This window comes from Hippoglossus hippoglossus, chromosome 3 (assembly GCF_009819705.1).
Source record: "Hippoglossus hippoglossus isolate fHipHip1 chromosome 3, fHipHip1.pri, whole genome shotgun sequence".
NCBI classification, from domain to species: Eukaryota; Metazoa; Chordata; class Actinopteri; order Pleuronectiformes; family Pleuronectidae; genus Hippoglossus; species Hippoglossus hippoglossus.
The window spans coordinates 14,951,341-15,063,371 of NC_047153.1; the positions used below are offsets into that span (position 1 = coordinate 14,951,341).

A 112,031-nucleotide genomic window follows, 5' to 3' on the forward strand; every position below is an offset into this window, starting at 1 on the left:
ACAACAACAGCATTTTTCTGCTCCGTGTCCCTGCAGCTGTGGAATTTAGGTTGGCCAGTGTTGTAGTGATTGCTTGACAGAGAAGAGCCATCACAACTGTTGACAGATACATGTGCTGCTGTAGTACAATGACACAACCTCACAAAGCTGCACTGTTTTCAGAAACATGTGACAAACTTAAAATACACCTCGTAGATGGGATTTGTCAACATTGTTTGTGAAACCTCGGACTTTAAGTTGATGGACAACTTTCTTAAGTCTTAAGCTGCACCAGTGAAAAACCTCCTGCTGTTTCTGTGTAAAATGTAGCTGGAGTGGATTTGGCTGAATTTATTTGAGGGAACATGTCCGCTGTGCGAGGGATCAATGATCTTTTTCTCCCTGTGTCTCTTTTATGATTCAGTTCTATGATAGAGGTTATGATTATGGTCTGATTGTTATAATGCATTCAAAATAAAAATTATTATGAAAACATATCGCTAACTGATGCGACACAAATCTGATGATCTTCTATTTCATCTGAATCTGAGGATTGTTTTACTTTGGTGGAAGAATTTACTGTCATTTCTGAATGCTGTTCTGAAAACACATATGTTATAAAATATCAATTTCATTTGATACTTTACATCAAATGACTCAGCTGTGATAAAACACATAGTTCAAATCCAAGTGTAAAGAGTTACACCAGGACAGTGACCAGTACGTTCATTTACTCAATTACTGTACATTTGAAAGACACTTTAGGCAGAAGTGAACATGCAGCCTATGGAGGACTGAAGCCTCAGTACATGGGTTCTGCCAGGTAAGCTATACAGCGTCCTCAGGTGCTGTGCATTTTGATGTATTTCCATTTTATGCCACTGCATTTCAGATCAGACTATTTTGTTTTTTACTACACTACATAACTATGCATTACACAAATACTCACTCAACAGTTACATTTTATCGTTAGATTTACAAAGAAAACATATGAAAAGCTGATGAATTACAACATTTGTTTTTACTATTTTACTACTACTCAGTAGGTGATAAAATACCTAGAATTATAAAATAAAATAATAAAAAAATGGTAACATCAAGTAACATTATCTAATAATTACTTATATAACATGCAGGTATATACTTCCACTTCCTAATACTCTCAGTACTTTTTGCTAATTAAACATCATTAAGTTTACTTGACAGCAGGAATTAAACTTGGAGTGGACTTCTTTCTACATTTACTCAAGTGAAATATGTAGGAACTTCCTCTGTCACTGACTCCAGTGACACAGCAGCTGAAAGCAGGTTCATCCTGCTGCTCCGACACATTCACTGCCTCGGGCGTCCACTGGCTGTTTAGTTTGTGTTTGGGTTTCTGAGCCTGATTCATGTTGTTAGTGTCACTGAAAACAAAAACACAGTCAAACGTTGTGGGTGTTGATCTAAAAACAAGCATACGAATATGACTGTTAAATTCAGACAATAGAGCCCACAGGATGTGAAGGCGTCTGAATGTACAAACAGGTCTTCTACCACAGGTCTTCTACCATAATCTCCCCATCGTCACAATGAAAGCGTTTCAGAGGTAAACAGGTATATAGACTTTGACCCCCCCCCCCCCCCCCTCATGTCGCTGTAGGTCTGCAGAGCACTGACTGGTGATAGAAACCAGTCTCCACTCCCACATACAAACCATGACATGATCACTTCTTCATTAGAAATCCTCGGATTTCTAATCAATCCTCAAATCAATCAAATCCTCGTACCAGGACAAAACTAATGAAACACAGACGTGCCTCTAAGAATTCAGTCAAACACCACAGATTCTCTTTTTACTCCACTCAGTCTACTTGTCAAACAACAGTGACATTTTAAATGTATCTATCTATCTATCTATCTATCTATCTATCTATCTATAGCATCTGTCTAGCTATAGCATGAACAATGACCATTGCTGCAGCTAGGGGGCAGCACAGTACTGCGACACACACGCACATAATCAGCAGCAGTTAATACTTTTCATGTCTGAGTTGTTTCTGGATCCTTGTAAGACTCGTAGAACTTGTTTTATCTGTGAATCAGTGAAACAGAGAGATCCGTGTGAAACAGAGAAGCTCCTCACAGGAGAAACCCCTGCACAGCTCTATCCATCTGTCTGTCCTCAGCTGTTGGGCCTTTCATTTCCCAGCAGTCTCTCTGGCTGGACTCACTCAAGCACACGAAGGAATCCCAGGAATGATCACCTTGTTAAGCACACACAACCTTTCCCTCTTAAGCCCTGCAGCCTGCGGCCTGTGTTACTGCCTGGCCCGACACACAGGCAGATCATGCTGCAGCAGTTAAGAGGTCGATTTGTCCGTTCCACACAGAACAGCAACAAATCAAGGTCACACCCCGACAGCATCCAATCACACTGCAGCAACAGAGCTTCATCTGTGCACCTCTGACCGCTGCATGTGATCAGCTGAGGATCTGAGTCTGGAAAAAACGTTTTTACATGCAGGTGAACACTGATCACAGAAAGATTTTATTCAAACAAACGCATTTTAACTGTGTGCACTGGACCCAGTGTCTCTTCTCCTTCTGAGCACATTACTGCTGTAACTGTCCTGACGTTCTGTGCAAGGAAGAACATTTGACTTCAGGGGATTTCCTGTAGAATAATAATGGAGCCCGTCCCGAGTCTGCATACGTCGTCAGAACGTGGAAACCATCCCTTTAATGTGTGAATGTGAACACATCTGCCATTCCATCGAGAGCTTCTAGATGAAGATTAGATTAGACAGCTTTATAAATCCCTAGTGAGGAAACTCATTTGCCAACAGATACAGACAAAACACAATAAACATTGCATTCACAGTGCACATTAAAATAATAAAAACACCATAAAAAGCCATAAAATGGGCTCAAAGTGAAGATAGCTGACTTGAATTGCTTTGCTGTGAAAGATGTGCCTTTTTGTTTGTTTTTTTCTATTTTCTTTCTCCCCACTTCATTTTAGCTGTTCTAAGTTTTAAATATGAATATTTTTAGTTTTTGTATTGTGGAAAAAGTCAATAAAACATATATTTTTTTAAACTGTGTGCCCCTACTCTTCAGCAGTTTTATTTTTCTGCCCCAGAGACTGAGGGACTCTGTGTTGAGAGGTGATCCGGCCCCATCACAGGATGCACATGCTTCATATGTTCCAGCAGGAAAAACACTGACCTGCTGAGCATGAGAGTGAAGATAAAGAGCTGCTATTGACACAGCTGCTTTGACCCTGCAGAGATGTGAAGTGACGATAAGTGAAGTCACTGATCAAATACTTTGTTCTTATAAGTTAGAGAAATTTTATACTTTACATTCCACATTTATGTGATTGTTTGAGTTACTTTGTAGATTAACCTTTGGCACGGGGCAAACAATACAATATATTGATCTTATCAAGTAAAAAACTTGATATTCTATTCCTTTAGAATATGAAAAAATCAGACATTGGAGTGAGATAACATCAACCTGTAAATCATCCTTTTTCGTATGAGGTGACATGTGTTGAAGGCTGAGTTTTATTTAAAGGAGGAAGAAAAAGTTCCCCCATTAAAGAAAAACTATTTATTTAAGTAAATTTCTGTAAAATTCACATTATCAGTATTTTCAAACTGAGACTGGAAGTTTTACTGGTAAAGTGCGAGAGTACATATTTCAACACTGGTTAAAACTAACTATATCTAAATGTCTTAGTTTTTAAGTCAAAAGTTAGTTACTTCACTGTGCACACATGTACATGCTCCTTCATAGGCTGTTTCAACATTCATCTGCTACAGGAAAGTTTCTCTTTATGTTTATTAGCATATTTATGTCTGGAGGGGATTTATGAGTGTTGAATATCAGGAGCAGTCAGTCAGGAATGTTTCACCAAGGAAAAAGAGCACATGAGAGTAAATGAAAGTAACTTTATTTTAGTCTCAGCAGGATTTAGGAACATTTATGAACAAATGTGTACAGAGAGGTAGCGGCAGGAATTCGTTTCAATCCTCTCTCTCCCCCCCCCCTCCGCAGGCGTCAGAATCGAGAACAGAGAGTGCAAATCATCACATCGGAGCAAAAACATCGATTGTCAGTTTATCTCATCTGAAGAAAGAAATTCCCTCAGTCTGTTAAAAAGAATAAATGTGAGGAGGTCCACATTGTGTATGGTCTTGGGATATGTACAGAGTGGCACAGCTCAAACGCACACCAGAGGTTAAAGACTTACATCATGTTGAGTATTAAAACTTCATCCATTCGAGACAGAAATCACCAGAGATACAAGTTACATTAAAAAGTGTGTCCAGTATAAAAAAGGTCTTCAGAGATGAAATGGTTTTGATGTTTGCAGCTTCGTTCAGTGTTGTAACTGTTAATTCCATCATAAAAAATAAAGTGAAGTCAGCCACATGAAGCAGCCTTTTCCAGTAGATGTATAAACAATCCTGTGATGTCACTGATATCAGTAGTAACCTGTGTGGTAGATTACAAATCATTTCTGTTGATAACAACTGAATGGAGCTCCAGTATTACATCAATCATATTCACTGTATAAAAATGCATGTGTACAAAGTCCCTCAATTATCTCTCCCTATAAACCTCACTGAGCGGTTTTCAACCATGAATAAATAAAAACAAACATCCTGGTCCTCACTTCATATTTTTGGATTTGCTCTTCATTCATTAAAAAAGCTAAATATATTTTATCTAAACAAATGATACAAAAATGTATATTCAGATACTGTATGTAAATTTAACATAGTTGATAGGCATAAAAAAGTAAGTGTTAATATCTTCATATTGTTCACAAAGGCAGAACTGATTTTGTTGTATTACAGTGCATTTTAAAGGGAGCGCGTTCAAGTCTACTAAGGCGAAAATCATTATAGACAAGCGTGTGTCCTTCCACTTAATTAACAAAAGGGAAATCCACTGACTGAATGTAAAATTATCAAATTAATCAGTATGTACATTTCATTTCTACTGGACAGAATAACACACCGAGACTCAGAGCTGCTCAAATAATACTGAGTAAATGTATGGACGTGGAGACTGTACGCAGATCTAATACCAGGACAATTTTGCAAACAATGTTTCAAATCATCTCACTTAGCTGGAAAGTCTCGGAATATTTAGGCAGATTTTGTAGTGTGAGCTACAGTTCCAGCTGTTCTCCAGCTGTTTGGTCCAACAGCGATGCATATAAAGCAGCTTCGTTCTCCCCCTCAGAGCTCGTTTACAAAGCGAAGGTGGACAGGATGTTGTCCTGACTGGAGGAACGTTTGTACCCGGACGACGAGCTGAAGTAGGTCTCCCCGTCAGTGCTGATGTCGTCGTCGTCGTCATCGTCGTCCAGAGTGTTGAGCAGCGGAGCGGAGCTGCTCTTACGCCTGCATGATACGGAACAATATTACAACTATGAAACTGAAAAGGTCTGTGAGAAAATCCTAAGACTGTATTTTGGGCGTGTTTTACCTGATCTCGCTCCTCAGAGCTTTGAGCTGACTCTGGAGCTGCTCGTTGGACTCCTGCTGCTCGTCCAGGTCTCTCTGCAGCTTCTTCTTGCCGTGCTCCAGTCGGTCGATCTCCTCCTCAGCCTCGTCCATCTGCCTCTTCAGGGCCTTTAGACGTAGATTCAGCTTCGAGAAGCAAACATGGAGCACACGTTAAAAAATGGTTAAAGATCGCCAAACAAATATTGGACCTATTATTTAATTCAAGGTGTTTGAGTGTGAATTCCATACCTGGTCCTTCTGATCTTGCATCGAGTTATGCTCTTCTTCAACACTCATCATCGTCTCTTTAACCTTCCTTTCTAGTCGTCGGTTGACCAGCTGCAGGTTGGCACGCTCCCTGTAACACACGCAGAGCGACATGTTACCGCACTGACTGACACAAATTTTAAAAACACAAATGAGTAAGAGCTTAAAAAAAGATCCTGAATTGCTCCATTACCAACAGATCTGAACTTCAATAAATCATCTAGTTGTGATCTTTTTAAAACCCACACGTCTAGAAGTCATCTCCAAACTAATGAACCGCTCTACTTTTCAATCACCCTCTCTCTCTCTCTCTTCTCCACCACCTCATCTTTATTCCCAGTTGTAGTCTCCCTCTCACCTTTCCTCTCCCTCCAGCCTCTCCTCCAGCTCCTGTACGCGATCCTCCAGCTGTGCTACCAGGCCCTCTTTGTTGGACTTCTGGGAGCCCTCCATATGAGACACTCGACTCTTCAGGTCTTTATTCTGGAGAGGTCAGAGAGACACAGGTTGTGAAGTGTTTGACCAAGTGTTTGAAGTGTTTTTAAACCACAATTATATCTGTGTGTAAAAAAAATAAGAAAATAAGATGTGAGGATGGATACAATTAAAATGAAAATGGTGAAATGCATGAATGAATTGAATGAGTGTGTGCTTTGAACTGAGTTTGTAGAGAAACACTGTGTGTAGTTGTTTTCCTCAAGACAGGAGAGTGTGTACCTGTCTCTCCAGAGCCATCTTGTCACACTCCAGGTCCTGTCTGCTAGCTCTCTCCTGCAGGAGTTCATTCCTCATCTGCTCCACCTGTCAAGCCGAGTCCAGACACTGTCATTGCTACGCCCCCACACACCCACACACCCTCGGATGACAATTATTATCAGACACTGTCTGAGTCTCACTCGCAACAGGAACCACTGTAGCTCGCAGTGAGTCAAAACGCTAAACAATACGAAACTTAATGCGGAAAGACCTGCAGTTAATTGGTGATCTGGATTTTCTTGTTTGGCTGCATTCCACCTTTAGTTGACATCCTCAACTGTCTGTGGAAACTGGTTGTAGTAGAAAGAATCACCAAAGACTGTAGTAAAATAAATGTCTGTTGGCTTTCAAATTGTGAAGAAATGTTCATTTTTAATTCAAGTTCACTTTCTTACCAAGAGATAACATCAAAATCCCTGGTGTCTGTATGGAAAAGTGGTGAGATGTACTTAAGTAAATTTTTGTATGTATTTGTACTTTGTTTAAGTAGATTTATTTCCTGGTATACTTTTCACTTTTACTCCACTACATATGACAGCAAATATTTGTACTTTCTACTCCACTACGTTACAATGCATTGCGTTACATGTTCACATAGCTTTTTATATTTCTAAGAGTAATCAATAACGAAAGGTTAACTGGTTCACTGATCCAATGTGGACAGGAAGCATTAGACCTTGCCTCCTGCAGCAACAGCAAGTACTTTTACTGTTAATACTTTTAAGTTAAGTTTCTTTAAAGCAAGTACCTACTTACTTTCACTCAAGTACTTTTAGGTTCACATGAGTACTTTTTGGTCTATTTGTTTGTACTTTTACTTCAGTAAAATGTTTGAGTACCTTCTTCACCACTGGTGTGCAGAGAGTGAATAAGTAACTACCAGCAGCCGGGCTCTGTCCCATGCTGATGAAATCCACCTACCAGTATTTCTAAAACTCACAGATTAACACATCATAACTTGTTTGTGTAAAAACTTAAGCTTAATGACACGTTGTGCTTATGTGTGTATTGTAAGCTTTAGAGGTGCTGATAGGCAGAGTTTGTTACCAGGCTACCTTCTTACCCCTGAATCCTGTCTTAAGTTAACCCTTATGTGATATGAGACATTAGATCTCATATCATTTTCAGTAAGAATGCTAATAAGTGTATTTTCTAAAACCTCAAATTATTTCTTTAATGCTGGTGTCGTCACCGCACATTAAATCAGCTCAGAGAGGCCTGACTGCTCAGTGACATCCCAGCTCAAAAGGAGGATGAGAACTAATCGATACAGTGGTGATGCTTCTTTCTTTGTGAGAGGAGCTTTGGAATTGGTGATATTTTATGCCAATTAGTGGGTGACAGTGGGCTGCTCTGATGAACGATGGCCCCTATAACTGGTGCACCCAGCACAGTGCTTGAGGGAGCTGAATCAGCAGACTGGAACATAGAGCGAAACTAATCTGCTTTGTGAGAGACGGCAGGAGAGGAGAGGGGAGATTACTCTCATTTAGACAGGAGAGGAGCACCTGGTGCCAGGAGAGACGCAGGTGTTCTTCCTGCTGCCTCCGCCGCAACCCCACCACCCCGTCGCCATTCACCACCCCCACCTCGCCTCCCCACAGACATGAGAGCGCACACACCGGCACATACCCACGTGTATGCCTGTGTGTCTGTGTTGGTGTGTGTGTGTGTGTGTGTGCACCACTCAACCTACTCCATCCTGACTGCACAAAGCTCCAGCGTTGCCTTGACAACCGACCCCAGCCTCATGCTGAACCAATGCCACTTTGTCACAAAGCCACTCTTCTTCTCTGGGCCAAACATTTTTTAAGAAGGAAACCATTTAAGGAGATTTAAAAAAAGAAAAAGTCCACTCATCCAAACTAAGCTTCTGTAGCCGTCACTAAATTTTGGTCAGAACCTTTGAATCTGTGTCAGTTCCAGACCGAGAGGAACCTGTATCCAAAACGAATCACACCATGGTTTCACATGTGATGGAGCTTTAAAAGGTGCCATGACACTAACAACTGGATAAATGTGCTCCACAAGACAAATGCATTAGCATAAAATTAGCGAGGTTGCAATAAAATAGTGTCATTTCAAAAACTACAGGATCAACATCCTCCCGCTGATTAGTAAGCACTCTCCCACGAACAAACAACAGTCCTACAAGTCAATGTACTTTATCAAAATCTTACTTCACAGTGCCTCCGTCAGCAGCTTTATCACACAGGAAGGGAAAGTGGAGCAAGGATAAAAAAAACAAAAAAACAAATTCAAGCCCAAGAAGTGGATTTGCTTTCGAGATGAAGTTACTGAGCCTAATTTCCAAGTGAACCCCCCCCAACCTGAAAACTTGAGACATTTGGCAGCTCACGTATTTTGGCTCGGGCGGTGCATTAAGAAGAGTCTTTTGTGACTGATGCACGAAAAATTGGATAGACGGCGCTGAGACCACGCTGGCAGGCCACCAACCTGACCGATTATGCAAGATCATCTTACAAAGCAATAACCCGTTCACTTCATCCAGACAAGAAGTAAACTGGGAGTGTGGATTTTATGTGTAAAAAGAACATAAACTCCAGAGTGTTCTCATGCACCAAAGCACAGATGCAACACACCAACCTGCATATGAATAATGTGAACTGGCTCTTGCACGACTGTATTTGAGACCTGAATTTGTTCGGCAGAGGTCACTTGCTCTTCGTATGTAGAGAGTAGCAGGTGCAGTTATGATGTTAGAGATGGAAGACGAAGTAACAGGAGGTCTGGATATAATTTACAGATTGAGATGGAACAGAGACACTTCTATGAGAGGATATGAACAGCAGGTCGTGACACAGGTGAACACTGATTATGAGAATGTGTGTGTGTGTGTGTGTGTGTGTGTGTGTGTGTGTGTGTGTGTGTGTGTGTGTGTGTGTGTGTGTGTTACCTGCTCTCTTCCTCGGTCGATCCTGTTCATCAGCTGGTCTCCACTTTGATGCTCTTCAGCCAGGTCCAACTCCAGTTGAGAAACCCTTTCCTGCAAAATGAATGAGGTAAGTGTTGCCATCTAAATACTTTTTCAAAAAATGTAGCTTCTGGTGTGTTCATATATCCTAAGTGATTATCAGAGGCTTATTTTTTCACAATTTGACATTAGTTACGATATCTGCTAAGGACAAACCCTGTATCAGTGGCTTTACTTGGCATCATGAACGTACCTCCAAGATTTTGACGTGTCGCGTCTTGTCGTCTTTAGCGTGAGCGTTGGTCTCAGTCTCCGCCTCCAGATCGTGAACCTGGTTCTCCAGCGTCTTCGCCCGGAGCTCAGCCTCATCTCGCTCCCTCTGACACTGCCGGATGTCCTCCTCACGGCGCGACACCTAAAACAAAAGAAATCCACATAATTCAAAACATTAAAAATAACTTTGCTTACATCATTTCTTGATGATAATAATAATAATAATAATAATAATAATAATAACTGCTCCTAATCGTGACACATTTGATCCCTGAAGATCAGTAAAACTCGTTGGGGCTCAGTGTCTCATTAAAGGACCCGCAGCATGTTTTAAGTACCACTGCAGTTATGATGTATTAAACTGGCACTCATGTTGAACATCCATGTCACTGTTATACATGACACCCACTTCATATCAAGTCTTATTATTATGTAGTGATGATTGACAATTTAGCTGCTGCTTAGCTAAATGATTACATGGTTCTCCTGAGTGACTAATGAATCCAACATAGCTACTGTAGTGTTTACCTCAGCAGCAGAGCCCCCAGAGCTACAAACCTGCCCCCACTCCATCATGCTTATACAATGAAAATTAATCATCTGGCCTAATTTCTCGCCGAAACAAATATCTGGCCATTAGCTCAGAATTATTACATATTTCATCTTGTAAATACTTGGGTTAAAGCTAATTTAAGCAATGGAGCTGAAGCAGAGCATGCAAAGACTTATTAATAAGTGTAATGGGATAATGGCACAGTCTCCCTCAGGCCCTGGATATCCATGTTTGTAAGAGTTTAAGTGAATTAATGTGATGATCATTCAATGAAATAGATTTAGGGAATGAAAATGATTTATCGCTGTTTTTATGCGGCCTTCTTGTCCTGATCTCTACATCTACTTGGTTTAATAAAGTAAAAAAGAAGAAGAATGTGTTCAGCCTACACTTATTATTTTTACTGAAGGAATGCCAAGTTCACATGGGTGGAGATCCACTGGGCATTTCAGAGAAACTGGAAAAGTGGACTCACTAGGCCAAATCCAGAGCAATCAGTTTCTCGGGAGAGGCGGTGGAGGAGGATGTGAATGGAGCCAGCACAGCTTTCACAACAATGATATCACAACAATGACATCCTCCTCTTCCTGAGCAGCAGCTGCACCGAGATACATTAGCTTGGACATAGAGAAGAAAAAAGGAAGGACCTAGAGGATACTGACCTCATCCTGACATATATACTTTACTTACTACCACATGACATGTCCAGCTGTAATAACTGTGAAATAGAGTGGCAGCTCATTATGCGTAATGAGTTTAGCAGCTTATGACAACAGGTTCCAGAAGTTAGTTCCTCCCAGAGAAGGAAATGTGAGGAAAAGCGTAAAAATCAAGACAGAATCTATAAAAAACATTATTAAAAATGTGCCCAGTGAAGCTCTCATTATAAACGGACCTTTGTGTTTTCAAGTGTAGAGGGCAGGGACATTGTGTGTATCCTTAAAGGCCTGATTGATGCTTTTTTAAAATCTCACAAAAGACTTTTTAAATGTTTAAAAATCTTCATTGTTAACATCGACCTACATTACATTTACAGTCAATTCTCTTCATTTAATGGCACATTGCTGCCTTGTCAACAGGCGACTAGAAGACAAGACAGGAACAACTATCTGTTTTATTTTCTCTTCCTGTCTAAAACCGGACACTTAAATTCATTTTTTTAAGAGAAATGTTTTGGCAGCCTGCATAGATTGTAATGTCTCCATGTGTTGTAGTTCTTTTTCAACGATATTAGACATTAGCACTTTGTAATGAAATTTAATACAAAACTGTGTGGTCATTCTAAATAAAGTCTCAAATACCAGAGTATTTATTTTACTGCCTTAAATAAATTCTGATAAATGAATAAGAGTAATCTGAGCCACTCCCTTTCTGACCTATATTATCAACATTCATCAAGTCCCCTTTTCAACCAAAACATTCCTCACATTCCAAAGTGCTGACAAGAATAAATTGACTCAGGCAGAGTGGTTTCACAATTATGATGTGACGTCCTCACAAAGGGATTTGGCACATTTCCATTTGAATTCTACCACAAAACATAAACATTCATTTAAATAAAGACCAGAGATTTTTCTGAGACTTGACTCGGCTCACAGACTTCATTTTAAATACCATGTTTTGGGTTTGAGAGGACGGCGGGGAGCAGAAAATACCAAAGTGATGACATCGCTCTCTGAAAGCAGAGGATGATGTGCGTGGGAGGAGATAAACTGGTTGAGTAGGAACAATGGCTCGTCATCTGCTGTTCTGCATGGGAGGGCTCAGTTGGCCTGACTAATGATGGCCTTGATTTGACCACTCACACCAAGAAAGCAGTGTCAGCATTCAAATGTGTGTTTCTGCTGTGAGTGGCCACTAAGTTAGAGGAGGCTGATGCAAACCCACTGTTACCTCTTCCTGCAGGGTTTTGGTCACCAACAGGTACTTGTCCAGCTCCTGCCCTCGCTCCTTCAGCAGCCTCTGCAGCTCTGTCAGCTCCCGACGGTTCTTCTCTTTATAAATATCAATCTGCTCCTGCAGCTCCCGAGTGGACGACTGGGACGCATCCACAATATCATTCATCTACAGGCAGAGAGAGAGAGAGAGAGAGAAATAAAGAGATAATTGTGAGAGAGGATGAGAGCTGTAATGACACTGAAGTGGCTCAAGAGTATGTTTAGGATTTTCATAGCAAAACTCAATACCACATTGAATTGATTTCAATTTAGAGTCTCCAATCAATCTAACCCCAGTCTGCATGTCATGACTGTGGGAGGAAGCCGGAGTACCTGGAGGAAACCCATGCAGACACAGGGAGAACAGGCCAACTCCACACAGAGAGACCCCAGCCAAACCGGGATTCAAACCTTGCTGTGGTGCAACAGTGCTCATCACTGCACCAACGTGCTGCCACCTTTAGCACACCCTGGTCTTAATGACAAAAGTTAAATAATTGAATGGTTATAGACGAAAAACTGTCTATTTCCACCCCAATGCAGACCCTATGAGGTCAAACAGTATCATTGGTTTGTCGTTGGTCTTCCTGAGTGAAACCATGTCCTCCGTCGGGTTAAAAGTATTTGTAATACAACTGACCAAGTCAAGACGCCCACTTATGAGGTGACAGGTGGTTACATGTTGAAGAGCACTCACCTCCTTCTGAAGTTTGTCCACTGTTCGGTCCAGCAGCCTCCTCTCATCCTCGATGTTGTTCTTCATGTTCTTGAACTGCTCCTTCTGAGTCTTCTCCTCTTGTAACCGCTCCTCCAAATCCTTGTGTTCACCGCTCATTTTTGTCAGGTTCCTCTGTAGCACAACACAGTATTGAAGGTGTGAAACCTTGCTCATGATATAAACCCACATTCCTCTATATGCAGTGTAGTTTCGTGCTGCTCATCTCACCTGCACATCCTCCAGCCGCAGGGTCAGTGCTCTGTTGGCGCGCGACATCTCCTCTTCCTGCTCCTTAATTTCTGCCAGTGACTCTTCAAATTGCTTTTTCTCTCTCTGTTAAGTGGACAAGGTTAGATATAATTGAAACTTTCATTCAAAATAACATGCGACAGTGTACAACTAAACCAGCCGTCCTGAGTTACTGACTCCCTCGCCATTCATCTTGACCCCTCACCTCCAGCCTGCTGGCTCTGTCTCCCAGCCTGCTCTCATGTAGCTTGGATTCATCGATGATGCGGTTGAGTTTGGCCACCTCGTTTTCCAGCTCCTGTGCTCGCCTGCGCAGCCGCTCGAACTCCTGGGTCAGCCGTCCTGCCTGGCCCTCCACTGCACCCTTGGCTGCCTCCACTTCAGCCTTCTCACGGACCACTGCTGCGCTGCTCTGCAGATCAGAGCGGGGCACAAGGCTTCAGTACAAAGGAAGCAGGAGTCTGTGACACTAAACATAAAGTGGAACGATGCATGATGGAACATTTGAGACTCCCTCAAATGTCTCAGGCAACAAAAAGCTGTTTGTAGTTTTCTCACTGAGCTTTTCATTTTGTGGAGACACAGAATAACAATCTCCCTCTGTAATTCTCCAACACTTCATAATTGACCAAGTGATGGCTGAACTGAACTAAATCGGAGCTTGTTGAGGCTAAGTCAGCAGACAAGCAAGGCAGACCTGCTCATCTCCTGTGTCACTATTGTGATATTCTGCTGGGAAGATCATTTTTCTAGACATATTTTGTGACCAATTCCAAAGGTTTTACAGTGTTAGTCTGCATGTTTGGCAGTGACAGAGTTAATGGAGAGGGCTCTGAGATCTCCCTGTGCCCAAATTTATGAATGAAGTGTCGGCTTTGTCTGAAATTGAGGTTGGAGAGACTGAAGCACAAGTCTGCGAGGGAAGGCGACAGAGAAAAAGAAACCTGACAACAACCAGGTGACTCAGTCTTCACGACAGATAACAGGTTTCGGCGGCAGTTACATCCGTCCCGTGAACGGCGACATTGGTTGACAACCATCTTGCATGGAGGTGGAATGTTAGGAAACTGGTTTGGCAATTTCATGTTTTGGACAGGGGAGAGAAAACTGCTGGCAAGCACAGGGGCAGAGAAGACACAGAAGACATCTTTGTCATCGTAAGTCCCTGTTGGAGTCATCAGTCACAGGTTTACAATGTAACACAACTGAAAAAGATGAAAAACTTAAACGCTCAATGTTTATTTGAAATAAAGTGCAATGCTGTCCTACTGTGCATTCAAACAAGACATAATGACTCGTTTGTGTTCCAATCAGTCAAACCACATCCGACGTGCAACGCATTGATTCGCCCACCCACACACACACAGATTGACAGTGAACCTGTCTTTCATAGTCAGATTGGCTAGAAACAACACTGCATCGCTACACCTCCTGTGCAGAAGGGTAACCGGTGCCTCCCTGTTTCAGTGCTGGCAGGCCAGTCAGACCTGTTTTCCCTGTCACCACAGAGCTGCCTCATCTCTGTCTCTCTGGGTGATTTACACTTGTTCACACTAGCAGCTCAAAACCAGGTTTTGGCATATCCAGATTATCTCTAGATTGATTTTACAAAGTCTAGAAAGTAAAAAAAAACAACAACACATGAAACATATTTTTTGCAAGTCAGATCCAAACCACATTTGGAGATAATTTGACATTTCATTTGGACCGGTGTGGGTGTGGGTGTCTAAAAAGGCTCAAATCTAAATTCAACACACCACACAACAACATTGTCAAATGCAAAGTGATGGTAGTTACGTAGACATGACGTCTATGTTGTTACCAAAATAACTAAAGTTGATGACGTCTGGACTAGAGTGTCGGTGCAGAGTCTGATGTACTTGTTCTTCTACAATAATCTGCCATTGGCACAGAGGAAAGATACCACAGACGTCATAGGTACTGGGGATGTCATTAACAAGGGCAGCATTTGACTAACCAAAAGGCAAAATGCAAACAGTGTTAACAGTTTGCAAATGAAACCCACATTTGCAGTTTTCCGAATTGAGGCACATCTAGTTTGGACACAGAACGCCGTGTGTCTTGAGTTAGTTTGTGTTACAGCAGATTCCTCATGCTGTTTTGAAATTCTGTTGACTGCAAAATCTGTTTACGATACTGCACCAAATTTTGATGCAAATTGCTTCAGTACTCTTGTGAAAATTTGCTGACAAATAAACAAACAGACAAAAGTGTAAGAAGATGTCATTGTATGGTTTGATTATACGTGGTTGGATTGGAAAAGGGGGTTGGGTGGGATGTGGGACTAAAAACAGCTTTCACTACAATAATAAAGCTTTGATAGTGTGTGTCAGCATTGTGCCAGTGCTCCATTTTAACAGCATACACAGATAGTTCAGCCTTCACACTTCTCTGCCTGTCCCACTTCCCACACTCGGTCATACGAGTTAAAAACACCTCCGCCACAGAGAGGGAGACACTGCTGGGTTAAAAAAAAGGACGTGCGAAGAATCCAGTGACTTCAGCCTCTTTTACACGTGATTTACAATCCTGTACATGAAGACCATTAATAATACACATTAGCCAACTAAGTTTGTATACACTAGTTTTTCAGTTTCATGTAAATCTTCACGAATTGATTATTAACTACAAAAAAAGAGAAAATTCATTAGAAGAGTTAAGTCCTTGTTAAAGTTGACCAAACAATCACCTATGGATTAGCACTAACAAAACAAATCACTTCATCAGCTATTAGACAATAGTTTGTTCATTCGTCTATTTATTAGAATTCTTCATCAGTTATTTAAACACAGTGATTTAACAAAGAGACTGACAACACAAGCAGACGTCACTCTACAAGTACACCACCACTGAACAATATGTGGTAATATCACACCACTTGTATATTTCGGTTTCCTTTGCCTTAACTCAAAGTTTGACTTGGGTCTTTCTGTGTGTTCACACTGTTTGTCTAAAGTTGCACATTAACTAACTTTGGGCCGTCTTTGAAGTGAGACATGAAAGTGGAGCGTGTGTCCCGTGGTCGTGTGCTCTTGGCTCGCAGACATTCCCATCAAATCAGATTCAAGCAGAGCCGTTTGTCTAAAAATAAATTCAATGTATATATACGAATATAGGAATCCTCCCTATATCAGGTATACTGGATTCAAAATCATCAAGTTGAGAGTTGTAATTGTGTATTTTATGTTTATTAGACAGTCGGTTATTGACTACTAAGTAAAATATGCTTGAGGCTTTGGAAATGGTTCATCTATAACCAAACATTAGTTAGTGAAATAAAACTGACCATGGCTGTTCAAAGTACAGGTAACTTCCTGAACAGCATCAAATTATAGAAAAACCTGCGTTGGCAGTGTAGGTGCCTTGATTTTCGTTGCCAGCACAAAGTATGAGTTACACATACAACAGCTTCACTCATTAAAAACTGTGCCTGGACCTGAGGTTAACTGGAACAGAAGGCCTGTCATGGTCTGAAAGGAAAGACTGAAGTAGAAATGAAAAGGTGACGGCTGAGAAGCTTTGGCATTTCTTTGGTGGAAGGAATCAAATCTAGTCTTGTTCTCAGAAAAATGGAAACAAAAACCTGCTTTAAAAATCGAAGCTGCATGTTCTCCAGGGTGTATAACAGGAAATCACAAAGACAGATCTGTGATTATAAAACTGTACTCAGAGACTTTGAAGTTTATGATTAAAAAAATAATCATAAAAAGCACATTTAAGAACTTTTTTTGGTGAAAAATCCTAAATCCTTCACAAAGAACCAAATTTGACTCTTTGGAATTCAGCTGTTGACGCCACAAGCATCTCAACTATGGCTGCAATCATCATGATCAGTCACTGCCGACATCCGATATATATTAACTACTTTAGGGCTTTTAGATATTAAACATTTTACAATAATTGGCAAAATCCTTAATTGTTGCACCATGAAACTGAATCATGGAATGTGACGGCAGAAAAGTTGACTTGGCATACAAATAAAAAAAGAGTTATATTAAGTACACAGCATTCATCAAAATAAAGGATGTTAGTTGACTCAAGACTTTGACTTCGGGGCCTCACAGAACCAACTAAATCTAACTCAAGCAAAGTCTGAGCAGAAAAACAAAGAGGACAGAAAAACCCATGTTCAAGTTTTCCAGGCCAAAGGCCAAAGAAGACAAGGTTTGTATAAACCTGGGCGAGAAGGAACGCCCAAGATCCACATCCCACACAACAGCTTGAAGACTAACAGCACAAACAGAGATCTTATCCCACACTGTACACATTTACAATTAAGTAAGTAAATATTTTTAAATGTACAAAAAACATTCAGATTAATTTCATCTTGATGCGACAGAACATTGTAAAACAAAAAATCCGAAAAATGTGAACGATGTGAAAAAGGAACAACTACACCCTGACAACCTTTGAAAGCCTCAGATGTTTTTTTTCATCACAACAGGAGGCGCGTGTTCAACCTGACTCCTGAAAGTTATTTTGGCAGAGTAGGCTTCCACCACCTCAGCTCTCAGAGGCAGCGAAATAAAGGAGAAACAGAAAAATCTAGGCCGCTGCCTGTTTTCACACACACCTGACCCCGATCTGATGCAGCCACTTTCAGAACTGTAGCGTATTCACTTCATGTTTTTTTTGCGTGTTTGATGTCATCAGTCTATAAAGTTATCATTAAAGCCATTTGAAGAAGCAGTATTTCTGCAAGGATAAATAACTGTTTCCTCGCCGTCTCTGTCAAGATCCAGAAACGCTCTCCATCATTTCCTTCCACGCTCTCGGTGCCCTGCGTTTCCTTCCTCGCTTTTCCAGCCACCTGCTAAATCAGCTCCTAAAGCTACGCTGGGAAATACAGCGCTATCATCAAACACACAGACTCACGCAGGAGTCCTTACTTTCAAAACAAGCCCGAGGGGGAACTCTTCTCCGGCTACGTACTGTAAGTTTGATGATCAGACAGTGAGGCTTCAGTTCACACACCGGCAGAGATTAGTTGAGAGGCAGGCTGAGATATGGATGAAAACGGCACGGGCCAGAAAATGAACTGGCGAGTGGGAGATCACTGCAGAGTCTCTTGTGGATACTGTGGAGTTAGCTAATGAAAAAATACAGCGTTTGGGATTGAGGTTACAGATGAGAGTTTGATAACAATGTGGCCGTGTTGCACACTGAGGCTGTAGGTGAAACACAACCAGAGCTGGAAACAGGGAGATAAGCACAAAGCTCTGTCTTTACAGGTGGGTTAGGGAGCGCACGGCCGAGACCAATTAAAGCCTCAAACACTGAGAATCTGGAACGCTGCAGAGATGGAGATGCAACTGCATCACCATGAAGAGGCAAAAAAAACGAAAAAAGATTGGAGTCTCTCCCGCAGGTCAGAGCGGGTACAGTGTAACGGAGCTGGAGCGGAGGGGAGAAGGAGGTCTCCAGGGAGCACATTCTCCACTTTGACCCCGACATTCCTGAAACAAACCCCTCTCACGACTCACCACACCTCATCTTTCCACATTTTTTGCATAGTAGCACATGCTGACAGTGAACAAAAGATGAAATCTACTTCCAAAAGTGCTGAGGTCTCGGTTAGTAATAGTTGTTCAAATAAACAAAGTAATATCTTCGTCAGAAAGAATGACTAGAGATTTTTTTTATCTTAATACAATTCCACTTATTTCAGCTGAATGAAAAACACAATGCAGCTTTCAATTTAAGACACAAAACAGGCCCCCTATTCCTTTCAACTGGGTTGGCCACGCATCCCCTTTCCTACAACATACTGACCCACTTATTCAGCAACCCCCACTGCTATTATTGTGCGAAACAAACTCATCATTCATCGTCGACTGAGGTCCACAATTACCCCCGCTCTTTCAGGGCACAAAAAGAAGAGGGGACACGACGCAACTCAAAAATGGCAGCTCATTAGATTAGTGATGGCTTGCCACTGCAATTAACTAGTATACAGAGCAATTTAGTGCTCCAGTTTCCAGCATTCTTCTCCGCATGGGCTGCTCTGGTCAGCGCAAAATGTCAGGGCCACACAAAGACCAGAGGCAAAAAGAATGAAAAGATGTACAGTTCACTCTGGCTCTAATTTTTCACCCTTACGCAAAGTGGAAACGTACGTGAGACCTTCTCAGAACCTGTAGCTCAGACTGTCAAACGTTGGACTTCAAAAGAGATTTAAGTTTCATTATCTCATTACTCTGCATGATTTGTTTTGGCATTTGTGTCTATCACACAGTGTATTTTCATTACACAGAATGATAATGTATAATATCTTGAATAACATGGTGTTTGTTACTTACATGTTTTCAAAATCATGCTTATTTCCTTCAAAATTAGATAACCAGTGTGTCTTTTAAATGCAGATTTATAAGATCTTATCCTCAATTTGCACACTGTCCCAACACAAACAGCATGTATAAATACATAAAGCACAAACGGTGTCTGTAGAGATTACTTTGAGTTGATGTTTTTTTCATAATAACTGATATGCTCAGTCTTTTAATCTACAAAAGTCTTACAAAGTCTAACCCGAGGAGAGAACATCAACTCAAGGACATAGAAGAAAAGGCTCCAGTGCTTGAGAAGTCTTTTATATCTTAAAAGAGAAACAAACAATGACTTCATCTCACCAAGTGTTTACAAAGCACGCAGGGTAAAGCCCTGATGACATACTCCCTCGGGGGAGCAGTTCATCTGTTTAACAAAAGGAAATGTTCTAATAGACTCTTGCTGCAGAGACCTGCTGCATGTGGACCCCCAATGAGCCGACAGGAAGCCGAGAACAAGGACGACTTCCACTCTTTGGGACAAACAGGACACATGTGAGTCACAGACTGACCGACTGAAAACAATGTGTCCCCAGTCCTTTCAGTGTGCCGTGTCCTGCCATGCACCACTGCTTGACTTATCTTAACTAACCTCCCACAGTTTCCACAACATTAGCTCATAGAGCCTCACTGCTTTTTCTAAAACTAATATTTCTATTTATTTACTTTAAATCAATGGCTAGTTCATCACTGGTACTGTTCTCCTAATATCTCAATTTTCATGTGCAGCTTTTCAGGGATGTATTTTTTGCCGATGTGAAAACAGAACTGGGTGTTTCCAAGTCTGTCAGGGCCTTTCATTGAGCTACAACAGTGACCTTGTCAGGAAAGTACAGATAAATGTCTCTAAATGTTATCATCAAACTTCACGTACAATGTTCCCCCATAGAGCAACAAGCTGAGATAGGAGAACACGTCCACACTTGACCGGTTTGAAAGAAAAATGATGACAAGCTACATTTAACTGTTTGTTCTGTTTATGCAGCTTAAGTGTGTGAACTCGAGTAGAGTTTAATTTCCACTGTCATTTGAAAAAACATCTAACACTCTAAAGCAGTAGATTCTATCCAATCAGTGTTTAAAAAACTTTGTGTGCTATTTTATCATCGTTGTTATTTGTCATCAGAGTCTTTGAGCAAACCAGCTAAACCAAATCATGGACTCACTGATGATACGTACAACAAGTTAATTACCTAAATACAGGTCTGGGACATTATGTTGTTGAATGATAATATTATTAATTGCTTGGTTTATAATACTGGAAATTCTAGTAATACTTTGGACATTTTTCCCCCCCTGATCTTTGACCACAGAAGAACAGCGGTTCTGGTTTAAAGGGCCGAGCTTTTTCTGGACACATTGTATCTTGTCTGAATATTAAAACTCTGTGTCGCATCCGTGAAACTAATCAAAAGATGTAAATAATGTCACTTCAAAGCGACGCCCAACTCTCTGATGCACCTACAGCACAACGTGCATGACAGATATGCAAACACAAACACAAACAGTTATAGCTCCCCATGATGAGATGCTTATCTCAACACTCCTCTGTGACAGGGTGTGTTCCGGGAATGGGGGAGGGCTGGAGAGCGAAGGAAATGAGGAGGAGGGGAGGTAGAGAGACAAGGGGAGGGAGGGGAAACATACGGCAGGCTGATTACCTGCTTGGCCTCCTCCAAAGATGTCTGGAGCCTGCTCATTTCCTTCTCATACTGGTCCCTCATCTTGTCTACCTCCTGATCATGAGCAGCAACTTCCTCCTTCAGGGCTCCTTTCAGCGCTGTCAGCTCCCTCTCTCGCCTCCTCAGCACTTCCTCCTGCTCCTCTTTGGCCAGGAGAACTTCCTGTATGTCCACCTTCAGCTGCATCATGTCCTGTGGAAAACAAGGGCGGTTTGGTGACTTTTCATTACGGCTGAATCTGCAGAATCAAGACCAGAGTTGATCAGCCAAGTATGACTGTTATTACAGTATTTAAAGATAAAAAGATGCAGTGTTAACATTTAAGACGAGAGAATGTAAACATTTGGAAATAATCAATATCAGTTTAATCATTATTTAGATATGTTTCAATATTGTAATCCGGTTTATTCCGTAGTGTCTCCAGACCAAAATCCTTCAAAACAACCTTCACCATAGAGCACTAAACTGACATGCGAACATGATGCTTTGTGTTAGTTCATTGTGACAGAACAATGAACACTGAGCATTACCGCCATCATGATGTCTTTCTCTCCATCGTCTGCTGACTTCTTGGCCGAGTCGAGCTCGTCGTGCATCTCCGACAGCTGGTCCTGCAGGTCTCTGATCTCTGTCTGGTACTGCTCCCTCTCCATCTTCACCTGGAACAGTCTGGCCAACCACAGAACACGTCACATCACAGCGCAGGAACCCTACATACTTTACATCTGCACGTACACACCCACACACCTGCACCTTAATTCGCACATACAGATGGGAACACCTGCACTGGGTCTGAATGCGAGGCATACATACTGCAGAGGTTGACATGAACACCTGACCCAAGGCAAACCAATAATGTATAAAATGCCCCTGCACGACAACACCGAGGGGGAGGGTGCTAAGTGATGTGTAGCACCTCAAACAACTCACCACACGGTAATGTTGACTGAAGAGGAAGATCTATAGAGGGGAGCGACCAGCAGCTGAATGGCTACAGCTCATGCAATATAACTGTCCCTTGTTAAATATAAATCTGGTCATAGCCCTGTGTCCTCTTTCTGCCTTTTCAATATCTAGTGTCCAATAAAATACAAAAATGCTTTAAATAATAGTGAGAAAATTAGAGAATGTTTCCTCAAACCTTGGATCCTGGATTCAAGAGATCAACACTAACAGAACAACAGGTACATGATAAATAAACATAAAGGGGGTGGAAACTGAGCTGCGTGTTAGAGCGGACACTTTGAAAAGTAAATGAATCACCTAACTCATATTAATGAGAAGGGTAAAAGATAAACCTAACAAACCAGAGAAGACACAAAGGTCTGTATAAGGAAACGAAGGAGGAGACATGGTAACCACTTCATCAACAGACGTCCTACACTGATCAGTGAGATAGCACGTGGAAAATAAGGTCTAAATAAGCAGCTAATGAATAACACCCTAAGCTAATTATTATTATTATTTATTATTATATGACCTGGTGATGTTAACAGTAGTAGCATGGTTCTTCATTTCACCTCCAAACAAGGAGTTTCACCAGGAGAGTGTAAAGTACAAGAGATTCATGTTATTCCTCCCTGTTCCCAACTCCTTCTGTGCACGATCCTCAACAAATCAGTTGGAATCAATAGTAAAGCAACAAGAGAACGATCCCTCCCCAGTTTCCCAACACAAACATCACCAGATGTGTTCATCGAGGCTGCATAGAAACAAAACAACCAAGATAGAGATGCCACTAAAGGGAGCTGAACTTAGATGTTTTGCCTCCAATCCACCAACTTCTTCAAGCTAGATTTTAATATTTTATTATTTTACTGATAATTCAAAAAGTCAGCACAACATTCTGGAAATGCTAAATATAGCTAATCTAAGGATGCATCTATGCTGCTCATTACTGCCCGGCCACTCTCCAGTGTCGTTTTGCACTTACTCTTCGACTGTGTTCTGCAGCTCAGTCTCAGTTTTGGTCAGTTTTGCCTTCAGACGCTTGCACTCCTCTAAGCTCCACTCCAGTTCCTGTTGCAGATCCTTCAATCGTGCTGCTGTCCTCCTGTCCCCCTGACTCCTCTGATGGTGAAATATTAAATAAATTACTTTTTGGCATTTGGACTGAATTGATCAGACCACCTCAATGAAGATAAAATACATTTTACTTAGCAAAATCTGTTTTAAATATTGCAAATGACAGGACAGGATAAAATTAACTTTATTATTTCCCAAAAGGGAAACGGTTTGGGATATAGACTTAGACAAATATATAAAATCAATGACACCAGGTAGAGTGATTAAAAGGAAGTACATAGTTACAAAAGTAAGATGATCAGTGAAAGCCAAGTATATAGCCGATAGTTAAATAAAACTGAAAATCATAAAGACCAATAGAGTGATGAGCAAATGTAAATAGAATCCAGACAATATCAGCATAAGTAATTGCATCATAAAACGAAGCTTCCATCTCTATGAAAGTGCAGTTTATAAAATGTGCATGTGATAATAATTGACTGAAAATGGTTTCATCCCCAAGTAAAATGTATTCCAGACACTTAAACTTAACTTTTGATGCAGCACAAACAACAGGGTTTTAAATTTCTGTTTACTCTATTTGAAGTTGAGATGGAATTTCTTGCTTCATATAATCATTGCGACGTGAATGTTGATTGCACAATATCATTGTTATAGAAGAAAGACACCACTGGCATTTAGATTGGCCCACTGTAAGCCTAGCTTTGGTTTGGAAATCCGTCTGGCACTGGGTACAATATCTCTGGGGAAAATAAAGGTTTGATTTACAGCACAAAGAAAGTGCATCTGTCATGGCACAACCAAAACAGGAAGGGCAAATAAGGCAATGAAGAGGAAAAGTGAAAATAAGCAAAGCAAGAGTGAACAGGCATTCATTCAAGTAGATTCTAGATTCACTTCAGCTCCAGGGCTTGAGCGGGTTCAGCACTGGGTTGGCATCATTTCTTCTAGATCAATAAGTAACATAACCTGATGACTTATTAATACTACTGGATGTTTTACTCTGCCTTTATCCTAGCACTCAGTATGGAAATCGAAAACAAAATAAAACCATTGCCCATTCGCTTTATTTTTCAGTTGATGAAAATGTGCCTTGGTGCTCAGCTTAGCCAATCATAACTCCGACCAATAGTCCCAAAATGTCTCTCTAAATTCAACAAGTTGCACAGTAATCCCTTAAACCTCTTTTCCAACCGAGATTAGAGGATATGCTGCTCAAACAACAAGTTCAGTAATAAACTGACATGCCAACATAAACAAGCATGGTGTTAGGAGGCAGAGTCAGACGGCTGTTACCGTGGTTTGATCCTCAAGTTGTCTCTTGACTTGGACCATTTCTTTCTCCAGTTCGTCGTTTTGTTCCTGCAGAGCTTTGGTCTGTGCCGAGACGTCCAGCGACTGAGAGAAGATCACAGAGATTTAAGAACTGGTTATTTCTTCTTTGTTGATTAGGAATAAAAATACAGATTATTTCGACTCTAGCGCTCAGCGATTTAAGTAAAAGGTAAATATTTAATAGCTGAACAGTGATGTGATATAATGATATTCAAAGTAAACAGCCCCACTGCCAAAGCCTTGGAGGCTGAGATAATATGCACAGTTTTACAGGTTCTCATAAAATGGATCTGAAACAACAAATGTCTTCAGTGCTTTGAAGCAAACCCGGATGTTAGGATAGCATTTAATGTTTACTTTGAAATTTCAAATACATTTGTTGCATTTATCTTCCTGTTCAATATTCAAACATTTAACCAGCCAAAACATCTCACACCCAGTTACTGTAAAATCATGAAGGTGAAATTTAACAACCCCAAATCTATGATTTGAATATAAAAATATGGAAAGATCCCCTTTGATATGTAGTTGGCAATTTCTCACTTTGTTGTCGCCTTGTGCACTCGTAGTGGCCCGAGACTTCAACGTCTGTATCTTCTCAAAGACCAGGTTGACCTTTCTCTTTGTCGTTTCATCGTTATCGCTGCTTCTGCAGACACACACACACACACGCACACGCACACACATTTTAATGCACACTGTTTACTTTAGGTTGAAAGCAACCCTCTCTCAGTGTTTGGGGGTCAAGAATAAATCCCAGACTGTTGGGTCATGAAGGCTGGAGCTGCTTTGAAGTGTAACCTCACAGCACAAACAACCTCATGACACCCATCTAATGAAACAGGCGGCACGAGAGTGGAACAATCAAATGTACACGCTGATAATAATTGTTGAAGAGTCACATTCCCTCACCTGGTAAATTAGTCGGAACCAGATAAAAATGATGGAGCAACTGTCCTTAAGAAACATAACAATTTCAAGTGATTTCAAATGAGACATAATGTTATTGCTCGCTCCTGATGTTAAATAAACACTGACAGGCAAGAAGTAGTTTTGTTCATATTATCATTAAATCGCTAGAACAAACACTTTATTATTAACAAACTTTTTGGAGTTTTCTAAAGAAGCCTGGATTCACAGCACTTGGTCTCAAACTGGCCACACCCATACATTACTTCAGGCCTACTCTCTCAAATGGAAACATAGTTTTTCTTATTCTTAAAAAAATAACAAATAACAGTTGTTCGAGTCAGAAAAAACTTCCCTACATATCAATTTCTCTGAAAGTTGTTTTTTGCCTTTGCTGGTGAACAACAGTTTATCAACAGATGTTTGAAACAATAGATGCTGTTCTCAACCCACAGAGAAAGAAAAAAAAACATTTAATCCTTTACTTAAAGTGAAGAATCAGATTCAACACAACTGGAATTTCAGCCCTTTCACACGCCAGAAGTGACATATTATTTCAATAAATTACAAGGCTGACACAAAAAGCCAAACCAACCCCCCCAAAAACTCCCATCTCCTCATACAGATGATTTCCATTAAATCTTTATAACCCCTGGTGGCAAAATGTTTGTCTTCTGGGCCTTGGGAATGTAGGTCTGTTTCAGCCCCTGCACTTCCATCTGTGCTTCCTTTCCTTTGTCCTGTGACTCCTGACCTGTGGCCAGACACACCCAAGGAGTTTCCTGTTCTTTCTATACTTTACCCCAAGCCTGTAGCAAATGCAAAAACTGTGCAAACTGTCTCTCACTTTATAATCATGTGCAACTAATGCAGAATATGACTTAAATAGCATTCGAATTCAACCTACTTATTCAAAGAGAATTGTTGACTTGATAACTTAAATAAAAGCAGTGTACAGTAGGCACAGATCTTCTTATATGGCCTCTTCCTTAACCTTTTAACCCTTTTTAAATGCCTTACAGACAGTTAGCGTCTGATTACAGAAACAAAGAGAATGCTCACACTGCAGCTAAAGAGACAGCCGAGAGAGAAAGTGGGATTGGGTAAGAAAACATACTCCAGACAGCTGGATCCCTCACAGCCCTAGATGCGAGAGGGGGGGATTGAGAGGAGCACATTCCTTCACTTTTATCGCAAACAGTCGAGCTCTGATAAAAACCACATATATGTGCTCCCCCACACAACCAGCTCTACCTTCATGACGCATGGGCGTATGGTGCAACGTGATGATTAAATGCTTCAGTTGGAACAAAATGCTCAGTTCATGATTCAACTGGCATCCAAAACATTTTCAAAACACATTTTTTGAAGTATGAGTAAATTAAGAGCCTAAGAAGCACATTGATGGGATCAGAAAAGCTGAGAGAACTCACCCATCCTTAAGGTAACTGAACAGAATTTGTTTGGCCGTTTCTTCATGTGTTTGTTGTGACAGCTCTTGTTGACCTTTCAGAAGATCAGGTGTCGCCTGGATATGAGAGGAAATGAAAGAGATCTTAACAAAGCAAAAAGAGGGTTCGTCTCTCACACATCTTCATTCAAAAGAGTTAACATACAATGATGTGTTGGACTGAGGAGGGTTAGGGGACCTGAGGAGGTAAAATAAAGACAGCAATCAAAGGCCTCATACCTGAACATCTGCATCTGTACTGGGTTTCTTGGCTGCAGTGGTCGCAGAAGGTTTGGATAGCGACGTTGACACTGATGTCGTCAAAATCTTTCCAGCTGAAGAGGCACTGTCCTCACTCTCTTTACTATTGAATGGAAATGAGGAGCGAGTCTGTGGCTTTTTGTAGCCCTGGATGTAGCCAAGACCTTTAGAGATGGTGCTCTGTGGTGAGCCGGGCGCGCTGGTGACGCGAGATGAAGCCCTGGAGTCGACCTTACCATCTACAGACATGATCCCGGATTCCTGACTGCCCGTTGTTTTCTGCAGCCGGAGCTGTGAAGGCCTCAGGACATGCTCCACTGATGTGCCTGGACTGCGGCTAAACTCGTCCATGTAGCTGGAGCCAGCTCGCAGGCCAAGGGCACTATCAACACTGCGGGAGCGTTTGCGGTCCTCTGGATTGATCCTGTTCCGGCGGCCCGCCCTGCCCCTGTGGTGGTGGCTGCCGTCTTTGCCATCAAACTTCTCAATGAGTTCATCAACGGCAGGGATGGAGCCTGTGTCGATGTCTCTGCCTGATCCAGGGAGGAAGGGGATGTAGCGTCGGTTCTCATGGCGGTTGATGCTGTCTGCATACAGAGCCTCCATCTGTTCATCCACCAGAGCCTTAGAGCTGGAGGATGATGAGGAGTGACGGGAACGGGAAGAGGACTGGAGAACTGGGCCACTGGAGTCCGTCCTGCGTAGAGGAAGGACATCAGGCTCGCGGCGGGCCCGCTCAAGGCTGGAGTTGGTGCTGCTCATGGAACTGGGAGATCTGCATGAGGTCTTGCTCTGCCCACCATCACTCGTGGGACTTGACACAGCGGAGGGCTGAGGCTGGGCTGGAAGCACAGGCTGGTACTGAGTTTTGGAGGCCGGCTTGGACTGAGGTGGATTCACGTTGGGGACACGAGATCTGGACTGTGGCTGAGGTGTTTGTGATTGTGGCTTGGTCTGAGGCTGGGCCAGAGGCACAGACTGAGGCTGTGTTCTTGGCTTTGGAGGCGCTCTCTCACTCAGACTCTGGGATGGAAGTTGTCTTTTCTCTTGCGACGCAGGAGCTTTATTACGATCCATGCTCGATGACCTGGTGTTGGACGGAGCAGGTTCAATGGATTTAGATGAGAGACTGCGGTGTTCATTCCCAGTCTCAACCACAGGCCTTGAAGGCAGGCTGTGGAAACCTCCAATGTTGAGAGAGTTGCTATCTGGATCATAAGGCTGCAGGAGCTCAGGGTGCTTCTGAAAGTTCAGAAGGGCGGATGACTTCTTTCCTTGTGAATCTGAGTCACCATTTTGAGTACCAGCATTATGCGTCATCTTCTGAGACCTGTACTCCATGAAGGGGCTGTCGGATCCTGCCTCCTTGCCTCCTTTGAAATCATACTCCTGGTAGTTCTCAATAAAAGAGCCCTCTGCGTCAATGTACCCATTACTGTTCGGGTCGATATAGGGTTGAGGACCCTTTTCCTGGTTGTTGAGGACTACATAGGGGTGTCCATCTATACCCTGGACGCGGATGCTGAGACCGTATTTCCCAGCTCCATTACTTTGGGGCCTGGAGGAGCGGGACTGCTGAGTGTGGACCCGCTGCGTTCCATTGTCGGGAATGCCAGTCACTCTGTACGACTCCATCAGGAAGACAGGAGGAAAATAAATCCCTCTCCCTGGATCAGGTGGCCCACCTCTGGAAGCAAAGATTGACAGTCAGAAATGAGACACTGCATAATTAAGCAAAATCAACAATTGATTGACGGCTCCACAATCAGCCTATAATGAAACATTAAACCCTTGCTGCATTTAATTATGTCATCAAATTTCATTTTTTGTTTTGCATTCTTAATGCTCTGATTTGTCTCCGGGGAGATCTTGGTTGTCAAACCTCTCAATTAATCTGCTCTGGCCAAACGGGACAATAAGCTCCCTGTGTTGCCTGAAACAAATCAGAGCCCATAATATCGCAGACAAAAATATGACTCAGCATGAGCCACATTCGTTTTAATGACAAACACTGTTTAGAAAGGCCTCACAGGTGAGTGACTAACAGGTATGGTACAAGAAAATGACTGTTTACTGTGTGTGACAGAGAATGTGGCTTAAACAGGTTAAGACAAAGGTATCAACAGAAAGAAAACGCTCAGTCAGGCCTGAGAAAAATGCGAGAGGTCTGACAATTTTGGAGGGCATGAGGTTTAGAGTGGATGTGTATGTGTGAATACGCAGTGTAGCTGATCCTTGCACATGTAATTTGTAGTCTCCACACACATGGGAAAAAGATCAACAAAACCTAGTTGACTCAACTCTGTATCATAATAATTGATAGGGTAGACAGGGTTGTTGGAGTTGACAGATTTGCAGTCGCACTGTGAGAACCCACCTGGTAATAAATATAAAACTGTTAATATCAAATCGAGCTGTTAAATGTTCATGAGACAAATTTATATCTGGGAAGTTGTTGAAGACAAAGGCATCAGCAGCCAACATGTGTTTCACCGGACAATGGGCTTTTCACAGGTTCCTGTTTGCCTTACTGATAAAGTCCCATTCTACCTGGTGTTACAATACAAAGACAGACTGAGATGGGCCTGGAGGAAGGACACTGATAACACAGACAACAAAAGGTAAAAGCAGGATATAGGACATTAAGACGGAAAAAGGTAAAACCAGATCTATGGGCGGCTGTGGAGAAGATCTGTCAGCTGACACAGACCATGTCACACTCTTTGCCTCTGGTTGCATTGTGGGTAAAGATGCAAAGTGCAAATCAAGCAGAATAGCTTTGAAGTGTTACTGAATGTTTTGCGCCATTATTTGTTGACGTTTAGAAGTATAATGATTTATAAGCCATTCAACAGCCATCCCTCTTGTTATTGTATCGATATTTCATCAATGTGTGATCTGCTTGAACAGGAAAGCAACCTCAGACTTTTGAACCCTATTGTATCCACTTCGAAATCGACTTTCTGGAATTTATTAATAAGTTATGCTGTTTATCAATTCAGAACATTGCAGGATTTGCCACCAAGGTAGAAAGCCACTGAGATCCTCAGATCCTCAGATCCTGATCTCTGGATCATAATCGATTTAGTCTGTGCATGATGGCGGAAACAAAACAGACAGATTTGTTTTAACATCTGGAGTTTGCTGCATGAAATAGCACCTCTGTTGTTTCCCCACGGGGGGTGGACATGTTATTCCATTAAAGTGTATTATCTTTAGTGACAGACGCCATCTTTGTCTCAGGTCAGGTCGACTGCCCCTGCTTAAAAACACCATAAAGACTAAAACATATTATTGAATACATGCCAAGGACAAAATGATCCAACCCTGCTTGTGGTTGGTGCTGGTGCTTCAATTAAACGTAATCATTTGGCCGACACTTTTGTGCAAAGCGACTTCCTGCTGAGGGAAAAACACTGAGGTGCAAGAGCTTGAAGTATAAACTAAGACAAAGTGTAGAAGATCTTGCTATTTAGTCATCTTATTGTTCTCAAAACAAACAAGGGTGTACGGGTGTTGCCAGGGACCGGTTAAAGCTCAAGGTGGCACAGCAGACTCTTCCATCCTCATAGTTTCATGTGCATATGACTCACAGGGACTCCAGCAAAAGGTGCAACCATTTCCCTGCCATTGTTTTGGTTTGGTTTCTAACCGCAAATGGAGGAAACGCTCAGTGAGTTACCCCCCCCCCCCCCCCCCCCCCCCCCACTGTCTCCAGGGGCCGTGTTGCCTTCACTGCCTCCGGAAAGGTCAGGGCTGCAGCACAGGTTAAGGTGTCGAGGCAGATATTGAACAAAGCAGAGGTTGCATCCGCTCGTCGGCCCTGACAGTGAGTGTGGAGCTGCTCACATGACTCCAGGAGGAGGACAGATCAGCTGAGGACAGGGCGGGAGAAGGTGAGAGCTGACAGGAGGTCAGTCGCTCTGCAGGATTCACTCTGTGGGAAAATATTGTAAAGTTACGCAAGAGTTCCCTGATGTGGGGCCGACGTGAGCGCGCAGCAGCAGCAGCAACAAGTGTGCACGCGTTAAAAAAAATCACCACCGCTGATGTGTTGAATAAAAGAAAAACTACAAACATGGCACCGGAGGGAAAACTGCACTAAAACAGCAGCAGGTGAAGCAAAGTGGAGAATCGGCGCAGTTTGAGTTGACGCAGTTTGTGAGCAACAGGTGGACAGAAAACACGGAGTCAGTGTAAAAGTCAGTGCGCTCACTTCACCTCTTATCACGGCGCATGTGTCACAGTCACACGTTCAAAGTGGAGTTTCTGTGGAGTTACGCGACAGACGGAGCATCTACAATCAACAGTTTGCTAGTTTACTAGTTTACTCACCGGCGTCGTTTGTCCCTCTGCTTCTCTTCTCGTAAGATTTCACAGGTTTTGTTTGAAAGGGTTTTAGTCAAGAGGAGAACAGACGAACAGTTGTGCGCAGCGGCCTCAGCACAGTTGTCCAACTTATCCGCTGCTGTCTTGTTTTCTGGGACACTCTCAGAATGGCTGTTTCCGAAGGACGTCCGACCCTCCGGGCCGCTCCGCCTCCTGAATCAAGCGCACCAAACCCGCCCACCCAAACCCAGTCGGCTGGTCCTGGATCACAAACACTTCACACAATAAACATTACTTTTATATAGTTTAACTTATATAGATGTACTAACTCCTGTGTAGAGCATGTATGTGGATCTATTGAACTGTCATAAAGTGATGTTACATCAATACTTCACTTAAAAAGAGGAAACATGAGACAAAAGAAGTATTAAAAATAACAAATCAATAGATAAACCTTGGCACGGCTCGGTTCGGCCCAGCAGAGTCTGTACAGGCTGCAGGACACAGGCTGTATGTGGGATCTGATACTCACTATATGTTTATTACCTTTTTATGTTCTTTGAACTATATAAACTAAATATTAAACTACAGACAGACTGAGAAAGTAATGCCAGGTTTGCGTTAGGAAGACGCAGGCCCAACAGGTTATTTTTGCTATTTGGTTGTTAAAAAAAAAAAAGGAAAACAAGAATATTTTGAATTATTAAAACATTTGGGAGAATGAAATAATAAGTTACACACTTTAACCTCTTGAATTCATGTTAATTTCTTGTGCAGACTAATGTTTTTATGAATTATTTAATCCCCCAGGGGCTTTTATACATGAGTTTGCTCGCCTCATGCAGGATGAAGGATTAATTATTTGCACTCTGCATAAATGCATAAATGCAGCTGCATGTCTTTAAAAGCGAGAGCGTCATCTAGTGGTTAGTAGGTGACCTGAGTGAGGTCAGTTAATGAGAAGCTGTGCTGAGGGTGGGGCTGCTGCACACACACACACAACCGGACACACACTATAACAGTAAACCATCACAACAGATAGACCTGGGGTGCTCAGGTAAATGGTGAGAGTCCAGTACAGCAACAATAAAAAACAGGAGGAGTTTTTTGTTTGTTTTGTTGTTGATGTTGAAAAGCTGTTCTCAAGAGGTTTCTAATAATTCACTTCCATAAAAAGAGCTGAACGAAAAATCACACATACAATAAATACCACAGTAACACAAAGGCAGTTTTCCTTTACAAACATTTCAGGTACACAGCTTTAATATTTCCCAACCCTATCATACTTTACACTCAGTATAATTTCCCGCATAAGTACCTCCAACTTCACAACGAGTATTTTGAATAAAACAACTTCTCTAAAGATTTTGCAGTTCCTGAAAAGCAGCACTGTAACGCTCACCCTCTTACGCTGAGATCATGAAGAAATGATCATACCAATATTACTGTATTGAACTGCATTAAAATGAAGGCCCTGCTGACCACTAGCCTTTGTCGTGGCCCACTGTTTATATTTGTGTCCGCAGAGAGGCCGAGCAGCACCACAGCCTTTAATCTGAGCTCTGTGCCACTGTGTTGAGTTACAGCAGCACACAATGAGAGCTCTGTTCTCTGCAGACGTGCCACAGCTGGGACCTCTGGGCATGCCCAGTACGCTGCTCGCTCTTATTCTGGTCAAACAGTAAGGAAGGTCACAGGGAACCAAGCTGTAGTGTTCATATTGAGTTTGCTGCATTTATTATTGTTCCATTGTTGTGATTTTCTTAAAAACAACGTAATGGAAAAAATCTGTCACTGAACCTGAGTGGGAGGCAAAAGTCACCACTGAAAACAATGTGGTGAACACATGGCCCCTTCCCTCATGGTCTTCCATGTTGTTTCAATTAGTCAGTCAGTCAGTCAGTCAGTCAGTTAGTTAGTTAGTTAGTCATCTAGCTCTGGTCATACAGGACAAAAGTAATTCAATAGGTGGAGAATTACAAATTTGGTATGTAACATTTTCCTCTTCTTCCAAGGGAGGCTAACTCAGCAGAGAACTTTCTAGATAAAAGTAGTTCTCCATCATGCAGGGGCGGATCCAGGGGCAGGGCCAGGGGCCTCTGGCCCTATCTGAAATCGGATTGGCCCCTAAAGTGCCCCTGTCCTGTCGGTCTTTAAAAAATAGTAACTTGCAAACATGACTAACAATAAATATGAAAATTGGTTAAGAATTTTTATTTTCTAAGCTATTTTAAGAACCCACTGTGCTTGAGCAAGGAACACTTTTTTATATATATTCAATGATTTGTGGCTTCGCTCAAAGCTGTAGAGCAAACAGTGAACAAGGAGTGACTTAAATGTGCATCTTACTGAATCAGGACTCGTGCATGGACGTTGGTCATATCATCTGCCCCTCTGTGTAAATTAAAGGAGACAGATGAAGCCTCCTATTGGCTCTAGCAGAGCGCACATGTATGTTATACAGAATAGGGCCTGTGGAGTTTGTCCCCTATTACTTACAAGAGATCAATGATGACTTGAATGTACATTATGACTTGTGAGCTTTGTTTTAAAACCAACCTGAACAATGTGAACCTGTCCTTTAATTCCTTCAATGTGCTGTTATTGGTCTTGTAAATTTTAATAGTATGTCAACAATGTTTGTGGTCTGAGAGCATCCACCATGGGCGTAGGCCTATTGTAATGATTTATCACTTTATTACATATATGTTTTATGGTTGATTGTGATTTTATTGCTTTACTACACTATAGTTTCAGTGTTGAATCTTTAAGTTGTGATTAGAAACTGAAACAAAGAGAGAGAACAGAAAACATGAAGCATGTCTGGTGGCAGAGAAGTGGATGATCTAACTGTTCGGGGGAGCAGAAGGAGCAGGAAGCTTTTTTGGTCGCGCTTCAAGGACGCGAGCCAAAGACTTTCTGTCAGTTGGCCCAGCAGCCATGACAGGAAGTCAGCCTTCAGACTTGGTGGTCCCACTCCTACAGAACACATGCACACCCACCACCGTCACCATTGGCCCAACACACTCACATCTCCTCTGTTTCTTTCTCTGCAGGGAGTTTTGAGAGATGACAGTCATGATTTACGTTGCTTCACTGTGCTCACCACAGACAGAACAGCAGTCAGCAGTTTTCCTCCCGAGTGTCACCTCTGACAGAAAACTGAACTGGGATCAGACCCCTCAGGATGTGATGAGCTATCTCACGCTCGCATCTGCAGCAGCGTAATTCTGTGCAGATGTACATGAGGCTGAGATTTACAGCACCACAGTCCTGCAGGTTCAGAGCAGCATTCTCACAACACTGTTGGGATTGATTAGCAGATTCAGTGAGGCAGTTTACGGCTGCGAGTATAAAAATAATTTATTAGCAACTACAGTTTGTATATTTCATAATGGCTGCATTCAGTTCATTCCTGCTTTTCAGCTCATTTACTTGTGTTTTTTTGCTTTTGCATTAAGAGGATTCATGTCAAAATATTGTGAATGTGAATAAAGTCCCACTGAAACATAAAAAATCAACTGGTCCCTAAATATCAATTTTATTTCTATTGTAAATAAATATTCATATTTTTTGCCTTTTGCTGGAATGGCTTTCATACAGATATTTGTCTTCATCCTGCATGAATCTAAATATGAACAACAAAGGAGCATGGCAAATGTACAGTACACTGCTATCACACTTTATTAAAAATAGAAACATATATATTCATAGTACTTTTCATACAGACTACAATGGTCCACTGGCATTATTTAAAATAATGAGACACATACTATAAAACACTCGTTTGGCCTAAATTCACTGTAGAATTGTCTTTAAAAAATAAAACAAAAAGATAATAAGAAGGGCTAAATCCTCCCCCGTGTTTCTGAGCTCATCCTGCTTCATCCTTCATGTTTATTTCATAAAATAAAACTTTATGGAGAGGAGATCACTTACGCATGGAGAATAGATGACAGAAACAGAAACAAACATGTTCGCTCAGTGAGAGAAATAAATGCACATACAACTGAGTTTAAAAAAAGATGGCACATTTATTGCAACATAAATGTTATATACATTGTTTTTCTGTTGAAAAAGACAAATTTCCGTTGCCGCAGTTTTGTTTTGAATGTGCATCGACAATACCTTTTAATTTGACACAAGAACAATTCTTTTATCATTTAACGAATCTTTAATGAGACTGAAGAATTAGATGCAAGTCGCACTTTTAGGAATCTGGAGCTCGTACGACACCTTTTTAAGTTCAAGACTACGAGCAACAATTAATTTCATGCTCTTGAGATGCCATTTGTATTTTTCTCATAATAATGGACAGGTTATGGTAAATAACCGTACATTTTACTATCTAATATAGTAAAATAAAGTAAGAAACTTTTTACTCAAAACCTTTGCTTTCAAAAATCTAGAAAGAGTAATATTTAGAATTCAAGAAATATTCTTACAGTATTATTGTATAAAAGACTAACTACAGTGAAAAATAAGCCAAATGTTTTTTTTTTCCTTTTTTGATTTCCTTTTTTATATATTATACAAGGGAAAGCATCTGGGAATACAGCAAAGTCTAACTTGGCAGACAGAAGCAAAGAAATGAAGGACAGGAAATAAAAAAAAATGAAGGAAAGAGAGCAGGAAGTGACAAACATTATACCCTCAATCAAAGTCTGCCAACATGAATACAAGCTTTTGAATACTGAAATGAAGAACAAGGCCATATTCAGTCTGATGATATACAAAAAAAAACTGCTTAGGTTTGTTTTACAAAAACAAAACATTTGTTAAACGGTAAATATGTCATGTAAACTCTTGTTGTGGCATCTTTTGTAATTTAAGTCCCTTATTTGTGCAGAATACTTATTCTGAATGTGGCAGCCTTGTTTAAGGTGTAGATAATGATAATGATAGGAGACAATATACAAAGAAATAAATGGAATATAAAGCAAGTCTTAAGACCAAAGACTTAATAAAAGGAGAAACGTAAAGCATGCACACGCATAGGAAAAAACTAAAGAAAGCCATGAGCAATGTCTTGAAACATAAAAAAATCCTGATAACTGTTTTTGTTCAATATTATGTTACACTATGATATTTAACAAAAACAAATGATGTGTCGAGTCTGGTTTACTGTATCGAGTATATCACAGCTTGGATCAAAACACTGAAAAATAACTTAGATGTTCTCTGTGTATTATAAAGCTGGAAGCCTAAAGAAAGGACCGGTTAAAACACAAATAAGTATAACTAACTGTAACTGCTTTTAAAATTGTATGTCTTGCGATATTAACAGAAAAGAAAACAGAAAAAGTGGATCTATCTTCATCAGGCCAGGATAAAGTGTGGTCGTCGTTTTTTATTTGTTTGAATTCTTCTTCACTTCTTCATTAAGCAATCTTTCTATAGCTAGTGGCGGAAAAAAATGTAAAAAAAAGAAAGAAAGAAAAAAGCCTCTTGTGTGCTGACGTCAGGAGCGTGTAACTGTCAGGAGGCTGAACAAAGACGTGAATCAGAGGAAATGTGTCACCGCTTACATTTAACACTATATGGCGACGGAAGCCGAAGGGCGGTGAAGTCCACTTGTCCTTTAGTTAAGACACTAACAATATGCAGGGAATGCTAAGGTTCTGTATTTTCACTGCTCACTACCGAGGAAAAGAGACGGACTAAATCTGAGCTTTCAGTCAAACTAGAGTTTGCCACTTGTCTGTCACCTACAATATTGTTGATGCTAATGCAGTCGGGCCTATTGCTCCACTGGTCAGTAGCACGGAAACCCATCTAAACTATGCAGAAATAGTTTTGGTAACAGATGTGGCCGGTGGCAGAATGAATAAAATATAAATATAAATAATATAGTCTCTTTTTTTTTTGTTTTAATGGGGCGCTTTAGTCTTTCAGTTCTAAAAGCTAATGATAATTTTTAGTCATCACTCTAAACTGGCCAATAAATTAATCTCAATCTCGTAAGTGCTCAAATATTTCCCCCTCATTCAACCCGGACTCGCCGAAGATCTAGCAGGGTGGAGTGCTCCGTTTTAATGGTGACACTGGCAAACTATAGACTGAAAAGCTGCATACTTCTTAGATGTACTTAACTTTCCCTTTAGACATACACTTTATAGCTCAATAACATAATAAATAGAAAAAAAAGAAACAGACAAACAAAAAACAATTGCTGTTTTACAATGCATTCGTCAATTCAGTTTAGGCACGAGGCAATTTCCACACAGGGTTTGAGGAGATTGCGAGTCTCTGATTGTTCAGAAGCAACACACTTCTTGCAGACAGTGATATGTGCTGATGATTTTTCTTTGTGGGGAGAATTTTTGCGAATGGAAACTGGTCACAGGGAGCTGGATGCTTGGTTCTTTCTCTGTCTTATAGGACTGGATTCTGTTAAGTCTTGTGGTTTTGCTTCAAGTGGTGTGTCTCCTCCAATTGGTGTCACAAACTCTGTGAGTCCCGTCTGTCGCTGGGAAGCAAGGTCACCGACTCCAAACGGGACCGAAATGATGTGGATCACTTTGATCTGGAGAGAGGAGACGAGAAATACACTAATTAGAGGTGATCGTCAATAATCACACTACAACTACATTCATAAATATCATCAATATTTTATGTCAAAGTGCTACTGATACTGTCTGACATATATATATATATATATATATATATATATATATATATACAGTTTGTCAGCATAAAAATAATCAGCAACTAAATGGTGAGTTGATAAAATCATTCATCATTCAACAATCAGCCAAACACTGTTTAGCTACTGTAGGAAAAATAAACAAACAAACAAAACAAATCAATAAAATGACTTTACAGATCAATAAGGTCTACAAATGAATTTAAACCAACATTTAAAAAGATACAAATAATTCAAAAATAAAATGAGTTTTCGAGAAGACAAAAGAAGATAATAACTTTGCCTAAGATTCTCAGATTAAATTATTTAATTAATGAAGAGTCCCCAGGTGAATTAATACTGAAAGTAATGGCGAGTTGCAGGAAGTGAGAGTTACCTGTCTGCTACTCAGAGGTGGCCCATGGGGTTGGATGCGTCACTCAGGCCTGGATGACCTCCTGTGTGGCCGTGATGGGCGTCACCGGAGCCCCCAGCAACCTTCTCCTCCTCCCTTCTCTTAAGGCAGGCTGCTTTGGGGTTCAGATTCCGCTCTGTAAGTTCATGGGGACAGGAATCAAACTTTGAGGATGTGACACACAAATTACCACATGCAAGAACATTATGAGGAAACATTAAGCGTTGTTGAAGCATCAGCATTTGATGTTGTGACAAAGCGTGCGCTAGCTGGACACTGACCCCTGACTTGCTGCTCCAAGCTGAGTATGACAGCCACAGCCTGATGGAGGATGAGCAGTTTAGTTTGGGGCTTCTCGCTCTTCAGGTGCTGTTGGCACATGCGCCCCAGCTCCTTGAAGGCCCCGTTGATGTCTCGCACCCTCAGCCGTTCACGGGCGTTGTTAGCCATCCTTCTCTCACGCTCCCGTTCAGCCTTCTGCTCCGGATTCAGCCCCTCATCTTCATTGATACTGTGGGTGGAGGAGAAATCCAGCAGAATGTCACATCTGGTTTATAACTAAATGCTCCAAACAATACATATACTGTAAATTGAGACTAAGGAACAAAGAAGTATTCACCTCTCTCCCTCTGACTGAAAGTGGAATAATAGTGCTATCAGCAAAGATAAATGAATTTGACACTCTCCTGCCCAGGCTTTATCATCACTTTCTGCAGTGTTACTTTTTTTAGAAAACATCAGAGTGAATTGTGGATTGAAAATAAAACCGAGGATCAATCCTCAAGGTTTCAGTTCAAATAATAATTTTCTGACACCTAATCAAACATTAGATAATTTCTAATTGTTTGACTTTGGAAAATATTTTGTGTTTGCGTCTCGACGTGTTCGTACCTCGTGCGTGTGCCTGATCTGGGGGTATTCATATCTCTTCTATCGCTCTCGTCATCCGACTTGTCGTCTGCGGAGAAGCTGTCGTGCATGTCGTCCTTGTCATGTTTCTCCATCTTCAGCTCCAGGCCGGCGGGCAGCTGGCCAGCCAGGGCTGAAGCAAGACCTGCTGAAGACAATGTAAACATAGACATAAAGAAATAAACTCATCAATGTCTATATAATGTTATGTCTGAGACACAGTAAGTCTGCAGGGTTGCACCAGACCTCTGAATGTTTCCAATTGGTGGTTGAGTTCTGCGCTGGACGTGGAGCCGGCACTGGGCAGGCCTCCATGGCTGTTGTTCAGGCTGGCAGCATCGTCAGCGTGGGCACCACCCTGCTGCAACACAGACAGGAAGGACATGTGACAGGAAGCAGACACGCTCAGGAGAGGGGGCACAGAATAGTCAAGAGCGGAGAGAACAGCCAAATGTAAAAGATCCACTTGTTCTAAACAGAAAAAATAATCATGGCGATGCCATCGTCAGTGACATGGTCCATCCACACAGGTCAAGGATTTAACTTTTAATATTAAATAACAACTAATGGCTTTTGAAATGTTGATAAAATTCAGATTGGATGCTATTTGCAGTCTGTATCTATTCATATGAAAAGTTCATGGTCTACTGAGTCATACAAATCTATCCTTCTCAACACTTGGGGGTGCTTTGGTGATTTGTTTCAAAGTAGAATGCTGTCCCATGCATAACCATGAGTGGAAAACATAAAAATAAAAGCAAATAAAAGACCCATGTAACAATAGTTTCAAAGAAAATATACTTTATTACACATTATGGAAAATGTTCCCTTTTATGTTACATTATACTTCACTGCTGTGACGTTCTCCGTCTCTGGGACCACAACAGAGAACATGTCTGTTTCTCATGTCTCCAATGAGACAAATCCTCAAGCTCATCCCACTCAGTCCGACCATTTCCTTTTTTTATTTCATCTACAATCACAACATAAAACTGGTCAGCTCCCACCATGTTATACCCTCCTACTTCCTGAGGTTTACCACATGTTCTCCAGCTATTTGATTCCCTCTCTGGGAAACCAGGGAGAGGCGGGGAATCCTCACAGAGGGTGGAGGGAATCTTCCCTGTTTCTTGTGGAATGTGATCCCCAGTCACTGTTGGCCTCTGTTAACCCCACCAGCCCCCAGACCCTCCCCTTCCTCAGCGCTACGCTAATCTTTGCTGTGCTCTCAACAGGTGTCCAAACAACTCTTTGTCTGGTGAAGGAGGAGGGAAAACCGGGGCTCTGGCAAGAAAAGAACGCTGCCATTTTCATGGCTGGGCCTGATTAGCATACAGCTGAGGAGCTCTATTTGGGTGGAGGCCGCGGGTTCAGACACACGTTTCCAACGATTCAGATCTCCTCAGTTGTTAAAAAGAAGCAATGAGAAAGGGAGGAAGGGGTAGAGGGTGGAGTGTCAGTCGGAGTAAAAAGCCTTGGGCTGTGCTGGTCAGTCCCGTCTGACGGGACCTCTCTCCACACAGGAAGTACTGTTAGTGCAGACACAGTATGTTCTATCTCACAGTCGCAGTCGGTCAACATCACTGCCACAGCCCAGCTCTCTTTAACAAATACATCAAACTGAGCTCTTCTGACAACCACAGACAAATTCTTGTTCAGGGACAAACCAAGCTTCTCTGAAAGATCCAGCAGCTTCAGCATCAATGTCCAAACAAGCAGAGACCGAAAACACACTGAACTCCAACAAACCGAAACTTTAGAGGCTTTTCAAATACATTCATACTGGCAACACTGGACCAGAGACAGGAAGTGAAAATCCTGATAAGAAGAAGGAACAAAATACAGTTCACCTTTATTGATCATGAAAAGCCCAAATGACAGTTGAAATTAATTAAATATTTTTTTAATTTAAAAACATGTTTGTTGCACTAACTTACAGCTGAGCATCAGAAGGGAATATCTTATATCAACGTGTGTGTGTTGAGTGATTATTTAATTCTCCTTACAAGCAAAATACCAAACATTCTTTAGCTCCAGCTTCTTGATTGTGAAGATTTGCTGCTCTTCTTCCTCTAATCTGATAACGAACAAGCGACTTGACGATATAATCATCGAAAAAAAAATTGTAATGAGCATTTTAAATTTGGAAATTTTGCAAACTAAGCAATTAATTAATAATGACAATAATAGTATAGTTAGAGCTTTTAAAAGTAAAATAAAAAAAACTGATAATACTTGAATGGAATCATTTTAATAAAGAAATATTTAAAATGAATATGTCGGTGTTTTCATCTGATAAAAAGCATAAAACTGTGCAGCTTAACTTCTACAAAACCACATGTAAATTTGTTCTGTATCTGATGGTTATATCTAATTTAATGTTTATCATGGGAGAAATAAATACGACTTAAAATAACAAATTACTAAATCTGTTTATCTTTCCTTCTGTGACTTTTCCTTTCATCATTTGATACCAGTAACTTCCCAGTAAAAGTAGCCTGATCATCTACTTATTAAAAGTGAATCAGCATTGTTTCTTTTTGTATTATTGCATGTGACCCATATTATTTTCAAACACCTCCAGATTACAGTTGGACGAGCCGTAACGCTTTAATTTCCACTGCAGATGTCTTCAAATCTCTTGGCTTTTTAAAGTGAAATACCTCAGATGGAGGATGAGTGAACACATCATGATTTATACTGAGTCCTGCTCTCCCCTGAGTCTCCGAAAGGCTTTGACTTTGACTCTAAAAAGAGTGCAACACACAAACACTTCCTTCACCAAAGCTCAACTTCACTCCATTACGCCTGTTTTTCTCATTTCTCTTCCACCCTTGTGTAAACAGCCGCTCTCGAGAGGAGGTTGAGGCTTCGGCCAGCTATTACACTTATGGAAAATATGTCAGGATAAATTCGACTGTTCATGTGTGGGAAAATGTCTAGTTTTTACTCATGCTAGGAAATCTGTTTTTAACAGGTGGGTGGGGCTTCATTTGTTGATGAGTCAGAAAAATACCAATAAAAAAATGTGTTTTCTCTCTGGCCTCATGCAACACTCTAAACACACAGAAAACTTTCTCATACCATCGCTGCTGTCCGACTTGGAACCAATGCCGAGGCGGGGAAGTTAGCTCCAATGGCTGCCATTGGCCCATTTTGCGCCTGTCCCAGCAGACTGTGTATGTCGCTGGGCAGACTGGTAGTGGAGCCCACTGCATGGTTCCTCAGAACAAGGATTGCATCATCCAATCTGTCCAGACGGTCCTCCATTCGAGACTGGAGGGACCGGAGGGATTGAGGAGCGCAGGGTTAGGGAGAGGGAGAAGAGAGGAAAAGAAGGACAGAGCAGCTTAGTATAAGCACATAAGGACTAAAATTGAAAACACTGATTGTGTGGTGTGGACTTGGAAACAACAACAAAAAACTGAAACATAAGATAAAGAAGGCAATTCAAATGCAAGATCAACAGAGCCATTCCAGCTTGAGGTGTAGAAGTCGTCATGCATTTTAACTGAATAACAGACAGATGCGCTTGAGGTGCTTCAACAATTATTTAGAATTTAACTGCACCTAAGATGATTACTTCAAGCTGGAGAAGCTTAAAATACAACATAACATGACAATATGGCAACAAAAAAAAAAATGAAACTGCATTTCACTGTGAGGGTTATGGACTGCAGGTCGAGCAAAATGAGGAACGCAAAGATGTATGAAACATGTAGTGATTAAAGGCTCTATCTGAAGAGTACCTCGCAGACATCCTTTAAGAAAGACATGGCATCATGGAGATGCTCATGCAACTGCTGATGAACTCTGTTTTTCTGGCAAAGTCAAATAAGAATGAGAGAGGATTATGAGAAAAGATCAGTATCTATAAATCTACGAGAAACACACTGTGGAAAGATTGTTTCTGTAAAGACGCAGACAAGAAGCAAGCATGCAGCATCAGACCATTCACTCTATGGACATTTTAGTTGTTTACATTTAACAACCCTTAAACATTATAGGTCACATCTTCAACTTCACATTTACTATTGTGCACAAACGTTTATTTGCACAACTGGCTTCAAAGCGTTGTGTTTTGTTATTTCTCTTTTGGAATAAATGTAATTCCTGTGTTGTCCATTGTCCGAGTCACCTTACGCCATAAATATAATGCATTTCTCTTGGTTATATTTCTAAAATCAAGCCATGATTTCCAATAAATCGAATTAATATGAAGCAATTGACCACTTTACAAGAAAGATTTGTGGCTACTTTTCACAATACAGAAGTCTAATCTAATATAAAATAGTGTCAGTGGCCCAAAACCACTAACAAGATCAGTCATTATGTCTGTAATCAAATTGTTCACTGGCTTGATTAGACAGTTGTGCATCACTTTCATAGAACTACCAAGACTCTCTAATGTCCCAAATAGTTCTGACTCAACTACCTATGAACCATGATCCTTGCTTTTATTACAGTACACGCCCCCCCAAAAAAATCCTGACAACATTAAAACAGTAATATAAGTCATTTTAAACCACTAATGATAAATGACTCTGGAATATTTGAATACTATTTAATTCCATTAGTCATGCAGTTACGATTCAAATTAGGGGTTGCACATTTTTTCCATTATGGCCCACAGGTTGTCAACAGCCTGTGAGATGAGTTATCTAACACTATTCACTTTGATCGTGACCTTGACTTATCTACGGTGGCCACAAAACAAAGCTTGTGCCAGAGTGTGAGGAAACATCTACGTGGTTCGTGTTCTGTGTCCTCTTCACAAGCCGTTGGCTGAGTGAAGGGAACTATGTGATAAGGCTGCAGCTGGACTCTGGCCTTATAAAGTCATGTCCAATATTATTAACAGCTTTGGGATTTAACAATAAATGTGAGTAAAATGTGGATTTTGCAGCAGTATCTCTCTGCATCCTCCCTTTATTGATTTTCAGGAATCACCAAAGCTTACAGCTCCGAGGACGTGCAGCAGAGCAGCAGAGTAACTAACACCAGGCAGCTTTTGAAAATGGCAGACATATCTGTGGGTTCAAAACGAAAATGGACAATATGTAAACGATAAAAAACACCACAATTAACACTGGTTAAGACCATGGTCTGTCTTTTTTTTATAGTTTATTTATTACAAAATCTGTTTGTACTGCTGTTACGTGAGCCCCATAATTAAATATTCTTACATTAAAGAGCAGGGGATGTAAATACATGACATGCATCACGGAGCAGGTTACATGAAAGGTGATCTGTGGCTCTGGCCGCGTGGCAGCAGAGGAATCCTGAAGATGTGGTTCAGCAAACAGCTGTCACCCCGACACCAGCCCCCTCAACTAAACCCAACCCCCCAACTGTCATCCCCGCCCTGGCGCTCGGAGCAGAGGACAGATGGCAAGCCCCAAGAGACAGGTATTGTTCAGTTTGGTTATTCCTCTAACCCCCCCCACCCCTTCCCCCAGCAAAACATTTGTCGGACAGGAATCTCCCTGAAATGCTAGCTGGGTCCTTCATGAGTAACGGATCCAAAGTGAGCATCCATCATAACGTGGGCTCACTGATACAGAGGACAGCGATCTTACCAATGAGTGAAGGGAGTTCTCATAATTCGGAGAGGAGGGGGTCTGTCCGCTAGCACGGGGCCACTGGTGGTTACCTAGGGAGAAACAAAAGAGATTTAGCAGAGGTCAACTTTAGAAATCCCCTTATTCCGTTATACATCATCATGGCTGATTGCTGTATCCTTCCTCACTGGGTGCACCGATACACTGCTAACTGACACACACAATAACAGGCAGCCATCACACACTGACATCCTGATTTTCTGGTTTCTTGTTGTTCTACATGAGATATTTTTATCTTTCTGGACTCAACTGCATCACTTCCTGATGGCTGGACTGCATCCTGAAAACATGAGCCAGCGGAGAGTTTGTTCATTTCACGCCCACTTCCATACTGTGCAGATGTACGCTGCATCTGCACATTAATAAGCATTGCTATGAGAGCCTGGAGAACAATGTGACCACTGACTAATCTGACACTAGTTTTCCTTCACACTCCTTTGTGGAAACTTAAAGTCGATATAAACACAGTGTGACCAAAAATGCAGTGTTTGAACAGTGTTTCGACACATGGCCTTCATCAGGGGTTTTTTGATGAAGGAAATATGCAAAACATCTGGATTCAGTCAGCTGGTATTGTTGAGTTATGTTCCTCATTAGGTTTTCGTCAGACACTTATATGAATGGTGATATAGTCGCAACATACTCAGTGTGTCTCAGTGTGTATTTTTACAGGATTCTCATTGGGAGTATCACTGCTTCATTTGTACTAATTTGTCTCATGAAGCCAAATCTACTTTGGCACATTCCCTATTTTCATTCCACACGAAAAATCATGCAATTTAGTCACATAATCTAAATAGAGAAATTTAAGATCCGAGGGATTACAATTTACCTTTGGCTGGAAGAAGTTCACACTGGATATAATACATTTACGTGAGCCAGAAAAAGTTAATCTGCAGGCCAGTGCAGGGAAGCGAATCAAGCTAATTTGATCTGGTGTCAATTAGAGCAAAGGAAAAGGAATCCACATCTGCTGATCACATTTCCAGCTGCAGAATTTCTTTCTTTCCTCTTTCTGAAGCGCAATCTTCCAACTAACCTGCCTGCCACGTGCAAGAGGAGGCAAAGCATTACAAAATCAAATAACCTTAATGGAATTTGACAAAAATGAACCTTTCCAGGTTATTTACAGGATAGGATGTCCGTGGGCCTTTCCAGCTCGCAGCACTCAGAGCTCTTCTGGTGTCCATTATTGGTGAAAAGATGCCAAACCCAGCCTACATCCTGGTGAATGGAGTCCACTGTAGCACACACTACAGATGGAGACTTTGTTTTGGGTATCTATCATTTAGTGTAACTCTAAAATCCCACTCTGCACTGTTCTCAACTTCTTCTAAAAGCAAGCCAGTGAAAAATGCAGAACAGGCTGAGGGGAGTCATTTAGGAGAGGGCTGGGGAATGCTGAGTGGGATCAAATTTTATTCACTCTTAATTTAAAGTTATCTAAAAGCTAAAAAAAGTGCAGAGTGGCATTCTGAGTCTCTTCTGTGAGGAGAGTGATGCAATATTTTAACACTAATTGCTCAGCGTTTGTCAAAGTTTTATGTGTTTATATCAAACACACAAAACCATCGTGTGCAAAAACCAGACTACCACGATAGAGAAAAAGCAACCGAGTATAACACAACTAATTAACAAACGTAAAATCACACCTCCGCTGAGCTCAAACTGTAAAACAAGTATTTACATTTATTCATTCCAGTGAAATTTCTCACTAAACCTCTGTGGTCTTCCTTACTTGAGTGTTCATGTTTCCTCACACACTCAGCCTTGGAGAAAGAAGACTTTAATTAAAAGACTATTAAAAGTGACTTTGGGAGAGGAAATGAAAAAGTCTCCCTGCCTCAGCCTTCTCCCAGGTGAATGAGACAGATACTCCACATGAGTCTCTACTGGCTGGCGGCTATGAAAAATTAGCCTGGGGCTTCGGTCCCCACGTGCACCGGAGAGGGCTAATTGAACAAACCAGTCGTGAGTAATGTGCTGTACATTGGTGTAATCCTAATGATGAATGGATTTGGTGGCTCACGTCAACAGCGAGCCAAATTTTGTGCCAGTTTTAAAGTTGTAAACCCAGAAGCACAGCTAGTGACACAATATCCATTTCCCCCCCAATTCCACATGTATTTATTTTAGGGTGCTGCTGTTGATTTATTCTATATAACATGACGGCCATTAATAAAAACTGACAGTGCATTACACTTTCTTATCATAAAAACTTATAGTTATAGCATGTATTTCCAGGTATTTTAACATTACATTGTAAAAAGTCTATACGTGCCATTGTTATGCTGTGAGGTGTGGTGTGCTGTACTGTAAAGAGGTCAAGAGGGAGATCTCCCTGTGCGGGGCCCTCATAGACCTCCTCATCAGCTGAGTCACAGCCACCCTCCCTTACCCACTGGCACATAAACAAGGCCTTTTGCAGCCTGGTTCGTGTTTGCGTGTCTGTCTGTCTGTGTGTGTGTGTGTGGGTGTGTGTGTGTGTGTGTGTCTCAGTGTGTGTTGGAGGGAACAGCTGTCCATGGGGCAGGGCAACAGCTGAGGATGAAGGGGGCACACATAGAGACAGCTGCCGCCACTCCATTACCACACATGACACAACTGTCCACTAAAGCAACACACCGGGCTTTCCCTTACTGTCTCGACTCATTTACTTTCCATTACTCTCTCCACGTCTCTGTCACCACATCAGAAAATGCAAATTCCTCAAAGACACATGTCTCTTGTTTTTTTAATGAACTAAATAACACAGTATATTACAAACAGGAACCTCCTTTAGTTGTATAGCTGTATAGGTTAGAAGAGACAGGGGTTCAGAGAGGTTAGTCTGCCTGTCCTCAGAAATCAACCTGACATAAAAGCACAAACTGCCAAGCACATATGTGGAAATGTGTTTTTTAAATGTATATTATTCCAAAGTAGGATGAGTGCCATGAGCCACTGTTATAAATCATAAAAATATGGATGACAGTTTTGCTAAAGAGGAAAATATGAAAAACGTTTAAACGCTTTCATTACAAGATTTCCAAATCCCTGCGCAACCTCAAAACCACAGCCCCGGTCTTTTTTTAAATTTACACTGTCATTTCAGGGGATGGTATATTTCAAAGATTTTAAAATAAAATCTAAGGCAAAACTTGTCTTTACACTGGATGTGATTTTACGAACATGAACAAAGCCCCCTCTAAAAAGCTGAGAAACTAGTCAGTGATTTCACCAGGAGTCAACATGAAGTACAACATGAAGTACATCCAAGCTAAAGTTCTGGACACTGGTGAAAGTGGTTTGTTAAAATCAGAACAAGTTTGCTAAACTGATTCATTATCAAGGATTTTCCTTTAGGGAAACTCACATAACTTTGTGTGTTCAGACATTGCAGATAGGAAGCAGCTGGTAGCTAAATATGGTACAAAGAACCACTTCTCTTTGTTGGCCTTGAGATTAATGTTTGATGTTTCTCATGAGAAACACGTTTAATAAAAGTTGTCTTGGTATGATCTGAAATACTAACTCATAACTGTTGTTTCCACGAATGTGCAGCCTCATCCCAGAATGAACTAAGCTGTCTTTTAGGATGGATTAATGTAAAAATGGCATTAACTGCCCAGGCATAGATAAAGCATGAGGATGAGTACCAAATGATTAGACCTACTCTAAAGCTAAAAGGGGTATTAAATTAAGTTTTGGGGAAAGTTTTCCAACTTCATTCTGCTTGGGCTTTATTCCGACTAATGCAGCATGTAGATAAAGTAATTAAATGAATTTAAGTCATATTCATGAAGGCCTCCTAATTAGCTCGACTCTTCCAGGACAAGGCTTAATTCTAGCAATGTGATGTGTGTCTGTCACTGGCTTTACAAAGCAGTTTCAAAGATGTATATTTTTTTATCCTACAGCTGGCATCTAAGTGTACATGAGGTGTGTATGATATAAAAATGGGAGGCGTGGCGGTGTACCTGGCCTTCCAGAGGGGGTGCCGGCTGCAGTCACCACGCTGCCAGCTGAGGCAGCTCCTGCTGTGGCTGTCAGAGGTGAAGGAGAACCCACTGGTGTTGACGGGTTGGAGGGGAAACTACTGCTAGTGTGGTCGGGTGAGTAAATCTGTGGAAACAGACAGAAAGAGAGAGTGTAAGTAAATAATAAAACATCACAGGTCGCTGTTTGGTTTTTACTTCGACCGAGGAGGTTATGTTTCCACCCCTGTCTGTAGGTTGGTTGGTTTATTTGTTGGTCAGTTGATTTGTCTGCAGGATTACACAAAAACTACAGAACGGATTTCCGCGAAACTTGGTGGGAGGATGGGACATGGGCCAAACCATTACATTTTATAATGGATGTGGACAGAGGAGCGTATCCAGGAATATTTTTTTATCTCTTTCTTTTACATTGCGAGATTACACTGCTGTTTTTTAAATTTTCACCGCTTTCTCAGGGGTAATTAATGGACCTTGATGATTGATATTTAGGGGATTGATATATATATAAGTGTGTGCAATTTGGTTAATATCTAAATAAAAATCCAGATCTAGCCAGTTGTAATCTGGAGACTTTTGCAGTCATTTGAAATATTTAATTCATTTGAATAATTAAAAAAGCACAATTGGTTGAATTAAGTCTGACAGTCTGAACATGACCCACAGCTGAAAGGTCAGTGTTTTACTCATGAAGAAACCCATAAAAACATGCAGGTTTATAGGGGCAGTTTGTTTTTCACTTGCACACGAGCTCAGTCCCTCTTCGAGTGACTCCAGTTATTATTCCACTGTGGTTTCAAGAAGCGCAGACGCCCAACCTGGAAACCCTGTTAAGCCTACAACAGAAAATATCATGGGCTGCGTGTCAGCCTGCACTAGATTCTATGGTGAGCCAGCCATAGATCAAAATCTAAAGCAGTATTTCAACGTTGTTTACTCATCTATTCAACTTATCTATTCAGTCCCTATTTTCTGCATGACGCCACAAACAGAGTCAAATTTACTTCAGTTGTACTGCTGTGATAATCACAGTAATGTTATTGTCTCGGTGCATCCTCTGCTAGGTTACACTGAGGTCACTGAGTTTAAGGATGACATGTCAATCACAAGGGAACGAGGAGATTACATCTTCAGAACTTCTACTGGGATTTCATTTGTTTAAACAAATGCTGGATTAAAGCACAAACACATCCCTGATTCTCCCCCCCCCCCCCCGCCTTTAATAAGAGGATATTGCGCCATAATGGAACATGTCTCAGAGAACTCAGGGTATTATGTGTGGATCCTGACTAATTAGCGAAGAAAAAAACCCGGCAGATCCACAGAGATTTCTCCTCCAAGTTAAAATAAAATTGAGCTTGCAGGAAACCATTTGACTTGTGTGGGGATGACAGAACCCACTCATTATTAATAATCTCCTTATTCAATCTTGATCTCTGGGCTTTAGTTTTTCAATCAACTTGGAGAATCAGGATAAAGGTTTCATGGACGTGTGGAGGAGGAGGAGGAGGAGGAGGAGGAGAGAGCAGCCCATGCCTAAAGGGAGGATGTGACTATATATGCTTTTCTACAATCTCAGTGTTTCTCTCTGCTGAGCATCGTCACTCTCACACACGCAATTCAATCATAAACTAAGAAGGATTATTAATGTGGTCACCACTGGGCCGGAGACCAATGAGCGTCAAAACAAATATTTCTTACTTTCTCAAAGGAAAGCCCCTTATAACTGTGACTTCTGACCCGACAATATATGACTTTCTATTCTTCTCCCCCACTGGCCGCTGAGGTTTGCATTCAAAGTGAAAGATGGCTCATTTTACTGGAATAAATGAAGCTCCGCCTCGTCATCAGTTACGCTCCCACAGGCGGCACCGGGCCAATAAGCACGGCCAATTTAAAAGGGCGGAGAACAAAAGCGGCACAATGTGCGGCCCGTGGAGACGAGCCACAGCAGTTATAAACTCCCCTGTGCCCCCTGCTCCAAACACCCTCCCCCATCCACAGTCCAACCGTGTCCATTTCACTTGAGCTTTGTCATGCTAATAGAACTGAGTCTGCAAATATAAAGGACTTAATTTGTTATTACCATCCCCAAAATCTCATACTTTGGATTTTCGCCCCAGTGAGAAATATTCCCCCCCTAAAACGTCCAGCTGTGGCCAGGATGTGTGAAATTAAACTGTTGCTTCATACGTCTAATGTCAGTATGTTAATGCACACATTGTGTCTGTGTGACATGTAAAAGACTATATTGATAAGGTTTGGCAAAATTTATGACAAAAGCAAAAAGTAAAAGCAGCTCCTGAGATATTATTTTTTCCCAGTTGGACAGTATGAGGAGCAGTGAAGGATACGACTTAAAGAAGATAAGAAATACTCCATTATGTTATGTTCAAGTGCATTTTATACTGTTACAATTCAATTTGGTCCAGTTTCGTTAACTTTGACTTGTGTCTCAACTTTTGTTCTCCGTAACCTTTATCTGCTTGTGTCATAATTCTATTATGGAACAGTATAAATATCATAAAGGTTCATGTTCAAGGTTAAATGTTAAAGGAGTGAATGGTTACTCTCAAATCTCTTGTTTCATTTAAATGGCAAATCCCCCTTCTCCCCCATGTTCTCTACTGTATCTACTATGACAGAGCTGCAATAGAGCTTTAGGAACCTTTGATAAAGAAGACAGAATCCAAACATAATTTATAATAATTTATAATCAGTTGATGTGCGATGTGATCAGTTTCCTTCTCTAATGAACCTACAGGGGGACAAACACCTGTTATGATACCTTACAGGATGCAACAGATACCCGTGGATGGTTTTACAAAGTAATCCATTGGTTTAGAGGTATTTTTCATGTACAATTCTCTTTCTTGAATGCTCTTAGTTTAAGCCCACAATTATCCAGGCTTAGGCCAAAAAACAACTCCAAACAACTCCTCTGGGCTTTTTTAATCAGCATTCAGCAGAGCAGTTAATTCTTGGCGTGATTATTAAGGTCACCTTCTTTAGAGACAGAGACGCACCATTATTCTGTCTTTGATTTGAGTATATGGGTGTGTTGAGGTTGGATGTCAAACTTGAGGGGATGAAAAGAGACTTCTGTGGTGGTTGACAGTAAAGCCACATTGATGCAACACAAAAAATATTAATTATCAGATTAATAGAATGAACCATAGTTGTTTAAAATCCAAATGCTGTTAGATCAGGGATGCACATCTGTGGTGAACCGGACTCAGACAAGTTAATAGTGGAGTTTTGACTCACCGAGGCTAAAGCCTTGCCCAGTGCGTCTCCAGTCTGTGAGCTTCCAGTGGCGTTCCCTCGATTTGCAGCAGCTAAGAAAACACAGACAGAGACACTGTAACAGCAAAGACAAATGAAGAGTAGCCACGGTACACAAAGCAGCTGTCCGACCGCTTGACTTGCTACCTTTACAGAATGCACGTACAGCAAGTGGATTAGAGCAGGTAGCAGAACTGTTAACACGAGAACGTACCCATGACCCCATCGGCTGTGTTGACGGATGCGCTGTGCGCTGCGTTGACGAATGGTGAAGTGCTGGTGTTGCTCCGATGGAAGCTGGACATGGGAGGAAGACTGGAGTTGATTTCTGGAGAGACCGAGTGTGTGGGGTAATTCTGGAAGATTAAAAAAAGAACAGAAAAGCTCAGATTTGGGTCAAAAATGTGCTTTTGTGTGTGTGTCAGAAAGAAAAGGTTTTTTTTGGGTCTCTCAATTTGAGCTAAAGAGAGGGAAGGCGGCATCTGCAGGCTCCCTGTGATGCCCAGCCAGCTGAAGCAGGCAGGCAGACAAGATCAGATCAAACGCCGACACAAAGAGGGTCAGCGGTCCCCTGACTGATAATAACCAGAAAACAACTTAAGACACACACACACTCCCACTAATGGAGCTCTGCTGTGGGGCAGCAGGACTGAAAAATAATTTACAAGCGGCATGTGCTGAACAGTACTCATCGGATACCTTTTGTAAGTGTGACTGCAAAACAGGCTTATAGCAATCAATGATCACATATATGCTTATTTATCACCTGCCGAGCGGTGCTGCTTACCAAACGGTCGTGTGAGTGCAGGCTGGTGAAGTTTCCTGACTGTGGCATGTGAGATGAAGATCCTGCGAGCATTCCCCCATAACCAGACTGGCTGATCCCATTGGGCGAGTTCCACGGGTCAGATGAACTGTGGGTACCATCTAAAATAATAATAATAATAATACAATAATACATCATTTTAGTATAAAATTCATTGAATTGACGGCCACAATTCATAGTTTAGTTGTGACTCAGAGCCGGACAGAGGCTAACCTTCAACCATACCCTTATAACTTTCAAGGAGGGGGGTCATCCAAGGCGTACTTAATTTCAATTTTTTTTTACTCATGGGACTGAAACATGACCCTCGTCTTGAACACAGCTGACATAACACAAAGCTGAAACCAACAAAGAACGCTGCTCCTCCGTCTAGATGTGTGAGTCAGCCACACTGAAATAAAGACTGACTACAGACTAAATATTACTGAATACTGTCAAAACAACTGAGTCTGGCAACATCCAAATATTGGAATTGAAAGTATTTCGGTCCAATATTTTTGCCTCTTTATGTCAGTGAAAACTGGTGATGAATTAACAAACCATATTCGTGAAAGCAAAACAAGTCCTTTGGAAATAACACATTAACACACAGCAACAATTGTACACAAAAATAGACATAGGGAACACATTTTGAAACGTGCGTGGTATAAGATGACATTGAAAATAAAGACATCATGTTAAATTCTGTTCAGGTGCAACATCAGATAGGTCTTTGTCTTTTAAACTTACCAAAGAAAGTGCTTGCGAACATACTGCCGGAGGGTTTAGGAGAAGAATAAGACGGTGAATCTCTGTTGTAGTCTTCTGAATTTGGAGATGGTGCGTACACCTGCCAGGAGAAAAATAAATATTAACATGCTGAAAAGCATTGAGGGATATATCTCTACGTGTAGAGTACAGAGGCTTTTATACATAAGGTTGTTGAAATGAAACAAAGATTTCTTATGATTAATGCAAAGTAAAATCCCAATTAAGAATTTTGTCACATAAAAGTATGCTATCCCACAGAGTAAGTAACAACACATGTACTGAACAACACATGAACTGAAGATGTGGCTCTGAACACACAAACACCCAAACACACACACACTTTAATGACTAGCAAGCAGTCAAGCTCATGAAGGGAGGAGTGGATTATCAGGGGTATTTGCATTTCAGATCAACTCAGCCTCTAATGGAAGTATAATGATACCCGCTTACACGCGTCGACTAAATGCCTGGCAAATTACAGCATTTCCAAAGAGGCGGAAATCAAATAAGTGTTTCAAAATCAGCCTGCTTTACTTTCTTTATATTTTGGGCCTGCAAGCTGGTGGTAGATGGAAAGGGGAGGCATAATGGGCACGCTGTTGTACAGTGTGTGTGTGTGTGTGTGTGTGTGTGTGTGTGTGTGCCAAGCTAGGTGGGAGGATCAAAGACAGTGGAAGCCAAACACCAGTGATGTGGTGACTGACTTCATCCACCCCAGATGGAGGGAGAGAGAGGGTGAGGGAGTGAGTCGGAGTGCAGAGGCAAGACTCGATGACCCCGCCGTAGTGTAACACTAATCAGAGGCAGACGTGCCAGCAAGGTTCCACCTGCACGTTTCCAGTCCGAGCCCATCCCTCCTTCAGTGTCCTAACATCACACTCCTCTAGCCCACTCCTCTAAGATTGTTTACTAATGCCTGCAGGTGGGGTGACGGCTACAAAGGTTGTTTACTTGTTTAAGTTGTTTTATGACACAGCGCTGGTGGGAAAAAGGCATCACAACCAAGGTTTATAAATTCAGTCCAATCACTCGCTCATTATATCTGTGTGGAACGCAGCTTAAGGGGGACTCGGGGCTGTTGGCTCTGCTGAGTGAGCAGGACTCCAGTGTGTTGTTGTCTGGGTGTGTAATTAAAGTGCTCTGGGAGAGGTGGAGCTCTCCTGGGTCCTCTGGCTTACACATGTGACCAGGGTTGATAGGAGATCCATGGAGATCTCAGGTTAGCCTCACACACGGGAGCCCAGGCTTTTGTCTTCCGCCTCTGTCAGACGCTCAATGGGCAGCATATGGCAGCGGATAATGCTAATTGTCCTTTTTACCCTGGGCTAACCAGTCAAGACATTAATAAACCATCTCAAACACTGGGTGCCTCATTCCGCCAGCCTATGGAGGAGAGGGCCCGCCTGGGTTTCCTTTTACAAGACCATTAATTAAAAGCCGTCACTCACACGGTTCAGCACAGCAACACAGACCTATAATCTGTTTGAGCTGCAGCGGGCATGGTTTATAAAGGAAAAACAAATATACAACTAAAAATCTGCACCAATGTAATATTCAGGAAGCTTCAATTTAACTTTTCTGATGCATCAAAGCTACATCTGTGAAGAGAAAATATATATTTGCAGATTACATTCCTCCTCAGCAATGGACATATAGCTTTTTAAAACTAATTACTGCCACCCTAACATTTTTCTGCCGACTATACTATATTTATGGTACTACTTTGTAAACTTGAGTTGGCTCTGAGATACAACATTTCACTACTGGTAATGATTGCACTGCCATAAAATATACGACAATAAAAATATTGAAATCTAATTAGACAGTAAGAAGGACATAACTTTATATTTTGGTCATAAAACCTTGCTTCAAATAAAAGACACTGTATTGAGTTATTGGCTCAATCCTGTATCCTGACTTCACCAGACCTCACTGAGACTATATCCTGCACACCTTGTCACACCGTGTCTCACAGCCTTGCGGTACCCCCGCCTTTGAAGTTTGTGCCACGCCAATCAAACTATCACATGTCAAAACACAATCTGTCAGCCAGTACTGAGGGTAATAACAGGAAGGGAAGGGAAATATAAAAAAAAAATACAAACTTGGGTAAAAAAAAAAAATCGGGCTATTAGCCAAGAAGCTCAAAGAGAGAAGTTCAAACGCACCCTTAATGGGCTGTCCTGTTTCTGAGCTGTATGTCATTACTTGGAATCGAACCATATCTCTGGGGCATTTTGTTTCAAGTCTAAGTCTAACACACTTCTGTGGTTTAGTTTGCAAAAAAGACACATGACACCTTGTTTTATTATGCAAATAATAAGATTACACAACAAATAATCCCAGGTAAATACAATTTTAAATGTAACAGAAGAAAATAGATAAGAAATCTAACTATCTGCAATCTTCCATAAATACCAGTGACACACCCCACAACATTTAGGCCAAAGCATATAATGTTGTATCTGCATCAATATGTAAATGTATGCATGACTTTAGTTGTTATGTAAGAAAAACAAGTAATTTAATATATTTGCTTTTCTCCTTGTAGGAAAATCTTTCATCCAAGTGCACATAGTGACAGAAGAGCAGCCTTCTGGGAGTCTGCTTCTCTAAAAATAGAGTAACAACACAGCAGAATACCTTCCAGTCGCTAGAGCCACAAAAATGTGGTTTTGGCATCGATGCAACCTCATGAACTCCTCACAACATATGTGTCTTATACGTACGGTATAGACACTATGATAGTTCAACACACAGACACCCCCTCACCCCACACCTGACTGTGTTGCACATGTAGTCAAGCGCTCATGCTTGAACGAATGTGCAACATATGTGAACATGAGGGAGATGTAGGGATTAGCTTCTGTTAATGTAAGCATGATATAACCTGTTGCCCTGCGAAAACAATAACAACAAAAGCAGGAGTGTCACATCTAAATGAACACATGTTGTGTCTCTTGTGTTTTTATTATTTAAAATAAAATCTGATGACATTCCACTTGTTGTGGCGGCGGCGGCGACGGCGCTGCAGGTCTCTCGCTTCATTTTTATTATTTTTCACTAATAGGCAACGTAAGAAAGATCAGTGAATTTCTCCATCCGTATTGGTTCTGTGCCACCAGCTCACAAGCCAACGGCCCACTGTGAATTCTCCCAGTGCTCCAGATGGTGAGTTTGCTGTGCAACTCTGCCTTACAACAAATTAATGTGGATCAAGTTCATGCAAAGAATGAGTGCCATATTTCTTTTCCCCTTGCAGGGAAACAAAAAAAAAAATTGATGCCAGTTATTTAACAAGTGCTTTTGATCATAAATTTTGCCTATTCGCTCCACATGCTATCAATTTTCTCCCCATCACCAACTGTAACACAAGCCTGTTAATACTTATGAAAAAGATCAAAGTTGTCTTTTGTGCACAGCGAACAAAGAGGAAATGCTGTAATGGCTTATAAGGAAAGTTGAAACACAAGCTTGAGTAAGATGACCTTTTCAATAGAACATCGTTAAAAACCTAACCTCTTTATTGTTCCGTTAGTTGCATATGCCCTTTATGTAATAGCCGAAACAGCACATGCAATGACAGGTGGAAATGTGCCAGTGTAATTTGCTTATGACAGGATCATTACTTAAGGATTACTGAAATGCACGAGAGAGCTTATCTCACTATTGTGAGACTATGTCCTTGAGCGGATTCATCATCCCACAGAATTGTTTTTTTCAAAAACTTTAAAAAAAACCCAGACTGATCACCTTCTCAAAACTTTCTGCAGCACAAGCTCGACCAGTAACTCTACTCAAAACAACAGTGTCACCGCAGCGCCTTCAAGTGCAAGTGCAGGAGAAACACGCATGCACAGATTTACAGGAAAAGATGCATGTATTTAGCCAGAAAATAAACATGCTCACACAGAAAATGTTTTCAGAGTGACAAAAATCAAAGAGGTCATTACAGAGAAGTACAGAAATCACATTAGGCTCCCTGTGGCGTCAAGAATGCCAAAATGATTAAAAACAGCTGGAATAAGAGCAACATTGGTGCTTGGAGCTCAATCTGCAAACAGGAAAGTCTAACCTCAACAGGCTGCCTCTTTCCCTTAATCATTCCCAGACTCCCACTTGTTATTATTTCAACCCAGTCTCGGAGCTGAAGCAACCAGCCAGTGAAAATAAATTCAAGGCTGCAAAAAACTTTCTTATTCCGCACCGTTTGATTCTGAGTGTGAGAGAACTTTTTTTTTTTTTTCTAAATGGCATAACTTCTTTTTAAGTGTAGCCCAGAGTGTTTACTTGTTTAGCCGGGGTACAAAAAAGAATATAGAAGCATGCTTAAATAAGTTTATAACACAGTAAAGAGACTGGAACTGCAGCTTTAACTGATGTAATGGAAAAGCCGTAAGAGGAGCCTTGGGTACATGCATCCACACTCTGACTCTGACACACACACACACACGCACACACACGCACACACACACACACGCACAGACATAGGGAACACAGTGCTTTCATTTTAAATAGATAGAATAAGGACAGTCAGATGGACAAGCAGACTGACACCAACAGTCACACTCTCTCTCTCTCACACACACACACTCATTCACTCCTTCCAGATCTCCTCAGTCCAAAACACACACATTCCCAAAGAGACTACTCACCGATTTCCCGTTGTAGTAATACATTAAAGAGTTACTGCCCATTCCAGGGACAGGGTAGGCGCAATACATTATAGCTTATTTATAAGCAATAGAGGTAACACTACAGCAGCACACTGGCTTCCTCTCTAGACATACATCCAAATCGTTCAAAAGGGAGTAATAATTCTTTCAGTACTGGCCTCCACACACACACACAACCCACTCAGAGGAAACTTATGCAAAGCAGGAGTCTACCATTCCACACTGTGGGAAGGGGAGGCTGTCAGAAGGGAGTGGCTCGCGTGGTACATCCCTCTCTTAAGCCTCTAAGTGCTGAGGCACAGAGGAAAAGGACGAGGGGGAAGGGAGGGGAGGTGGGTATGAAAAAGATAAAGGCAAGTGGGTGGGACGGAAAACAAATGTGTGAGCGGATTTAGACAGAGAGAGAGAAAAAAAATGTTTAATTCCGGGCAAAAAAAACCCATGCAGATTTTCTGCATGGGAACCCCAACAAACTGGAACTAAAATAATTTCATTCTAAGCAGGATTTCATTAATATGTGTGATTCAAAGACGGCCAAATGAATGCATAAGTGAGCACAGTGAGCCTGTTCTCTTCAACCTTTTAATCCAGAGCGTCTAATCTTTTTGTTTTTGTGATGATTTAACATGTCTACAGGCAGGCCGGCGTGGGGAAATATGGCTTTTGGGAAAGACAAAAAAGAAACAACAACAACAACAACAAGAAAAACAGCACAACCATCTGGCAACACATTTTACCTGTTCCCACATACAGCTCACACACCAATTAGGAGTCATTAGTGAGAGAAAGAGAGCGGCTCAGGAAAGACGGAATCCAGAGACGGGGGGGGGCAAAATCATAGACAACCATTTTACTATAGTTTACTGTCACTGCACGCCACACAGCTCCCCATTACCTTTATCATGTGGGAGGAGGAGGAGGAGGGGAGAGCAAAGGAGAGGAGAAGAAAGGGGAGGCCAGATAGCATATTCCAGCGAGAGGCCGGTCTGTACAGTCCGACTGGAGCCTTTCATGTCGACCACTCATAGCTTCCTGGACTAAACACAGGCCTGTGGACTCATTGAGAACATCATTGTTATAGAAAGATGAAAGCTCCCACTTCCCTAAGAAAACTAGGCCCTTATTACGCTTTTCCTTTCAGTGCTGTTATTATTTATCCCCCCTTTCTTCTCCGGGACTCTTTAAAACTCATCCAAAAACACTGGCTCGACATGCTGTTACCGCTTTATATCTGGCACCGTTTCAAGATGATGCTCTGAGGGAAATGGTCATGATAGAAGCGTTTGAAGGGGCTTTAAAACAAGTCCAGACACGCAGCAACAGTGTTGCGAGGGAAAAAACACATGAAAGCAGGCAGAAATTGGCAATAATTTGGGAACTCGTGCTCACACACATCATGGCCTATTTCTTTGAATACTTTTAATAGATGTGCAGGGGTTTTACGTAATGAAACCCTGTGAATGGATGACCCGATGTTATGGAAAAAACAGTCAGTGTTGGTACATTAAAGTTGGGCGCCACCCACCTGTTCACACCACCGTCTCTAAAGATAATCGAGTCGTCACAAGGTGCTTTTGTTGGATTTTGTTTGGGTGTCAAGAAATGCAGAGCAAATCCATGGGGCTGAGGTCACCCCTGTCTCACTCACGGATTTAGAGATGATGTCATCAGACAGGAAGATTGTTTCCTGCTCTGCTTCTAATTAGGGGAAGGGCTGCCAGCGAGGGGGGGGGGGGGGGGGGGGGGGGGGGTCTCAAACGCTAGACTGTTTCATCAATGTATTGATTTCAACACACTGCAAGGTTCAGTGTTAAGTTTAGGACCTTATTAACACAACATTTAATGTAATTTACTCTCAGTTAAATGGTCATATTGACCGGGTTTAAAAGTATGATGGTAAATCATTTATAGTTTAATAATAAATATCAATTAGTATATATCAGTATATATTTATATCAGTATATATACAGCTCAATACAGGTTGTACTCTGTATCCAGAGTAAATGTATACTCTGTATTGTTCATGTTTTGGATTTCAGGCTTATCAGGGTTCTTGTTTTAATTCAATGCTATGAAATCCTGTTATTGCTTTTCCTGTTTCTCCTCCTCTTTACTTGTTAATGTCCGTTAGTGTAACACAATAATCAGCTCCTCATAATCCACAAATAAATCTTCAATCCGTGTTTTACAACTGCACAAATTCTAAATTTGTGTCTCTAAGCGAATATGATATAAGAGACAAGGGGATTTGCAATAAGTCATTTGGTGTCATCAGTTAATAGCAGTTTTATAAGCGTCTTACAGAGAATTAATTTGTGTTAATCCGTGTTAAAGTTCTTTCTCTATCTTTCTGTATCTAAGGTGATCAACATGAGTACAACGATCCAAACGGACAAAGTGCTTTTCTTTCTTTTTTTCTGTTCATACTGATGAAACGTATTTACCCACAGCTGTCACAAAGTTTTATAAAGACTTCCTCATATAGTGCACACAAAGAGATCGTTGAGCTTGTTCGGATCCACTCAGAAAGAGTAAGTGAAGAAACCTCACGAACTTGATTGACTGCCTCCTACTTCAGATTTAGAAACTGTCGACCGCGGCCGTCAAACCAAACAGTGTCTTTGCTCTCCGTGAGAATTCCTCAGCTCTCATCGGGCCGGCCCAGCCAATTAGCTCGGCCACCCACAGAATAAAGACATTAAGCAGAGAACAGCAGATACTTGGATGTTGTGCCAATGTTTGAACTTAAATGATAAGCTTAATAATAGGCTTACAATTATTTTTAAAAGGAGGAAAAAATGTTTCAAACTGATTTATTTTAACAAATGAATGTAAACAATTTACATGCACTTTATCCATTGTATCTGGTTCTGTTGTGACCATTCATTTGTTTATTTAGCATTTTTATCTTTAAATGTCATATAACAAGAGACACTGCAGTTTGCCATGTGAATGTGTTTAATTTTTAAGGATGAACGATGGTTTAAGCTGTGGAAACATTATTTTTAATTTAGTGCAAAAAAAATATTAACATTGGTAGGAGTAAAAATCCTCTGATGTCAGTAATAAAACTCTTCTCATTCTCACTTAATGAATCTTATTTAACTGATTTGCATTTTTTCGTATTTAAATTAAATGAAGCAGAAGTAAATAATGCCATCACTTGCAGATTATCCTGTCCTCTGTCATTATACTGGATATAAAAAATTGTGCACATCAAAGTCTCAAAATAAAAAAATTTATAAAAAACATTATTTAACAAGTAAATACCTTTTTAGAGTAGTAGAAAATTTGAATAAAGTGGTCGATTAAAATTTGACCATATATTTGCAGAATTAAATGAATCCAAATTAATTTATAAAATTGACCCATAAAACCGGTTGATTTACACCTTTAGCTGCTGATATCTGTTTAATCTATAACTCCAGGAGTTACCTTTAGTTCTGTTATGCTGCCACTGATAAGCACTGAAATGTGGTGTTGCTGTGATTTCCTAAAATTATATTTGTCACAAAAATTGCCATAGCTTGTTTTAAACATTGTTGTTTGAATATATAAAGAAAAAGTTCATGCTTTGGACAATGTCTCATTTAAATCATTTCCTACTTATAACAGTATATCATTTGGCAGCAAAACGTTACCATTCCTGCTCATCATCATTTTACTCATGTGCATGTTGCATGCAAGCGTTTACACTCATGCCTTCAAGCCTGCAAAAGGCTATAGACACCATAATGGGCACAGCAGTCTTCAAACAACAGCTATTACAAAAGTGTGTCTGACGGCTGTAAATTAATGTACTCTACTAATTACATCCATCCTCCAAGCTCACAGAAATAAAACAAAAAAATTAAACACATCACATTTGTTGGACATCTGCTCTAAACGGTTCACGAGGAAAACTAAAAGTCCTGAAATCTAAAAATATTGTTCTTCCTGACACACAGCTCGCTTTGTTTACATTCTCAGTTTCACACAAACAGATTTGTATTGTTTCACACTTAGAATAAACGTGACAATGAAAATAAGAAGTTGAAAAGAGATGTGAAGAAATAAAGGCGAGAGATAAAGGAAAGTGACGACCGGGTTGATTCAAGAAAAGAACATATGACGGCACAATATCACCGTTTTGAAAATAATATGATTACCTTACCAAGGAGGTTGTTTCTGTCCCTGTCTGTTTGTTCGTTGGATTATTTTTGTTTTGTTTGTTAGAGGGATTACGCAAAAACTACAGAAAGGATTTCCTTGTAACTTGGTGGAAGGATGGGACAAAGGCAAACAAAAAAAACTGTAACATTTTGGTGTGGGTCCAGATCAGGGGGCGGATTCAGGAATTTTTTCAATTTCTTTGAGATTGTGAAATAGAGGGGTTTTTTTGTTGTTGAAATTTTCTCCAATTTTCCAGAGAATTAATGGATCTTGATGGAAAAAAAACACACACATGCACGCAACATATTAAACATAACCTCTGACCTACAGCTGAGTCCTGCATTTAAGACCCTCAGCCAGGACATGAGCTTCATGTGGTTCAGTGATATGTTTTCCTGGTCAGAGCAGTCTGGCTTACAGTGTCTAAATAACAAACACTCTACCTTAGTTATTGCTGACAGGCCGTGTGTTCCTGAGCCTGCCAACGATCTGAAATCAGGTTTTACATTAATGTTGTACACTCACGCAAAGCCCAACGTGAATAATTTACAACAGGCCAGAATGTGAGTAATGACTTTAATCTGTGCATTATTTTTATACTCGTTTTAACTCCTCGCTCTCCTTCCACATGAAAGAGGTCAGGTCTCCGGTTTGTCTGCCTGCTCCATTATCTGCAGCCTCTAACGTCAGTGGTAAATTTCAGCAAACTAAACAAAGATAAACACCAAGCCCAGGAACCCAGGGGTGGCAGCGACTGTTCAGCATCATCCATGTCAAACCACGGGTGTCTATCTAATCAGCCATCTGATGGGGCCTTCTCTGGGGAGCTGGGGTCAGGGCACAGTCTAAACTGTTCTTCCCTGGCAGCTCAAAGAGCTGAACAATTTTATCACCTGCAAATAACACACACGGCCAGAACCAACAACCCTGACATCTGGGAATACTAATACACATTAGTCCCATTCTGTCATGCTTCTACTGAAAAACTAACCCACACAGAACAGTATATTTTGGATACATATCTTCCACCTAAAACAACATCAAAATCTTTTCAGCTGCACATGGGCATCCCACTGAAGTCTCCACTTGATGACAGCAGATAAAACATTCACTGAAACATTCACTTGACTGTCGGCACCAATTTGAGCTGGGCAGCATATACTGGGTTTGTCTGAGCTTGTTTGCTTGATTTAGCTGCTTTTATATGGATGAGACCTATATTTTAAAAACAACACAGGAATGAAACAAACATTTAAAGGCAGCAGCTGAGAGCTGCAGAGACGGTTTTTCATCATCAGTGGGTTTGTCAGTATGAGCAACCCTTACATATCACGTACAGTATTTGTTCCAATGTTAATATCAAGTTCCTCAGCCATTAACATTGGCAGACATATAAGATGTCTAAATGTCAAATATACAATTGTTCTTATTCTCAATTTTCAAATGTTATTTTACTGATTTGTATATTTTCTGTTTATTTCAATCAAATGAGGCAGTTGTGATTAATGTTTTAAAAGCAAATAAACTTGTGGACATCAAGAAAATATAATTCTGGGAAAGGCTTACAATTAAAAAAAGAATAATTGGAATCAAGTTACTGATCTTAAAACATTAAAATTATGGTTAGTAAACTAAATTTGATTCTGATATTTGTACTATTCGCTGGTTATTGCCATTTGCTCTATAGTTAAACGTTTGCCCTATTATGCTGTAACAGTTGTAGTCATTTTTGGACATACAGAAATTCCACTTCAATAAGAATATGATAAGCACTGATACATGTATCACTTCTGATTATATCAAACACTTAAAATAATCTTATCACATGATTAATTGTAGTTTTCAAAAGTACAAAAACAGTTAACAATCACTCTGCTGGCATGCAGATCACAGTTTGGCCTTGTTATTCACCTCCCGTGGCCTGTTTTAGTTCATTATGCTTGTGTTTGGATTGGCCGCACCAAGAAATAATAACAGTGGACTGGGGGAACAGTGCTCTGTCTCGGGACTGAGCACTGTAAATAATTCAGGATGTAATGGAAAATATTCGTATATTTATTAATATCATTTAACCCCATCAGTGTAAAAGCTAATTGCATTTTTACAAACTATTAAAATTGCATTTTATTTTACATTCAGCTGGGTAGTCCTAAAATGTCATTTAGCCCAGAGACCCAAGGCCATTGGCGATCCTGGCTGTTTACATTAGGCTGCATTGATGCATTTCAGTCGCAGTCTGTTCATCAGGTCCTTTTTACTGCGAGTTCTCACGGCCATTGCTCAAAAAGAAGAAACAAAAAGGAGCTGCTCTCTTAGCACCAGGAACATTAGGTTGCTGCTGTAGTACAATACTATGATCTCTTGTCTTTGAGCTGTTAAAGACAGATGGAGAGAGAGACACACACAGAGATAGTGAGAGAAGATATATCTTCTGAATGTCATGCACCAGACAGCGCCGCAAGGAACATCTCTGGGTCTTCAGATTCAAAGCCTCGAGCCCACTTCCCTTCTTACAGCTCACGCAGTAAAAATCTCTCAGAAACAAGGGTGTGTGAGTGATCTGTCAAAATCAAATGTCAATCTTTTTTGTCATCCACACACAGGGTTCTCGCTTGCACAAGTCCCTGAGGGGAGCTGAGTCTCAGCCCACCACTTTCCCTCTCTCCTCCTGAAGTCACCGTCTCCAGAGCCAGGGAGGAAGTGTCACATCAAGCCGCTGCGCCTCTGACAAGGGGTTCGTAGACGGGGGGCAAAAAAAAACACTATATACACAAACTGACACACACACAAACACAGACACACACACACACACACACACACACACACACACACACACACACACACACACACACACACACACACACACACACACACACACACACACACACACACACACACACACACACACACACACAATGCCCTTGCAGCTTGCCATAAATATCCTACAAGATTCAACTTTCCACCACGAGCAACAACCTCCCACCACCGCCTCCCTCTATCTTCAGTCCTCCTGCCGAACAGGTGCCCACACAGCTGCCCATCAGCATCCCTCAGCATCTCGTCCTGTCTGACCAATGGCAACATGCTCTGTCCTTCACTCCCAGTACAGAGTTCATACAGTCAAGTAATGCAGGCAGACAAGTGTAGCCAAGGTTTGTATTGTAAGGGAAATAAATGGATAAAAGCTTTGATGCATGATTGCTTTAAAGAATTTCAACGTCCTACCCCTGCATTTGGCAAGCCTGAAACACTGATTTTTTAGGTGTATGCATCACACAATTACAACCACATCTGCAGTATCCCATGTCTGCGAGCACACATCCAGCAGAGCACAGAGGAGAGTATGTGTGTGGCTGAGGGAGGAGGGCGTCTGTATATGAGATGAAAAAGCCTTATAAACATTTAAATGTTTGCAATCACCAGCTGGCCCGTCTAGATAGCCTTCACATCCTGGTGCACTGCAGTGTCAAGACCTAAATGCACAGAGGATGTGCTCCCGTAAATATTTTGATTCAGCTCCATCATGTCGTGTACACACACACACATCGCATCACATCATTGGACTTGCAACTTGCGGCGCCCATCTGATTTAAAACTCCTACATTTATTTTTAACCTGAGCGTGGAGAATACAAGCTGCAGGAAAAAAGGGATTTGAAAATGAAATAAATAAATATGAAAATTCCCAGCAGTAGACATAATGATAGGAAGCACTGTGTTGAGTTTTTTTTTTTCCTCCAAATCAAGCAGCTATTCAGGTCTCTGGTGAGGCTCTCGTGCTTGCTTACACAAGCAAAAGCTTTCAGTGGCATCTGCAGCTGCATTCAAGCTTTACAGGTACGCTGCAGGCTCTTCACACAGCTGCCTCCGGGAAAGTGGCTCTGGCTCCAGGTGCGCCTTCGCCCCGACACATCTCAACACCACCCTCGCTGAGAGCAACACAAACATGGGTCTGGCCTGATAACCATCCTCGGACATACAGTGATCACCCTCTACAACTGTCACAACACACGTTTCAAGTAGCCCTTAACACCATTTAATAGTTCAGGCATGGGTACCTCACCTCTGACTCCCATTAGCCTAATACCACTATCCTCGAACCTCCTAAAAGCTGCCAGACAAACTCCCACTCAACATTTTCCACGTATAGCACCTATCAAAAAAACTGGGTTCATGTTTTCCTTCCTCTGTCGGCAGGTTATAAGAGACCTACAGCCCTTTATTCAACGCTGCCATCGTCATTCTTTCAAATGGGATCAAAGACTAACTGGGATAATTCCCCCAAGCCGCAGGCTTTATCTTCTGAGAAGTACTGAGTGACAAGAAGAAGCTGTATTTTATCCCATGCTCTGTCACTGTTTTTCCCCATCTAGCATTGTACCGCTTGATTGTACTCTTATGAGTCACAGAACCGCACCTGCGCCCATGTGTTAAGTACTGACAAATAAAAGCCCAGCGTCCATTTACACAACAAAGAGATGTAACCCGCGAAGCAGCCATTCCGTGCCCCCCTCCCTCCGCCTGACAAGACCTCAAATATATCACTTACTTAAGAGGAAGGCAGCGCACGTTCCTGCTGCTGCTGCCAGGGACTGCTTGTCTCCCTCATGCTCTGACAAACTTCTTTTCAAATACAAATCCAGAAACAAAACACATGCCAGCCTTTTATGTTCCCCGGCCTGTTCCATATTTGATTTCAGAGAAACAGCAGCAGAGGTGACGATTATCAAAGCTCTAGAAGGCAAATCCAGTCTCAGACTCCCCCACCACAAAAAAGAGACAGATAAACCTTTTCATTGTTTAAGGAAACAAAAGGGTGGGATTTTGGTAAACCAGTTGCTTTTCATTAAAAAGGAAAAAAATATATCATTGTCTGGTACTAGTTTGAGGAATTTAAGCCAAGGCTTCATAAAGCCTTTGCCAATCCGCCATGGTTTTAACAATGAACATCTGACTTAGTGATTTATGCATATTAATGAACTCCGACACCCCCTGTCTAAGCAAATGCAAGCTGAGCTCCACACTTTCCTGCATCCTAATGGTTTCTGCTCCACCGGGATCATTACCAATTGAAATTTCAGATATTCTGTGCTATTAATCTCTGTCTGTCCTCCTGTTCGGCTACGTAATGACTAATTAAACATCAAAAGAGCAGAGCTGGGGATCCGCTCTGACAGCCTCTCTTTCTCCCAGGAGAGGCTGAGAGGAGGCTAGACTGTGACAGCGCAGCACTGAAAATCAATCACCTCGAGGTACACATGTGTACGCACGCACGCGCTCATTCATGCACGTGTACACACACACAAACTACAGAACTGTACACTACGATGTACCTCACAGACACTGTTACATACAATGATATAACTACAAGCATGTTTACAAGAAACATGAAAGAATTTTAAATCAACAAGCATCACTGGTGTCACTTTGTTCAAAGACCCAAGAAAAACAACACAACTGAATTCCCATCCAAGAGGAGTGGTTAGTGATGTCAAGAGCGATCTTTGTGCGAGAGGGGGTGAGTGTGAGGAGCAAAGATGTGTGTGTGTGTCTGCTTAAGTAAGCTCACTGTGAAATCTATTTATATGAGAGGTAGATGATCTTCCACTCACAGATGAAGGCAGGCCAGGAGGGACCTTGCGAACCTTTTTTGTTTGTAGAGGATCTGTGGAGAGATGAAAGCACATCCACTCATTCACAGGCGAAAAGGAAGCGACTGTCAATGTGCCCTAAACAAGCCCTAATTCTGTTTCCCCCACAACACGGCAAGAAAAAACTTGGTGAATACATTATGACTCCCCCACACAAACAACTGCATCTTACCAGAAGTGTTTGCTTTTACAAAAATGTTACATTTCAACTTGTCTTATTTAATTCATTTTAATTTAATTTTTAATTCATTTTAAACGAAAAGAGCTCAGCACCGAAGACAATGTAAGAGGTTGATACACAAGCTGGCAGGAGGATTTTTTTGATGATTCAAATTTTCATTATTTTTGGAGCCTTAGGTCCCATTCAGACTGGATTTATTTCTCTAAGGCAGGTGGGGTGGGCTTGGCTCTGGTCAGTGATTTTAATCCTGTCTAGAAAGCACACCAGTCAAAATTATATTTACAATTACCTACTATTTTAGCAGATTTACTCATGTAATCTAAATACGGTGTCTTCAAGAGCGACATACTTTTATTTTTATCTTCTTCTTACTATTTCTACTCCTTCTGCTTTTTATTTTTGATTTAAATTGACTTTTGAATTATGTTTAAAAATTTTAATTTATATTTAAATTAAAAACCGAATCCCAAATTTTGCATTCCCAATATGAAACAATGGGTTAAGGAGCACAATGAGTGCTATGTTACATAAGATAACATTTTCTAAACACCTAAAAGTTTACACTCATTCCTAGAGACACTGCAGAAACATTTTTAAACTAGACAATTATTTCTAAGACATTTGTTGTCAACACTTTCATTGGAAAGGAAAGGAACTGACCAATGGGTGGTGGGTCTTGTAGAGAACGTCTTCTGGGATTGGCCCCAGTGAAGGAGTAGAACGGAGCAGCTGACTTCCCCGATGGAGCGACTGCACTAGGACTCGCCAACCCAACGTCCGACCTTAGAGAAGACTGCAGGAGAAAACACACACACAGCTGCTTTAAACTAAAAGAAAAATAAATAATCTTGTTTTTTGTTCACTTGACTGTGGTAAGAAAATAAAACTTTTATCGCCAGCTGGCAACATTAAGCTGGTATGTCAGAACATTTGTTTCCTGAATATTGCAAAATCCTGAAAATCATAAAAGCAGTGTACTTTCTGTAAATAACAAATATCCTAATGTCCTTATAAAACACTACATGAAAATGAAACCAAAAAATATTGTTATTAATGTACAAATGTGATATGTTACATGCATGTAAATTCGGCATCATCTTTGCCAACCTTTGAGAGTTTACCATGTCCTTACATCACCAATATCTATTTGACCTCTCCAACCCCAACCAACTGGGTTAAGCGGCCAATTAAGAGCTTGGTCTAATTAGAGTAATCGGCTGCAGACCCAGAGAGCAGGGATCATGTGAGGGATGTGTAGTAGTTGGCTCAGAAACTCCCCTAACATGCCCTTTTAAAACCTCAGGATTGACACAGTGACCTTACAGACCTTTACAGTAGATGTTTGATCTTCAGTCGACGTTCACGTCAAACTTCAGAATGACTTTGACATGACATCGTTGAGTATTTTTTTGTTGAAACAAAAAGCGGCCAGTGAGCTGTCAGTGGGCAGATGGAAACTTTTTGATGAGAGAGCTCAGAGGAGAAGGACCAAACAGAGAAACTAAAGTGACTTCTAACCATTATTTTTATGATGAGCAGAAAAGCATCTCAGAAAGCACAACACATTGAACCTCGAGGCAGAGGAGCTACAACGGAAGAAGAACATGTCAGATTCTACGTCTGTCAGCCAAGAATAGAAAGTCTCAAGCTGCAGTGGACACAGGCTCAGGACCCCGGACAGTTTAAGACTGGAAAAATGCAGCCTGGTCTGGTGAACCTGGATTTCTGCTGAGGCTGCAGATGGTGAATCCATGGATTCAACCTGCCTTGTGTCAACAGTCCAGGCTGGTCGTGGTGTAACGGTGTGGGGCAGACTTGCTGACCATATGCATTCTCTTTTGGCCACACGTTACTTTCTTCTATACTTCCAACAAGATAATACTCTATGTCACAAAGCAAAATTTGTCGCTCAAACTGGTTTCTAGAACATGACAAGCTCAGTGAACATTAGCCGCCTCCCCAATCACGAGATCTGAATCCAATACAACACGTCTGGGATGTGGTAATGAGAGACCGGCAGCACGAAACTGCAGTGAAGTCAACATGGACCAGAACCTTGTGGAATCCACACCACGAAGAGTTGAGGCTGTTTTGTGAACAATTAGTCTCTAATAAAGGGCTCAGTGAGTGTGCACATAAAATCTAAATACACTATAGCAATTTTTTTTTTATGATTTCTCTGGGTCAGAGTCAACGTAATACAAATGTAATCTTTGTAATCAAAAATGAAGCCCTGCAGCAGCACAGCATCTGTTTTTTTATATAAGCTGTTCAGACAGGAACCACCAAGGTGTCATGAAAATTTGACAGACTGTCTCTGACGTAGACTGAGAACACATGTGAATTAGTTTTATTAGCCAATAATGAATTAATGAAGGTGGTTGCACTTGATTCTGAAGTATGTCATGCAAGAATCAGAAAATCTAATTCCTGCAGATTGAATAATTTTTTATTGATAAAACTAGTTTAACATCTTAACATCTCAAGATTGTAAAATTGTTCATGTAATATGCAGAGTGTAGTCGGAGAGTTTGTGACACAAAAATCCAGAAATTCACATCTGAAACAAAAATGATTTGCAGCTCAAGTGAAAGCGTCTGAGCACTGACAGGCAGAACTGAGGGAATGAGAACATCTGACTTATAACCTAGCGCTGCTCTTCTTGTGGACTCAGAAATCACATGACACATTGGGTTATTTGTGTGTCATGATGTGCAGTGGTTGGCTACACATGGCAACCTGCCAGATGGCAAGTGGATCGTAAGATTAATTGCCTTATTAAACTATGAGGCTTAACCAATTGACACACACTGACTGCACCGTTATATATCGGGCAGAAAAGCAGGATATGAATCAATAGTGGGATTCAAAATGTGTTGTGTAACGTAACGGTTGTTGTTATTTATTTTTATAATGTTTTATTGATGTTCCTGAATTCTTTGCAGTTTTTGAGTTGAAGTTTAGAAAGTCATCCTGTTTCTGTTCTTTGACCAGAGAAAATCTTTATTCTCAGATTTCAGCAGCTGCAGGCGTGATCTGTACAGACTCTGCACAAAATGTGTTTCTTAAATTTTCTGTCTCTTTAGCATGATTATGCAGAGTCTTGTTAGTGAAGACCAAGTTTGTCTCACACCGAATTGCAAAAATTAATTTTCTTAAAATTAGTTTTTTTAATTTTTCTGAAGATACCTTTCATTTGAGGATCTGAGTCAAACATGCAAAGAAAAATGTTGCGGTAAAACAAAGAAAAACGTTAACCCTGAAGTTAAAGAGTCTCATCTCTCGATCCTGGTTAAAGCCTGACTGCTGTGTTTGTGGTAATTATAGTGATGGGAGCTTTTATTTAGACAGGAAAAGAGGGATTTACATTAATCCAGTCTAGATTAAACAATAGTAAGGTTCCCTTTATAAAACCAATGGAAGAGGACAGGGTGTAATTTTTGCCACATTTTTAAGTTGGTCAAACCTGAAATAAATCTTTCAGAACCAAGAATCAAATATCAAAGATAAACTAATGTTTTTCCTTCTAGCTATCAGGAACAAAAGATTAATGTGGAGGGGGGGGGGGGATCCCCATCTCACTGTACCTAAATGTACAGATGTTATAGCTACTCTATTGTTTCAAAGATTTTGTTTGACTTGTTTTTAAGAGAACAATGTTTGTTCAGTGGAGGTTGTATGATATCATATCCTGTATATAGCCATCATTTGATAAAACCATTGGAGCAAACAGGAACAATAATAAAACCTAAGAAACTCACCTGGGAGCCAGATGCTCCAGGTTCCCTCCCAAAGCCAAGAAATGAAGCCCTCTCTGATTTACCTGTAAAACACATACAGGACATTTTCCATTACAAACGGGCACACATATTGATTATTACCAGACAATAGAATACATTTGGTATCCTGACTGTGTTGATTTAGTTCACACAAATTAGGATTCAGTTATTTTTTAACGTTGTGCAGTGAGGGTAACTTCACATGGAGGCTTTCAAGAACAGACACAGCCACATTACAGAGTATTGAACAGCTACATTGGGGCCACGAAAGCTGTGAATCGCTGCAATTCCAAGCAGTCAATGAAAGTTCAAGGAGTATAGTTTCCACAAACATGTAAACGCTAATCTTTAACACCAGGTCTGCTACTATGTTGATGTCTAAACAGGGACATTTCAAGAAAAACTGAAAGCTTGAAAAGTGGAGACAAGTATTGTAAAAGGATATGATGTGACTCATATTTATGTCATCAGGGAACAAGTAAACAATTCTAAATACTGTAGTATGATGACATAATATGTAATAACATACGCAACATACGCAACGCACAAATATCTGCACATATTGCAAATATTACGTGTGTGTGATTGTGTGTGTGTGTGTGTGCTTGCATGAATGCGTGCGTGTGTGTGTGTGTGTGTGTGCTTGCATGAATGCGTGCGCGTGTGTGTGCGTGTATGAGAGAGAGAATGTATTGGAAAAAATAATGATTTCTACTCAGGGACAAGGACAGGAGTGTTTTTGCAGTACAGTAATAAAATATAACAATGGCAAATCTTAGAATTGGCAAAATGTAAACAGCACAGTTATGTTTGTTTGATTATACTTTTGATATAATCTGGTGCAGACTGGAAGCAAAGAGGGATAAAGGGGAAAGATCAGTGGACGGAGGAATCCACTGACTTCATTGACATTATTGGATATAAATGTACTGTATTTGGACTCTCACTCACCAAGTAATTATACCTATACAAAAATACATTATTGATATACTGTATTTCGCTGCCCTTGCTACATTAGCTTTTAAAACAGTCATACCAAATGAACTCAGACTTCCATCAATACATTTCATAGAAATGTGACACCCTCAGGTTCTGTTATAATGAACTATATATAGTCTATAAAATATAAACTATATGAACTATTTGACAGACACACAGTAGTTTAGACCAGACAGACCTTCAGTTGTATAAGTTGTAGCAGAATGGTTCCTATAGTTTGATGACTTAAATGGTGCGTGTGCCACAGAGTTTTTACGATGCAAAGTTTGTTTTCAGTGAATTAATTACTGACAGAGTGATAATTGTCAGAGTCTTTTTGTCTTTGTCACATCCAGTGTGCAACTCTCAAAGAAAAAGCCACCGAGCACCCTTCAGGGGAAAAATAAAACCTCTAGCACGCATGAATCATACACATCACAATATCCAGACTCAGCGCTTTTACTCCCCTGGAAAAACAAACAAACAAACAAATGAGAGCTCCACGGGGAGAATGATGAATAACTTTAACGGCATCGTACATTATTTTTGTCAGACCTCCAAATATTACAAGCACAGACACAAGCTTTGGAACTAAATTCTGTTTACTCTGGGGAAAGGTAAATATTTTTTTGTGAGTTAAAAACTTGCATAGCCGGGATCTTTTGTAACACAATGATGACTGATCTGTGCGTTGCTTTCACGAGCGCAGGTGAACAGAGGCACATCTAAGAGAATCCACTTGTGCTTATCTGAGCGTTCCTGCAGGAGACAGTTGTTCTGCATCTGTGCCGACTCTCTCCGGGGACTAAAAGAAGCTGAGAACATCACGCAAGATGGTTTAACTGGCAAAGCTGCTTCTCATCTAACAATAATGTGATACCGTTCTGAGCCGTCGCTCTTACAAAAGGAAATAGGATTAAGTTGTCGACTACCACCGACGTTCAGCATCACGGCGGGATGATCAAGAAGACAGGGAATTTTAATTTCTATATTTTCCGTCTAATATCTAAAGGTGGTTTAGTGAAATTCATTTTCATTCCCCCAAGAAAAGTCCTCTGAGTGAAAGGTGCGGTCAAGTGCTAAAGTTAAATATTTAGTGGCAGCATGTGTTTTGTCAAACACACTGCGTCTGATGTGAATAATTAATGCTCATTGCTTGAGTTTCAGGCTCCACCGGGACACACAGATATGTTTGTGAAAACAACGTCTCAGTCCACACCATGACACACAGATGCAGCCTCACAGCTCCTCTGAGTGTTTATGCGGGCAGTTACTGTGGGATAACTCTGGTTTGAAATGAGCAGATTCTTTGGCATCATCTTAAACCAGTGGTTTTCAAAGTGGGAGGTGGGCCTCCTCGGGAACGGGAGGGGGGGGGGGATTCAGTTTCAGACGAGGCTCAGTGAATGGAGTTTAAAAACTGTAACACTTGTAATTTCATTGGTTATCAGAGGGACATCACGTAGAACTGAGTCTTCTTCTTGGATGAGAGGTGAAATGTCTTCAAGAGACACAGCAAGTCCACTTGCCTCTTTACATTTGAACAATACATTTTTACATGGTATCTTCCCCTGAAGATACCATGACCTGGATGACTGAGAATCCTCAGAAGCAAGTACTGTAAGGCGTGGTGAGGGGGTGTCTGAAAGGGGGACCACAGTCCTAGACAACATTTGCATCCAGGAAGTAGCCAGCTACATCTGTGGGACCACTGGGCATGGCAGGCCGTCCCTCCCTCCCTCCCTCCCTCCCCCATTCAGACCTTACTCCACCTCCCATGACCTGAATCAGCCAGCAAGAGAAGGATGCAGTACAGAGCTCAGGGGACAGGCCACATGGCAGCGTTGGGGATTAACATGTACAGAGGTCATGGATGAACAGGTCTCTGAGTTCATTCACACTGTGCTGCTAAAGATACAGCAGCTCCAACCACTTCATCTCATCCTCTCTGCCCTTAAAGGTGCTCCAGTGGTGATACATTAGCTGGACGCCTTGATTAGGAACTATGCTCTCCTCCATCTTCCTCAGTAGTATAAAAAATAGATATTAAATAAACACAGAAGCCCCCACCCCCGGGGTCAAAGGTTCAAATGTCCATCGGTTATTCACACTGTATATTGACAAATGCTGATCATCACTTTTGAAGTCAATCCTTTATGCCATTGTGCACAGAGACACGGTTTAAATCCCATTGTAGCCTCTTAAGCCTCGCAACAAGCAGAGAGTAGCTCCTGGTTACGAAAGATTTACAGATGTAAAATTTACAGTTTGGAACCATGTGGATGGCTTACTATTCAGATTCCAGGAGAACACATATTCATGATGATGAGGTAAAGTAGAACAAAGTGATATATCATGTGGAACATATTGCTGGGTTGGCCAGTTCTACAGCCAGGAGCCTAAATTAGCTGAATAAAATATATCCTGAACAGGCACTGACACGATCCCCTGTCACACACACAAATACTGTAACTGATTTTAAAGAAAACAGGTCACTGGAATATTTTAGTTGCAGGAAAAAAACTCAACTCAACACAAGCAGTTTTCTTTTTTTAAGTCCCCTGAAATAAGTTCAGTTAAGTTTGAAACACTAGTTTATAAATCAAAACACCTTTACTTCAAAGAGGAAAGGAGGAACTAACAGAGGCACTACTCATCAATTTCACATGAGTACCAGGCCTGTTTCTTTTTGTGATGCTTTGTTTTCCCTCCTCTGAGCAGCTCTGCGTGATCACAGCCCCACTACAACAGCCACTAACACTGTTATTATTATTTCTTCAGTATGCCCATTTGTTCTGAGCGGGAACTACATTGGGAAGGGTTGTGTGTTGTGTGTGTCACTAATACCTACTAACGAGATGTACAGTACAATGATTGACAAGAAGAAAAATTCATTATCTGCCTTAGAGGTCATTGGTTTCTCAAACACTTTTAATCTTATTTGTTGAAATCCTCTTCACGTCCTGATAGACATCAATAAATGAAGTCATCGAAGCCTCTGTGGACAACTCTCATGAAATCATTGTCTAGATTTTACACAAGTCACTCCAGTGTTGCTTCAGCTGAAAGTTTAACATGTCTGAACATACATAAATTATCAACATACAACATAAACATAGATGATTGTGCCACTGTAAAATGTTTGCCTCAGTGAGGCAGGATAATCTTAATAATTTGCCCTTATCTGCCAAAGTGTTTGGCTCCTCGCAGCCTGGCTGTACTACCATCATGCTTTGTAGTACGAACGGTGTCATCTGTGCCCAGTCTCTGCTAAATATAGCACTCTGTGTTTCAACTCATTTCAACTGTGGTTTAGCCAGAGAGTCTTCTTGCCCCATGATATTAGTCTTTGACTGTTTCTTTTCATACTCCAGGCTGTTGTCATGTGACTTATTAAAAGTGGTTTGTCAATTTGTCATACAGCCCAGTTTATAAGTATACACTGATATCTCATTATTCAAGCAAGGCCTCTCATTGCAGTTAAGGAAGTGCAGAGTTTTTTAAGTACCAGGGTTCTCAGTCTCCTTGCCTGGTTGCTCAGGTTGGTTGGGATGAGAATCTCTGCGTCTCTAATTCCATTTTTTTATTTTCTGATGATGAAACCTGCTGTGCTCTTGCAATACACTGATATACATTGACTCCACTGTCCCACACAGACGTTATCCTGCTGGCTTTTACATTGCTGCCTTACCCAAGATGCTGGTTAAGTGCTTTGCTCAAAGAGAATTTAACTTAATTGAAATAAAGATTGCTTCTCTTTCCTTAATGTTCTCTAATGTTATACAAGTTTAAACCAGCAACCGTGCACATGTGAGTTTGATCTCAAACTGTTCTGATTTACACACAATTCTGCAATAACCACAGAATGAGTGGTGTCGACCACATGATCAATGACATTGAGATTGACGATATGTGCAGTGGTCATCTTCTAATCATCCCCGTTCAACCACAGCACTGAAGTGTTAATGTGGACTTAATGCATACTATATTAAGATAGTTAAAAACACAAAACATAATTTAATAATTATATCTTCAAAACCTTTCAATGTAATTCCCCTGCTAACTTTATTATTGAACTAAATTGAAAAATAAATGGGTCTGGCTCGTCATCAGTTAAAATGTGAAATAAAATGAATGCTTCATGAGGTCAGGGCATTTCCCTATTTCTTGCCAAGACAAAAAAAACTTTATTTTATTGGCCAGTGTTTGTATACTCAACATTTGACTTTGTATAATTAGAAAAACTGGCAGATATTTAATAGATTGAAATTTGCAATCAATTTTTTTATCCAGTTCAAAGTCAGTCACCTCCATGCTGAGCTGATTAAGTGAATAAACAGTATGTGCTGGAGAAAAAGGCAAACTGGCCCTCATTCACGATATGTGCATCCTTATTGATCACAGGGCTGCAGCAAGGCACAGCACGACGCAACGTGTTCAGCCCCTTATTCTAATAATGTGAAAGGTAGTGACCTAAGCGTCTCCAGGGATCAATTCAAAACCCTTGCCACAAAAACAGCCAATTAGTGAGCGTGCTTCACTGCCTCTCCGACGCATTCCAAGAGCCTCGTTGTTTTCCCAACCAGAAAACGCGTCCATTTTCCGTGCCCCGAGGAAAAGACCATGAAAACAAACACATACTACGTGACGGGGAAATGTTATTGTAGAAACCAAATGAACTTATCACACACCGGCTCACTCAGTTTGTTTTTGTTTCTCAGACCGCACGCGTGTATGCCGATGGTGTCCCTGTGTCCTTGCTCATGTTACCATGTGATGACTTCCATGCCACCTGACCACAAAACATTATTCCTATCAAGTTAATGACCATTTCTTCATGTCAGAATGTTAGCTGGACTAACTCAAGGCAAAAAGAAACACTACATTTTCCAATCTCTATTGTTAAAGTAGGGGAATACAATGATCAGGAGCTGCGGCAGATTAATAAATAAACTGCCAACGTGATGCTCTACCTTATGTAATTTTATATCAACTTTTGGCCTCCGTGGACGCCTTGAAATTAAAATTAGACAGGCTCTGTGGCTTCTAATGACACTCCTCTTGCAACAAGAGACAAGGACAAATCAGAGGTGCACTCCTCCCCCCCTTTGCTTTTAAAATGCCTTCTTTTGTGTCCTTCTCAAGATAGTTTGTGTACATTCATCCTGTGAAAGCTGTCTGATGCTTCTACCAGGTGTGGATGAGGGGACATGGCAGGGAGGTAGTGTACAAAATCAGTGTCTTCCGCGACCGAGGGGAAGAATATCTACAGTCCAGCATCAGGGACGACAGCAGGACAGAGAAACATGATGGAGCCACAAAACACTGAGGAATCGTTCCTCCCTTTGCCCTGAGCTCAACATCAATTTCTGCGTGCAGCCTTGTCAGCACTGACATTATTCAAAACAGCAAGAGCAAATGTTAATGAGTTCTTATTTGCATATTTATTTTTTTCTTTGTTGAAATGTCACTGATTATTACGTACTATGATGATAAATGCATCTGCTCATGCAGCCTGATGTGTAATTAGCCGTTAGGTGAAATGAACAGATCAATTAAAAGGCGAGAGACCGGGATCAGGAAAGAAAGAGAAATCAAAGGAGGAAAACAGGAATGAGAAACACTGGGGCTAGAAAAGGTTACCTCCATTGCTTTAAGAAATCGGGTGTAAATCACTCATTTTACGACACATTTTTTAAGCCCTCAAGATATGAGTGGAAATCAGAAGCTGCTGCCCAACAGTTTGTCCTAAAATCCTCCTCTGTGTGCGAGAGGAGATGTGGATCACATTTATCCCCTCCCAGGATAATCAGGTGCCATGGCTCGGTCTATTTGAATTTTTTCTAACGTGCTAAAAAGGAAAAAGGGGGAGGTGGAAAAGGGGAAAATGTTTTCGCTTGGCCTTTGCCTTTTTCCTCGCCCAACTATTCTCCTGCCAGTGCTTGTTATTCACAAATGAGGAAAAAAATGCATTACTGCGGACCAGATGGGAACATTCCACATGACCAAACCAATCAATCACCTTGGTGGGACGCAGGTGTGACACAGCCGCGCAGCAACACACCATTTCACAGTCTATCAGGCACAAACACATGGTCACCAATCAATGGCACCCCGAGGACCCATGAGGAGGGGTGCTTCCTCGCAGCCTCACTGGTTCATGGCTGATGACTTCATAATCACACATCCATTCTCTCAGAGGAGAAATGCGATGAGCTGCCTAATAACCTCTCCCACCATGTGAACACCAACACTGTAATGGATGCTGCTTAGGTAGGAACCTGCCCCCCCCCCCCATTCACATGTGAGCTTCCTGCCATCGTCCCTGTCAGGTTGCAAGAGCAACTGTCCGGGAGAACAAGAGCACATTTAACAAGAAGAACAATTGCCCCTCCAGTTGGGTTTTAGAATGAAGTCAGTGTGTAACATCAAAGTACGAGTAGATGTTTGGTATTAGATGCCAAACAACTGTTGAGCGGTGAAACAACAAAGAGCCGAGGTGAAGGACAAGGAAGGATACACACATGGGCCAGGAATGCCGATCCAGCTCCAAGCACTGGGGGCATATTTCCTTCTTCAGTTAAAGAACACAAGCCTGCACTAAATAAAACACCAAAGCTGCGTGGAGAGGATAGATCATTCGATGAGGGAGCTCCGGGGGCATGGCATTGTATGTGGGCAAAAACTGTGGCAGCCATTTAAGAGATTATTTTATTTCAAGTTTACAAAAAAGTACCTTCCCACCCCCATATTCCTGGCAGTGGAGAAAAAAGTCTCACAGAGCCGTGTTTGTCTCTACACTTCCCACACTTCCCACTCTCAGGGCTGCGCCGGTGCAGGAGAAAATGTCAGGCATCGTCAAGTGGGAGTAAAGGCGAAACAAATGTTTGCATTTTAAAGGGTGTGTATTTATATAGCTCTTTTCTAGTCTTGATGGCTACTCAAAGCGCTTTAAAGTACAGTTTTTTGCCATTCACACACATTCATTTTTTTTTAGGGGCAATTTTGGGGTACAGTATCTTGCCCAAGGACACTTTCGGCTTGACACAACCGCTCTTCCTCCTCAGCCACAACCGCCCCAATCACAATCCTCTAGAGTCCAGCAAGAGAAGAGAGCAACATTATATGTGCAGTTGTGACTGTGGGGGAGAAAAATGGAGGAGGGAGTTGGGAGTGGTGGGCATGAGAATTAACCAGCAACTGAGAGCCAGGATTTCTGTGGCTCATCTCCACAAGCACTCAAAATCTGATGTGAAACTTTCAATGTTCACCTACAACCTAATTTGACAATGTTTCAAACGTCCTGTCAATCAGGGGTTAATTACATGCATTCTCTTGTGACACTTGGTTTAAAAAGACTAAGGAAGCAAGGAAGGAAGGAAAGAAGGAGGGAAGGAGGACTAGAATGGCTGGGTTCATACAACGATTCTCCTGGGGGGATTTTTACTGAAATCAGCCGGGAGGTTGATCTCCTTTGTAAGTTACACAAGCCGGCCGCTGCATTCTTATGCCCTGTCCCAATTCACCCCTTAGCCCTACCCCTTCGTTTTGCACGTGGCCACGAAGGGGTAGTGTTGTCCCATTTCTCTATATGATGTAGGGGTAGTGGCCATCTAGCCCTCCAAACACCCCTTCAATAGTATATTCAGGACCCCCCCTAAAAACAAATGGGGTAGACAGAAATTGTTGAATGCTTTACAAACAGACGAAGCGATTCAACATGATGGCCGCTGCGGGTAAAATGCTCTATGTAATTATAATATCTTGCAAAATAACCATGACTAAATGTTCAAATCCAGTTAGCTTGTGACTAGCCATCCAAATTATTAGTGTGTGATACCATCTAAATTATACACCAAGTTTAGCTTTGTTTACTCAGCGTTATTAGCAAAGCAACATCATGGGCTTAAGTCATCAGAGGTTAACTGTTCCGCTAAAAGGGATTCCTCTGAATGGATCATCTCCTTTTAGCTTTGCACTTGTAAATCACGAATAATGTTATTCTTGTCATCAGCTAAAGGAAGCAGCAGGTGAGAAGGAAACGAGAGAACAGAGGGGGGAGGGGAGAAGAGATATACTGAAGAAGATACAGTGAGATTTAAAAAAAGACGAAAAGGCAAAATGGGTCTTAACCACAGACTTTGGATAGGTTATTTTATTTTTTTTAAACCTTAAATGAACTCTTCATGTGGTGCATTTGCAGACACCAACTGTATAAATGCATAAGTCACTTGAGGCCTTTTGACCATCAAAGCTGCCTGTCCTCAGTCTTGCCACCTCAACATGCATAACAATCATTCTCTCGCACGAACTGCAGTGAAGTGACAGAAACATGCTACATGAAGACATCTTTACACTTATTATAAATACAGTCTCGGGGCTCTGACCGCTTGCAGCTAGTTCCTCGAGACTTGTGTCATCGTACCTTGGCCATGCGCGAGCCTTTCTTATTCCTCTTAAGAGAGACAGCCCTCCAGGCCTACTGAGGCTACAGCTGATCCTCTGCAGCTGGGCAGCCTCACCAGTCGCATGCTGGGGGCCAGGGCCTCAGGATGACAAGGCAGGGGCCAGCCAGGGCCAAGATGGGCTGAGAGAGAGATGAGGGCAGGGAGGGCTGGGATGAGTGGGGGAGATGTGGGCGGCATGGGGAAGGAGAAAAGGGATTTGCGCCCCTTTCAGCTCGTCTTCAGCTCTTCATGCTCCACTGACCGCAGTAATAGATAAGCGCACCCTGCAGCTCTGCATAATGACCAGCTACATCCACTAAACTGTACTGCACCAAGCTTCGTCTTCCCTTCCCTACCCTCTGCTCTTGTCATATGTGCAGTGGATATATATATATATATATATATATATATATATATATATATATATATATGTACAGTTTGCAGGGATCACTGTTGATAAGATGATCCCTGCAAAACAACTGTTGGAGTTAATGTTATTCAGTGTATTCAGCTCTAACAGGGAAAGCTAACAGTATAGTGTGGGTGTGTACGTTTGTGCGAGCGTGTGTATAAATGACAGTGAGAGTGGGAAGAGGGAGCAGCGTTGGCAGCACCTGTGACCCACGCAGCAGTGGAAACACACCTGAACAGCACCTGGCTACAATCGCAGCCGGGGGCAGAGGAGGGTCTCCCATGGGACAGAGCATTAGCACATGACACCTGCCCCAGTAAAAACACAACGGGGATGCCAGTGTGATGTAAGGATTTGACACTTCACAAAAAGCCTTGAGGAACAATAAGATATGGAAAAGTGAAAGACTGGAAGAGATTGATTCCCCCAACGCCATACGCAACGCAGAGTGGTTGCATAATGTATTTTAAAGTATTTTCAAATATGTACTGGCACATCTTAACTGGAGGAAAGAAACTTCATTATCATTATCATGTCACTAAAGCTACAAAAAGGTCATATCATACAAAAAGACAATAATGCAAAAATGCTGGATACACTCTGCTCGATGCACCGTCAACAACAGGAATGTTGAGACTGCATATTAATCAGCGATTATCAGCGACACTATATCTCTCTCTCCTGAATAGGAGAACAGAGTTCAAAGAGGGAAACTTCACTTGTAGTCCAGGCCACTAACATTTCAGAAGACTCAGTAGATTGTTTGGTTGTTCTTTGTTTTTACTAATTTGTTTGTTGCTATGTTCTCAAGTTGTTAGTTTGTAACAGAACAACAAAACATTAAAATCTTTAGTGGCTGTCAAAAATAAATCTGTTGAGTATTACTGTCTCACCAGCTCTGGGAGGAATTTTGTCTTTGGAAAACCCAAAAAAATGTTTAGATGTTAAACATCAGTAGCTCGTCCTTACTTCTAATGTTTTGTTTAGACAAGCCTGTGACAGTTCGCAGTACAGAGACTAAACAGGGCAGCTATTGAACTAACACCTCGATTCCACTCAGGTAGTCACAGGGATGATGGGCTGGTGGGGGCAGGGTGCATGCGGCTGTATGCGTGGGTTGATGACATCATTAAGCTGATTAATTTTTATGCAAGGCTAAAGCTGGATGAGTAATATGCATGAAGCACACCAGAGGAACGTGAGCCCAATATTACAACTCAGCAGTTGGGATATCACGTCCTCAGGCACATGACTGGAAAGAGCTGATGCAAAGCAGTCGTCACCATAGCTACCAAGCGAGAGCCAACATCAAACCCATCTTAGTTTTTAAAAACATCTAAAGGAAAAAGTTATTAACATGGTCATTACACTGCTTTATACGGAGGAACTGTCTTTATGTGATAGCAATCATCACTTCCATACAGGGTTGGTAGCATACTGCTGTTAAAATACATTTTCTAAGTTGTTATTTTTTTACGGATCGGTACTACGGATCGGAATCGACATCAAGGAGGGAAAAATGTATCATAACATAGTGAACAGCAACATCAACCCTGTCTTACTGATCATCCCAGTGACTTCAAAGCCTTATCTGAAGTTAGGTCTGAGAATCAAAAGGCTTTCAACACTTGGTGGAAATCAGTACCAGGCCATTAAGTAAATAATGACAAAAAAGCAAACATTAAGAAGCGGATACACACACACACACACAAACACATCTACAATCACAATACAGCGTGAAATGAAGGAGCAGGGTGCAGCTCTTTCAAATGTAGCTCATCACCTGGTAATTGCCCAGATTGCTTGAAATCAACATCCCCCACTGACTTCTCCTCATCGAGCTGACACCACAAGAAAAAATCTCAGCAGGTAATTAAATCTAACCATCCCTTGTCAGGGCTATGGGCTGTTGGCTAACAACCCTCCACCGCAAGACCTACAGAAGCCTTGAGTCATACGGAGAAGGAAGCGAGGTTGAGTGAATTACACTCATTGAACTTATCAGCTGCACAGGAACATGATAAAATCAGGTACAACAACTACGTACGTTTAAAAAGAGAATTGTTGCAGGATAAAACTATTTTTGTGTTAGATCCCAACTACCTCATAGTTTCGAGTCATAAATGATCGTCACATCCTTAAGACACATTAAATAATAATTGAAATTGCCAAATAATCAAGAATGTCGTAAAAATTACAGATTTGGTTGAATCATCAGAAATGTCCAAACTACCACAAAGCTGTATGCTCATTTATTCTACATGTAACCCTAAATAAAAGACAGGCAATGGTGTTGTAACTGCTCAAATGAAAGACTAGGTAGGACAGTGTATATAAATGAGTAACTGTGGTTACCGCCTATCAATCAAATCATTGGATTTAATGTTTTTATTAACAGCAAAAAAAAATACATAATTGAAGGCTATAAACTTTTATGTGGTGTGTCTCATCTCAAAATTACCTAAACCACCAGACACTAAGGGCCAATCTCTCCAAGTGCTGTCCAATGAGACTCACTGACTGACTGACAGAGTTGTCAGGAGTCACATATATTAGTTTAATGTGAGGCAGCTACTCTATAGGAGCACAGGACTGTACAGAAAAACACCAGTTATAATAATTACAAAGAATTACAGATAATAAAACACAAGAGCCACAAGAACATGACGGAAATGAAAATACAGACCTCGAGGGAGACAGGCACTTCCTAAAAGTGAAATATTCAGCCTAAACTCTCTAATTGAAAAGAAAAGCCCTACTAGTACCAAAGTGTTTTAGAAATAATTTGAAACAGACACACTTATGTCCATTAGGGTAAACAAACAATCCATCAAATGAACTACTGTAATTCATTATCAAGCAAATGTTCATCATATCTGTGTGACAATCAATACTATCAATAGTCTTTGTCAGTCTATGGGAATCACACATTATATAGCTACAAATCTCTACCAATGACACGTCAGCAGACTGTCAGAGTGTAGCCACTTTCTGCACATGTGACGAGCGGTTGAGTCAAAGGGACTGAGACTGAATAAGTTTGACCAGTATAAACAATGCGGCGGCCACCTAGCACCTGTCGGGCAGCATGCTAGTGGATGGCGTGAGGGTTAGTAAGAGGATTGTAGCCAGAGGGGGTGGGGCTAGGACGCACGTGAGACCCAGACCAGCTGATCCATGCACTGCTCTAACATGGGAGCCGGCCCCCAGGGGGGACATAGTCATCGTTAAGCAGTCAGTTGCTCCCCGGCATTCAACCGAAACCCCCCATTCTTCAGCTTCAAATCCCCATACACTTCTCCTGTGAGACCGGGATAAGACGTTGCCATTTCACAGGTCTGATCTGTTTTATGATTACTTATTAGAGGCATAGTTAATGTTCATGGTGAAAAAACACATAATCAGACATGTAAATGAGTTGATTTTTCAGTTGATGCAAGTTTACGTAAAAACAAAGCTGCTATCCAATACGCACTATGACTTTAAATTCACCTCTGACTCGAATTCACAGAACCTATTGCTGACATTTTCTAATCAACATGTATCTCCAAGGGCAATGTTTATTGAACTGCAAACAAACTGACATGATTAATGTTTTTCATTATCTGACTGCGTAAAAGGAATTCCTGCACAATGTGATTCATTTGATTCTGTGAACATTCTGTGAATGACAAATTTGGTTAGAATAAAAAATTCCGGGCCATGTAATAAAATCCATGATATATACGTCAGTACTTTCTCTTCAACATGCAGAACCAATTTCAACCACATGCAACTCGTGATTATACAAGGTTAGAACATGATGTAAAACATGGCCGGCTTTTGTTTGTCTCTGGTTTCTTTGATCTACAATATTACTGTTATTTTGACATTTGGTGGACACATGAAACAGCAGCAGTATATTCCACAGAGGTCGCAGAAGATCAGACGTTCACAGCGGATAGTGCAGTGGAGTGGCCTGTTTTTTCTTAATCAGATGAGCGTTCTTTTTCCTCCAGATTGATGGTCCTCATTGTCTTCAAACTCTAGAGATCTTAAAATACCATTAAATTAAATTTGCAGCTATTTGGTGAAGCAGTAGTATGACTGTTCAGCTCAGTGAATGGGCAACAGGAGAGAAATTACTTGACAACAATGAAGACTGATATTCTTTGTAATAGCGAGAAAAGATTATTTTGTCAGATATCTTTCCTGTGGGGAAATCCTTGTCTGTGCTGCATTCTCTATAACAAAGCAGTTCAGATCCCCTGTGCTGATAAACTAGACTTAACATTTCCATAAGTTTTTATGTCGTAATAATGTAATTTCATAATAGCATCATCATGACATTCATACCAGCTAAATAAGATTTAGCTTGTGTCTCAAATTGTATTGGTTGCAAACTTAATGCATTACTACATGATATAATGTAATTTTCTGACTTCAAATTATTTTCTATCCAAACATGTCCTGGGTTGTGTATGTAGTCCCATATGATGCAGAGATACATGACGTTACTAACATGTAACCATATGATATCAGCTTCAGTTTATCTTAGACATACTGAAAAAAATTGTTTTTCAACAATATTTCTGTTGATCTTGACCTTGACAGTTGATCATAGAGGAACCCTCCAAAGTAATAAGATTGGTGAAATCCTTCAATGTGTTGTTTAGTTATTTTGTTCAGACCCAGACAGCGGTGAAGATCAATACTCAGCTTGCACGAATAAGCAAACTGCTGCCTCCTCTGCGTCTTCTCTGAACGTCTGCAGCCTTTCGTTGTCCGTCATTTCTGCGATACTGTTCGTCTGACATGATTCACTTACAGTCTCTGGTCAGACCTCGCAGCAGCAGTTTGGGCCAACTCAGCACGATGAATTAACAGTGGAGGACATCGCTGAGGCAAAGCTCTCTGACTCACCTTTCAGCCAAGTAAACCAGTGATTACACCACTTTAATGCAATCTCTCTTAAGTTGTAGTCTGTGCCTTGGCCACAAGCCATCCACTTAGCAATATTTTATTGTCCATTAGAGTGAGTTAACGATCTGGGTACATCCTGAGGCTAGCCATTTGCTCAAGAATTTCACACACCTGACAGGAGGACTGTTGGCCAACTCAGAATTACAGAAACCACTCGGTATTTTGACACGAAGCCTGACTTGAAAAAACTCATTCAGCAGTTCAGAAATTGTAGAGACCGACTGATTCAACCATTACTACTTCTATCCACCCTCTATCCATTTATCAGATATACCGCTTATTCTTTGAGGGTCATGGGGGACTGTTACCATCCCTACAACCAGACAAATTGAGGCTCTACCTCTAAACATCATGGTTTTGTGATTGTTCATTGATGAGGAATAACCCTCCACACATGATTCAATGAAGGTGCTGAAAACTTCATAAACCCATATAACGCCCAGATATTGCTGTTGAAAAATCTATCGAATGAGGCCAGACTCATCTTGAATTCCAGGGTTGAGATAAGCACAAGCAATTCCAGTTTACAATCATACTGTCAACATCTGACATATCACTGCATCAGATCGCATCCATATTCCACAGCTCATTCGCATAATTACAGACGCAGTTAACGTGGGGAGGGATACACACTGTATGTAAAACAGTCACGTGATCAACTACAAGAAAGATAACATTTCACTTCAATTCAGCAGCACCCATTCATGAACTAATCACTTTGCTTGGAAACCAGTCTCCAGGGTCCTTACGTAATGAGCTTAACTTAATGATCTTAGCCATAAAACTGTTGACTGGTTACACATCGCAATGAGGCCAGTTCTAATGTTACGATGGAATAACAATTTGCCAGTCGGTAATAAGAGTATGTAGTTGTGTGAGGCCGATCTTTCTTTTATGTCACAAAAAACAATAAAATACAAAACTGATTGTGATTGATAGACAGCTGAAAGATCCAGCTTCTGCTACTTGACCACACCTACTGTACTGAATAAAGGAATCCTTTAAATTAGCAAAATTTACTTTGATACAATTAATAGTGTTACATAACGTCCAGTTTGAAGTATAACACCCTTGGAACATGGCGAGTGGTGTTGATAACAGGGGAATTTAACTACTATGATAGGGCTTTGTGTTTATATCAGATGATAAAGGTTAAAAGTCACTGATCTGTGAAACAATATAATAAATGCAGGGAATCTGCATTGTTCTGAAAATTTTATACAAAACGCAAAAATCAAAGGACGTGGACTATAGCATGATTTTACAAATCCAAAGGAAATGACTCCAAAACAATCTAAATGAAATTATCTAAATGAAATTCTAAATGTTTGATGTTTTAGTGAGATGCTGTTTGATACAACTGTCTGTTTATCTTTGCAACTAAAAAAACACAAAGCCCTGCTGCCAATGGAAGACACTGAGGGCAGTTTTGATGTCTCGGAGACAGCTTCTTATGACGGAAAGCTACACTGATGGCGTGACTTCTAGCCTGGGGGAGGGTCATCGCAGGAGGAGGAAGAGGGAGATATAGAAAGGGGAGGGGGATTGAGGGAGAGAATAAAGACAGCAGGAGCTGATAAAAACTGCCCTGTAGCCTGGTAAGTCTTTCAGTGGTGCTACTTCCGGATGTATGAAGTGCCTTAACCTCAATCAGACAATTTTTGTTATATATCCACTACCAAAGGGCATGTGACGGGAGAACTGAAGAGAATCATTTACTTACCCATTACGTTCGAGTTCATAAAAGGTGTTGGAGACAATCCTTCATGGGACACTAATCGACTGTCACTCAAATGATCGCCGTAATGAGGGCTGTCTGCGAAACCCTGGGGGAAGAGATCAGAATATTAGCCACTTTATCGGGCAACTTCACTAATTGAGTGCTATGACACACCACTAATTAGGAAGAGGAGAGCACAAATGGTCGCCTATGCCAATAAACTGTCCAATCTCTTGTGCATAATTGCTCAAAAAATGAAGAGAAAAAACCATTGTCTCTGTAAGTGGCATTTAAATTCTTAAACATTAAAGGGCCTATATGATTGTCAGGTTTTTCCCTTTCCTTGAGTGTCATGTAGCTTTCTGTGCATGTTAAAGTTTTGCTTAGGCTACATCCATACTTCTACATTTTCTTAATAAATAAAAATAAAGTCTTCTCCATGGAGGACAGACGTCCTGTGCTCTGTTTTGCAGCGAAAAATAATAAAAAAGAAAAAAACACTATGAATGAAATCATGCGTAATAAGCTTTTGTAGCACGAGCTGCAGGTGAGTTAGATAATTTATTGTTGTTTTTATTTGCAGCTGTACAAGTACTCAACATCCGGTCAGCTTTCTTTCATTGGCTATTTCAGGCAGATACCATTATCGTAAATATCAAACATGTTTGATATTCACGAGATCTGGGAGGCTTCGACCGAAAGGCCAAAGTCTACATCACAGGAAGTCCATCTGTCTCACAGACAACCCTGCTCATCAAGTGCCTGGAACACCTTGTATTCATCCCTGTTTTTTATACACAGGGCATCTATGTCACGAGACAACATGTTTATCTATTTGTTAATTTGATCGTTTCCAGGTGATTAGGAGGCCTCTGGGTAAGAGGCGTGACATCTCCCACACGCACTCTGACTGAGCACTCAACTGTATGCGTTGCTTTAATGGTTGATGGTGGACATATCTGACGCTTGGGGCTGGCACGATCTACATAAGGACAACAACCAATCACAGTTTAACATTATCGGCTTACGTGCCAATGTGCCATGCTAACTGTAGCTGCTGTATAGATGATTAAGTGTTTTCTAACGAGATGTCAGTTGATGCAAAGCTTACATCATGGCCATCTATTTCATAACCAGGCTCTGGTATATTGAATATTCCATTGCCATTAAGTAAATTTGTAAATTCAGCTCAAACAATTTCTATTTATGTGAACTCTATTTCCACAACTAATCAACAACAAATAAGTGCTGTTAACATTTTCAAATGTTTGTTGATCCCTGAGCTCACAAAAAAGAGCCGAGCCTGAAGCCCCTTTATCTTTGTTAAAATACATCTTTAAAACAAGCATCCAAACCAATATTATTACTGTCAAGATTTCTTTTGGGTTCTACCATTTTATCTAATGATAAAAGGTTTTTATGCCATCTCTTGCACATGGTTCATAAGACGACATCGTTTTGTAGAAGGGGAAGAAACAGAGAGATGCAATCCTACATCATTCCCAGGTACCTGCAGCTTAAAAAAATTGCCTTTTTCTCCTGCAGCTTAACAGTGCCTTTTCATGACAGTTATCAGCTTCCGGGGCTTAGGTCTAAATATCGGTCACAGTATGGTTTTTGAAAACTCTGGGTCCCATGTAATAAAAGATATTCCGTTACAGTGCTAATCCCAAGCCCTGTGAAAATCCTACTGTGCTCCAGTCAAATACATCTCCCCAAACTACATTAACTCCCACCAGAGAGACCGAGCAGCAGTGGGCTTGCATTTCTATAAAGCTATTTTCTCCAACTCATACCCTTTGCATTCAACATACAGTAAAAAAAAAAGTAAATCTTATTATCCATCTTTTTTTTTGTGAGTGGATGGTGATGGAGTAATTTCAAAGGCAGTGGAGTGCTGCGCTGTGTAGAGGGAATCCTCAGAGATTCCCTATTGTGCTCCTGCCAGGACGCACACACTGTTAATCACACCATGAACAGACTCAATAACAACAACGGCCCCGTGAGAAGCACCAGCACATACGCACACACACAGACTTATACATACACAGCTAACCTACGCAAGCAAAAGACATTTCCTCTGTTCTGCACCGAAACGGGGAAAGTGCGTCACACTGAACCCTTAAAAGAATAGTTCAAAGTTCTGGTAAACACATATATTTTGGCAATGGTTATATAAAAAGGGTTGATACCCTCTTATATTGTCCATTAAATATGATGGATATGTTAGATTAGCTTAGTATAAAGCATAAAAGCAGAAGGAGACAATTATCCTTATTCTGCCCAAAGATAAAAAACACAGACAAGCTCACTTTAAGTTACCATCGAGTCACAGTCAGGGTGAAACGAAAAACATACGTAGTTGTTAAGTGTCATGGCTGACAAGCATCTATAGAGACTATCAAGAAAACAAAAGGAGATGCTGAATGTGGCGCTTTCCAAGATAAATAAAAAAAACACGGAGAGACACTGAAAGAAAGGGCACTGTTGTCAATGAGTTTTATAGTAGGGAGGAAATCCAGTCTTTGTAAAACCAGCTGTGAGAAGCATCGTCGTCACTACCGCCCTATATCAGCGAAACCATCCCAGCCATCACATTAGAGAGGTTAGTGTGATTTGTGTTCAATAATTTAGTATGGCCCACAGAGGATGTTATAAAAATTGAAATGGCCCTTGAGAGGAAAAAGGATCCCCACCCCTGCTTTTGAACTAGCTGTTTGAGCTAGCTCAATGTTGCCTAATATTTACAGGAAAGAAATGAGAGTGGTGTTGATATCATCATCTAAGTCTGTGCCATAAAAAACAATAAAAGTATTTCCAAAAATGATCAACCAATTGTTATTGCAATAAATCTTAGAAAGCACCTGGGACCAACACTTCGAGCTCTCTTTGATTGTTGTAATTACGGCTAACAGGGTACGTTAGCAGAGTAAGAAAAAGTGGAAGGGGGTAATGGTCAATCCAGGTTCACAGTTTATGTTTGTGTGTCAATGTAACCACACTGTGTTTGCTCCTCTGGGAACATAAGATCATCAATCACAGATCCCTCATCATTCCCAAACACTGGTGGCCTACATCTCTGTGAGACACTAACACGCGCTGTCATCGCTGCCACGGGGCTACATTAGTACTACTGGCTAAAAAACTGTCAGATCACCGTGGCAGCATGCAGGCCGGAGCTCACGCCCTGTCCCCCAATCCCTCGACACAGTGTTTAAAAAGTCATCTCTTCCACACTCTGTGCTGCATCCCAGGTGAACGTGTGGCTGCATGTGGCAGCTTTGAAAGCTATGATATGGTCATGATGGATGTGTGTGGGGTCGAGTATCAAGCCGGGGCAGGGCACTGGGGAAGTGGGGGTTGCAGTGCGGTGACGGTGGGCACAGCCCTGACTGTCAGACCGCCAGCCTACAGCCACAGCTGCCCAGGATACAGCGGCTGGCTGGGAGCCAAGGTCAGCACGGCAGAGCTCGGGACTGTTCACAGTCGACTGCTCACACACTCGTAGTGGAGCAGCTCAAACAAGCTCAGGGACAAGACTGAATTCCCCCTGTAACAGACTGAGAGATGAAGCACTTTCTTCCAAGGACCTTGGACAAATACAGGGAATACGGCACAAATTCTTTCTTTTTTCAATCACAAAATCCTCGTTCAACAAAAAAAAGAAAGAAATTAAACCAGTCACTTTTAAAAACATTTTGTTTGCCGTGGGCAAAGCTTAAACTTAGGAAACAAGTTTAACACACTGGAGTGTGTCCAATAGTGCAAGATTGTTGTAACCCCAGTTTTAAAAAATGCTGGGAGGTTAAAAAAAGGTATTTTCGGTCTTGTCAACACAGCGGAAGTCTTAAAATCTCAGAAACGCACATATCCAAGAAGAGCTGATGCAAGACTAACTGGACTTAGATTTAGAGAGGGATAGGAATCCACAACTAGTTCCATTTGACAACTGGTTCCAATTGTTCAGCTCATTGGAACCTGTGTGTTTTTGTGACAGTCAGATCAGGCAGCACCATACACAAGTTTCGAGATAATTCTCTTAGGCCCATGTCAATGTTAATGACTTCAATAAGAGGACGAAGTGGAACTAACTAACTATGCGTCTAGTTGCGAAAAGAGAGAGTGAATTCTACAACAGCAATCCGGTAAACTTGCTCCAGGGCTTGACGCTTCTTTGCCAAAGAACACATATTCTAAGTTAAACATTTAGGTTTAACAAAAGGATACAATGAGACATTAAAGAGCAAAATGGTTTTAATCAGTGAGAAAAAGTAGGTATGTTTAGCCCAGATCTAGATCAAAGTTCTTTAATATTGGGTGTCGGCTGATATCCATTATTATATATTCATTATTTAGATGTTGATTAAACAGCCTTTGTATCAGACATTTTACTTCTTAAGAGCTTCTTGATTAAAAAATCTGTGTAAATTACTGATGTGATATGAATGAAAGTTCAGTTTGGAGGACGCCACCCCTGACAGTGATGTGATCTAGAAAGATGTTTAAGAGCACAGAGCTCTAATAAAGAATGATTGTATTCCTCATTGATAAGACAGATGATCAAATATTGACCAAAATATTGATACCAGATTCAAACAGGAAAGAAATTGTTCTAGATGGTTTGAGATGTTTTAACACCTATCGGACATTGTGTCAATAAGAACAAGTAGCATTCATTGCAGTTATTGTTATGATTTGCACCATTGAAATGAAAATCTTTTAAATTTTTCATCATGTAATTCTGCTTTCAGATAATTCTGTTCTTTTTCACTCTTTTTCATTTGCCACAGATTTCTCTTCACCACTCATGACTCCATTTTTTTACTCACTCACTGATGAATGACTTGAATATTTAATGATCATCAATGATTGATTGTCATCTATAACTGGAATACACTACTTTTCCCTGAATATCATTGTGCCAACATTCACATGGTTAAGCATATCAAATACTGTAAATTCATATTGAAATCCTTTAACCGATTGTCGGCTACTGAGGTTCATGAGAGATGTCACTCACTTCTCAGAGCAGAATAAATATAATATTTTATAGGTTATATAAATCAAGTCAGTATCAATACGTGGCACTTTCACAGCTGTGTGTTAGTGTGGAGAGAGTGGCATGGGAGTGTTTGTGTGCACGCTTTATGGAGACGCAAACAGCTGTCTGCTGGCTGATGCTGTGCCTTGCAATGTCAGAAACACTCATTTATATGCACCTGGAGCAAAGATATCTCAAGCGTCTCAGTCTTATAATTCAAATCAAGCTGCCTATGTTACCATAGCCTGTAGATGTTCATTCGGGAAGGGCACAGAGGAATAAACAAGGTAACTCAGCCCGAGTGGCTTTGACATTTAGCTGTGTTCTAATAGAAAGTGACAGGAGATTGACATTATATGAAATTCATACAGGGCATCAAGAACAACCAATGTGTGAGGGACAAACAAACAGTGGGGAGAGCTGTTCACACTTGCTCACACAAACAGTGAGATCTTCTCACTTAAACTCAACAACAGAGGAGCAGCCTTTTTAAATTATCTTGATACAAATACATCACACTAGAAAATAACTATGTCCAGGATGACTACCCCTAAAATCAGAATATTGAAATTACAATTCATGTCTAACTCAAATGTATATATGTGTCAGTTTCAAGGCGACCAAAGACAAATCTTTAATGAAATTCTTATTTTCACTACAGTGTAGATCTGTGATCTTTAACAAAATGCCATTTTACAGCCTGATGTATTGAACTAATTGCTCAGTTGCTGACCTTCCCTGCAGAGTGCACAATTAAGTGCAAGACAAAAAAAATGTTGCTTCAAATATCATTTTGGACATACAACAAAACAAAAAAGAATTGTACAATTCTAGCATAGGAAGTACGATTATTTTTTCAATATGGCTGTGTATAATTTAGTTCAGTTTGGTTCAAATTAAGGGTTGCTGCTTCAGGGCAGAGGGTCACATTGCCTCACATGCAATCATAAATAGCTGGTTGCCACTTGCATATAAATACAATTAACCCTTGGGGAGATCAGGAGAGCTATTTGAACACAGAGCTTTCAGCCATCATATATTTCACTGCAGTTTCAAACAGGTTGAACATATTTACAGAAGACGAGGCAGGTAGAGGAACAAACCAAAGGCTTGGAGGTTTGGGAAACACAAGTCAGTAAATCCCATCAAACGTCTTAAGAATTATGAATTGGCTGCACTGTCACTAAGGGCATGTTTCATCACTGTCAACCCTAAAACTACTCATGCTGCCTGCTCAACAGAAACCCTTCTAACTAGAGCTCAAATGATTAGTTGAATAAACAATTAGAAAATTAACTGGCAACTATTTCCACAACTAATAAGGGACAAAAATACCAAATATTTTGGGGGTTTGGATTGTAAATTGTATATAACGAGACATTCAAAGATGTTGCCTGGGCTTTTTTAACATTTTGAAGATTTATAGAAATTAAAATAAACGCAGTTGATGTAGTTTCAAAATATCAAAAGTGTGCAGGGATGAAATTTGGGGTGTTGTCTATTATTTGTCCTTGTTATAACACCAATCAAAAGATGATTTATCATTATTTCCTCAGTAGCAAAACAGGTGATCACATAAAAACTGCTGAAGAAAAATACCCGGGGACAATAAACACTTTCACTCTTTTCAGTGATGTCCCTTGAGGTACATGGTGAGCACCATTAGTCTATATTTGAGTAGAGATATTTTAACAAATCTCTATAAAGGTGCTCAATCTATCAATAATATCAGGTTTTCTCTGCCACAAAATCAATTCCACCTGCCATCAGTATAGTCACAGAGAAATATGTTCATTACAGGTCCTACAACATGGCATTGTGATTGTACCACTGTGATGTAATGAGTGTTAAATGATGTGCTGTGGAGCATAAAGGCCATTCAGAGGCGGGGAGGTGAGGGTCATCTTACCCGGGAGGTCTCACAGGAAGGACTTGACTCGCCACCTGGGGCCCAGGATGCTTGGCTGGTCCGCTCATCCATACCTGTCAGAGCGAGAGATGCACAACTCAGTCAGCAAGACGAGATTACTCTTAGAGTGGAACGTCCAGGGAGCATATCTTCATTCTCTGTATCCCTCTCTCACTCACTCACTCACTCACTCACACAACTGAAGCACAAAAATAAACATCATCTCCAAGAGGTCATCCGTTTAAGTCAGGTCAAATCAATTTATATGCAATGCAAAAATATATTGCGCAAAAATAGATGTTGACCAAAGCACTGTACAGCTAAAATAGGGGAAATACCTAAAACTATAAAACCAACAGCCAAGAGGAGGGAAAAAAGGGACATTGAATTAACAAATTAAAAACAAAGCAGTAAGACTGTAAGATAATAAGATAAAACTGCATAAATAAATCTCAACTTCTGGTTTTTAACTGATTTAAAAGCCAGAGAGTAAAAATGGGTGCTGAGACAAGTGTTTTAAACAGATGCATAATAACTGGGATGTGATTTTATAACTTCCCTATGTTTTTACTCTTTTAAAAATAAAAATAAATGTGACTCATTAATACCCTCAAAAAATACCCTTCCTGAGAGTTTTTTTTTTTTTTTTTTTTAATGGTGTCATTTATTTAGCTTAACATGAATCAGGAGCCAAAATAAGCATTTCTTTGTATACCTCATTGTAAACAAAACAGGAACTTATGACTATGATTTGGCATTGATGTATGCCAGGCTAATTGCAAACAGCTGAGCACTGAAACTTAATAAAACTCTTTTTTTAAGTTAAAGAAAATCTCTTTGCTTAAAAAGTCAATGAGACAGACAAATAAAATCAATAAATCCAACCAAACTGCAAAGCTGGACCATCTGGCATATGTTGAAAAATATAACATCTGATCTTTGCAATCTAATTTAAGTGATATAGTCAGTGGAAAAAGAATGTGATGCCTCAATTGTTCCTGCTGTTTGAGACAATATTGTGCAGCAGAAACAGCCAAATTCCCCACAAACAAGACATAATTGTAGCGCGGGTGAAGCATCAACATTGTCCAAGTTATTGATTGTCCCTGTCGTAATTTCATCTGTCTCAATGCAATACCATTTGTTCACTTTCAACTTCAAATAAAGAACATATGAGGTTGAAAGACATTGTGTATTCTCAGGAATATAATAATATGGCAAGACACAAACAAAAATGATATTTTTAACCTTGTAATTTAACAAATGATTTTCAGTGAGCTGCCTCCGCGCAGCGAGGGCGGAATAAACAACTCCAATAAAAGCACGAGTCTGTAGTCATTAATCAAAGCAAGTGGACTCTGATTCAAAAAGTTCAAATATGGCTCATCACGTTGCTCTAGATAAAGACAATAGCAATTTATCAAAAAGAAAATTGTACTTATCTGGGTTTAATTAAACTCTACTCGTGATTTTTTTTTTCAAATAAACCTCTTCAGTGCCACAGAGACATGATGGAAGGGTGGTACGAGGATGTATATGATCACTGTCACAGTTTGTACACATCATATATTTTAATTCTGTGTTTTTATAAAACATTTATTTTCGACTGTCTTTCTCAGAAACTTCCGTCAAAAATCGAGTTATATACTTAACCAGGGAGTCTCTAACCAGACCTAATGCTCCAGTAAGCAGAGATATAGATGAGTTTTATCAACATATTGTTTTGCTGTTAAAACACAGCAGGATTATTTATCTTTCTTAAAAGTCCTTTATGGAAAAAAGATATAGTTAATTTGCCTCAGATTCGTCATTGAGGGGGTTTACCATGGTGTATCATTCCTACTCATTCATAACAGTGATACTTGTGTTCAGGGCACTCAGAGAGTGCGTATACCTCCATAAAGGCCCAACAGTGCCCTTAAGAAACCACATTCAAATTCCCGATATAAAGATTTTTGGGGATCTGCACCAAATTGCACACATCTTTTTCATCAAGATCAATGAATTATTCTCGGAGAAATCAATGAAAATGATCGTAAAAACCCTTATTTCACAATGTTGAAAAAGTGGGAAAAAAACAGTACCCGCCCCCTGATCTGTATCTGCACCAAAATTGTATAGACTCTTCCCTGACCCAGAACACATCCTCCAACAGAGTTTTGTGGTATTCTGTTTGGTAATTTTTGTGTAATCTTGCTTACAATCAAACAACAAATGGACAGGGGGAAATAAATAACCTCCCTAGTTCAACAATAATTGAACTACCTCTGCAGTAACTACTGCCTGTGTTACTAAAGGCACATGGGTTTTCTTTGTGTGACAACACCAGTGTGACATATTGTAGCCCAACTGAGGCCTTTCACGCAGTGGATGTAACAATGGTCAGTGTTTGCTCTCCGGGCCACTGGCTGTCATCTCGTCTGATTACCATCTCTTACCAGCGCTCAAGGGTCCCTTCTCTTCTCCCTGCACAGACAGCCAGCACAATAAGATTACTCACTGACACAAGAAGCTAAAGTAAAAAAAAAAACACAAATTCACTGGCTGTAGCATAAAGATAATGAATCAGGAGACCCAATGCTTTACTGTTCAATAGTCTGTCTGACGTACAATATCACGCCTTTCTCACACAGTTTGTTCAAAGCTCCAAAAATCAACATTATTGTATTTTCACAGTGATTCCAATACGGTTCAAGGGGCTGGCAGTGACACACACACATGAATCATAAACTAAATCAACTGAGGTTTTTGGCATCCTTTAGCTGCACATTTAAGTCACATATGACCAGCAGCAGCAGGCAGCTGGTTTCAGCTCTGCTAACTCAGCCCAATGCATGTAGACAATGGTAGAAAACCTCATGGTAATCTTTGAGGATGTAGCTTGTGGTGCTGTTGAACTGTTAGAGAGGTGTTTCTACAGTTGACCTCAACATTTAAACCAGTGAGGATTAGAAACACAATTCAGTTGTGGTTATTCAGGAACATTTAGTAGGATATTCACTGGAAATATAGAAATGTAATATTATCGAAACATCTGATGGGTTTTATTAGTTTTTACACAACAAATAGTAGTGAAATAATATAGATTTGTAGAAGTACAGGATGTCACTGTTAAATTCCCAATGTAAAATCCTTCATTGAAAGATATACTAGCAGGTATATTATATATATACTAGTATATTCAGCAACTGCATTATCATCAAGCTGACCTGACATCAATTATGCTTCTCTTTGGCACAAGATAAAACCAATTGCTGAGTGGAACACATCTCCCTAAACAATACAATTAGCAAAGGAATAATTCATAAACGGGATCTCTGCTGTGCAGCATTCTCCAAATAAAGTCTATAGATATGGCAAAGAATAGAATATGTCAGGAAAATAATGTGAATGACTTAAAAATAAGATGAATAGTGTTATCAAGTGATCAGTATATACAGAGTTAACTTTTCTGTAAAACCTATGGTGAGAATGTGGAGGGCTGACAGAGTAAGCACAGATGTTGGCGATCACAACTCTCTATTGAGTCATTCATAAAACAGCTACACCCTTCCCAAGCCCCCAGTTCATTACAAAACTCATCCAACAGGAAGACTGAGTAGGATTTTTTTTCCAGTAGAGAAATTTCTATTTTTCCCCACTTCTGTTGTAAGATCATGCAAAAAAGACTGAAGCATTGTAAAGTGTCAGCTTAGCAAACAAAGGGTCATAATTTCAAAGTAGTGCTGCCTCATCCCTGTATCCACTGAATAAGCAAGGACACTCAGTCCCACACTGAGGAGAACATCTATTTTCTCCATTTAAAATGTTTTCGCATGGAACCTGAATGGTTTGGTCAAAGCAAACTCTGGTGAGTTTTCACATTTAGTGTGGTACAACTCACTTGGGCTGGTGAGTTAAATGTTCATGCAGTAATCCTGCTATTTTTTAAATGCTGTACAAGACAATTATTTGGTCATCACACGCAGTCAACATACAGTCTAAGAATACTATTATTGCTCATCAGTTACTTCTCCATGATGTCTTTGTACCAACATGATGTTTTTGTTTTTTTCTTTGTCAATTAATTCATGAAATCTGCATCTGATTATGATTTGCCACAAAAATCCTCAGAGGATGTTTTATTCATTTGGAAGTTGAATTGTACAGACAGAGAAATTACAGACAAAACCAAATTAGCCCTGGATTAACAGAAATGTATCTTGAAATGAAGCTTTAAGGATATTAAAGCTCTCAAAATGCTGGATTCATTCTGAAAGAAAACATGTGAATCAAGCAATACAAAGCATAATATATTTACAATATGTAATTTAAACTCTTTCAACCTGGATATACAGTGAAGTAAAACAACAACTTACAGATACAAATTTGATAACCTTCCAACATAAACTCTCAAATATTATTGAATACCTTCGGACAAAAAGATCAGATTCATCTATGAACACCTGAGAAAACTATAAAATCCAAATCCTTCTGGTATCTTCTGGCTGAAAAGAAAAAAGAGAAAAGCTTCTGGTCCAGGCAGCATCTTGAATGAAATGAGAAATATCAGTCATTTAAAAACCAGTTAACCTGATTCCCAGCACAGATTCACTTATTATTTCCTATGACCCAGGATAAATGTATCATCCCTATGTTCAAACACCCTCCCTGTATTCTGATTATTCCTGAAAATTCCTGTAATCCTGGAAATCCTGGAAATCCTGGAAATCCTGGAAATTTGTAATTATTCAAGACCAGCCACCTGAAGTAAATCATGTATTGAATGTATAAATATATTGGGTTCATGCCTCAGTATCTCACCAGTTTTAATTGACATTCATGTTAATGTACACAAATCCAAACCACACTCCTGTTTTGTTGACTCGCAGAGAGCTTCTGGCTCTATGTGGGAAAAAAAGGTTTGTTGTATAAATTAACAGAGCAGCACAAATGGTGAAACCGAGAATGCATCAACTACATGTTTACAAATAAACACTGTGGAGAAAAGCTGGACGGAGATTAAATTAACAGTTTCGACAGGGGTCAGAGAGGGTAAAATGAGGTTTTAGCCCATATTCCATTTCTCTGTAAAAATTATATTAACTTGTCCTAAAAGAGAGAAAGAGAGAGTGAGAGTGAGAGTGAGAGAGAGAGAGAGAGATTTGATATTGTTGAAGATTGTCAAACTGTTACATCAGATAGTGCCCTAAATAATTTTTTTTTTTTTTTCATCAAGATCCATCAAAGTATTCCCTACAGAAAATTCCTGTATCAGGCTTTGTGTACTGATCTGCACAAGAGTTTTGTCTTTTTTTTATTGGCCCATGTCCCATCCTTTCATCCAGTTTTGTGGAAATTCATCCGGTTCCTGAGATTGGTTGTGGATTTTAATTTGGTTTCATAAGGGAACTGTTGGGCCTTGGCGGAGGTATGTGCTCTATTGGGTGCCATTCTAGTTCCAAATGTTAACATCCCCCGTGACTGTTATACGATTAACAAGATAAAATAATTACACAAAAACACACAAAGTTGACAGGACAGAAAATGATTGTCCATTAGGGCTAAAAAGATATGAGATTTACTCAGTGTAACCATCTTAGAAAATATCACATTTTCACAACCATGATTATGATCATCAGTCACAAATGGAGGAGGTAGATTACTCATGCATTAATGTAAAAGAAGAATTTCCATATATGAGACTAATTTTTAACTCACTGCAACTAAGGATTTTATTTTTGCTTAATCAAAACTATTATCTAAATAGTTAATAATTTCAGAGTATGAATTGACTCAAATGCCATAGGACTGCACCTCATGCTCTCTGTTGTGATTGGCAGTTGGTTTTACCATTAAAACTGATCACACAGTGAGGCCGCAGGGGGGCTCTCTGTAGCTGCTTCCAGCAACAACAACAAAAACTGTTATCAGGGCATTTTTCTTTGTTTTGTTTTAGGACCCAACTGATGACAAACCAACCAGCTCCGGCTGCTGGTCACCGCTAACCAATGTACCACTTCATTACACTAAGAATATATCCACACTAAAATATATATGTTTGAAACAGCTCCATTCAGACGAGCATTATAATCTCTTCCTGGAATAACACACCTGAAAACGAATGACCACTCGCATACACTGGGCATGCGAGTGCCAGTATAAACAGGAAGCTGAATCTCTACTCTGCAGCAGGACATTAGTCATAATTCAAAGATAATGCCGTTTGTTGTCTTCAGGAAAAGAGTCATGTGACAGGAGCGTGACGAATCAGGGAAGGATATGTTGTGAATGATCATCAGGAAGCAAGCATGGATTGTTTTTTTTAAGGGGCTCGAAAACTCCTGAGTAATATGAGGGCCAGGCGTAAACGTAGTGAAAGAGACGCCATTCAAGACTAAAAATGATTATCGTGGATGTAACCTAAATGAAAATTACCCATCTAACAACCGCCCATCTACTGCCCCACTACACTAAATAGCCTCATCAAATTTGCATCATCAACACAGCTGGAAGGGAGAAGTGATGAGTCTCTGTTCGAGCCACACTGGCTATTTTTTCCAATCCATCTTTCTCTGGCGCACTTCTGAAGGGTCTCGCTGGTCCCACTCTGTCTCAATTATCTGGCTATACCCAGCTGAGATACAATAATCCAAACTCTCATTCCCTGCAATTTCCACACTTGTGTCTGCACACTCACTTGCCTTATGTTCACAATCGCTTATGAACGTGCTCCGTCCTCTGCTGCGGGGATCAGAGACCCAGGAGTCCACACTACCGGCTGAGGAGGATGGATTTACCCATGATAGACCTGATACACCTCAAGGTACTGGAATTCATTTTGACAACTTTATCTAAAATATGATGAGTTTTGCAATATTTGTCAAGAAATAAACGACAACTACCTGAGATGTCAATATGATCAATTTTCCGTAGAAGCTCACATAATGTATGCATGCAGTTGTAGACTAAAGGTTGCTTCGTGTTAATATAATCCACCTCAGGAGACAGTCAAAGTTATGCATGTGCTTGCCTAATGAAAAATAATAATAATACATGTACTAAATATATGCAGTTTCCTCAAGTTATCAACATCAGCCACAAAAACACTAAAAACTAAAACTAAAAAGTTATATTAATTCCTTTCTGTTCTTCTGATGAATTTAGGTTTTTCTATAAATTTTTAGGTCTTGACCTTCTATGTAAAGTGTCTTGAGATAATGTATATTATGATTTGGCGCTATACAAATAAAATTCAATTGAATTGATTTTACCACATTACCACCATACCAGAAGCAATTCACCAGTCTACAAAATGTCCATTGTCTGGACTTCTTCTGTGGTGTCATCCAAGTGTCCGTAAGCCCCAACACTCAAATTTGACTTGAAACTGTGTCATTTACACCATGTTTTTAAGCCTAAATGTCCTCTGATATCCTCCTCCGGATCCGCGATTGCCTTCGCACCCACACACTGCACACAAGCTCTCGCCCAAGTGAAAGTCAGCATTTCCACTCGGGTCTCATGTTTCAATCATGAGTGGAGTCAATAAATATCCATGACTAGTTGACCACTGCAACATCAGGGGCTTAACAATTAACAGCTAGGCTGTTCTTCTTCACCAGTGTTTCTCATATAACAAAATGTATCCAACATATAATTCATCGTGAATGCATAGAAAGTATCATCTGCAACACAATTATCAAATTATTGTGGCTGCTTTCTGAAACTAATCAGGTACAATTAGTTTAAGTGGCTGAAAATCAACTAGAGCCTGGAAAGTTATATGTTTTTTTAGGCACACAGTGATAATTCACATTAGGAAAATAATAAACAATATATAATATGTACTGAAGTTTTAATTTTACATAAGATATAGTTATTATACAGACAAAAATATATGCCAGAATAGTTGAACAGATACAGAAACAGTTAACACTAGACAGTACATTTTAGCTGTAATATAATAAGAAGACTTTATAAATAAAACCTTTTATTTGCATAAAGCAAAGTATCTTGTAAGTAGTCATGTACACATTTTTTGATCATTTTTGCTGGAAGTGGTAGGAAACCGCAGTCCACATTTAGAGTGATAGGTTTCTAAAGGATGAGGCTGGTGACCAGAGAACAAGCAGCAACGACAACGGGCTTTGGCTGTGACACACATTTCTCCTGACAGTCTCCAATTCTTTTCTGTTTCACAACAAGCACCATGCTGATGCTCTTCTATTTTAAAAGCCACAGAGTGCAAGGCCCAGCCTAAAGGTAGCTGTCAACATGATGAAAATATTTGACTCCATCAAATCATAAAACACACATCAATGCCATCTCAATACAACACATGGCTGAAGTCAATTTTGGAGATGGCACTCGTGGCAGTCCTAGTATTTTGCTTGTTTATGGTTGATGCAATCTGGCTTTGAAAAATCCTAGGTACTCGTTCGCAAAGCAGGAATCAAAGGTTTCATTATGCATCATCAGGTTTGTTTTAGATATGACACAACAAGTGGGCTTGTAACAACACTTCATGACCCACAATTGGAAAATAAACACTGAGTTGCCAGTTTATTACAAACAAACTGTATGATCTAATGCGAACAAAGCCCTGCGATACATCCCATCTTCGACACTTGAATGGTGACAGAAAGGAGGTTGTAGAGGTTGCAGTTACAGCTGTTGTTCTGCTGGACTGCACATTAAACTGTAGATTTATATTTAGTCCACAAGTTAATAAAAACACCTAAGAAAACAGCTAGAGCAATGATAACCTGAACCATTTGTGTCATGTGTACATAAAATGAGTTCCATTTGGGATATTCTTTGTCATTTGTTTTACTGAAGAGAGCACACCCACTCCCCACTTGAATGATTAGGTTTTCTAAAAGCAATGCTCACAACTCCACAGTTCATGTGTAACAGCTCTGTTCTTGTTCCTTTGTCTTTTTGTTCAGTTTCCACTACATGTGTCTTTCGTTTCACAGATAACTGACAACAACGAAGCTTTGTCGATGCACACACAAAACATGCTTTGAGAGGACATAATGCCTGATTGTTGACTTTCTTTAGTGGCACATCAGACAATAGATGCGCTTCGGATTAATGTCCTGTCGCGTTTGTAGCCAGGAAGTGATCCAGAAGCAGGGAATCTGAACTCTGGTTAACACAACCAAAACCATCCACAAACTTGTTCAACGACAAAGATGATCAAAGATAATCTCCCAAGAAACATCAGCGAGCGGCGAAAAAGAACAGTCAGTGTGTGTGCGAGTATATGAGGGTTGAGACTGAGTAATTATCAAACAAATGTGTCAATGAGAAACAAACATAACTCAATGAGAAGATGTCTCACAATCCCATTAAACTACAGACATTAATTCAGCTGATTGAATATGTGCCTGCAACACTCCTCACACGCCCCACAAACCGTGATAAGAGCACAGGCAATGTTTCTGTGAACACTTGCTGCACTGACAACAACACACCTCGATCAAAGCAGCCGATAACGCCTTATTTATGCATCTGAAGGTAAAGGACTTTCACTGTGTTACACCTGCATGTTAATAAGCTAAATAAAACATCTACACACGTCTATGGCCTACATAGCGCTTTGTTCCACATCTTTACTACAGTGCTCCGCTACAATTCCAGGTGGGAAGCTCATGTTTCAAGCACCAGATGTGCACAGCACACACAAGCCTCACTCAGAGGAGGGAAAAGAATCGCATGCAAGAAACTAAGACCATTTTCCGTCTGCCTTCCATTCAGAAATAAAACCAAACGACATTGAAAAAAAATGAATTAGTCAGTAAAAATGATTTTTGTGTGCAGATCGATCAATGCATGCAAGCAGGAATAGAGAGAGCGGAGGGTTTACGGAGTGAACGGGTCCTACCTGATGCACTGAACTGACTGCTTCCAAGTGTGGTGGGCCTGTTTTTCCCTCTGCTTACAGGTGGAGAGAACATCTGAAGGGAACAACAGGGACATGTGTCTACAATTAGAGCAAAGACTCAACTGTGTCAAGAAAAAACATCACTTGTAATCATCCTGAAAGCAGCTCACAGTTTCAATAAAATCAAGGACAGCTTATAGAATCCTATCAGCCAATATAGATCAATTAGTCTATGAAAGTCCTCACACCTATAAGACCTCAGAGCTGGGGAAAAGAAAGAAAGAGTGAAAAGCCATCATACCGCACTGAAATCCAGCAGGTCACTTAATTCCTTGTCTGTTCCAAGAGCGGCAATCCGCTGCTGAGGGTTCATCCTGGCGATCTAGAAACCTGGAGGAAACACACAGTGCATCAGGTCACATCTTCGGGGACTATTTAGTGCCTCGGAGAGGGATTTGTTGTGGCTGCGGAATAAAGAGCATCACTGTGGAGTAAAGTTGGCTGTGGCGGAGCCTCACGTAGAGACAGTGACAGGGCTGCCACGCAGCGATCGATCACACGGCGCGGAGGTTTATTTGCGCTCATTCAGTTCTTTCCTGTGATTAAAAAGGAGAAGTCCCCGCTGCTGGTGAACTGCCGCTTGTTAACCCGCAGCCTCGCAGTGACAGCGTGTCAGTGCGCGGCCGCTGACACGTTTACACAAGTGGCTGGTTCACTTAACACGGACGATGTGAATGTCAGTGATTTATGAGGCTGCTTTTCTGGACGTGTCGACGGCTGATGTGAGCGGAGGCGCCCCGCGTCACTTAGCGGAGCGGCTAACGCTAGCCGCACTCACGGGTCCGTCTGGATGGAAGACGGCTAGCGGCGTCAGTCCGTGTGGACATTAGTGGAGAGCGGACCGCAACACAAATCACAGCCCGAGAAGTAACACACACAAACAAACAGTGCACATGACAACGCCAGTTCCCAGCTCCACCACACAAACCCCAATTAGGCTCTTTCTCAACTCCCAACTTCTTTCGCAGGTCCGACAGCTTCCCACTAACTCCTGCAAAAATGTTTTACCTTTTCCCGATTGAAATCCCAACTAGGGTGATCTGGTGGCGGCTCGCGTTGCTGCGACACGCCTCGAAACAGCGGAACGCGGCTTTAATCGGCGGCACCTGTAAGAAATATCCTCTATATGTGTCAGTTACGAGTTTCCCTTAGGCAGACATTTTTGCTTTTTGCGAAAGCCTCAGCACCACGATGGCACTGGTTATTGTATCCCTCCGCCGAGCGCAGTGACATGCTGGTCCTGCACAGCGGGAGATGCTGCGGGACTCAGCGCGCGCTCACGTTCACTGACACACCGACCATCGGCTTATCTTTACTGGTGTCAGGTGGAAAGTCAAGTTCATTTCAATGTGTAAACACAAATATGTTAATAACTCAACTGTCAACATTATAAACACACTTTCATCCCCACAGCATCCAGTTTACTTAGAGACATCAGTGCCTTAAAGAGTGCAACACAGTGTATTGATTTTATAATAATAATACACTATTTACAGTTTCAAAGTGTTTCAAATGAAGCAAGACAACACAAATAAAAGGGCAGAATTAGAAAAAACAAACAGTGAGAAAGGCTTTCTGTACGTTTTTGAGCTTTTTCCACCAGTGTAAATGAAATAATTCAAATTAACAAACAACTCAGATAAAATCCAGAACGGTTTTCTGTACAAACATCGGTTAAAGTAGATAACTTTTCCCAATTCATATTTTTAAACCTTTCTCCATGATTGTATTTTTTTTTTTCCCACTATAAGCTATGTGGCTGCAGGAAAAGTTTCTGCAGAGTACGTAACCTCCAGATGCCCCCAAAGCCCCTCGATCACTGCATGTGAGTGGATTTGATGATATCATTTCCATTGCCATTACACTGTAATGTGATGTCTGTTTTAAACTCAGCTTACCCAAAAAGAACTATTCCAGCACAGAAATAGTGGAGGCACTAAACTAAGAGAGGACAGGTTACATACGCACTGCACAGGGGGCAGTGGGGTGGAAGCCTCCAAACAAGTCCATGGATGTCAGCTCCACATGCCTGCAGAACTACAGAAGGACCAAAACTCACTGTTTGCAATTTAGTTATCAAATGTTTCCAAAGTAATATAACAAATCGTAGTAATCGTAGCAAGTCATAGTAATCATGCTGTTTCATACACTTCATACAACCATACACGGTTTGAGTTTTATTGATGTGTTGGCTGATTTTGCACATTTCTTTTTAATTAGTCCATTTGGTCTACATGCATTAAATCTCTTACATCATCCATCACTGATTGTCTTCTAGAGTGAGTTTTCTTACATGCAATTAAACATATATGCTTATCAGAGAGGTACATTTTAATACACTGCAATGTATTGATCCAGGTAATAATTGCACTGCTGACCTCTATATAGTACTACATACTACAGATCGATAGATCGATAGATAGATAGATAGATAGATAGATAGATAGATAGATAGATAGATAGATAGATAGATAGATAGATTCCAGTCCATTTTTTGAAAAGTTTAAATTCAATTAATATATCTTCATGACCCACTACCTCTAAGTTCTCCGTGTGTGTTGAAAAAAATGTGGATTTAACTCTGTAGATCAGAGGTCACTAACAGGCGGACCGCGGTCCGGGTCAGGACCCAGAGCCGTCCCGTACGGACCCGGACTTACAGCCAAAACAGAAGGTTATGATTTAAAACCTGACGGGGCGCTTCTATTTGTAACCGGCGCAGCTTTTGTAGTCTATACGGTAGTGGTTTAGCGGATGAGGAAACGCACAGAGCAATTGCATGCGAGTTAAGCCATCCCACGTGATAACACTCAGCCAATCAAGTCTGTGCATTCCAGGCGGTAAACATTGAGACTCTACAGTGCAGACAGATGAGAGAGTTAGAGGCAAGTTACACACGAAAAGATGGTAGAAAGAAAAAGACAGATAGAGATACAGGTAGAGAAAACAAAGGGAGAGATACAGAGGAGTGAGACGGAGAAAGTTGAGAAACAGGAGTGATACGGAGAAAGTTGAGAAACAGACGAACAAAGTGGGGGAGTGGGATATAAGAGGGGAAGAAAGTGATTCTAAAACTGTTCAATTGTTAAGATGTGTTGAGATTTATTATCTGTAAAATTGGTTGAGACTTTTGAGTCAAGATGTGAAACAGAAAAAGGGAAATTCAAGCTTTTGCTCCCTTTATTTTATTTTTCTGAAGTTAAGCCCTTTATTTGAACATGCACAATTTTCACATTTTATTTATTTTCTCTTATTTTGAAATGCAGCCCTACTTTGATTTAGTTAATGAGAGAACATTATACATATCTGCAATCATACATATATGTTCAGTTCTTTGTTACGTGACAATAAATATTGTCCAAAGGTTTTTGAATCGTACTGAATTCATTTGATTTGACAGTCAGGTATTTAGTACATGCAGATGTTGATACAACTACTAGGCTACTTAAATATATATCACACTAAATAGTTAGACATTATGATCTTCCGGACCTTTGCTTCAAGAAATTTTCTCTAACTGGACCTCTTTAAATTTTAGTTGAATACCCCTGCCCTACAGAAAGAGATGATGTGACAAATCAGACATTCTATTTTTGAATGATATATTTTTTAACTGTCTGGACAGTTTCTGGAGTTTACTTTTCATATATGCAAAACACAGCAGGATATTATCCAGGTCAGATGTGTTCACAACAGCAACAGGGATCAGAACATTATTGAAAATATCCAGGTAGAGCAGCAGGAGGCAGGACATGACGTATGACGTGTTTTTTTTTTATGAGCCCATAGACACCGAAGTTGGCCCCTATTGCTAAATGCTCTTGAATCTTGTCTTTCTTTCCAAGTTTACAACTTCGTTTGTGTTTTCTAAATGTATGGTTCCTCATTTTAATCCTGGGATATTTATATTGTTCCAATTTTACGTCTGTCGCCTGTTACAGACGTCATCAACACGCTCACCCGCTATCTTCTCCAGCTGTATTTTCACAAGGACTAACTTGGGGTCTGGGAGGAAAAGTTCCAGAAAATGTCTGGAACAACAGACAAGTACATTTGCTTTCTCAAACACAGCCCCTTGGAAAGATTTCAGGAAAATGTCTGGATTCCAGTGCATGTCTGAAACACTCGTATGAGTGTTTAGCTGCTTTCACATACAAAACAGAACTGGAAGCAGTTTGTTAAATAAATCTTCATTTTATTCTACTATTATTGTATTGTTATATGCAGATTTCTGCATTTTCATTGAAATGAAGATAAAATCCGTTGCTGCTGCTTCTTTGTTCGGTTTATTGGCAGGTGTCAGTCAACCAATGTCAAGGTGCATACTACTACTTTGCATTTATCACATAGGGCAACAAGAGATACCATGTGATAAATGCAATAGAATTAGTTGAACCAACAAGGTGGTCAAGGTGTATATTACCACATGGCTTTGAACTAAAGGCCAGACTAAAGGCCGTTTGCTATGACCTTTAACATGCCTTTGATGAGTGGTGGTAATATCCTAAGATGTTGGTTGCCACTCGCCTATAAACCAAACTAAGAAGAGGATTAATTAAGAAGAGCTTGTAAGACTTGCAATAAATAGATACGATTTTAGTTTCTGAGTTTCTTAGAAGATTCAGCTTCACAATGGATACATCTACTGAATTGGAGCTACCCGACATAACAGTCAAAGCTATTCGGCCGCACATTGACAATGTCTTCACCAAGCTTACTGCGGACGAGTGGAGGCAGTTAAAATTAGGGGCACCGAACAATGCCACAAAGTTTCTGTTGGCAGAACTTGTCATGAACATGACATCGACTGTGTCCTCCAAACTGCTAACGACTCTTGGATATGACGGCATGTCCGTGACTGTAGAAAAGGTCTTGTCCAGTCTGGAAGACGCACTCTGCCAAAGTTTAGCACCGGGCAGCTCAACCAGCTCTGAGAGTTTGGATGAATTCACAGAGTTGTTTGCAGAGGAGGTGACAGAGAGGGTCAACGCCAGCCTGCATTCCAACTCCACCAGCACACAATCCGCTGGACCGCCACAGTGTCACCAGGCCACACCCAACAAACTTGAGAAAATGGTCAGTTGTCTTTGCAAAGTGTTGAAGAAATCTGCTTGTGACATCGAGGGCTCGTTCAAGCCAAGACTGCGTAGTCAAAGGACATTTGATCTTTTAAACAAGCTTCCTCGGGGTAAAACAACCTCAACCTCTTCACGCACTGACTCTTCATCACGCAGTTCTCGCTCTGACAGAGCATCATCCTCAGAATCATCAGTCCGCAGCAGTGACTATAGGACAAGTGAGGCCGTCCAGGAAATCATTGGGAAGGAGGTGAGCGACATCATCGAGCCCTTTGTGGATGAAATGTCCGAATCTGACCTGAGTGGGCTGATATCTGAATCTTCTCTGGAGTTTAAAGCTGCTGCAGATGAAATCTATCAGATAATTAGTGAAGAGGAGAGCGTCAGATCATCTGATTCGAGTAGAGGCTCCAAATCCTCAAAGAGCAACAAGAAGTTTTGGAAAGGAGTGGGGAAGAGGATCAAGAAGCTTTTTGCAAAGTTTTTGGCAACAGCATCGATGCTCAAGATGGGGACACAAGTCAGGAAGAAGTTCAGTAAGGAGACCCAAGTCCCGAGCAGTGAGTCAGTCAAGTCTCTGATGGATAGTGTGGAGTCTCTGCTTCTGACAGAGACCAAGGACAGAGTTTCACCTGCAAACGCCCCCGTCCTTACCGATGTCCTCTATAGGTACGTCACAACTGACATTTTAGGGGCGAGTCCAGCTGAAGTGACGAAAGTGTCTGTTCCTAAGTCCCACAAAAAGATGTACGCGGACATAAAGGAGAGAGTGATCAATTTCCTGCCATTGATGAACTGGTGGTTCTCAAAACAGGCCGGTGTCTACACCAAGAGGGTGACCTCCGCTTTAATGGAGATTGATCCCATCGTAGGATCTCCGGTCTCAGAGATCAACAGTGCAACGGAACGGGCAGAGCCCCGCAAAAAGATGTATGTCAATCTCGTCATTGACCAGTTCGTCACTCGAGTGTATGCAAAGTCCAAAGTGAACTTATGTGACGAATCAATACACCTCACTCAATACCTGTTTGAAAAAACATGGCCCGAAGTCCAAGACATTGACTTAGACATGTCCCCAGAAATAATCAATGTCCTCCACAAGGCCGTGTTCAAGGACCTGTGTAAGATGTGGGACTGTCCAGAAACGCTGCTGCTTTCCATTTATCGCAAAGAACCAGAGGTCGAGAAAAGAATC

General features: G+C 40.8%; 2 protein-coding genes across 13 annotated transcripts; both read right to left on the minus strand.

Annotated features, from left to right (window-relative positions):
- Window positions 1-3,897: 3,897 nt before the first annotated feature.
- Window positions 3,898-31,711, minus strand: cgnl1 (cingulin-like 1). 2 transcript variants are annotated; one of them, XM_034578316.1, is made up of 19 exons: window positions 31,519-31,711; window positions 27,163-28,870; window positions 26,906-27,000; window positions 25,107-25,212; window positions 24,525-24,626; window positions 23,137-23,273; window positions 21,734-21,872; window positions 21,183-21,395; window positions 13,380-13,586; window positions 13,154-13,258; window positions 12,905-13,057; window positions 12,164-12,334; window positions 9,698-9,859; window positions 9,427-9,516; window positions 6,471-6,554; window positions 6,112-6,236; window positions 5,736-5,844; window positions 5,467-5,630; window positions 3,898-5,381 (listed from the first exon to the last, which is right to left on the minus strand). In XM_034578316.1, the coding sequence occupies exons 2-19, from the start codon at window positions 28,816-28,818 to the stop codon at window positions 5,228-5,230; spliced, it is 3,972 nt and encodes a 1,323-aa protein (XP_034434207.1). In that variant the 5' UTR covers window positions 28,819-28,870; window positions 31,519-31,711; the 3' UTR covers window positions 3,898-5,227. The 2 variants fall into 2 exon arrangements, with proteins under 2 accessions (XP_034434207.1, XP_034434216.1); XM_034578325.1 differs by lacking the exon at window positions 6,471-6,554 and having other exon boundaries at window positions 31,519-31,698.
- Window positions 31,712-35,526: 3,815 nt separating this feature from the next.
- Window positions 35,527-106,975, minus strand: tcf12 (transcription factor 12). Of its 11 annotated transcripts, none has more exons than XM_034576032.1 (21): window positions 106,767-106,975; window positions 106,000-106,088; window positions 105,699-105,771; window positions 95,828-95,901; window positions 88,881-88,983; window positions 72,341-72,402; window positions 69,240-69,372; window positions 68,360-68,412; window positions 53,900-53,999; window positions 53,132-53,271; window positions 52,559-52,700; window positions 52,327-52,397; window positions 49,042-49,186; window positions 45,041-45,114; window positions 43,211-43,282; window positions 42,546-42,737; window positions 39,708-39,819; window positions 39,444-39,609; window positions 38,834-39,063; window positions 38,535-38,688; window positions 35,527-38,038 (listed from the first exon to the last, which is right to left on the minus strand). In XM_034576032.1, exons 2-20 carry the CDS (start codon window positions 106,069-106,071, stop codon window positions 38,546-38,548), a joined length of 2,157 nt encoding a protein of 718 aa, XP_034431923.1. In that variant the 5' UTR covers window positions 106,072-106,088; window positions 106,767-106,975; the 3' UTR covers window positions 35,527-38,038; window positions 38,535-38,545. The 11 variants fall into 11 exon arrangements, with proteins under 11 accessions (XP_034431923.1, XP_034431930.1, XP_034431906.1 ...); XM_034576039.1 differs by having other exon boundaries at window positions 39,444-39,606; window positions 106,767-106,974; XM_034576015.1 differs by having other exon boundaries at window positions 35,527-38,031; window positions 39,708-39,822; window positions 106,767-106,973.
- Between the last annotated feature and the right edge of the window lie 5,056 nt (window positions 106,976-112,031).

Excerpts from the sequence above, each read along its gene's own strand:
- cgnl1 (XM_034578316.1), bottom strand. The coding sequence starts at position 28,818 with ATGGAGTCGTACAGAGTGACTGGCATTCCCGACAATGGAACGCAGCGG. Across the intron at positions 13,259-13,379 it reads ACAGAGCCAGCAGGCTGGAG|AGAGAGAAAAAGCAATTTGA; the intron begins GTGAGGGGTCAA and ends TCCACTTAACAG. Across the intron at positions 13,058-13,153 it reads TGCGGCTGGAGGATGTGCAG|AGGAACCTGACAAAAATGAG; the intron begins GTGAGATGAGCA and ends GTTGTGCTACAG.
- tcf12 (XM_034576015.1), bottom strand. The coding sequence starts at position 106,071 with ATGAACCCTCAGCAGCGGATTGCCGCTCTTGGAACAGACAAGGAATTA. Across the intron at positions 49,187-52,326 it reads TGGGCAAGGCTTTAGCCTCG|ATTTACTCACCCGACCACAC; the intron begins GTGAGTCAAAAC and ends CTGTTTCCACAG. Across the intron at positions 39,610-39,707 it reads CCAATTGGAAACATTCAGAG|CAGGTCTTGCTTCAGCCCTG; the intron begins GTCTGGTGCAAC and ends CATTGTCTTCAG.